Raw genomic sequence first — 144,179 nt, 5'->3', positions numbered from 1 at the left:
GAGTAATGCAATATGATTAAAACACACCTGTCTCTGAACCTCTAGAAAATATTCAAGGGAAGACTGAGTTACTGTCACAGATACTCAAATATGGACTCATGAGGGGGTTTATACTTGCTATAACTGCAAGTAAAATGCAGTCAACTATCCAGTTACCTTTACTGATCATCAAAAATAACCAGTCAAAAGAAAGATTACCCAGACAGACATGTTAATTTCCACCACATAGAGCACAGTCCAGCACGCTTCCTATTTATGCAAGTACAAGCATTGCCTTTCCTCAACTCCTCCATAATGGTTTGCCTAACCTAGGCCAAAAAGTCTTGTATCTCTTTCTCTGTATTTTGTATTTTCTGTCCATCATTTTCACACAAGGGAAAACCAAGTAGACTCCTTCAAAATCTGTTCTAGTCTGTAGCTGGATTGCCCAGAAGAGACCAAACTGACTGAGTGAAGATCTCTGCATTCTCTGTTTGCTTTTGCAGTGAGATTTGACTCAACAGAAGAGCTGCTCAGAAAAATACTTGGTGATAGCTGTCCACAAACCCTTGTGCCCATGAGAAGGCCCTGATGTCTTTAAAATCCCAAAGCAGGTGCTTACTCTTCTGTTGTGCATACTGTTGCTCTGCATTAGTGAATTCATATACCATACAGGCAAAGGGATACTCATCAGCTGCCTTGTAACCCAGACCAACACAAACTCTGCAAAGCAAAAAGGAAGAGGGATAGGGAAGGAAAAAACCTGAAAGCAACACTTTTCCTTCACTGCTACCCAGTTTACAATCATCTAAACCTAAATCCAGGTAGACCTGCTTAACCAAGAGTCCTCCTACACTTTCAGCAAGTCCAAAGTCTCCAACAGCTGCCCCAGTTCTCCTCAAATCCTTGTTTTCTGCTCATAATGCTCATTTTCTTCACTGGAGGAGGAGTTTCTTTGGTCATTCCTTAGCACAGGAATGATCCCATGAAGTCAGAGCAAACAACCAACTCCCACCACTACCTCCAGTAGTGGCCAACAGAGAAAACCTACTGGAGAATATAGAAATGAGACCAATGCATAACTAGTTCCCTACTGCGTTCTCCCAGCCTTCAGAAATTTTAGCATATGGAGGTCCCAGATCTTTCCTGCTTCCCACAGTTGGACAGAATGGTAGTGATTAATGAAGCCAGCTGGGTAATCTTCTGCCCTGCATTGCAAGAAAATATGCCAGATGAATCTGAGAAGACCCTCTGATGCCACACAGCATGGCTGACAGGAGCCACGTCAGTCATGCACCATGCCAAGCTCTCTCCCAGCTCCTCTCTGCCTTTTTTCCTCTCAGATACATCAAGGAATGTCACTTGGATAGACTGAGACTCAGAAAACTTGCATTCAAACCCCTCTCCTGTAGCCGGTTTCCCGTGCAAACACCTGTGAGGCAATTGGGGATCCTGTTTTTCTGTCAGCGTAAAAAAGAGAGGCTCCTACATGGATTGAGTCAGAGCAGTTTGGCTCCCACAGGGATCTCACTAGAACAGTGTATTTCTCTCCACTGAACTACAGCTGAAATCCACTTTGAGTCCTCAGCTTGCAAAAGGGGACAAGGCCCTCTGCTGACTCTCCAGAGCTGCTGAGGAGGAAAGATATTAAAGACTTCAAGAGCTGAAGCACAGTGGTGAAGGGGTCTGTAACTAGGCAGAATTTGTTGCCTTTACAGAAGACAGCGTCATGTGTAGGAGGCAAGGTGAGGGAGTGGGTGGCATCCTTGTCCTGTGGAAAAAAAGATGATTCTTTTCCATGCTCCCTTCTGTGGGTAAATGGGCTCTACCCCTCCACTCTTGGGCCAAGAAACTTGCAGTTGAAGCAGCTCGTGTACCTGATCACAGGTGGGCTGACCACGCTGACTCTATGCAGCACAAAGCCCTGATTTTGTCACATTTCCACCTCTGTGCTTGCTCTTTCCCTGCTATGCAAAAAGCCACAACAGATAAGCCATTTGCCATGCTGGGATGGGAGTAGGGAGGGAGGGGGTAGAGGGAACAAGGGAGAAGGCACTTGCTGTAAGCTCATTTCTCCTCGTCCCTAGCCCTGATGGAATTGTATTCTGCACACACACTGAAACATTAGCATCGGCTGATTTGGAAGGAATATTGGAAATGAAGTGATAGCAGAGTAAATGTCAATGCATTCAGTGTGACACAGTGAGCACCAGATCTTAAACAGCTTCATCATTGTGGCATTTACTGTATCCTGAAATAATATTAATCCCACTGTTGTCCTTCTTGATGGAATCATCCATGAATATGGTTTATGGGACTGGCCAAAGTGCTAATAGGTTAAAAGAACAACCTATCCAGTGTTTCACTAAATTAAGGTCGCTTCATGGGATTTAATGAAACAAGTACTGTGTGGGGTTTCAAAGGGCGTTCCTGTAATTCATGTCTATTTAGGGCTCCTGCTAACCAGAAACCTAATTTCTTTGAGTAAAATGGGTTTTTGTGAAGCCTGGCCATGTGAAAAAAGCTTTAAAGGGCAATAATCAGAAGACCTCATCTGTAACACTTTGTTATTTCAGATCACTGTTTTGAAAGTTTGGGAGATGGAGTTATTAAAAAAAAAAAAAAAAGGGAAAAGGAAAAAAAACCAGTCTGCAAATTAATGAGAACAAATGTATTACTGCTATTGGTCTCTCAAAAATGCCTGAATGGTTGAAGTGAGACCAGGACACCATTAAATTACAAATTGTGTAGACACTTAATAAGCCAGATACCCTGCCTCACAAACCAAATATGTAAATTGGCTCTCACTTGCCCAGTGAGGAGCTGATGCTCAAAAATTATGGGCAAATGACATCACCTAAGGCCACTGCCTCAGAAACAGACTTGTATTTCCCTCCCCAACTGTGGATGTAAATGAAGAATGAAATGATGAGTGATCGATGAAATGAAGAATAAACGTGTCAGAGACAGGCGAGATGTGTTTACTGGAACTAGAATTTGGTCAAAACACCAGAAGTGTCACCTGCTCCTCCAAAACTGGACTTGTAATGACCATCACAGACCAATATTTTGATCAAAGACAAAAATTCACAGTTTTCTCAGGAATAAATAAAGGCTTTCTGTATTTTGGAATGCTACAGTCAACTTAGTATTCCCCAGAAATCCAAAACAAGCTAAATATCAATAGCCACACTAAATCTCTGACTCTTAGATTAATCTCTTGTATCTTTTTTTCCTAGATTCTGGAAACAGACTGCCCATATTGGTACTCAAGCACCCGACTAATCCTGACAGGTGTTTGACATTAACATGTGTTGTTAGAAAAAGAGGGGTAGGCACACTGCTTGCGTTTCCTACCTTGGTGACTCCTCTCCAAGACTTGAAAACATCTACTGCTTGTGCAGGCTCTTTGCTAAAGCAAAATCAGCAACTTCAACTACTTCTGCAAGCTGCAAAATAGCCATAGCTCTGCAGCATTATTTGGATTTCTCATCTTTGGAAGGAACATTATCTTCACATGGACTCAACTGTGACAACAGTCAGGGTTAAAGGGTTAAGAAATTAAGTTCAGAGGCAGGACAGATTGCAAGGAAGTTTGTATCATGAAAGAAGGTTACCAAAAAATGCAATTGTAAATTATACTTTGTCATAGGTTATCTTCTTAGTAGCTCTAGTATCCTCTAGGCAGAATCCTCAAGACACACCTTAACCTTTACAGACACGACCTAGACCTTGGAGTCACATCCTACGAGGCAGAGACTGACTGGAAATGAGACCACCATATATCATGTCTGCATGACAGAGTGAAACACACACCCACCACAAGAAGAATAAAACCCTCTCTTGAATGTGTCTGCATTGTAAAAGAGAGAGGGGAAAGATTGATTTATTTAAACAGTACTTAACTAACAATAAACACTATCAAACCAAAGCAAACTAATGCTTAGCCATTAAAGCATCCATTCAATGGCCCATCTGTCATATTGTTAAGACCTTTAGAAGTTGTTTAACAAAATGTTAAATAAGATGACATTCAGCAGCACAAAATGCTTGACTGGCTAATGTAACAAAAAGGGGTTGGCCTGCTGGTGTTTGATATACTGCTCTGTGCTACAGGCTGAAAGCTCTGGAGCACACGATGGGGGCTCCCGGGCTGTCGCTTTTTATCTCAGTGAGCAGTGCCAGAAAAGCCCAGAATCACCACAGGCCAGTGCCAGCAATATCACACTGGAAGAAAAGAAGAAAATCCCTGTGCAGACAGGAAAAAATGTACTAAATAAGGAGGAAAAAAGGCAGCAAAAGTAACAAATTGGCTAATTACAAGGAGAAGGAAGAAAGCCCCAAATGATCATATTCTTGGTGACCCTTGTTTTTTCCAAATCTAGTTGTTTGTAGGGCTTTTTTCTCATAGTTTCTACACATTTGGCGGTAAGGTTTGATGGATGTGGTATGAAAACACTTCAGAATGGCTGTGATAGACTATTTAGTAAATATCTAACAACTGTTCAAAGACTCATGTAAGTTTGTTTGTTTCTTATATGAAAATGGATTGTTCTCGTTCCCTTTTGAGAATAGTGACCCTCATACAATATGACTTTTTTAAGAACAGACTGCATCGATGCCAGAGGCTTGTATAACCTCAAATCTATCATCAGGGTTAAGGTAGTACAACTAGGCAAGGGAGGCAGCTAGTAGGATTCCTGTAGTAGTTGAAGAATACATACAATTTTACCCTGAAAAAAGCCCACTTCCTAGGGAAAAAAGAAATAAATCTTTCTTTCAGATCTGCAGAGGGAAGAACAGGAAAACAATATTCAAGCTTAGACATGTAACAGTTTTCACAAGACAGTACTGGACAGTTCTATTGTCATAGATGATGCTCCCCAGCCCCAAATGTCTAACTAACAAAAACAGGACTCTGTGAAAAGCAAATAGCAACATGTAAATGACTGTTAAAAGTCAGAGTAAAATTTTTTTTCTTTTTCACAATTTAAATCCTTCCCCTGGCATTACAAGACTTTTTTAAGACTCAAGGCTTACAGCACTATGAAAATTAACCCTTTGTCCACCGTTATCCTTCAGTGTATAAGGTTTTTGTTTCCCATATTCTCTGCCAGTGTGTTTTCCTTACCAGTGCTGAGAAGGGGGAACCCAGGAAGCCCAGCTGGCAGGTTCAAATTTCCCAGCAGCTCAGGCCTGGCAGTAAGTACAGAGGTCCTTGGAAAATCTGGCCTCAAGTGTCACAGGCAAAGGTACCTGGGACCACAAAGGTCTGAGGTTTGTTTCAGCATGGTGACAGCTAATAAAAGTATCATATTAGCAGGCAGAACAGACCTTATATGCTGGTGCTAGACTACTGGCCACACAGACACCTGTGCTAGATGCAGCAGGAGAGAGCACTGTGTTAAATTCTAGCCTAGAGAGTTTACAGATGTTTTCACTGACCTTCAGTAGTAGCCCAATACATGTAAGGATGAACTATGATTAAAAGTAACCAATGTTCCCAGGTAGCTTATTGATTTAGAAAGTATTCCCTCTGAAAATATGCTTTTAATCAAGTGTTATTTAATACATCAGAGCTGAGATGCAATAGAAAACAGGAATTCAATAAATATTAGCAAGTCTAGTTAAACACTGACTGACAAATGCGGAGAGCATACCTTGGCTGCTTACAGGTATTAAAATTGCAAGCCTTGTTCCTTCTCTGATTGATAAATGGATTTCTTACCTGCTAAGAATACACAACTAAAAATAAAATTAAAAACAAAACAAAACACTCTTTTCCCAGCCTGAAGTTTATTCTTAGAAAGAGGGGGGGGAAAAGGAAAGAAAAAACCCAATGTGCTATGCCAAGCTGGCTCTAGAACCCAAATCAAGTACCATGGAGGTGCTGCTCTCACATGGTGGTAGTGACACATTAAGTATGAACCAGATGCAAAACACAGCTTCAGCTTAACAGCAAGAGTGATGAGGAAACCACACAACTCCTTTTCCTCTCAAATGTCCTCCCACGGTCTCTTTCTGCCTCAGCAAGATCTGTTCCAGATGAATAAGGGACCTGGGAAAAGCAAGCAAGACCACAACAGTGTTTTGTTGATGACGTGAGTAAAACAACCGTATATATATATATTTTCACTCCTCTCTCACTGAAATTGTCTTGGCTGTCAGTAAAGAATACTTACAGGAACATCCCAGAATGATCATTTTCCAAACTAAGAGCTCTAAAGGTCAGTCTTCAGTTATACCAAATTCAACATTACCACGACTGTGTCACCTCTTGGGAAAGGGGGAGGGATTCTTCAGCAAAACATATGGCAAGAGCAGTCAGTTTATTTTATCACAGTGCTGTATTGTCTTGAAGTGAAAAAAGGCTTGTAGGGAGAGACAGTATCTTTTATTAGACTATCTATTATTGTTTCTTCCCCACCCTTTTAAAAGTAGTTTATTTTATGGGTTAAGGGTGACTAGAGCAGAGAAAAGAGCTCTGCTGTAGTACTTACAGACAAGAGCAAAGAAACAGAGATAAAAAGGAAAAATAAAGAAGAAATAAAGACAGGCTGATCTATTCAAAAGCTGGCACATGAGGTTTTACTGAAGACAAATACTGGCAGAGTGAGGGGAAGAGAAACAAGAAAAAAAGACTCGTCCTATACAACGAGTTTCTGACTGTACAGGCTGAGTCTAAAAGTCATTCCAAAGCTCCAGCCAGGTCAACAGAAAGATTCTCACAGACACCAGTACAGCCCCTCCTGTATACACTTTTCATCTACTTGAACATGGCTGTGAATATTCAAGTGAGAAAGAGGATGCTATGCCCAATTTTGGACTTTTTAAGCCTCTCAGTGCAAATTAGGTAGAGGAACACCAGCTAGTTGTGTGGCAAATATGCCAGCTTTTGACACAAAGGACAAAAGAATATTATTTTGGTTTTTCCTCCATTTTGGGGAATATCTGTGCACTGGCCTGACCCCCAAGATAAATATGGCAATTAAAACCTTCTGCCTCCAAGCTCACCTGAATAACACCACACGAGGTAACAGGAGAGAGCCAGCACGTGGAAGCTGTGCTGCTACAGCACCAGGGAGATCCTGGCTCCCACTGCAGATTCACAGCTTGCATGATCATTAGTCAACTTCAAAGAAGCAGCTGACAACCTTCCACAGTGCATGAAGAAAGCTGAAAAGATCAATTACAAGAAATTATTAGTATGCAAACTATACCTGGGTTCTTCAGGCAGCCATCCCTCAACAAGTATATCAGAGACCAAACAAAAGGATAAATAAATAATCCTATCCTCTGTTTTCAGCATAAACAGCAGTCAGAAAGAAACCTTTGAGGATGATAATTCTACTGGAAACACACTGCTCTTTTTGTATCAAGTATATTGCACCAAAACTTAAATGAAGCTTTTAAAACTAGAAATTAAGAAAATCCATCCCACAAAAGGACAGATTTGCTTCCTTGGTGAATTAGTCACCCAGATAATTGTTCCTCTTTAAAGCAATCTTCCTCTCATACAAAGTTGTCATAACTGTACCTGTGATTTTGTTCCAGGGACAAGGTAACACATTGTTACAACGTGTGGACTTGCACAGCACTAATATGACGGTTTTGCAGTTCTGGTGAGTATCAGCATTACTGTAAATACTGTTTTCAGTATTTCAGACCTACGACGTGAATGTTAAAAAGCAAAAAAAACTTCTCTATAATGGCCATTTTCCTGAGCCTCCTTCAACCTGCTCAGTGGTTTATTGACAGGATTGTGCCCCTTATAAAATTGGTGAGTTTTCACCTTTAGAGTTAGTTTCAGAAGCTTAGCTCTTCTCTAAGTACAGCAAGAAATCTGGTTTATAAATGCATCAGGCACGATATTCCTTACTAATATGAACTGGTGCAGCTGCACTGACATCCACAGAGCTGCACCTTCTAATAACAGCAAAGGATCTGGGTTATAATACCATACTATTAAGGGCCAGTAGGTCTCATCAGTCCTCCCCTAAGGAAAAAAAATAGAAGAGAGATTGAAATATAAAAACTGAAAACCATCTACTATATCATCAGGTTCATCTTTCAGGCAACTTCTGTGTGATTGTTTAACCTGAAGTGGCCTTGGATTAGCATGAGAGACTTACAAAACCTGCAAACCACACAAGGGGTCATTCATCTATGAGCCTGTTCGATTCACACCGTTTCAGACCTAGCAGAACACATGCTGACTCGGTGCACTGCCTCACCAGAAAGACTTTAAACCAGATGTGCAGCAGTTGATCAAGAATGCCTTTTCCCAAGCACGTCCTTTCTTCCTGTTGAACTACTTGTTATATAGACAGGTCTGCTGAAAGGTTACTGAACCACACAGCCAAGGAAAATGCAAGGGCAGAGAGAGGAGCTGCGTCTTCGGCTGCGGCAGAATCCCTCGGATCCGTGTCGAGCCACAAGGAAGCTGTGCTGCTGTTAAATGGCTGATTAGTTTATTCTGCCAAACATCTGAGAGCATCATTAGTTACACAAATGGCTTGAATTATGATCAAATGAGCTGAGTAACCTGCTGCCATGAAACTCCGTGTGAGTCCTGTTTTCTCAGATCTCAACATGTGTTACTCAGTGCGAAGCCGTTTCTCCTGGCTCTGTCTGATGGCTCATGCAGGCCTGGCTTTAAGAGTGCCCTTCTCATTCTGAGGACCACTCTTCCCGCTGAATTGTTTTACCTGAAGATTGCCTCAATACGAATTTCCACCAGACAAGAAGAATTAACACAACATTTTCAGATATCCTTTGTCACTGCACTTTCACACACTCTTTTTGACAGCAGGTGTTGCTCTCTATTTTTTGAAAGAAAAATTAAAAAATCAAACCAAACCCACATTTCCCTGTTGTATTGAAGCTCAGTGGTGATGAAAAGGAATTAATGAAACCACTTTGTAATTTTGCTAAGACAGGACCAGGATATCTCTCTTAGAACACAGAAAGGGTACCAGCACAATACCGGCCATGAGATTTACCTCCCTCCTTTACATTTTGCTGCAACCCAGCAACCCAACCCTTTATAGCAAAGAGGCTCTGACATAGATCAAAATACATCAGCTCAACCTAATTCCAACAGAAAAAAAAATTAAGTACCAGTATTTCAAAGCATCAGTCCTCCAGTCCTCTCTCACTTTTGAAGGCTGACACCTGCTGTGTTAATTCCCAAGGGTGAGTAAATCCCTCTATTGCAGCACAAGAGAGATTCTTGTATAAGCAAAACCATCAGTTTCAAATTATATTTCCTCTACCAAGTCTCTGAACTCTTTGCTCAGAAAGTTAAGTACCCAACTAGATTCACTCAGAAATGTGGGAATCTCCCACGTATTTCCTTTTGTCCTGCAAGATATTTTACTAAACAGGAGTTTATACAGAATCAACAGGGTGGAAAAAATTCCTGCTGTTCTCAATGCAGTGACATCGAAGCATTTTATCCTGCAATATAGGAGAGTGTTTCTATGCACAAACTACCCCAAAACTGCATGGGGAGATATCAAGAAATACACAGGCACACTGATGAAATATTTGTAAGGATAGTCACCAATCAGTGTGTTCTTTCTTAGTTTTAAAAGTTCCAAAATTAAGAGTTTCATTCTCACCTCTGGGTATAAATGAGTTTCTAAAATCTGAAGGGGAGAAATGCATCACACAAATCCACCACTGCCACCAGGAACAGTTACATTCATTTAGCCATGACTGATCAATCAAGAAACTCCACAGACATTTCCATGCCAGCCCTGTCAGACAAGAAATAAGCAGCCAGGTTCATTCCAATTAGTGACCTGTCCCATAATTAGTTTCTTCCTTCCTCTTTTGAAGCACTTCCTGCAGAGAACACTTGAACTAGAGTACAACTCCTAGTAGCTAGAACTACAGCAAGCACCTGGTGAGATGCTACAGATGTTATTTTGCATCATCTGGTAAAATAAGATCACAACAAACACTATTAGCTCTATTAACATTGAGTCCAAGATTTAATCATGTTGCACTCATGTGGGTTGGAATTTTCTAAGCGGAAAAGTCCTTCAAGTGAAACAAGTATTTTCTGAAAAAAAAAAATAAAATCTGCATTCAAGAAATTATCATTCCTTTCTTTTAGGACAATCGAAACAAAACTATTCGGTTTCAAGATAGATATAGTTATTTGAGTTCACCCAAACTACTGCAGTGCCTCATGACGTTTCAGTTTTCAACTACTACACCACTGACAGATTACACCTCACGTGTATTGACCTGGAAAATATATAAATTAGTATCCTGATAATAATTAACACGATAGGAAAATATCACTTTACTTCTGCCGGGAATCCTTTTGTTCAGAAACATGCTCACAGATCATGTTTGATTGCAACAGCCTGACATAATGTATGGGGGGAGGGTGAGAAAGTACACCACAAATAAATAGTGTATTTATGAATTCCAACAACTCTTAGTGTATGAAGACAGGAAAGAGAGAACTTCAGTGGGACTTTTATGCCTGACACCTGCAGGCTCCCAGCCCACAGCAGCAAACTTGCACCAGTCACTAAAATAAGTTGACTCATTCTCTGTCATAATACCTTTTCCTATTGTTGATGAGGAGATACTTACCAAAAATAAAACCATGGATCTTCATCTTCCAAATTACCATGAAAAATAAAATGTTTCCTCCCTGAGAAACAGGTAGACTTTGGCAATAGCTCTCTTTTGCACAAACTCACCCTCTCAGATTTCTAAGAACGCTTTCGTTGCCCAGCTCTTATAGTTCACTGCAATTGTGATACAACTGTTTTCATTAATTAGAAGAGAATAGCAATGTCCTGATCTCCTCTCCTGACAGAAGAAAAGACATGATCAACGAAATTATGCTCACTCAAAGGTAGAGTAAAAGAGCAACAATGCCTCACAAATTTGCCACAAATACATTTCTGCAGTTGTTGCATGTTATGTTTATGGAGTTACTATGGGTTCCAAGATGATAGCTGCAAACTCTTGTTTTTATGAAAGGACATCTGGATCAGGCACATATCCAGAATTAGTATTCTTCTTGCAGCAGAACTCCAACATCTGCTCCATATGCTATTGTATCTTGTATACTGATTGACTTCCAACAGAACTGGATTTTGCAGAGTTTACTAGAGGGCTCATCAATATGTTTCTCCACTTAGAATTCAAAAACCTACTCAGCATTATGAAATATAAGCTTTTTCTCCCAGGAAGCCTCTCGCTGTGCAGTTCTGTCACAGCCTTTGCACCGCTCTAGTTACAGAGAGCAGACATCAGTTCTTTGTCTGCAATGGTCTTAAAGAAGGCTTTGTTCCAAAGGTCCTTAATGGAGTCCTAAAATATGGGGGCATTTTACCATCAGTAATCTGCAACTGCTTAAGGGCATTTTTTTCCTGCATAGCATTCTCCTGTGTTTTCTGTTTGATGCTTCTGAATGACCTGGAGTAGAGGGCCAGTCCCAAGCAGACTGATAAATTATCAGTGTCTAGATAGAGAATACAATGCTGGGGAGAGGTCTGCCAACAGATCCTCAGAGCATGTCATTTTTATAATTTCCTTTAAGTTTTTTTCTGGTCTTATAGGAAAAGTCTCATTAGATTTCCCAAACCTCAGATGTTCTTTTCCAACTATCCCCTTTTAATTTGGCAAATAACCAGAGTATTGCCTGCTTTTTATCTTCCACTTGCTGGTTTGCCAGCACAATTTCCTTCACACTAAAATTTTCAAGGAGTACACTTTAAAACTTTATATCAAGAATACATTTCAATACACAGTAGTTCTACAATAAAAGGCTCTCTGCTGACAGGTAAATATACTCATGCTCTTCTTTGTACCATGTTCTCCTTCAGGTACTCCCTGTCTAGTAAAGCTACTCCTCAGTTTGTTTTCTGCCTTGCATGTAAAAAAAAAAAAGATTTTGACTTTTGAGGACTTCAGGATGTTATCATCCTCTAAGACTTAATGTTGTTTTCCACACAACATTCGTTATTCCACCACATATCTACACTCATCTGACACTCACCAGGCTGTTCTACATGTGGTCTGAAACACTTTCTTCCATGAAGTGTTCATCAACTAAACTTCTCCCCTTGATCTCACACTCTGTTACACAAAACTTACAAGTAAGTACTCGTGGGTGTATTGAGGAATTTGAACTGATCACTATCACACCTACATCTTGTCTCTCCTGCTTGAAGACAAATGTAAGACAAATGTTTCATTTACTCTCCTTTTTCTTTCCTTTTTTTTTTTTTTTCTCCTAGAAAGGCATGAGACTGAAGGCATTTTTTGAAAGGTATTTTCAGCTCCACTTGGGATTTTGCTGAGCAGTGAATCATAAGTGACATTTACCTTCTCACCCACATAGTGTGTTTGACTTTTTTGGTCACCAGCTTCAAACTGCTCCCAAGAGACTTCTGAACCAGCTTGTCCACTGCTGCATCACTGTCAACCAGAGCTCCCCTCAACCCCTCCAAGCACGCTGTGTTGTGTCCATACACAAGGAAAATGCTGTCCTCCATTTGGGTTTTCAATCAGTTTCTCCCACGTGCCACTTCTATGTATTTTTCTTCTAATCAGATCTTTGTCAAATTTATTTCCATTTGCCTCCCCCAAATGTTTTATGCAGCCTGCCTACTGCATGCTTTATGACTTCCTCCCCTTTTCACTACAGACTTCTTTGCCCTCTTGACAGACAGTCTGTGAGTGGAGCCTATATCTAAACACAACCGCTGATTTTTTGTTAGTTCCTTTTTTCCTCCATAAAAGACTTGCACTATACATCCCATACATTGATTCCTCCCACATCAAAACATCCTAGTAAGTGTGGGATTATCACTACAACTGCACCTTGGGCTCTACACAAAGAGAGCCTCTCTGCAGCCAAAAGAAAATATGGATGCACACACACTATTATAACATCTGTGGAGACCAGTCAAAATTGCCAAACTAGCAATTAACTTCAGATATCTCTAGTGAGACTCCCAACAACCTGTTGCCCTCCAGGGCCCAAAGGAAGGATCCCACTCATCGTCAAGCTTCCACAGTCACGTCACCTCATCCACTGAAGGGCAAAGGCATGTGACAATGATTCCTGCCAGCTGCAGCTGAGTTTCAATCTTACCATCATCAAGGAAAGCTGAGGTTTGTGGCTGCATTTCCTTTAATCTCTCTCTCCAACACCTTGGTCTTTGACTTACTAGTCCATTTCCGGGTTATTATGATTATCACCACAGGAGGAGTAACCTGCTTCATTGAAACCTACAGGTCTTTCACTGCCTTCCAATGCACATTCAAAAAGCTGATGTTTAAATACTGTTTGCTTGTCAAGGCACAGGATGGTTTTGTGGAGTTCACCAGGGCTGCTATTATTATTTTTATTATTGTTATTATTATTATTGTTGTTGTTGTTGTTGCTGTTGTTGTTTTGACTCTGCACCTGCTGAGGTAAAAAGGCCTGCAATGGAAGCATTTTCACCTCAATAGGGTGGGTGGATGGATTACGTAAATGACTTCTCTGTCTGCAAAGAGGGGCCTTGACAGGTCCCATGTTGTCAAATGACAATTGTGACTTCTTGCATTTCAAAAGTCACGCTCAGATGGTTTCATCTGAAACCCTCTGGGTAATAGTAGCCTTTTGAGGTTATGATATCTCTGGATGGAATTCAATAAAAGAAATTCACTTTCAATTGAAGCCCTGGAACACTGCCAGACAGCACCAACAATACCGTATGTCTCCAAAGAAAATTGGACTGATCCCCCCCTCCTTTTTTCTCCTCCCCTTTCCATTTCTCTCTCCATCTTTATTTGTGCTTTCAACCTTGTTTGTGGATTCCTTCTTTTTGATATATTTTCTCTCCCAATAAGCTTGGGTTCCTAAAGGTTTAAAAAAAAAAGAAAATAAACATTTGGGACTGAAAGAGTAGTAGCCAATAATAGAGAGACACACGCTCACAGTAGCAACGACAAGTCACTCTCAATAGCTGACCTTTGCCATATATGTGAAAGGAAACAGAATAGAACCTCTGCTCTAGGTGAAGGGGGGATATTATTACAGCCAACACCTTCCTAGTCCTTGTTAAGAAGGCTGGTTAATGCACTCATTTATTTGTTTAGTTTAAGGCCAGGGGAAAGGAAAAAGCTCACAAAACCTGCCTCACTGCCAGAGGCAAAAATGTTGGCTTTTTGCTTGGGTTGTCATTCATGATGACTTGGGATTTTTTTTTCCTCCCACCCCCTTTTTCTCTGGGTTTGGGAAGGGCTGCAATTGTCTGTCTTCTCTTGTTTTTGATCATCTAAGCAGATTAACAAGTGTGCTCAGTTGGGAGGCAGAAGATGGAGAAGATGCATCAATCTTGTGAAAGCATTCATTTTCTCCAGTGTTTTCTTCACCAACGACCTACCTCTTGAGTTGTTACTGCTAACATGTGATTTGATTTTGATCAAGTCAAACAGCCATAGGAACTGCGTAACAAAAAAATAACCCCCCCATGCCTTGGAAACAGACTATAGAACTCTTTGGCAGACTTTGTGCTGAAGTTCCTCGTGGTTTGCATTTGAGTCGCCTTGGGCTGTAAATCCCTTCTTTTGCCTCAGTTCTACAATGATTTACTCTTCTTACATTAGGTTAAGATTTCAAAACCAGTAAAGTAACAGCAATGCTAGTGTTAAAAAAATCTGACCTGCTTCCTCTCCCTACAGCGTTATTTGTCCTTTTATCCCTCCAAAGCTCACAAGCTACACAGGTTCAGGTCTGGTCGAGTGTCAGCTGAGCAAACAGGCATGGGGTTGGGGGGAGAAGAGGGTCATTTGTTCTGTACATGGGGCTCTCTTCTGATCAGCCACATCAAAAGAATAGTAGGGGATGCTCAGACACCATCTTTTACAAGAGAGGTCAAACCAAATTCCTGAATCACAGGGATCCTTGGGATCCCCTTGCACTTTCAAGAGAGTTGCCTGATTGTTGGCATTAAGGCCACATCTAGAACACGAGATTCTGAGCTACAAGTTTAAATCCTGTTCTCATTTCAGATTACTACATTTTTAACTGTTTTCCCTAAACTGTTATGTACATAGTATTAAATAGCTGTGATAGGACTCGCTGATCCCATAAGAGCAGTTGCAGCTATTGTTCCTTGCAAAGATTTTGCTTACGCAAATTCAGAGTATCAGCAATAGCATTAAACATACCCAGTCCCAATTTCCAGCAGAAAACTCTTTAGGTACTGCAAATGCAAGCAGATGACAGCTCTGGACAAATTTGTTTGCACAAATATTCAATAGGTATTACATGCCTCTAACACACAAGATTTTCTCCTGAATTTCTCACAAGCACAAGGAAACTAAACAACTACTCTTAGTTCACCAAACGGCTCAGTGACAGAGTGAGGAACAGAAAGCAGGCCTTCTCACTTCCCCTCTCACACCCAGTCCTGACAATACATCACCTCCTTAGAGTGCAGGCTGGGTGTAAGAGACCATCCCAGGGGCCAAGGTATTAACCAGGTACTGAAATATTTAGGTCCATTTACTGCATCTCATCAATCTATATTAGAATAATGATATCTAATCATATCTAATCGGTATTAGAAAATGGTAAAAAATAAAAAAAAAGAGCAGCTGGTTTAAAATCACTGCAGAATTACTTCCCTAGACTGTTCAGTATTTGAAAGGTTTTAACTTTGTCAAGAAGTGGTAATTCAAAGCTCTCCGGGCAGATTAGTTCATGAATACCTCATCAACATTCTTCCTGTTGTTTACCCCTCTCCACTTGACATTTTTTTTTCAAAGAAAAAAAAAACCAAGTAACAAACATTTGTAACAGACTTAAACATGCAAGAAAACAGACTTGGGCTTTTGAAGCAATTCAGACATCTGTAGTCTAATAATCTACTTTTCCTGTAGTGATAATAGAAAAATATTCCTTGCAGAGTACAACAGAAGGTATAATCTGCAAAAATTATAGACATTCTTCACTTTATTCTTGGAAAAGAATTTGGTCTACAGAAAGAACCAGAATTATCTGTTGCTTCCTGTTTTTGAAACTGTTGAGCAAAAACCAGAATCCTGGCCTGGCTCACATAGATAAACAGACCAGCTTCACAGATAATAAAATTTAGTTAGTGCTAGTGTATGTATATACACTGGTAATTCTTGTATGTAGGCATAGGATAAATAGTAAAGTTGGCATCAAACAATGAATAGGTGCAGTTCAACTTACCAAAATGAGCATACTCTCTTCTCTTGGTAGCATGGATTTTATTTGATTTGTTACTAACAGCTCTAACTTCAGTACTGCTGTGTGAAGATCAAGGTCCTTTCCTCCATTTTTAATTTTAGCACAGCTTTTTCCAATTGTCAATACAGGGCATACTATAAAACAAAATAAACACATACTTACTTACATCAAATAGCATCCACATTCCTAACAATTAAAATCAAAATACCCAGTGAGTTTATAAACAAAGACATTGTAACCAAACCAAGAATCTCATTTTCATGTTCTTCTTCCTTCCATAATTCAGGTTATTAACAAACAAGTTGTTTTTATAGCTGGGAAGAATATAAAGCTTTGCTTAGAACGTATAACTTGTACTTTATTCCCATGGATAAATACAAATTCTTTAGGGAAACAGAGCTATGAGTTCTAAGTTGTTCAAAAGCAGAAGGGTCCAGAAGAAAATAATTTTCCTCCAGCAAAGAGTCCATACTGTCCCAGAATCCTGAATAGCAGTGAAATTTAATTATAACATACAATACTAATTCAAAAATTCAAGGATCTGGGAATTTTACAGGGAACAAAACTTAATAAGATACCAAGCTGGGTGTTCTAGCTACGGTCATAAGTCATTTCATGAGAAGAATTCTGATCCATTCCCCCATGTCATGATTTTCTTTCAGGCTATTTTGTTCTAATAGACTGGATTATCACTTGGTGTTCCACTAAGTTCTCTCATTCTTTTAAGATGATCACTGCAGCATAGCACTAAGAAAGTAATTTATTATTTTAAACTAGTGCAGAGAGTGCCTCAGGTGACCAATATTGGCACCAAAATAACAGGTCTGACTCCCATCAGCCTGAGGCGTGGGTGTTCCTGGGACTATTTCCAAGCCAGACCTCCTTCTCACAGTGTGAACATTAGGGCTGACACTGTTCCAAAGTCTAACCTGAAAAGGAGCTTTTAAAGCCCTATAATTATGCTTGTTCAGCCTTGCAAAGCCATTGTGAAAATTAACCAGGATAGGCAGAGAGTCTGCTCATATGACATTCACAGTAAAGAGCAGTGTTAATAAAAGGCCTGATGGGGAAAGGAAGATGCATACTCAAAAAACCCTCAAAACAACATTCAAAATCCCAAACAAAACTGCCCATGTATCATAGGTATATAAGACTCCTGTGAGAATATTAATTTTCTCTTCAGATTTTGATATGAGCATGATATGCCTTTAATTTCCACTTCTTGAGACATGTTTAAATCAGTCTCCTTTTCTGCCCGTGAAAACACTGCTGCCCCAGCAATACTGAATTCAAGGATGAAGTGCATTTGAGTTTTCATTCCCACACTACAAAGCTTATCATATTGCAAGATATTGCAAGACAGCAAATGCCTGCAAAGAAACATTCAAGAAGCAAAACAAAAGACAGTAAAAAAATCATGTTTTTCAGACAAAAAAAATATTCTAAACCCAGGAAATTTTTGTTCTGTTCTTAAAAGACAATCTGCAAAGAAATACTTCAAAATAAAATCTATCCTATTTGATATAGTAATACTACAATGAAGAGTTTTATTTCTACTTCTAGGAGGACACATTGTCATCTCCAAGGTAAAAGCTACCCAGCTATCAGCTCACATGAATCACTCAGACACTTGTGAAAGTACTCATCACTTCCATCACCATCTTCTGCTTCTGAGAACAAATCTCTCCAAAGCCTGGAGTCCTCTGGGGGCCAGAAGAATCAAATAACAAGTCAGAAATTCTAATAATAAGAAGAAAGAACTTCAGCAACTTTCATTGCTGATGATGCTCCAAAATCCCTTGGTACTTTTTAGCCTCTCTCCCATACAGTGATTCATCTCACCACCCATACAAAACTCCATCTTTATTTTTAAATTTGTTAATCAGCCCTCACACTAAAAGAGAGGAGAAAGTTTCCCATACAAAAAGTCTCTTCTGTAATAAAATTCTCTGCAAAAAAGAGTTTTCCTGTTGTTGAAAAAGGCAAGCATGCAGGCAAAACCAAACAAAAACAACTTACCAGGATTAAATGCCGGTGAATTAGAAAACAAACCCAACAAGCCAACAGTAACATTAGCTTCACATACTACAGCCACTCCACCACTGACCTCTCAGCCCTGATTCTCCAGGATGCCCAGTCTACAAATGACCTTCAAAATATCACCCTGAAAACTAAAACTTCTCAACACGGTGATCGCTAAAGACTGAAAAGATATTCTTATGTCACTAAATTTCCCATTATGCCTCATACAGCCAACCCAGCCAGCCACCTACCAGTCCTTCCCCAACAAGTCTGATGACCTCAACCATTTCTCCTGCTTCACTTCTATCACTACATCAACCATCTTTCTCTGATTCACAAAACCATTACAAAGAGGTAAACAGAAATTCACTGCAAGCAGCTACAAGGACTTGATCCCATTCTTGGGGTGGTCACCTGCTCTGCTCTCAGCATCTGTCCACTGGGTAAAGAGTTCAAAACTAGAGGAGACCAGGGTTGCTGCACTGACAAGCTCCCAATCTCCCCTATGCACAAAGAACAGCTTTTCCTTGTCTTGTTTATTGAGGGTATGTTGGGCCATCGCAACGGAACTGAGCAGGAAAACTGCTTTCCAACACTGCTGGGTTTTGTTGTGTTTTCCTCTTTCTTCCCGTCTCCCGCCCACCCCAAAATCTGAACCACAGGCATGGTGCATCTGGAAGGGTAACTGTGGTCTGTAGTTCGTGTGGATCACTTCAAACCAGGGCTCACACGGGTGTGTGAGGGGAAAGGAGGAGAAAAGCTTGAGGAAAGAAAATTTAAAAAAAAAATAAAATTAAAAGTCCCATGGATTAGAAATGCAAGCTGCAGATGAAAGGTTATCCTTCCCTATTCATTATCATGTTCCTTCAAGGGACCCTGGCTTTCAGCTCTAGTTTTTTGGCTGGGAAACTCCCCAAGCTAATTTTAGTGAACTCATAAAACAGGACCCTAGGGATGATACAATACTCTGTGCAACCTCTAAACAGCATGAATGACTAACACAAAATGACAAATGAAAGGAAATTCCACCTAAACTGTCTACTTGTGAACAAATATTCCAACTTAGAGGTTAAGCAATATCCCAAGTGGACCTGAGCTCTGGGCAAACATTGTGACAAAGACATCCTTTTCTTCCTGATTTTACTTTACTTGTTTTTTTAATCAGATTTCTTCGTAACAGAAGTTAGGTCAAGAAAGGAATCTGTATTTAATTTCACTGAGGTAGCTTGTTGGTCTCAATTCAAATACAAACTGAAAAGGATTAGTTGGATTCAAACTCATTTATTGTTTGCCTTACAATAAACCAAGTTTGAAAGAGAGCCCTGAAACTCTCCAAGATACTCTTGTAATATCTCTGCTTCAAAAAGAAGTCCTCAAAATAACCTTTAAAGGCATAACTTTTTTTACAAGCAAACTCAGCCGTAAATACTGCACTTGAATCAAGAACCAAAAGCAGAGATATCTTGAGCTTTTGCCACGAATCATTACAGAGCAGAATGCAGGCAGAGTCTGCCACACTTCCCTTGGATATGCTGGGAGAGCTGTGAGAGGAACGAGGTTCAGAGAGTCATTGGATTAGTGCTCTGATTTCTCAGTTCAAACCAAAAGAAGCCAGCAAAAGCTTGCCTTCCTATCCTCTCCTCCACATTATATTAAAACCAATAACAAATTACTCCTGCCCACAAACCTGAGATTGCCTGCACCTTGTCTGGTTTTCCCTCTATCTACAACAGAAGAGAAAAAATCTGAAGTGGTAGCCCACATAGCTGAGGGATCATCGGGAGTTATGTGATACTGGGGTTAGACAACCATAGACATGCTCCTGAATGCTGGGCAAGGAAAGCTGGGTGCAGTTTGGAAAAAAAAAAAAAACCAACATCAAAATGGCACAAATCCACCCAGAGCAGACGCTCTGCTGCAGTGATATCAACATTGCTTCAGAGATCTGGGCAACCTGGAACTGTACTCTGGGAAAAACCAAACAGAAGCAGCAGCTGTGCCCTGAATGGATTTGCTATATCCACTGTCACATGCTGCCCTGTGGAAAGTCATGGGGCCTGCTCCCTGCCAGACCCACAGGGAAATGTGGATATATTAGGACTCTCCCCACAAGGGCCTGCAGTGCATTCTGCAGAGTTTCCTGTTCTTTCTTCTAGGTGGTTTCCAGGACGACAGCATTTTTTGGAGAATGGCTCCTGTTTAGGTACCTCACCAGAAGGGCAAAACTTCCACAACTTTCAGCATCCAAGCATTTTAGTTGGTAATGTTTTTTTTAACAAGAAAGTCTTTGGCCTTTGCCCGCTTGAAAAATACCACTGCAAATGCCATACAGCAAACATTCAGAGCCAACAATTCCATGGAAACTGCTGCCTGTTGAACACTGATGAAAATCCAGCTGCCCATATCCTGTATGGTACCACCAGCTTCTCTTTTCATCCTGACCAAGCAGTCCTCATCTAGCCAGAGAATGCAAAAGGTGTGAAGGATGCTCTTCTTTCCAAGCCTTTCTGTGTATGCTTGGCCAAACCATAGGCTGATTTATTTAAAAAGAGTAAATGGAAGCTATGCATCATCTGCAGCTCTCCCAGGCTAACAGCCAAATGACTCTGTTTACTGTAATCTCTACACCCAGAGAAGTTTCTTTTGTTCTTAAAATAGCATCGGTCACTGCAGAATGGAGACACCAGGAAATTGAAGACTATACATACACATACATTTTGTCACAAATCCTGGGGCTTGTACATACTATTCAATTTAATTATAGTTTTAAATTATTTGCATATCACAGTACTACAGCTTCTGCAGATCAATGAATATATCAATATTAGGTGTTAAATAAGAATATTAAAAGGCTCCTCTAATGCATAATTTACTTCATGGCAAACAATTCCTTCCTCTCAGATCATTACTATTGCAAATTTGGAACCTTATCTGAAGGGGTTTCCCTAATGCATTTCCTAGAAATTAAATTATTCATAAAAGTATGATTTATATTATGATTTTTTAATTCAAGTTGAGTAGCACTGTGGGAATGCGCTATTTTCTTAACTGAAGGGGTATAAAAACTTGAGTGGAACATGGCAAGGTCTGAGTTAGAACGTATTTATTTTGAATGTGTTACTTGTATCTCAGTAACTGCGTCAAATTCCCAGCCCAAGATCTCATGGGCCAGGAACTCTGCAAAGTGATCGTAAGGAAAATGTCCTTGCCATAAAACAGGTTGCAAAACAAACACATGATAGAAAACAGTGAGGCAAGACCCTGAGTATCACTATCCCCACCTTGAAAAGCAGGAGTTGCAGACTTCTGGAAGTTAAGCCAAGGGCTTTTAACTTATGGCAAGAAAATGGAACTGGACTCTATTAAATGTATCATAAGATGTGATCACTGCTTACAAAGGGAATATTTCTTGTACTGAAGGTCTCATTAATCTAGTGGAAAAGGCATGACAAGGTCTAGTGGCCAGGAGCCAAAGCCACGCAAGTTCAGAGACATGAAGGGTGACTATTTCTAAAAAGGGAAAGTAGGTCATTAGAGTTCCAACACTGGTACGTAGGGACACAGTGACTTCTCCAGCTCCTGGAGGCACTGAAATAGAGCTGAATGTCTGCCCAAAAAGGTATCTAAATGCTGTATCCCAGAAGTCACAGGCCTCATGCAGGAATCACTACTCATATTGCATAGTATGTGGTCTTATTCAATGTCAATCTCTTCTGGCTTTAGGTGAGTCAAGAGAAAGCTCTCAAATTCCAACCTTTTATCTCTGCTACTTCCTCTCAGATCACAAAACCATGGAAAACACACCAGAAGCAACACAACAGAAAGGTACCATCAACAGCTCAGGGCCTGAAACCACACAGTGGAAGAGGAAGCAGGGAATGGCAAAGAATGCAGGGGTTTATCTGTCAAAAATGTCACACCAATAGAACTTGACATTTCTAACATTGACAGCAACTGGCAAAAGAAAACATATGTACCTCACACTCCTTTCCTATCAGCTCAGAAGGAAAGATTTGCCTATGCCATTACCTGAATTTAGATTGTAAAGAAGAATGATACCATCATCTTTGAGGACCAGCACAGCACAGGCCTTGGGAATCCATCACTGAAGTACAAACCAGGAATTAGCAGATGCAATCCATACACATGCAATCCATTCCTTATGCAGAAAAGGGGAAACCACTCAACAGGTCCCAAGACAAAGCTGTCTTGCTGAGGCAGTTTAATAAGCAGAACAATCTCTAGGTCTAAAGGAAAAAATCCTGTCTTCAAGAAATTCAGCAGGGGAGCTGCCACAGCAGCACAGTTTCCTCTTCAAATTCTACTCCCAGCTGAGCCACCAACCTGCTGCGTGACCTTGAGCAGCCCTTCACTTTCCCAGGACTCTCCATCAGCCTTTGCATGCCTTGGGGGGCCTCGTGTGACTCCTGTTTTACATATGTGCCATGCCTAGAATAGCAGGGCAAGAGGCCCCTGGTATTTCTATGGTACAAATGCTATTACTGGTACCATTCACAGGCCAATCCTACTCCAGCAGTGACTGTGTGGCTGGCTGTCACCTCACTGGGCTGCACGAGTCCTGCTTCTGGGAACAAAAGTCACAGCAGGGCTGCACCAGGAAGGATTGCTCACATGCTGGTGACAGGTGTTGATCTCCTCTTTGCACCAAACATGGAACAACGTTGCATCCCATATGCTGTTCCATAATGCCACTGAAATCACAAGATTTACCTTCATCACAAGAATTACAGGAATTATCTTCACAGAGCTTGGCCTCAAAAGTCACCAGTCTCCTGTCCTATACCTGGCCCTTTTTCGAACTAGATGTGTTGACACTAAGGGAAGGAGAAAAAAAAATAATATTCTAATAAGCAAAAAATCAGTGCTGGGGATTGATTTGAGGTCCAGCTGCACATTCTATTATGGGACAAGATAAAGCTTAAATATTGCCATTGCAATAATCTGATCAGCTCAAAGAAAGTTAAAAAGGACAAGTTTTGGTGTTTAGTGGTGTTTTTTTAGTTGGTTTGGTTTGAGAGTTGTTTGGTTGCTTGCTTGGGGTTTTTTTGGTTGTTTGGTTTTTGTTTTGTGTTTCTTTGTTTTATTTTGTTTTTTGGGGCGATGTTTTTTGTTTTGTTTTGTTGAGTTGGTTTTGTTTGTTTGTTTTTTTTTCAAATGCCTGTCTTGTAACTGATTTTATGGGCAGAGAAAAATTACCTGCAAATGGGTTCACGATCTGCCACTCATGTAGCACACCAAAAAAAAAAAAAATAGTATGTGATTTCTTTCAGTACAAGGTTTTGGACAGAGCTAGTCTTAAAATATTGAGAGCTGACTTTCCACTCCAGTGCCTTGCAGCTCAGTTCTAAATAATGGCCACGAAACAGGAACAGGCAGAGAAGAAACAAGTTTTAATTAGCTGTACAGTGAGGGTCTTTGTCCCACAGATAGATTTGATTATATCACTGATAACCTTCACAGGGTTGTTATCACATTACACTATGTCATTCTTCTGAGCTGAAGAAATTTTCCACACACCCCAAACAGACAGCAGTGAAAGAATAATGTCAAAAGTCCCTTGCAGACATTTTGGTGGGATTCTTCTGTTTGACTGGGTTCACTAACCTGGGATGGAGCCAGGAGAGCTCAGTGGTGCAACTGCAAAGTAGTGAGTGATACCAACACAGATCTCTGCCAGCTGTGTGTTTACAGGGCTTCTCTATAAACCTGTTTATGCAGTTATATGTGGTACATGGAGTACTTTATGTTAGCTCCTGAGAACAGGATCTGGTAGCTACAAACCAATGTAGTCTGCATTAACTCAGACAAGAAATACCAGCACTGATATTACCTCACATGCTGTGACCTTCAGGCATCGCCCACTATTATTTTACGTACCCCAAGCTGTCTCAAGATTGGGCAAAACAGCTTCAAAAACAGAGCCAGGTGTTTTGTCTGTGACTTCAATCCTTCCACTGCAGTGCTGTGCACCTGGGAGTAGTACACCTAGTGCTGAGCTTCACTCCCCTTGCTCATGGCCTGCATATAGCACCAGGCAAGGAGAAAATCAGAATCTCTGTTCTACAGCAATATTTGGAGCAGAAAGGGTCGGAATCCAGCAGAAGGCTTTTTGCATGAAGGCAAGTGATCTTTCAAATAAGCACAGGCAACTTAAGTCATTCATTCCCAGTTATTGCACCAGCAAAGAACGAAGCCTTCCCGCTGCACTTAGATAAGCAGGTATAATTTAGTAGGGTTCAGACAGCAGTCATTAACAGCAGGATTCCTTATCCCCTTCCAAAGCAGGGAAACCAGAAACCCCTTCATAAACTATCTTCCTATAGGATACAGGAGATCTGGCCCTCATAGCCCATGCACAGCTTACACTGCAGGTATAACTTCACTAGGGGATTAACTCTAGCTCACAGTGGACAATTGAGAGCAGAAGCATGCATTGCCAAACCATCCTTTCACTGCTACTAGGGTAGATGGAGCCTTCAGTGTGCTTGCAAGGAGTCTGGACCCAGGAGTCATGTCTTACCTGCTATAAAACTGATAGGTGGCAGGCTGCAAAACTGGTATGTTTGGTGAAGAGCAGAGAATGAACTCATATATGATAATTAATCAAACAAAATGACTCGATAATAATATAAACGTATCCTGAAGCAGATCTGAGGCACATTTTGTATATACCTGTGGCTTCATCACTCCGCTGGCCTTGTGACACCCCTGGGGGAAGAAGAAACCAACAGCCAGTAAAAAAGCACAAATTGCCTGCACTGTCAGGTACATATTCTTGAGTGGGACTCAGGGAAAAAAGGTTTTCTGTTCTGTTCTGTTCCCTGTATGTGCAAATGTTGCCATACAAAGCAAGGAATAAAAAATTACACTGTTCTACTTCAGACTTTTTACTTCAAAGTCTGTCCTGAGTTCTGGCTGCTGTTTATCCTCACGGCAACACATCATTGCCCTTCCTCACACACCCTAAACAAGGTCAGGTTATAACTGATTCACATACCTTGCCAGGAAGGCCAGGCAGGATTTTCCTCTCCTTGTCTCACCTCCTTGCTGGGGTCACCCATTTCTGCATGTTTCCCACACGAGATTTTCCAAATGCCTTTTTGTTGGAATTCATTGGGGCACAAGCTGACACAAGGAGGGCCAAGAGCTTCTGAACCAGTGTGGGTAGCACATGTTCCTCTCATGTAAGAGGCAGCCAGGCCACTTAGTCTGAGGACAAGAACATCGTGCTCCTGTCTGCCAGAACTACTCTTTCTCAGAGAACACAAGGCCAGAGCATCTCTAATGGATGCATGCTGGGCACACACACACTCCTTTCTGAACCCTGCCATTGTAGTTAGTACAGGGTGGTCTAATCTCAGCAGCTGTGGTGGATGGATTTGGGTTTATAATTTCCCCTCCCGCCTTCCTCACCATGGGTTGCATCCTGCCTCTCCCTCCCCAGCAGTGGCCAGCCTCTCCCTCCCCCACCACAGCAAGAGCTGCCTCAAGGCCTTCCACACACCACCAGAAACAAGGCACTGCCACGGACTGTGACACCATGGAGCCCACAATGCTGGGTAAAATCCCCTGGACGTCTGCCCCTCGGTGGCAACTTATTCCCCATCTGCCCCCAAAACACACCCCCCCTCCTGTCAACAGCAGCAGCTCTTTGGCTTTGTGTTGGGGGACAGGCTCAGCCGCTGGAGTGGGCGGTCGTAGCTCGAAACAGCTGTTCCCCATCTCCTCCAGCGAAGAGGCTGGTGGGCTGGATGGATCAGAGCAGAAGCCTGGAGCTGGCCTGCAGGCCACCAGTTGGACCACACGGAACACTTGCAGCGGTTGCAGCCGGCAGCTCCCACCTCCAACAGCACCAAGGCAAAGCTAGGCTCACCCCTTCGGCTTGGGGGCTTGCAACACAAGCCTCACATCTGTAACACACATACAACATCTAGTCAGCCTTTATAAATTCAGCTTTTGTTGCAAAGTTCTCTTTAGGAAGCTATTCTAAACTGTGATCCTTTTTTTTTTCCCCCTAATAAGATGTTTTAAGGTTTTGCCTTTTTACGCAGTGAAGAAAGAAATTATTTTCCCCTCTCCCCCTTCTTCCTGCCACTGCCTTTCCATTAACTCTTCTGCACAGCTCTGTCTGTCCGTTTGCATTAATTATTCCCTCAATCTCTCTCTCTTCCTGAAGAATTAAAAAAGTGTTCTGGAGAAAACCATGGATTTGAGCAGAAGTCAACAGCAAAGCAGCAGCCTGGGATCATTCAGCTCCTTAAGCATCAGTTTGAAGCTGTCGGCCTAAGACTTATTTTAACTCCTTAGAGCAGACCTACTGAAGGCAAGACCAAATATTCGTTTTCATCACAGTTTTGTGCATATTTCTTACCTTTTTTTTTTTTTTAAACCAGAAATTACTGCAATGAAAAAGCAAAGCATAGAGCTGAGATCACAATTACAGCAAATAATTAACCACTCGGGATTTAATATACCTCTCTGCAAATGTTTCTTTCATATCAAGGCCTTTGGCACATTGAGAAGTGTGGCAAATCAAGTAGCACAATTAGTTTGGAAACTGCAAGGTAGGGGAAGAGGATTCAGTTGAGATGTAAATTCCAGCTTCAAACTGAGGAACACTTTCTCTCAGCCTTGTAACATTGCAGAGCACATTTTCATATCTAAAACACCCTAGAAGGCACAATTTTACAACATCATCTGTTGAGTGGATCTTTTTGTACTAACAAAAACATTATAAGATATCTTCAGGGAGTCTAACTTTGCCAGTAAAAGTCGTTGCATGCTTTAGCCATTTTTGAATATGGTGTTTGTTCACATCCTGAAAAAGCTTTTCACTCCAATACCAGAATTACTACCATTACAAGAAATGTTTTGCTGAAAAAATAGACAGAACCACCAACTTCTATATCACACCTTGAGCTGAAGTGTGAGCCTTCACTTACAGGAAAATTTATCAGGAATTTTCAGACCTTTAGCAAGGTGGTATTCTGAAACTCTTTCCAGCTTTAACCCACTTCCATTCTTGCAAAATAGTTCATCTTCCAATATATTTTTTCTTAAAGTAAGAGAGTGAATGTTTTAAAACTACTCCTTAACTATACAAAGAAGTTTTTAGGACCTCTTCCTCTCCTTTTTTTCTCAGTTCTAGTGGTTTTGCTGTTACTTGCATTGCTGATTGAGCCTTTTTAAGCAGCACTTTGACCACACATTTGGCTCTTTACTTCATCTCTCCCACATCAGAACACACTGCTTTGGCCTTCAAAAACAATTTGCTAGAAGCTAAAATGACTTAAAAATATATATGGTTGTAAAGCATCAGATTAATACTTGAGTACAGGAAATCAGTATGTTGTATTTTAATGAGTTGGCAGGTGGTTCATGATCATGATAAATTTCATACTCTAGTTGACACATTTTCAAATGTTAATGTCCTCTAGAGGAATGAACGGTGTTGTAATGACTGGAATAATGGCTTCTAAGGTGAGCATTTGGCTTATTATGGTTTCAAGCCCTGGCACTCAATGTACATAGGTGTTAGGCTATGCACTCTACAAAAAGGAAATAATTATGATCATATAATGAAAAAAGAAGAGGTTTACAGAAAAGGGGATGTGAAGAGGAGCTGAATCATGGACAGAACAACCTCCTTCATCAGTGTGAGACAATAGTTAATCAAGTACTGTGCATAACATAGCAGACAAGCACTCATAGGCATCCCAAGAGCCACAATGTTCTGGATAATCACAGCAAGTTTCTTGGTGGTTTTAAGGTTTCAGCAGAAGTAAAACTACAGTATCCTGCTTCCTCTCCTCCCACCCTTCCCCTCCCACACTCACTGTGAGCTGGTTTGCTCAGGGAAAGGAACGGAGGCAGATTACACAAAAGGAACAACAAGTAAGAGGAAAGTTGCCCTGTACATTCAGTCCCATGACAGCCAGTAACCAGTGCAAGAAAGGTACCCACTGAGAAGCAGCAGGGACAGTTTTAAGGGTTGCCATTTTACACCTTTAACAAAGGTATTAATTCTTTTTTTTTTCTTGTGAATCGCAGGTTTCTTACAGGCAAGTGCTGTAACTCCATACTTTCCTCCTCCTCTCATGCTACCATGTTCTCTGCCCACAAACACACACACACACACACAAATACCAAAGCCTAAGCCAGCCTAAATATTTGCACAACTTGAACAACATCACAGCTCCTGCAGAACCAACATCCTTTCCTAGACTTCTTTTCTGTGGGTGTATATAGAATTCCCCTCCAAGTACTTTCTCACCTGTTCCCATGCAGTAGCATCCTCCTCTAACATGCTACTTGTCATCCCAAGTGGAATTAACCCAGTTTGCATCTACTGATGATCCAGTGCTCATGGATATATCCTGCTGCCTTTTAACAATGACTTGTGTTTCAATGTCAAGGATACCATAACAATTTATGGCTTCCCAAGACGGGTAGAATCATCTGTTGAACACCAGTCATGGCCTTATTTGCTCAGCTATTGCATAATCCTACCTTTGCCCCCATAACATTGCTTTAAAAGTGTCCTCTGTCAAGAGCCACTCTGCAATCAACATTGCTGCCCATGTGTTATTAATTAAGTAATTTCACAAAATTAGAAATACAAATCACATTGTTTTCAACCAAAATAACGATCTACCAATTATTCTGCCAACGAAAATGACTTGTAGCTTTTGGCAAGTCTTTTCCTTTTGGCCATTGTTTTCTTAGTTATTAACAAGGTTACAGTTGGTTCTTTTGATTAAAAAGCTTTTTGGCCAGAATCACTGCTATGGGAAAACAAAACCTGAAATTCAATATGCTTCTAGAATTCTTTTGAAATTTGATCTCAGCACCAATGATGGAGGAAGGTGAGGGGGCACAGAGGACATATTTTGTAACTTTTTCATTTTTATTGCAGCCTGAGATTCTTAAAGAATGGGCAAATAGGACTAGAAAGCCAAAAAAAAAAAAAAAAAAAAAAAAAGAGGGTTTTTTTCACTTGTCTCCCTGTAAGGTAAAGGTAGACCCATGCTCTAGCTTGTTCCTTCAAAGAGGTTATTAAAGCAAGATTTGTGAGAGTCAACATCATACAGAGGGACATAAATGTGCAGTAGCAGAAATAAGCAAAAGCATAAGAGCATTTCCAGGTTTCTCTATGAACTGGCCTGTTCCAGGTACCTCAGATTGGATGTTTAAGCAAGTGTGTTAGGCACTTCAGGCTTGGAAGATTTTAAGGCTTGGGCATAATTGACTAGACAATTCAGAACATGGTGCACAAGGGTATTCAGCCCTACCATTCTCCATTGTTCTGCTTCATTGCTCCATCAGAGAGATCAAGTACAGATAACAAATCCAAACGGTAACCACGTGAAAACATAATTTTCAAGAAATAACAACCTAAATCTTTAACAAGACAAACTGAAGGGGGATGGATATTTTTTTCCCCTTTTGCATCTCTCCAATATTTACAGTCAGTGATTTACCCCAGCTAAACATCTGGCACTGAAAAAGAACACGCCACTATTTGCTGTAATTAGGGCTCTGGCAAACGGCACATTGCTGGATGCAAGTTACTTCAGCAGCTTTTTTATCTCAACCTTTGCAGTATCCCAGTAATAGTCCTGATACAGCTACTCTTGGCCATCTGGGAATTTTTCCTATCCCCAGCTAGAAGAAATGCCATCTCTTCTGCTCTGACATGGCGCAGAGGCCTGGGAGTGAACCAAAACATTTCTTGCTCAGGAAACACTCTTGTACAGCCGGTTCATTCCATCCTTGGGAGTGGGGGGAGGGAAAAATATAAAAATATAAAATATAATTAAAAATATAAAATTAAATTTATTTAATAATAAAATATAGAACTAAATATAAAAAATAAAATAAAAAAATCAAACACTCCAAAATTAACCCTTCAAAGGGGGACACTGAAAAGCCAATGTTGAATGTTACCATTTTGACTGCAGAGGCAGCAGGGCTAAATTAAGTTGTGGAATAGTTTTGCTTGACCTTAGAAGAGAAGGATCATGCATTTCAAGCCTTAGTAAGATTTATGCAATGCTGCACCAGTGACACTCACAGAATGTGCATTATGCTTGGCAACAGGCCCGCAATCCAGCCACTTACTCCATCATAGAAACAGTCACACCTGCAAAGCCTATGACAAATGACATTTCATTAACTTTGAAGATTGCTGGATCATTTTCCCAGGTTACATGTGAGCCAGGCCATAATAGTCCTTTCAACAGTCTATCATGAAAAGAAAGTCACTATAATGTCCCAAATATTTCAGGGAGTAAATACTTCTCAATTTGTTAATGATAAAGTTCTATGTCAATTAGATGTAATGGGATAAAAGCCTATCATTAGAGATCCTGGGCCACACAAATTTAGAATGGTATTTCCCATTGCTCGTTGTGTCATTTCCCCACCACTTTTTCTCTCTTGTATTTATTTAATTTTTTACTGTTTCAAGTGACTAGCAGAGTGGTCCAGCACATTTCACACAATCTGCTTTCATGTCAAACAATCTTTCCAGGTATTTTATTTCAGTCCCTTGATGATTTCATGGGATCAACAAATCAAACTGTGAGGTTTTGCAAACAGGAAAATGTCAACAGAAGAACGTAGGATATAATACCTCAGGTGCTTTCTTTCCAAATAGGATTCTTTTCTCCCCAATCTGCCTTAGCTTAGTTACAACCAAACCCCATTTGAATCATGTGTATTACAGACATTTGAGGACACCAGTTTGTGGTGCTGGTAGAGAAGGGCTCACAAAACATCTCTTTGTGGAACACACATCAGTGTTTTGCTCACTGTGACTTCTGCTGCCCTGAGTAGTAGCACTTCTCACTGCTCTTGTGGAAGGAGAGGTGGGGATTACTCATCTGTATAAAACTAAGCACATTTTTAACTGCTCTGTTACATCAGGGCTCAAAACTTTGAGCAAGACTTGTGAAACTTAATACAGCTTGTTCCGAGGCCTGCAATTGGATCCCACAAGTGTGCAAGGTTCTTCAGGCAGCAGATCCTTGGTGAAATTCAGCTCCTGAGGGCATTAACTGCACACCAGTGACCTCCCAAAAAGTCTAGGGAGCAAGAGAGCATTCGCCCCAGTTTTACACTTACTTCTCCAGGCTGTTTTGGAGGACCTGAGGATCACATGGTGAAAGTTGTAAGGTATTCCTGGCTGGGGAGAGAAACACTTGTAATAAACAGGCAGGGCCTTCTTTTGCCTGGTCAGAGACAGAGCCTGCCTAGAACAAGAGCAGAGAGTCTGGCTCTTAAATTGGACACACTAGTCTATCAATCTCCACTCAAGCTCATCCTGAAGAAGTTATCAGGCACACCACAGCCCTTCACAGTTAAACTGTCCCCTCTGAACAATATTAGGATGCACACCATATCACAGCTCGTACAGGACACTGTCAGAAAACACCTGTAGATTCTCCCTCAGAGTGAGGGCTGGCCCTCTATGCCGTCTCATTACACGTTTAGATATCAGAGCCTTTCTCTTGCTCTTGGCCTTGCACAGCCACAGAGGAATTCAATCAGGATTAAGCTGCGTGAACTGCAAAGTCCTAGAGCTGCCAGGCCTCTGTCGGTGTTTGTTGGCTTCTCAAGGAATCACGCTGGCAACACTCATAAGTGTGATGAAAAGCTATTTGCATCTCGAACACGAGAAGCAACCAAAATTTTAATATTCCCTAACTACAACCTCTGCGGCCAACCAAGGACATATTTGTCTTGCGAGCACTTTAATTGTGAAGGTGCAAATGAATTTAACAAAATGTAAACCACCCATGTAGAGGGACAAAGAAATGCAGGTGATAATGTGGCAACATCATGTTGCTATTCCCCAAGGAAAGCAAACTCCATGGGTAAAAGCACAGCTTTGCTATTGTAAACACACCCACACTTAAGACTCCTACTGCCTACACTGCTGTGGGAGCTGGAAGTTACATCTCATAGCATTTGGAAAAAATATCTGAAAGCAGCCTGTCATGTACAGATGGCCCATAAAAATTAGTCCTAAGTATTGTGCTGATTTACTTAAAACAGGCAGTACTATTTTGGATTGGCTCAGAGGGTTTGGAATCAAACACCACCACAATGATCTAAACTAGGTATTGATTGATTTATGTCAACATCCTTTTACCTTAAAACATACTATGGCAGCCTTCATCCATTAATTTTGCTCTGTTTAGGAGTTTAAGATTGTGTGTCTGTATTACTATTGTATTTCAGCTACATACCCTATAGTAAATAATCTTAATGATCAAATGACAGGCTTCATATCTCTCTGAGCAGAGTTCATCTGATTTATTAAAGTGACACCAGACATTTACTCAAGGAGTAAACAGAGCTGACATTATAGGATGATCTCCGAGGGGAACGCTCCAGGGTAAATACTGAGGAAAAGGAGGGGTTATGCATTCCATTCCTTTGTATTTCTTGAGTTTTTTACTTTATTATTTTTAATGTTCTTGTTAACATTACATCTTTTGCGATCTTTAAGCAATAATCTGGGAAAGGAAGCCCTGTAAAATGGTCAGTCTTTACAGAAAAAGAGCAATTGGCTGAATCTGGAGAATCATCTGGAGAAGTCCAACAACTCTTTGTCTGAAATTAGTGAAACAGTGAAACTGTGACTACTTGCTCTGCAGTGGGGTCCTGCCTTTACAAGGGAGTCATTGAGGAGCTCTGGATAAACCTCCTCACATCATCTCTACTGACCACTTTAGAACAGGATTGTTGCCCTTCATCCCCAAAAAACATCAACCAGATTTTCTTGTTAGGATCATGGGCTTATGTTTCTTAATAAGAACAAAGGGAAACAAAAGAAAAAAGGGGAACAGTATAAATTAATAATGATAAATCTTGCATCTAACCACATGTGCTGAGTTTTCTCTCGCGACATGTGGACAAAATGACACGTGGATAGAAATTACTTGATCTAGCAATCCTACCCCTTCTGTGAATGACAGTAAAGAGCTGTCACTTTTGGTAGCCAATTAAATTAAAACTTAAGATAACTATTCTGTTATTTGCATAGAAAATAAGCTTTACCCTCCTTCAAATCTAGGACAACACAATACTCTGTTTCAAGACCCTGCTCTGGTGACCAACTATCCTCACCCTCAGGAGCCCAAAAATGCCACTCATAGGAGCAAAATGATTTTCCATACTCACCAACCAAAGCCAACAGAAAAAGAAATGGGTTCCTGCCGATTTTTAAATCACAAGCAAGAGCCCAACACAGTAGGATGCATCTGAAGAGTGGAAACAAAATGTCAGAACCAGGAGGGCCACAAAGGACTTCTTTATAGCTTTCAGTTTTCAGAGGAGTACACTGACAGTTTGGTGACTGCTGGTGAGAGGACATACCCTCAGACAATGAAACAATATCCATAGGCAGTACAGAAGGACAGGTTAGGGATGAAGCACAGCACAGGAGAAGCAAGAGCAGTCAGAAGGCAACTCTAGGTGGTCTAGCAGCATACAAACATTACCTTCTCTCACCTTGTTTCTGACACGTTTTGACAGTCCTTGAACAAAGCTGGAGCAAGGACAAACAGCTCTCATTCTCTCCAAAAGAAAGTGCTTCACACTTGTACACAGGGAAGTGTAGAAGTCTCTAACACACACTGACTACACAGACATTAAGAAACACAATGCAAATGAGATGTGTCACGAGTAAAAGCCGTGCCTTTGCTACACTTACATGAACAATACTAAGGCCTGGATTACATTGATCAACATCTATCACTACAGCCAAAGTTTAATATAGTTCCCCTAAAATCACAGCATCAGTAAAGCCACCACAGCAAAACACCACCTCTGACATGAACAATCATTTCCCTCCCCTCGCACGGGAGATCATCTAAATCATTTCCTCTCACCCTTCAAACAACTGTGTGGGTCCCATTACATAGTAGAACAGATTTATGCAGGGAGATGTTCCATCCTTTAGGCCAAAAGTTTCAGGCTTCTTAAGGCACTGTTTTTAACTTGATGGTGCTTTATCTTTTCAGCTAAAACTTGGCTAAAATGTTGCTGAAAAACAACTTTGCCATTCAAGATTGTTCCATCTGCAACATGGCCCCACACATAAAGGTCCACATCTGTAGCTGGCATAATTTAATATAATGCTCCTTCAGCCAGCAGCGATATGAGCAGCACTTACAGCTCAAAACTGAAAGGCCTCACTGCCATAAACACTGAAGACAGCTGCAAAATTATATTTTCACTACAACCAGCAAGTTAACCTGATGCTGTCATGAAAAATATCTGTTTCCTTGACTCATCCATCGTCAAGGCATAATAAACTTATAATCAAAATTATATCAATTCAACTGTTGCTGCCAATCTTTCCTTAATGGATTTAATTTAATAAAATTTAAAAAATTTTCCATGTCTGTCTATGGTAGACAACAATAGTAACAATGGCCTCATAGGGACTGTGGAAAACAAAAAACAACCCGTGCTCTGTGTACAGGCTGCTGCTGGGGCACCATGGGGCTGGAGGGACTTACCCTCACAAGGCAGAACTGAGCCTACCTGCCCTTTCAGGGAAATGGAGTGAAAAGAGTTAATATTTTCTTTTCCCAGTTCTATTTTCTCTGTCACTGGCTGGAATCCAAGGCCAGGAGGGTTTTTTTGCTGTTTTTCCAGGAGGGCTTGGGCGTTTGGGAGGGTTAGGTCTCTGCACCTGTAGATAAAACACTGCAAAGTGTCACTTTGTAACATTCATGAGAAGGCAAACAGCTATTCCCCTTTGGCAATTTGCCTCATTCAAGAAAAATTTTGTTCTTTAATTTTGCTCTTTCTTCCAATCACTCATGAAGATGGGCCCAATCCAGTGTTCACTCAAGTTTCCTTCTTCTTACTCAGCCTTTCTGCTGAGATTGAAAAGTCCAATGACTTCTTTCACTAACTGAAAATAGCACTCACTACAAAACAGAAAGGTAAGTTCTCCATTCAAGGCAGAGATTCACCTCCAGATCCAGGAGACAGAAGGATTTTGAAACTTATGATGGCAAAACCCAAGCCAAAGTCACTGGGAATTTTGCTCAGGACTTAAGATGTGCTAGTATGGTATTTTCAGCACCTACAGAGCAGTTTCTACCAGTTGTAGTCCTAATCTCTCCATCACAAAACAAACCCAGGATTAACAGACATTGTGATGGATCAAAATGAGGAAAAATTTGATTCAGTTGGAGCAAAACTGGGGTTTCTGTTTAAACTAAAACAGTACTTCAACACATGAACAAAAGGCTTTTAAGTTGCTCAGGAGCACATTTTGACTTGAAATAAGAAAGATATATATCAAGATACTATTATTCCAGCTTAAATACAGGAATACAACTCTGGAACAATATTTTTGGGTCCAACAAACCTTACTAGTCAAGGATGTTGACAGGATTTTTTAACAGGACTACACAACTCTAATGAATTCTGGACAACATGGTTGTCTAGTGGAGGACATCATGTCCCTATCCTGAAATCCATCTTAATTGTTACACTGATGCCCTTTACAGTATTACTCAGGAGCGTTATAGGAAGCAGGACAGGTCTAAACAAATTGTTTATGAAGAAAAGGGAAAAGGAGAAAGGGTAAAAATCCTTTTCTTTCCTCAATGGATATGCATAAGAATCTGTTTTCCCTCTAATAAAAATAAGGAAAAGAGAAAAGCAAAATAAAACAACAACAACAAACCAAACTACAACAAAAAACAAATAAAAGTAATAATAAAAAAAAGAGCTAAAGGGTTTGGCAACCAGATTCATTCTTTACAGGGTTTCTTCTGGGAGCTGACTATTTTGTAGTCACACTCCAAGACAGAAACAGGGAATTTGTCTTGGGACTTGGCCAGTGTAATGTTATACCAATAGGTTGATTCAGGAGCAAAAGCTTCAAAGAGATTCATTCTGTTGAAATTCTAGAGAGAAAAAAAGAATGACCAATATGTGAGTAACTATGTGGATCAATGGGCTGTGACTGAAGTGAAAGGCCTTGACTTTGCATTACTCCTAAATTCAGTAGAGAAACTGGGGCAGGAGGGGTGAATCACCAGAAGTTTTGCTCAAGGAATGTAAAACAGAACACAAGGTCTGTTGCCCCTATCGGGACTTCACAACCACATAATACTGATGATTTCATTACAGTCAACCCTGATTTATAAAAAAACAGAATCAAACTTCAGGTCTAAGGAAGCCCCTAAAATAAGTCTTTGCTAATGCCTTATTATTTTTCTATGGTGTAAATCCACAGGAATCAGTCAGGCTATCCAAGAGTTACAGTGGTATAAGTGAAAGTAATATTGAAGACTTAACGCACAAATATCTTGGACATATGATGCACTTGCTCGCTAGTTTAAGCACAGACATGAAAGTCATCAGTGACCAGATGCTAAGCAGACAATAAATACCATGAAAATTAGACCTTGCCTCAAAAAAACTTCCCAGATAAAGTCATTTAAAAAAGGAGGTATTTGGAGCTACCACCCTTTACCGGTGAAAACCAACATCATTCCATTAACAGAAGAACACCTACTTTTTCTGGGCAAAGCTGCAGCCCTTGATCATGTTTTCCCTCCCACTGGGAAGGACTCAATTCTGATCTGGATAGGACATTGCACAGATGTGTTCACCTCAAAAAACATGCCCAGCGTGACACATCGGGCTGGGGAAGACAAGTCAACATCTGCTTAGCCCTACTGGTAAATGTGCATCAGCTAATTCCTAAATAAATCCAAAGACTTCAGAGTCCACAGAGCACAGCTCCTTGCACAAGCCGAGGTCCTGTCCTCCAGTGTGCACTTGAGAAACGCTGCCCTTTTCCACTCAGTATTTGCCATCTCTCAGGATCCTGAGGGGAAGATGAAGGACCTAATCCGCTTCTTGCTTCCACCACTGTAAATCAGTAGCAAACCTGTCCACATTAGCAGCCTTCCACGAGTATAAAACAGGTGTAAGTGAGAGTAGAAACAGGTCTATAAACTCAGCTGAATTTAGAAGTCAATGTATTACTTTCCAATCTTGCAGGGATTACATTACATTACGTGTATATGTAGACACACATACATACACACACACCATTTTTAAAACCTCTCCAGGAAATCAGACAGAAAGTAAGCAGAGCATATGGAAATTTAACTGGTTGCTCATAAAAAAGCTGCTAAAATCTGCCAAAATCAAAAGACATGGTGCATTCTACTACACAGGCTTGTTTAAAAGAAGTAAGGTAAGAAAAGCAGCATTTTTCACCTGATGGGTGTTGCTGCAGATTCACTTGTCTCAGAAATTCAATATTTCTGCATTTTTAAAGATTCTGAGAGCTTGGGCTCTTTTTCCGTGCGGGGTCTTTTTTTTTTTTTTTTTTTTTCCCCCACAGAACCTCAGGAGCAGATTTCTAAGACTTTAAAATAAAAGCTCTTCTCGCCGCTGCCTCTTTGATGCTCCTTTGCTGCCACCACGTGGAAAAGAAACAGGACGGCTCAAATGTGCCGAAAGCACCCGGAGCTGATGCCAAAAGGCTTCGTCTCAATCTGCTTTCTCGTTTTCCTCTCCCAGTTTTCCCCTCAGCCCCTGCCTGCAGGGACAGGGAGGTGACAGCCGCCACCACAGGGTGGTCCCCAGCAAAGCCACCCTGAGCAGCCTGGACAACACTCCCATCCATGGCATAAACTGGGGAAACAAAAAAAAAAAAAAACGGGAAGCAGGGGAAATAACAAATATGCAATACCACAACACAGCACATCTAAATAGACACTGTGAGGAAGGGGCTCCTCAAGCATTAAATCCATTTCCTGAGCAACGTGGCCCCCCTCTGCCTCCACGCTGAGCTGCTGCTCCTCCACTCAGTGGCACAGGTGTGCTTAAATATAGATATAAGTGCCAGGAAAAGTAAATTTTTTTTTCATTGCAGTTTTTCCTGTAGAGGAACTTAAAGACAGGTCAATATACGCTTGGAGGCAAACACAGCACCTGACAGGCCTGCTCAGGTGAGGTGAGGTGAGGTGCCCCCTCAGGCAGCACCACCAAACACTTCTTGCTGAGTTTAAGTGGTTTCAGGAGCAAACATCTGTGTTGTTGTGGACGGATGGTTTTGGGGCAGGAATGCTGCCCAGTCTGGAGGGGAGCAGAGGACTCTGTGCAGAGTGCTGAGGAAGACTACTGAGTGCAGATAATCCAGAGGAGCCCAGAAATTCATGTTGGTTTCAAGGGGTATATACGCTGTTCACCTTTGCTTTTAATTTAAACTAATTTAACCTACTATAAGATGTTTTCCATTTTAATACATCTTGTTTTTGTAGCAATTACTGTCATTTAGGTAATATCACACAGATGTGCCCGAGAAGCACAAAGCTGTGAGAAGCCCTGAAGAATTTCTGGCAGTATTTCTTTCGTTCAACCCAATTTCAGAGGCAGAAGTAGAGCCAACTGCTTGAATTATGTTGAAGGAGAATATAGGAAAAGCAGCTCAAAGACTGAAAAAGAGATGAAATGACCTTTAAGCACAAAGGTGATTAAACATGGGGATTTACACGCCTTCTCTGTTGTGCTGTAATCAAACTGCAAAAAAAAGCTTAAGACTTATACAAGTAAGCTAAAATAAAGAAATAAAAAATAAATAAAATAAATGAAGTATCAGATACACTAGAGAAGGAAAAATGGCAAACTTCTAAGCTCATGGTTGGTTGTTTCATTTTCCAGATGCTTTTCAAAACCTAAGCTCTGTGTTCTGCAGTTACGTCAAAGAAATATTCAGATATTTTAGCAACATGGAGACCACAGATGTGTTAACACACACTGCCAGCAAAGTCACTTTAGTTAACACCAGCTGAGAATCAGCTTTCAGAGTTTTTGTTGGTTTTGGTTTTTTTTTTTCCCTGCTGTTGGTGGGACTGGAGTTCAGATGCTTGAATAGAGTAAATTGTTACTAATCTTTGCCAGCTGAGGTAATGACCACTGAGGTTCCTGAGGCCACAGGCTACGCAAGGCAGGCTTCGCCTTAAATGACTCAGAACCTTAAATTCTTTTCGGACCAGATGAGCTTACCACTATGCATTAACTGAAGGCTTGGCTCAATTATATCTTGGCTTTTTGCTATGGGAATCTAAGTGCCATGGCATCAGGAAACCCTCTGCAAGTCAGAAGTCACTGTAGCTAATGTCAGAATCCAGCCTCTTGGCCATCTGAAAACCTGTGCAAGAAAATCCAAGGGCAAAATCTGTCCCTTAATTGTTCTGGTAGCACAACTTCACCTAAGTGGGAGAAGACAAAAAAAAAAAAAATCCAAGATTATGTTGTTCCTGTTAAATTTTTTAAGTGGGCCAAGTCTCAATCTGGGCAGTTTGTCCCGGCTTCGGGAAAAAATACAGGTACATCTAGAAATATTAGCCTATGCCCAGAAATTACTCATCTACCAAAATTCTTCTGTATAATTTTGTATATAAGGAATGAGGTCGAATGCTTAGTCTTTAATGATCTGAGCGTCTCCCAGAAAATAGGATAATTCATTCTACAAATCCCAAGAATATCTATTAAAAAGAAAATGTTAAATTGGCCAGACTTCATTTTACCAGTTCAAACATGGAAGAGTTCCACAACTTAAAAAAAACTCCAAACCACATCTCCCTTTACAAAAAACAAATAAAGAAACTCAGTATGACAACTGTAACCCTTCTTTATGATTTGAGTTGCGACAAAAATTAAATACATTCCCCATACTTAAACACTGAAAAGAGGTACACTCACACTGGAGTTACCTCTTAGGAAGGTGCCATAGTGAATTAATTGTATGATTATAATGTAAATGAATCAGATACGCATAGAAGCATCCTTTGTCTACATTAACCATTTAAAAATCTGATATCCATATAAAGCCACAGTAAAACGATGCTCTTAAAAATTTCAAAGTTGTACTAGATCTGCAATTCTGCAAAGATAAAATGTTACAGAGCCCTGTCATCATCTGAGATAAATTGGACTTTAACTGCAGAGCCCATATTCCTCCCCAAGCAATTTGTGGCTTCAAAACTTTGCTTGGAGCTCAGTAATGCTGATGACCATGCATGGGAAAACTGGAACACAAGCCCATTAAGGGTCAGTATCTACCATGCAGTTTCTGAGATTTCTCCAGAGCCCTAATCTGGATAGATTTTCACTGGGATAACTTCTCTTTTTAACCTCCTTACAATGCATTTCATATATTTACCTCAATGAAGGAGAGTTACAATCTTTTGAGAAACATGGTCAGAGGTTTTAGCTAACATTTCAGTGTGGCCTATACTTTACAAGCCATGTTCTCCAACAACTGTAAGAACTGCTCAGCCTTTCCAGGGGGTGGGGAATTCAGCCATGGCAGAGACCAAACATGAAAAACTCCAATACAAGTAGTTAAAAGCTGGCAAAATTACAAACATCTGGGAAGAGGACATTACCATAAGAAGTTGAGGCACTGCGTGGAAGTATCAGTGGTAAGCCCTGTATATAATAAAAGGTAAACAAAGCTTAACAAACACTGTCAAAGCAGGGAGGAAGTGGACTTCAACTAACAGACAAGTAGATTTCACTAGAAGTAAATATTTTAGTGCCGGTTTTGTTACATAAAGACATTCATACCTACAAAAAGCCAAATTCTCAGTTCTCTCGCGCTGGTTTTTGCTACTGTGGCCTTAATGAACCCAAGAGTTAAACTGACTTAAAGCAAAGACAATTAATCTTGTGATGTTACACAGAGTGTCCAACAATAGCATTTCAGCCACATGCACTTTGTGTTCTGTTACACGCTGAGAGAAGAACTTCCTGACAACCAGATCTGTAACACACGGGTGGATGTGTAATGTGCACATCCACAGCCAGCACCTCGTGCCATTAACTGCCTTCAGGAAACACTCTCTCCATGGAAACTTCGCAGGAGAAAACGTGTTTTGTCTTGTTTGTGACTTGGGAAGTAGGTCTGTCAGCCTAGGGCAACAAATTAAAAAGACTGTTTATGCTATGCAACTTGCCAGTGTTTGTTAGTAGGCATTTCTCCTTCTCACCTTTTAATAATGGGGACAGGAACTTTGTGACTTTAAACAGTGACTAATTTGTTCCCATGAGAGCAAAAAAACACTCAAGTGACAATGAAAATATAAGCATTCTAGAAAACAAATGCTACAACATATTCATGAAAATGAGCATTCATATCAAATGAGAGAATATCAAAGACTATTGCTCTTTCAAAGAACTTTTTCCCTTGCAGAACTCAGCAGCTGCTCATTTACTTTAACAGACTCTCTAACAGCAGCTAAGAATTTGCCCCTAGAATTACTACCATAAAAGAGTAAATTTGCAAGTGCAGCTGAGTTTCACTTCTTTTCTGCCTATTCTGGAGCATTGTTATGCAATATATATCACCATGAATTGGAGGTGATGCTTAGCTTGGAAATTATTTTGTTGTTCATATACTTTGGATATGCTGCCTAGGTACCTTTGATACCAAGACTGTCTCAATGTATAGAGCTGAATTAGATCCATTTTCTATCACTTAATATAGACTTTAAATTTGCCCATGGAACGTGTCCACACTAGATTGAGAAGAAGCCTCTTGGTAATACTGAATTATCATACTGAATTGCTTCCATCCATTTGCTGGGGCTGCCAAATTGAAATGATGCATGTCAAGGCAACCCCACACTGAAAAGTAAAAGATAGCCTCTTAAATGTTCCATTTATAAAGCTTTTTATTCACAGTCAGATTTAGTATCCCCTCTGAAATATATCACTTTACAAATTGATACCTTGCCATTACAAGATTTCCACACCATATTCACTCAGCTTAGTAGTAAAAACAAGCTTTTGCTCTTTTCCTTTTGGTACAGCTGATGAAAACTGAGCAGTTCAAGGTCTGCTTCTCAGATCACCAGCACTCCATAGATCCAGTATTCCATAGATCCACAATCTTCTCCTGCAGGGAAGGTTAAAAGTCAGCAAAAAGGTAAACTGTTAGTTCTATCAGTGAGACATTACAAGTGCATCATACTGGAAAGCAGAAACTGAAGAAAAAAAACCAACCAACCACTAATGCTAAGGATGCTAAGAGTGCTCTGCCAAACAAAAGCATCCTTGTGGACTTCTTTAAACTTTCTGCAATAAATATCACTCAAAGCAAATTAAGACCAAAAAATTATACTGTCACACTGCAGAACTTAAATGCATTTTTTTCCTAATATGTATCATGTGGGATTCTAAAATGACAGATTGTATTTACTTTCTGTATTATTTCCCCATAACTGCTGTAGCCTAACACCTCTTTTTTTTAATCACTGGCAAGCGAATGTCTAACTAAGAAACATAAATAATAACATAAACTAATAATGCCCTGTTTTAGCATCTTTACATGTCAGTTTATGGCAAAGGAATAACCTATCCTGTCCACATTTGGGATGCAGCCAGTTTCTTTGGTTTAAAGTTTGTCAGACTTTCCCTTCTGGAGAAGCAGAACATTTCTGTGAAGCTTCATGATAATTCCTCCAGTTGCATTCTGATTTGCATGCCACTGTGTAGCTGAAGTTCTTTCCAACTTCTGAATTGCATCAAAAAGTTTGCTGTAGTTTCCTTACACTTCAACTCCCTAAAGCAGCTCTACATTACTAGCCAGCCACGTCTGATGAAAGAAGAAATTACATTCTGACCAAGCTCTTTCGTTTTTTATGGAAAGCTTGGCACGTATGCCAGCCAGCTTATAGCAGTGCTAAACAGGGGAATTTTTTTTCCTAGGTATAAGGGTTTGGGGTTTTTTATGTTGCTTGCAATAGAGGAGAATCTGCATGAATGGAGTCAAAAGTTCAGTGAGACCTTGCCAGAAGGAACCCTATGCCACAAATGCCACTTACACCAATATAACTCCACCTGTGCTTCCAGCTACAGACTGGATTTTGCTGTTCATGACCTCCAAAAGCCTTCCTGTGGCCAACATCCAGTAGAAGCCTTGATCTAGGTCTCTTCTAGGGCTGCAGAACCAGGTCTTCATCAATTGTTGAGTATGTCATTTACTATGAAAAACATCCTTGTAAAGGATTTTCCTTTACAATTGTCATGGTCTCAGCCCTGCAGTTAAAAAACGAATTTCAGTCTTAAGCACAAGAAAATTCTGAATTCTGAGAGAATTTTGTTTGTTCAGCTTTTATCATTCCAGATAAATAAGTTTGAGGAGATTTTCAATAAAACTGCAACACTAATAGTTTTTTGACAAAGCTTCATGCTAGCATTGATTTTCAAGGCCAGGAAAAAACAGGATGACTTAATAAAACATCCACTCCTAGTGATGCAGTTCTCCAGTAATAAAAATACTGAAGGAGTAAAAATGAGCACCATTGATATGTTGACTTCCTAAGTCACAGCTAGCATTTATAAGGGTGGGAATTTAAGTCCTAGTAAAATTCTTCCTTTGTTTACAGCCACAGTAAACTCTCTGTCAGAGAGATGTTTTCTAGGAGTAGATCTGCAGAAGCTTTACACAGCTGGGAGAACACCTAGTTTCTCACATCAAGGATACACATTTTGTTACAGTAAAAAATCTCTTTATATGGCTAGGACAGTTAATGCCAAATTGCTACTTTTATGCAGTTATTTGCCACTAATACTAGTGGGATTTAAAGTCTTGAGTTGCATTTTCATTTCTCTTCTGAAGTGTTTTTTCTTGTAAGCTTGGAAAGTTCCCCATCCAACCTCATATCAGATTCTAGTCACAGCTGATAACTTCACACGCTCTTGACAACCTCATCAGTTCCTTGGTACAAAGACTAGAGAGCAAGAAAAGTTCCAAGAACAGGTTACCCATTAAATGCCTGTATCAAAACAAAATCTTTAACCAAATAATCACTTTGGTGATGTAAATAACACTTAGAATTCATGATCTTGTATTTCAAGCCTCTTTCTAATAGGGCTGTTAGTGAATAACAAGCACATGGTGACAATTCTTAGTTTGTGGGTATTTAAGTTGTTTTGTGTCCGAAAAGCAAAGCCACAAATCCAGGCACACTGAATGATGAGAGTCTTAAAAAAAACAAAAAAGTGTACAAAATTGCTTTTGTTATATCTACTTAAACTGCCCTATTACAAATGTCAAATACCTGTATATAATAAATTATTCCAGATGGACTTCCACCTCAGTAAGTCTTAGCTAATAGCTTTGCATTATTCTTGTTTAAACATTTACCAGTGAAACCTGTGTACTTTACCGGACAATGAATTATGATCCTTTTCAGAAATTATCCTTTTAAAACAAAAGCTGTAATTGAAGCTTAAGAGGAAAATCATGTAATGGAAATGCCCTTCAATCCCCTTTTAATTAGCAGCTCTGTGCGTAAATACTGAGCCACTCATTTCCTCAAGACAATGCCTCTCGAAGCAGGGGATGTTATCTCCCAGAAAATTTCTATATTAAAGTGCTCTGGGGTTTGTGCCACTTTAGGCCACTTCTATCCTACTGTCTTCCCCTTTAGTCCAAAGAACACTTGGCTTTCCTTCTATTTTTTTTTTTAAATCGATGGGTTTGAGATTAGCGTTTTGAACATCATGCTTTGCACATGCAGACCTCTACTTTTACAGCAAGCCCAGAAGTCTATTTATAATAGAAGATTATAAAGATAATAAATAAAAAAATAGATATGTATAATAGAAGTCTATTTATAATAGTCGAAGGCTGCCATTTGCAGTTTGAAAGGGGTACAAGACAGGACTAACAGACTTCCAAATAAACTCTGTCCCAACCTACTGACCACACCAAGAGAAGAATTGTTTTACCCAAGTGTGCCATCTTTGGTCAAGAACACACTTTGGGCCTTTTGCATTTTTAACCTTAATTGCACAAAAAAAAAAAAAAAAGAAAAAGAGACTCCCAAGTAGAGCAGCTTTTTTGTTTGGCATATCCACGACATTAACCTGGAGAAATAATGCATTCTCATTTTAACTTTCCACTGGTAAATGTTTATGGGCTTTTGACATATACTCACTTAAGAAGTCCTGTGGATTTGAGGCAGTGAGGTTATGTACCTACATCAAAATATATACAATTCAGTTCTCTCGTTAGCTGTATTGAAGGAATTGCTATTTATTCAGAGTTTATCATAAACAGGAACATGTAAATTCTAGAGACATGCTATGTGTTTAATAAACTTGCCAATGAACTTTTACTTTCAAATATACATTTTTAGATAATCAGGGAGAGAAGAACCTTCATTTTAGCACCCAATTCAACTTAGTCCACACTCTGCACTGCACAGCTGCAGTACAATGCTGTGAGGACAGTAACCATCCACTGCACATCATCCAGCTTGCAGCTAGAATGGATTCTTTGTTCTTATCATTTAGTCTTTAGCATTTCCAAACCACTTTTGTGGACTGCTACCCAAACTGCATTTTTTTGAACTAAACTGTTTTATTTTTCCATCATAAGGGTACTGCTAATTGTCAAGCAGCTTTTAGGCAGATAATTGAGCTTTGCATTGCAGCGTATTGAGAACTACACCCACCTATCACACCTCCTTTCCTAAAGGGCTAAGCTTCACACTTTGAGGAAAAATACAGTGTTTGCAAGAAAGAGCAGTGGTTTTTACTGCACCAGAGGACACTTTCCTTGATAAAGATTTGAGAAACAGCAATGGATGACCACACTCCTACCACCTCAGAGCACATTTCTCAGAGCATCAGCAGTGAGGGATGAGCACTGTGGCCAAAATTCCAACCAAGTTCCTGCATGTGCTGTTTCCCAATAGCTGTCCCCAGCCTGCTCCTTTTTTTGGACCCTACAAAACTGCCCTTAGGGGATATCTAATTTTTCCATTGACCAGACATGGGGGCTTGGAGAGGAATCCAGGCTGTTTGCTTGTGGCCCCTGAAGCTCTGTTTTCTCAGAGGGAACAGAAGTAAGGGAATATGGCACAAGTTCAAGTTCAGAAGCTGAAAAGGAAACAGTTTAACACAGTGAATAAACCTTACAAAACTCTACAAACACAGCATTTCACACAATGCTCTTTCATAAACACCACAGACAGGATAGCATTGTTTGAAACATTTTAATATTCAGGAGATTAAAGGACATATAAAAAAGTGTCAATAAATCATTCAGTAGTAAAAAAAAAAATGTAAATCACAGGTATTATAAGCAAAACATCACTAGTATTTATTACCAGCAAGTGTATGTCAGGTCTTTATCATTTGGGTAATGAGATGTCACTCAAACATGCATCCAATGGCACTTTTAGATACACATTCAATGCAATTGCCTCAGTGACAAGTGTTCTGGACAAAATACAGTCCTGTAAAATTCTTAAGTATAACTTAATCTGTTATACAGCACCTCCGTGAGGTGCATGCAGTATGCAAAGCAATTAAAAATAAGTACTAGGTGTCTCTAATTTATATAAAACCAAGATTTAGTCCTTCTTTCTCTTTTTTCCTTTAGCAGGAGTTTTGGAACTATGTTCATTTTCTGCATTTGGTTCCCAAAGTGCATTTTTTACAAATCTAGAAGCAGCTCCTTTATCGAGTCTGGATGCCTTCTTCTTGTCTGTTATTTCTTTGACCTTGTTCATGTATGTTCTTATCCTCTCCTAGGGAGAAAAAAAAAAAGAAAAAGGAAAAGTATATTTCAAACCATTCTTCCAAGACTGCAGCTAAAATGAATTAATGAGTAAAAGTTCTCCACACTGTACACTTCAATAATACCTAGAAGAATAGTATCATTTAAATAAATATACCAGGCTCTTTGCAAATTTGAGACATCCCCTTTAGCAAACTGTCCATCACAGGTACCTACCATACCATCTGCATGACATCCACTGTAACAGGAACACAGTGTCCTACAGAGATGAAGACTCTGCATCTAATCTACACTGAAGTGAGAACTGTTCTTGCAAGCAAAGTTAGAAAATAAATTACTGAACTCAGTTTGGACTACATAAAGATGGCAAAATAATATTTAGATATGACAGATTTATAGATGAAATATACTGCTTACTGTCTACAAAAAAAAAAATACATTCACCATGTCCAAGCAAAGTCAGAAAGATGTTACAGGCATTACACACACAACTACACAGAAGTCTATGGCTTAAGATCCTGAAATGGTCAAGGGGACTTACCAATGAACTTATTTAAGGCAGCCTGAAGAATTTCCAGCTGTACCAGAAGCTTCTTTTATGACCATAAATAACAGAAACAGCCTGTTTCCACTGCCATTCCATAAATCAAGGGGATGCTTTCTTGCCATCTTTGCCCACCATAGTCATTTGGTGTCTATGTGGAGTTTTTTTGAACAACACATGGCTTGGACTCAGCCCCACCCAAGTATACCCTCCCAGTTTAACAATCTCATTTCTGTGCCTACTCATCCTCATCTACCTCTGAAATAAATAAAGAAAATTAGAGAAAATTAACCCCTCTAAGATGGAAATCCCCCTCTGTTAAGTGCCTGCTTCTCTTCACTGACTAGAAGAGGACACTTACAGTAACTCAGTAAAATATTTAACAGTTTGATTGACTTTTGATTTCATGTCCACATATTTAGCCTAATATAGTCTTCAAGTATAGGGCCTTTAGGTGTTAATGTAATACAAACAACAGTAACATATATCTACACAGGTATGTAGCCCTTTACCTGATACCTGATTTATAAATGTGGATTAACAGAACATTTATGGCTACTGCTAAAATAAATGTTGATCTGTAACCCACACATTTCTCACACAGCCACCTTTGGATCTGGAACAAAAGCTACAAGACCTACACTACAGAATCTGATTTTCAAGTGTTCAGTGACCATTATAAGCAACTGTCAAAAACTTGGCCTCCCTGTCTGTAGCAGAAACACAGCTTTAATGAGGAGAGCTTTACAAGGTCTGAAATCATGATCGACTGTAATATTTCTTTGGTGGCTGAGATGGCTAATGAGAACAGATGGCAAACCTGCATGTATCAACATGGGAAAAAGGAGCTGAAAAAATGTCAGTGTGACAAAAGAAATGAATTCTGATAGCCTGAATGTGAGTTTTATTAATACAGTTTGAATTCCTGTATGTACACAAGGAGAGCAATTCTAAAAACAAAAGAATCCTGACAGAACACTCTTTTTTAATTCCCTTTCCACATGAATAAGAACATCACAATGCTCTTGGAAGGAAGGAATGTGCATTCATTCACCTTGAGGCTTGCAAAAGGAAAAGAGAGCTGGATAAGAATCTAGGCTGTGATAATTCACTCATTCTTTGGAGTTAAAACGACTGGCAGTTGTGAAGTAAAATACCAGCATAAAATATCCACAGCAGAAGAGATAAAATTTTTTAGTATCATTAAATTAACAAAATATTCAGACACTATATAACATAGGAGGAACAAGAAACTGACTGAAAGCTCATGAAATATTAACTGATGTTATTTTTTTTAAGATGATACAGTCTAGACTACTGAAAACCTCACAAAATTAAAAATAGAAATATTCTTGTTATTCAGGCTGGCTTTCCACATTTTGCAGCCCTATCTCCCATTCCACTGGTTATGTAAGGATTACATTTAAGGTGAGTATTTCACGATGGCCTGGATTTAATATTTCCATTTACACAGGAATTAAAATGGGTAGCGAGGAGTTTTGATTTCTATTTTTTCTTCAGGCTACAATGATTTGATATTTTAAGTCAGCAGAATTTTCGAGATAGCCGCCCTCCTATACCGTAGTCATGCATCTAAATGGAACATAAAGACAAACCTAAAAGATTTATTACACGTTGTAAATATGTCACTAATGCAGAGTTACTGGACAATACACATACAACTGGTGCCAAAAAAGCTTTTAGCTTTGTTGCTGAACTGGATTCTTTACTGCTGAGAAAATGAATTAATGGAGGACTTGGAAGGGGGGGGGGGCTCTTTCCCGTCTTAGCCAGTAAATCAACCACACTCTACTTTTAGAGTCATACAAAAGTAAGAACAGGCAGCCTCAGAGATTAACATGATTCCAAGTATTTATAAGAAAAAAATGCCATACTGGAAGTTATAAATTATTATCAGACATGTAACATTTTTCCATTTAACAGATACAAGTGAAAAGCTGCTCTGTTCAGAACCCAATTCTTAAACAAAGGTGGAAAAAAAGACAAGATAAGATGATATCATTCATCATCTTGTTTTTTTCTCATTTCAGCAGACCCTACAACTTTACTTTAAACAGTTCTGTTTGGAACTAAAAATATTACTTTCTTAATTTAGAGGGCCCAGCAGGGCACATAAATAGTTATATAACACCATGTAGCATATGTATGCTATTATAGCAACATATCAATATTAAATGTAGATATAAACATTTCTTAACTTCTATATGGGCTAAATGTCCTGAGTAAGATGCATGCAGTGTAAGGAACTTACCAGTTCTTGTTTCACTGGATGTTCCTTTGGATTGATTCCTTGAGTAGCCAAGTATACTACAAGAAAAAAACATGATTTTTTTGAAACTGAAGTCTGTCATGACTGAGGGTCCAGTCAAGCAGTCACAAAGGAAAACTGCAGTTTCCACATAAAATCATTACTAAGAATTGAAGTTAACTATGTTGTTAAGTATCTGGCAAACTATTATCATCAAATGTTGCAGCTAAAAACCCCCTGAACAACTAACATGTTTAAACTTTCTGCCCTTAAAAGGACAGAAAAGGTTGCCACTAAAAAACAGAAACATCTTCATGCATGTACAAAGTCAGCTTTTCTAAATATAGATTTTTGATTTGGAGTTTCAACATCATTTACCTTACGGATGGCAATACTGTGGGTCCACAGGGTAACCACAAGTTTTTAATTATTTGGCTAAAACATGATTATTTAATGTTTGCAGCTGTCTAAGTGTTCAGATAGCAATCATAAATACTAGTCTTTCCTCCTACCACATACTTACCCCAGAACATGGAATTCAACGTGTACACCGAAACCAAATCCAGCTTTGCTTGCTCAAGAGGATCTAACTAGAATGAAAAAAAAAAAAAAGACCACCACATTTGCAAATTTTTAAGTAAGGTATGCACAGATTTTTATAATTGTGAATGTATTAGTCAAAAAATACACACGGAAGGAGCACATTTTTGCACAAGTTCCCTGACACCATGTTTACGCCTACTTCCATGCCACCACAGAACCATCCTCTCCTCTCCAAGTATTCTGTAATTTTCCCAGTCTGATTTTAAATGTCACAGTCCCACACAACCAAAAGAAAAAAAACCTCTTGGCATGTAGCTCTTGGACTACTATTCCCATAGTCAGAAATAAGTCCCTGTTTTTCCACTATAATTTAATTAAAAATAGCTGTTGCTATCAGTGGAAGGGAAAAAAAAAAAGTCTTAAGATTGCTGAAAAATTCAAATGTGAATATACAATGAATGAATGTTAGCACTATATTGTGTGTTCAGTGCATGCTGGAATATTTAGGGATGTAAAGCAAAGGAAGAATAAAGGTAATGAGGGGTTTTTTTTTCCCCTTGACTGTCAAAGTCAATTTATTATTTCAGTCCTACAGGATTTCCAGAAACTCTGATAACATCATTGTACAGCTCACTAGTTCTAACATGGATACTGTCAAAAGATCTGTGTTCTCCAGACTGTTTTCTTCATAATTTATTTGTGTAAGAAATCCTCTTAGGATAAAGAAGCTCCCTCATGGGCTGGCTTTTTCTTGCCCTACAGAAAGAAATTACATGTTAGGCTTTAAATGTTAAAAGATAAGAGAGGCTTGTATGAAGTTCTCAGGCAGTACCTTTATGCCCTGATAAAAAGCCACATTTTAGAGACTTATGCTTATAACATACCTAGAGGAGACAGCTCTGCAAGCTCTGCAAGTCTAGACTTCCAGAATCAGATCAATCCTCCCTGCTGTCAGGTCACCTTTATATCCCCCCGGGTACACAAAGTTCCATTAAGTTTGTTGCAAGGAAGTCTGAGACAAAAACGTGAGTGCCCTCTCCATTATCAAAGAGCACTCACATGCACTTCAAGGAAGGTCAGGAATAAGCCAGAATGTCCTCTACCTAAATGACTCACTGGTAAGATCATCACTTACTAGCATGTGTTTCACTGTTTAATTTGTAAGACTATTTGGATATCTTAGAAATGTAAGAGTTTCAAATAGTAGGCATCAAGGGTAGGAAGTGTCATATTTGTTACTGAAAACCTAACAGACCCTTTTACTTCAGTTCAGGTTCCCAAATATTCCTGTATTAACAAGGAAAAGGTTTTCAAAAGGAAGATTATTTACCTTTTGCAGAAGCTCACTCCTGGAAACGGACATCATTGTCTTCAGCATCTCATCTACAGAACCAAGAGATTTTTCAAATGCTGCGAGATAATCATGAATTTCAGTGGGGTATTCTTCTGAACTATTATCATCCTCTGACATTTCCATCTGAAAAGAGGAAACAAAGCTAATAATCCTTTTCATTAGGCACCTACAGAGTCAAAAGACTGTATTTTACAATACAAAGCATTAGCATTTACTCATTAAACATTATAAGAAATGCCTGCTTGTGAAGAGTTCTAGCAAGTTATGTCAGCAGTGACACAGTTAAAAGGTCCTGTAATTTCAGGGATATCTCCTGACTGCTCTGCAAAATGGCATGAAGGAGCACTACAAATGACATGACTGTAGTACCTATTCTTGCAATGGTCCCAAAACAGTATGTAGCTTTTATGGCCTGTGATAGAAAGGAATTAGTTGCTTGTTTAAAAGAAGTGCTCTATAAATCACACTACATAAAGAGCTACACCAAGCAACAGGCAGGACACCAGAAAAAAAAAAAAAAAAACCAAAACCAATAACCAAACAGGGATATGGCTTCAGCCTATCTTAGGAACAGACATTACTTCAGCTTTACAGTGGTTATTCAGCACCAGTTATGTCAGGGTCAGTTACATCTTCCAGTGCTAAATTTAGCAGTCAGTCAAAAAAAATTCTTCTTGTGAACCCTGTATCCAGTTTTCTGAATTCTCTATGGGGTATTATAATCTGCAATATAACTCTACCCGTAACAGAGCTGAGCTGATTCTGGGATTTCAGAATACTCTGGATATCTTGTAGACACATCAGTGCACAGCAACTGGGAAATAAGATGTGAAAAATCTCAAAGTAGCCCTTTTTTGATCCCAGCAGGTATAGCACCATGGCACTGGTTACTGCCAAGCCACCTGCTGGCTTATAATCAATATCTTTAATTCCTCTCAAATCATAAATCACGTATTATCTTTGGGATTTAACGTTACTTAGGGCTATGTTATTTTCTACAACTTCTGTGATTGAGCAACAACTTTTGGAATGTTCTAAGGAAAGAAGAGAAGAAATATGCAATTTTCCTGCCCCTTTGGTGAGCTGCATCAAGAATAGTGGGAGCACCTGGATCACTGCAGTCTTTCCTCCTTAGGATGAGTGTGATAATCCCACTCCCCAGCTGCTGAGTACAGAGGGCAGGAACAGGAACTGGAGAGGTTGCACTTTATCTATGAACACAAAAGCCCTGTGGTCAGTGCAAACAGCTGTCAAATCACTGGAGTTTGTCTTAGATAACAATTTTATCTTTCCCTTTTCCTGGCAAGAGCATGGTATGTGTGAGAGAGGCTTTTTATTTATATTGCCTCTTGGAGTCAAAAAGGAAGAGGGTTGGGAGGAAAACCAGCGTGGAGCTACTCAAGCCTGTCTACAACTCCAGTTTCAACCACACCAGTGTGATTCCAGAAATATGATCAGCCAATTAACAAGCCCAGTTTCACTGCTGTTGCTTGCATAGTTAAGAATTACAACCCTACTCAGCTGCATGACTGTTCATCCTGGTCAGAGCTGGTTTTCAGACTGAGTACAGAATCACAACACCAACCACAACTACTGGAAGGTCCCCTCCCTACCCCTGCATGTAATCCACACATGTAAATAATCTTTCAGTCAGCTGCAGCACACCTAAGCAAGAAAGCTGACCTCGACCTACAAGATGCTGCCCACAGAAAGGCAAAATAGCACTACAATTATTTCTGACATTTACGATAACACTGTGTTTAATTCTCTCCTGGGCACCTGCTCTATAATCACCCTTGTTAGGCTGATTAAAAGGGTTCAGAAACAATGTTTGTTGTTAACTTTTAGTCATATGATACATCATTAAAAAAAACCCTCAAAGCTACAAAAGAAACTAGATTTTTCCAGTTATTAGTACAGTTAAGTTTGGTCAGAAGGTGTCTGTCCATACACATTTCCTACGCTTACACATAGAGGGAGAGAGGTGTAATCCAATCCAAGAATAATCCGCAGAGTTTACCATCACTGCAGCACTTAACCTGCTATGGTCTTAATTTGATGGACAGGCATGAACATAGTGATAAATTCCAACTTTACTCTCTGCTTTTATCAGTGTATCCAGCACCAGCAAGAATAAAAAAACAACCAACAAAAGCCTGTAGCAGGAATGTGTTATCAAAACTAACTTGAGCTGTTTTACAGCAGTTGTAAGAATAAAGTCACTAGAGGATATTTGATATTCTTTTTGGACTAAGCTAGACCTAAAGAATAAGACAGAAGAACAGGAAGATAAAAGGCAAAATAACAGATACACTTCAAAATACATTTTGCTCTGATTGTTGTCTTATGAACCAGACAAAATTAAGTTTGTCCTCATATCACAAAGTATTCATTTGACACTGTCAATTAGTAAGGAAAGGGAAAAACATGCATTGGACTTCAATGGACTTCATTGATAAGTCCATTGCCTTCTGCCCAGGGAGGAGGAAGAACTTGTTGAATTTGTGTTTTCTGTTCATTTCAACAGGAACCAGCAAGTTCCTACTCCTGCTGTGTAGGGACCTCTCTCTTTTCATTACACTGTTGTTTCAGCACTGCTAATCTCCAAGCAGGATATGTTACAGTGCTGGCACATGCCAACAGTAAGGCAGCCTAAAATAATTCCGATAACATTAAACCAACAAGAGTAAAATTTCACTACATTAGAAAACGTGTACACCGGAAACTCCACAAAGCTGTTTCTGCCAAAATTAATACACAGGTTGCACAGTCACACCTGCAGAATGACAAAGACAAGGATGGGAGGAACTGAGACCACCTCAGTGATTCTCTAAACACACCTAAAGGCTATACTGCCCTCAGTAGTTATGTCTCGGTTATTAAACCACTGACAAAACCTTCCTCAAACCTTTTCAAATGTTTCTCCATGTATTTCGAACAAGCAAATATTTAAGTCAGTTCCTGAAGTTGATGTTTACTGGACAGGTTTTCTGTTTTGAATTTACTGATTTTCAAGCAGATTTTATTTGGCACAGAGATCCCACTTTAAAAATTAACAATAGTAGAAATGTTCAGATAAAAGAAGTAACAAAATCTTGCTGAGTAAGCATGTGAATAATAAGGAATTCTAAAGGAAATAACACGGTATTTTCATTATCAAGCAGTAACACTTAAGATGCAGAACACATAAGCTGTGGTTTTGTGCACGAAAGTAATACTTTACAAGATCTTTCACTATGAGAATGCAAAGGAAAGTTCACAACCCATAAACATAAGAGAGAAGAGGCCTACTTTGATTAAGGGCAAAAAAACAGTGATGAAAAATGTGATCTGACTTCATAACATCAATCTACCAAAAACAACTTTGCCTTTTAACCCTGAGCTCAAAAACTGCCATGTAGTTATTGGGGAAAAAAACCAAAGATACATATTTGAGGGAAAAAAGGACTTTACATTGCAAAGGTAAAGCATTTTCATGAGAAAATTTATGCATTGCATTTAGGTCTGTCAAAAAAATGTTTTACGAAATGAGTTCCCACACAGGTAGAAAATTTCTGGATATACTTAAATTTCTGAAAGATTCTAAATAAATTCTCATTTATTCAGAAACATTTATGTAAACTTATGCTTAGAAAACAACTAACACCTTGTTTTCTTTGCAGTCAACATATGAATAAACATATAAACCAGAGCAAGTAATACACTGCCACCACAAAAAGGGAAGAGATGGACATTATTAATGAACCACAGAAAAGACACAAATATGAAAAGGAAAAAGAGAAAATATGCCATCTTCTGCAGTCTGTATAAAGAAGACCAAACAGGTGACAATCAAAAGCAGTTTGCTGTAGTACTAATGTGGCTATTGATCTAAGATACAACCAGGTTCAATGCTGTATTAAGGAATTTTAAATAAAAACAAACAAAATACAGATGGTTGTGCACAATACAACTAGCAAAACTGCCCATCTTTACATTTATCTTCCAGAAGAACAAAAAGAACTGCAGACTTCTTTTAAGGAAACCACACTGGCATACAAAGGTAAGTAAAGGAAAAAGAGAAACTGTATAAAAGCACGTGGGTTTTATGAATATTTTTTAATATATCTCGTGCTTTAACACGAGCCTTAGAAAGTAATTGCCAGCTGGCTTAAAAAGCAAAACCAAACTTCCCTTCCTGCCCACCCCCACAGCTAAACTCTGTCATACTGAAAGACATAAACTCTAATTTGGCCCCGGGTACCTCTATGAGAGATTTTGCTGAAGACAAATGGGGAAAGTAGTGGAAGCTACATGCATCTGTCAACGTGGCAATAGGAAACTCCTAAAGACAGAATTAAAACATGCTCAGTGTTAGTGTCATGCACATGGCTTTCAAGTGGAATTAAAACTGCAAGTTCAGGATAAAACTTGTGTATTTGGAATATTTTGTAACGCACAAACCTAAGACAAAAGTAATTTGGTGTTCTAAATACTGCAACTCACTTCACACTTCATGTTTATTCTTACATATTCCCTAAGCACTAGAAGGCCTTCTCTCCATACTGAGCTCAGACCTTTTGTTTTTTCAGATTATTCACCTAACAAAAATCAGATTAGACTTTCCTTCTTCCCATGGATATTTACAAATTACATAGAGAAAACCAAAACCAAAACCAACCCAAAACCTTTTGCTCAGGGCATATAAAACCCGCTCTCAAATTCGAAACAAACACATTAGCAACATCAATAAGACAAATCAGATCTGTCAGCTCCTGAAAACTGGCACTGTTCTCCCTCTTGTGAGTTCTGACTCACAGCCTGCAGTGAATACAGTGGATGTGCAAGCACAGCAAAGGTGTCCCTTCTGCTCTAACACTGTAGTTCACTGCTGTGGATGTATAACAGAACAACCAGCATCCTAATTTTAAAGCTACTGGAGATCATGACTAAGTTCTTTGGCCACAAACCTCTTTTGGGCAGAGAAATCCATGCTTGCAAAACTCTAAGTACAAAAGGCTCTCATCTGTGGCAGACACTCCTTAGTATTACTGCTGATAATAAATAATTACTTGCCCACTGGTCATCATGGTGCCTACAGATCTGTTTTGCTACTAATGCCTTTCAAGCCAGCTTGGGGCAGCTGGAGAGCACATCTAGTACAGTTAGAGCTCTCTTGCAACACCAACTCACAATCTTGTTTGCAAGAGAGATTTCCATGCCAGAAGTAAAAGGGCCTACCACGAAACATCAAGTGCACACCAACAGGCTTACCTTGATCCCCTTAAAAATATCCCAACTCAAGCCATGGCAGTAAGCCAGTGCACAATTTGCACTATACTACAAATGGGCAACAGCTGAGCAATCATTTTTAACCCTGCCTTCAAAGCCAGGATCCAGCACCAACACCTGCACAGAGCCATCCTACAAAGCAGCTCACAGCCATCAGGCTCTTGGTGACGCCTCTGAGAAAAAGTCTCTTGAGCTTCAAAGGATTTGCAAAGTTTATTCTGATCTGTCTTAAAAGGAGATTAAAATTTAAAGGGAGGGGATAATATTTTTGAGGCTCTCTTACACTTCAGCCCGTGGCAGATATCACATGAGAAAACAGTTATCTCAGCTTGGCTCAAACAACCCACATTCACCACAACCCCATCTATATCCACACAGACCATCCCTGATGTAAACCTTCAGCTTGATCCTCACAATTCATAAAACATTTTTACTCTCTGTAATCAGCTGTCCTAAATTCCACATCTTTGATGGCAAAGTCATTTCCTCTTCTGAACAAAACCAAAATAACCTGGTTCTTGTTCAGCTCCAACCTGCCAGTACCCCCATCAGTAAGTACAATGATAAAACCATCTTTCTTTAGGTATGTCCAGAACACTCCTTCCTGAGAGGTTTTCACAAAAGCTCTCACATTCAGCACTATGCTGCCACAGCTCAGTTCAAGGCTGGGGCTCTAAAGTGATGCGAAATTTGTATGTCTAAACTGGTCTTTAAAACACACACTTTTGGTTGCACTGAAGCTACCAAGTTCTCATACAGCAAAAGATGGTCTCCTTGGACAAAGCAGTTTACACACAGTGGGGACAGCAATCAACACTGAATACTTCTGTCCTACCAAATTGGCAGTGAACAGGAAAGAGCCTGCCTCCAGTCTGCAGCTCCTGTATGCTCCAAACCACGGACTTCACAACCTCTTCTAAAATTTACTGCCACTCTCCACTAGTATCAGCACCACGAATATCCAGAATTAGAGCCAAGGAGTTTTTTATTTCTTTTAAACTGCTGACCACTTGCTTTGTTTCCTTTAGCCACCAGTTCTAAAATGCATGAAAAAGCACTTCCTTCTATCAGAATTCAATTTCCTCTACTTGCATTTTGTGCAGCACCTCTCTGTACAGTTTTGAACAGTGACCTCAATGTATTTTGGCTGTTTGCTATTTGACTGTGCTAACAAGACTCTAACACTATTAAAAGCATATTTACCCATTTTTTTGGTTGAACATAACACAGTAACTGTGGGATGTTGTGTTCTAAGCATTGTCTTCTTAGAACTTATCTCACTAATGCAAGAAAAAAAAGGCCAAAATCTTTTCTAACTGTCCTCTAAACAGAATTTAAGAGCTGATAACATGATGCAACTTCTAGAGAAATGGGAAATACTGTGTGATGGCATAACTGTGTCACATACGCCCAGGCCCTGCAGAAAGCCTCACAGCAAGCCTGCATGAAGGATGGAGAAAAGGTTACAGGGAAAATAGAGAGCTCAGATCAAGTCTGCAACCTCAAATCTTTCATAGTCTGTTATCCCATCCCCCTTGGCACCATCTTTCAAGTTAACAATATCAAGCTTCCCTCTCACCACTCAAGCAGTGACCTGCATTTCTTCTTTCTCAGCTGCCTTTTCCAGCTCTGATGCTGCAACATGTACCAGAAGCTGTGATGGCCAGTACCATTCCAGTGCACTGTTTAATTATTTATAGGAAAAGCAGATCACAGATGATTCTAAAGTGACCCTGAAAATCTTAAACTACTTCAAAGAGAAAAGGCACTTATCTGAAAGGTTTGTGTGACTTCTGCACTGCATTTCTAACAGGAAGCCTAAAAATTCTATCAATTACTTTCAAGTTTCTTACATTCTGGAGTAGAGCCTTGTGTTGAGCATTTTCTAATTTCTTTAGCAAGGGTCACACTCCCATGGGATTAGCAATATCCAGGTATTTTACACTGTTATTTTATATTTTTAAAACCAAGAAATGCGCCAGACACCTTTCAATTTTGATTTTACAACCCAGATATTCCATTTTTGTTTGTCTCAGAAATTAGGCCTTTAAACTGGCATAATGTAAATTTTAATTTGCAAGCCAAAGTCCCTTCTAAGCTTTAGAAAGCTGTTACAAAGTGTAAGGAAGGCAACATGTTCACCCTTCCAGCAACATGAGAGAACTGGAACAAGACCTATTTTGTTACAAAGTACTCGAGCTTAGTAGTTTTAAGCACCACCGACCTTTCTGTTAAGGGAAAAAGAGCGCTGCTGAACCACTTTAGCCACGGCCTGTACCTGCAAACTGTATCTTGTCTTTGAAACAAACACTCCTCTTACAACAGCTAACAAGTTCTCAAGGCTCCTCAAGTCTGTTTTTAACAGGAATAAAACAATGTGCTGCCTACAGCACAGCCTAAAAAAAAAAAAAAAAAAAAAAAAAAGCAAAAAAAAAAAAACCAGTAGTCCATATTCTCTTTTTCGTGGATATATAAGCAAAGCCTATAGTCCATATTCTCTTTTCATGGGTATGTAAGCAAAGCCCATAGTCCATATTCTCTTTTTCATGGGTATGTAAGCAAAGCCCATAGTCCATATTCTCTTTTTCATGGGTATGAAAGCAAAGCCTATAGTCCATATTCTCTTTTTCATGGGTATGAAAGCAAAGCCTATAGTCCATATTCTCTTTTTCATGGGTATGTAAGCAAGTCATGCATTAAAACATGCCAAGCCATGTAATGCCACGTGCATTAAACAATCAGGGCCAGGTTGGATGGGGCTCTGTGCAGCCTGCTCTAGGGGAAGGTGTCCCTGCCCATGGCGGGGGGGTTGGAACGGGATGACCTTTGAGGTAACCCTTCCAACCCAAACCACTCCACAACCTGCGTTCATTACGCCCACAACCAACACCAGCAGCGCACACCTCGTGTGTCCCCCCCTTGTGCGCGGCCACCAGCGGCCCTGACACTCCCGACAAGGCGCTTCCCTCTTTGCCAAGGCCTCGGGAAAGCCCTAAGACCCCGGGAGGCTCCCGGGGGGACACACACGGGGGTCTCTCCCCGCTCTTACCTGGGGCGTGGAGCACCGGGAACAGCGGCAGCGGGGCGGGAGCGGCGCCGGCGCCCGGCGGTGACGCCACGGGGCGGGACCGGGATACGGGAAAGGGGAGGGATGTGACGAGCCACCCGAGAGGGGAAGGGAGAGCCGGGGGTTCGTAAATGGGGTGACAGCGGTCGGAGGGTCCGCGAACAGTCAGAAAATTATACACTTGGCGCGGAAATCGGTGTAAGTCAGTCCCTGAGCTGCTGTATAAGCGCACGGCGGTGCTGCTGGGATAACGGGGTGGGGAGAAAGGGAAGGGAGGAAGAGGTGGATTGATGGGGAGGGAGCGGGGGCAAAGAGAGAGAGAGAGAGAAAGAAAGATGAATTAAAGAGTGGGGAGAAAAAAAAAGAAGAAAAGGAAAGAAAAAGAAAAGAAAGAAAGAAAGATGAGTTAGAGGGGGAGAGAAAAAAAGAAAGAAAAGGAGAGAGAGGAAAAAAGAATCATAGAATCAGCCGGGTTGGAAGGGACCTCTGAGATCATCAAGTCCAACGCTTGAAGAAAAAGAAGAAAAGAAAAGGAAAAAAAAGAGGAAAGGGAAAAGGATGGGAAAAGGAAAAGGACAAGGAAAAAGGAAGAAAAAAAGAGAAAATAAAAGCAAAAGAAAAATAAGAAAAGAAAAGGAGATAGAAAAGGAAAAAAAAAAAAAAAAGAAAAGAAAAGAAAAAAAGAAAGATAAATCAGTCCTAGTCCTGGTTCCAGTGTCGATCCAGCTGATGGGATGTCCAGGGCCCTGGGGGACACTGCCCAGCTTTGGTGGGAGTTGCTTTATAAGGACAAGTTTCTCTACCCTGAAGAGGTTTCTCGCTTTCTAGGCAAATTATTTACCATGCACAGTCCATTCTTTCAGACCTTTCTGGAAATGAGGCAGAGGGCTTTGGGGATCTTGAGGTGTCTTGATCCCCCCTACAGTCCGTGCCCACTTCTTGGCCTCATTCCTGCACTCGGGCTGTACCATGTTGTGCTTATCTCTAGGAACTACAACAAGGATGTTTGCCCCAGAACTGATGATTCAGTTGGCTCCAAAGCCATCCAGTTATCAGTGTTTAAGACATACACATTAGTCCCTTGTCTTCTGGGGTTCTACAGTGGGGAGGGAGATGCTCTTTTGAGGCAGAAAACACGCTTTCCAGCAGCCATCTCCTCTGGGTGGAGGAGGTAAACAGCTGGCACAACACGTCTCCAGCTGTTCCCAAGCATTCCCAATTGCTTCCTGGAAAAAGGGAGGCACAAACTGAGTTTAGAGATGGTACCCGAATCCCAGACATCACACGGGGGCATCCCAGCGGATCAGTGCCTGTTCCTGCCTGAGGCTCCACATCTTCGCCTCACCCTCAAGTGAGGGTCTGTTTCTAATGGTTGTGTTTTCCACTGTGTTTCTCCTCAAGTCCAGAGGAGGCCACCAATATGATTAGAGGGACAGAGCACCTCTCCTGTGAGGGAACTGGGATTGTTGAGCCTGGAGAAGAGAAGGCTTAGGGGTGACCTAACTGTGGCCTTCCAGTACCTGAAGGGAGCCTAAGAGAAAGATGGAGAGGGACTGTTTGCATGGACATGGAGTGAGAGAACAATGGGGAATGGATTCAAACTGACAGAGAGTGGGTTCAGATTGGATATTAGGAAGAAATTCTTGACTGTGAGGGTTGTGAGGCACAGGTTGCCCAGAGAAGCTGTGGGTGCCCCATCCCTGGAAGTGTTCAAGGCCAGGTTGGATGGGGCTCTCAGCAAGCTGGTCTGATGGAAGGTGTCCCTGCCTGTGGCAGGGGGGTTGGAATTAAATGATCTTTAAGGTCCCTTCCAACCCAAACTATGATTCTATAAGATTTCAGCAAATAAATCCAGGTTCAAAATGCAGTGGAGTAATAGTGTTCCACTGCGAGAGCTGGCTGACTGGATGATGGTACCAACACATCTGTGGCTCCCAAAGATAAGATCTGCTTTTTACATATTTACATTCTGATAAATAGTGAAACAGAAGTCAGTATCTGCATCAAAAATACTGCCATTACTTGCCAAAGACCTTTTTCCACCTCCTTTCTATTCAAACAGTCTTGTTTGAAGCTTCTTGTAGCTCAAGTCTGCAGCCTGTCTCCTCCAAGGCAGATCAAGATAAGATCACTGGAATGCTTCAAGGAAGAGGGCCTGCTCTCAACTGCGTGGTTATGCAGGAGTGTGTATGTGGCTGATTAAGTCGTGGCTGGTTGCCTGAAGGGAATGGGCTGAGCTGGCTTGCTCAGTATCAGGGTTTCTAGAGGAAGAGAAGAACAGGTCCAGCCTGGAGAAGGACGAGGCTGGGGAAAGTGGAATTGTGTTTGTGAAGGGAACAGGAGTAGAAGTTTGGGGTCTTGTCTAGCTTCAGTGCACCTCCCTGCACCTTCAGTGCAATTTAAAATGCTGCAAAAGTGAGCTTCCTTTTAATAAGCTGGCTTACATCTGAGTACTATCCTGTGTTATTCTAATTGAATCAGTATGAACTGCGAATAAGAGTCTCCCTACTCCCAGTTGGAAGCATATCTAAAGATCTTCAGATGGAGTAGTTACTTGTTTACATCTTGTCGGTCTCCTTTTCCTCCAGGAGATTTGGAGGTTTAGGTTCTCAGTTTCAACCAAAAAGGGCTGAAAAGGCAATACAAATATATATATATATATATATATATATATATATATATATATATATATATATATATATATATAACAGAGTATTTATGAAAGCAGCAAACATAGGGATTATTTAAGAACTTTTCAGCTGTATGTGGGACACACATACAGATAGTAGAATCACTGGGGTAGGGAATAACATCCCTACTCTCTGCTAATATTTTAGGGTAATAACAATACATTTAGCTGAATTTTCATAACCATTTCTGATTTTCAAAAAACACATTCTTAGTTATTTTCTCATGTTCATTTTTTCTAGTATAACTACAGAATTATGCAGTGTAGGTAAAAGGGAATTTAGGAGAGATTTTTTTTTTTACAAAAAAAGTCAGAAATGCAAGCCTGAAGGGTAGCAGAGAATTAGCAAGACCTGCACTCATAAATAAAATAATACTTTGCAGTTCCAGTGCACCAAGTGCCTACAAGGATGTTAGAACACTTAACATATGTTTAGTTCATTCTTACCTCAGTATTCACATGTCACAGGTTGGGAAATACAGGGAGGGAAACTGATAGACTAATTGACTTACCGAATGTTAGGTAGGAATTGTTGCCGGAGTCTTATTTCCTAAACCCAATATTTTGTTTCAATTACAAGATCAAAGGAAAATGCAACACATGCTGATCAATGTTCAGATTCAGCCAACTCTGTTTGCAGAAGATTGTAACCGTGTAAAGCATTAATGCAGTACAGGTTGTACTCGGTATTTCTTGATCATACAGTGTGGCTCTGTCTCCTTCTACTGGTTTACATTTGTTATAGATGTGCTACTACTGGCTCCAGACTACTACAGATTTATACTTGTGTTCAGTTAACTGGAGTTCCTACACTGGTGCCACAAGTCTTGGAATTTCTTGAGACAGTTCACTCAGGGGATTATTAGGTATATAAGCATTCATTTTCTGCTTAAAATGGCTGTACTGATTGTTTGGCTTTCAAGAGCAGAGAGTGAGGAGTTAAGAATTTGCATTTATCCCAGCCAAAATCTGATTGAGATACAGCTCATATAATTCAATTGGTTTATGCTGGTGCCACTCTGAAAATATATTATTATTTTATATATGGATATCTATACAAAAATCTATCCAAGAAAAGCTATATTGCCATCTGGTACTTAATGGAAGCCATTTCATTTGAGAGGCCTCTGAATGATTATTGATTTTTCTCTATCATTCCCAAACCAACAGAAAAACAACCCTGAATATTTTCTCCAAAGTAGTCAAAGTGACAGGCATCTTTAACTTAATTACTGCTTTATTATGATGTATCTCATTCACTGTCTATATAATGACTCCTGAGGAGTTAATGTTCTTTGTGGAGCAGATATGGAGGCCAAATCCTGTAGTCTTGACCTCACTGGAATCATTATACAGCCTGGATCATGCAAAGCGTGATGCACAGACCAATTGTGGCTACTCCAACTCCCAGAAATAGTGCCACTGAAAAAGCTTTGGGAGATGCTCATGTAGAAGACAAGGTAAATTTTTAAAAAATGCTGTGAATATGGTGTGAATATAAGGCAGGTTGCTAGAAGCTACTTTTAACAAAAGGGTTAATAAATCATTAGCAGGATAAAAATACAGACTCTAAACCAGACCAAAAGCAAAAGGTGGTTGCAATAAGCATCTGTAGTCATCCTAAGGGAGAAAATAAAGCACTAGAATTGCTTTGTCTGCAAGTCCGGCTTCCTCTGACACTAATCGCTCCTTTTGGCCTTCTAATGTGGGTCTAAATGAGAGCATCAGAGACACTTCATTAAATAATTCAGCCTTTCTAAGTAGACACTTTTATCAGGTGTCCACCGTAAGCCCTTTCTAGCAATTACTGGGAAGCCAGTACATCCAAACACAGAGAACACTCCCTTTTAGTCTGTCAGTCTCTGTCTTAAACCTCTAGAGATTCAGCAACCATGTTGAAAATGCAAAACCAATGCAGATTTACATGGGATTAAATCAATGAGAGTATAGCTACGCTGTCTTGAGACTACACTGAGAAATTTTGTTTTACCTCTGGTCGGTCTGTAGCTTATGTTTAAAGTGTCTTAATTTGTGCAGCATCACATTTTAAACTGTTTCAAGAGTTAGTCTGCACCTGTGAGACCTGAGCTACAGACTGTTTCGTGACAGTTCTTGGCCTAGCACGTTTAAAATCAAGTTATGGCCAAAGTACAGGTAAAAGCAGAGTATGAAACAGTACTTTTTAAAATCCCAGGCCGGGGCGAGCTGACCAGTTTGAGAGCTGTTAGTGTGTGTAGCACACTTGTGTCTGAAGGGTCTCAGCCACCTTGGGCGTTCTGGGACAGGCGTTTTGTGTCTGTGAGGGCCCATTTCTTTGCGGTGTCATCTGATGAATTTGCAGTCCCGATGTGTGGGCAGACCAGCAAGCTGCCAGAAGAGGGTGTAGCAGGAGTGAGCCGAAGCACGAGCATCCTCCATCTGCTCGCCAGTACCTGCCGGCTGATGTGTACTTGCCCCCCTCGGTGGAAGATGTTTCCTGTGGTAAATCAGAAGGCAAACATTCCTAAAAGGACGGTGACAGGCAGCTGCCTGGCCCGATGCCATTTTTGTGGTAATTTATGCCTCTGCCTGAATTCTGCTGAGACCAGACATGTGCAGGGAGGGAGGGCAGGGATGGAGATTTTAGGGTGATTTATTGTGATGCAGATGGTGAGCCCAGGAGGAGAGACCAAGGTATCTGGCTGCCAGGTTTGTTTTTCTTACCTACAGAGTAAGAAGGGGAAGAGAGTCTCAAGGCTAACCCAAAGGGATTTCTTACATCTTCAGGAACTAAAAAACCTGTAGCAGTGATATTAAGACAGTGGAAAAGAAGTGTAACATCCAAAATTTTCCATGCTGTGATACAGTTTGCTGAATTTAGGGACAACATATGTGGATGCCTAAGCCCAGGTGAACTTAGACTCACCTTTCAGTTAAAATGCTCTGGAAATACCTTTTTTTCTGCACTCAAATTAAATTAGAATGGCTTTAAACCTGCTAAACACAGAGTCTTTTTTCTTATGAAAACATAACATTTCTAATCAAAATACAGATGTAAAAGTACATGGGAAGAGGGAAACTGAGCTTGATGGAGCTTTGTTTTAGGGAGGAAAAATAATATAATTCAATAAGACTGGCTTAAACCCTCTGATTAAAGCTTTTTTAACATAGATAGGGAGGATGAGATCTACACTGAGATAGTGATAGTTAGTACAGATCAAAAGAGTTTGTGTTCATGCCAACTAGATTAAATGACAGGATGTGGGGAAGTGCTGGGTACCATATCTGGTTACTAAACATACAAGGCTTTATTCCCTATATATCAGGTTATATGCATTTATATATGGAAATTATAGAAATAAATTGAAAGCAATCTACCATGTGTAGAGTATTTGTTCTGATACTGTTCTAAGATTGCATTTCTTCTAATTAGTATGTAAAGCTTTAATTTTTTTACAGCTGTCTCTCTTACTAAGATTGTAGAAGTAAATTGTATTAGAAATTGAGGTTTATTTTTAAATGCATTAGCATTCCACTGGTCTCACTTGATAACTTCTGTGTATAAATTCAATAGAACCATGTATTTTATATTCCAACTTTGTTTCAGCAGGAAGCCTAGAACAACTTTAGCAGTAAATTAAACTTAAGGCCCAAATTGTAGTTGTCATTTCAGAGGGGCTTTTGTTAATATTTATTTGTCTGCATGTGGCCCCTGAAGAGGCAGGATAAGGGACTGGAAGAGTCTTTTGCCTAATCCAGTGTGGCTGCTCTTGTGTTTCTTATACACTCTGCAACAGCAGGAGGTGGGAGGAAGGGACTGTGAATGTCAGGAAGGGAAAACGCTGCTGGATATGAAGATGCCACAGGCCTGTGCCACCACACACTTCTGCAAGGCAGGAGGGTCTGTCCCTCACATCTGCTGAACAGGCCACAAAGTCCTGCCTGGTTGAGCTATGCCAGAAAGAAACATAAAGGAGAGTTTCTGTCATCCCTGCAGGAAGACTGATGACCAAAAATGAAATGGTTTAGTGTGGAATGCAACTGAACTGAACGGATTTCATTACCTGCACCTGACTTTTACTGCTGTTTTTCATTGTTGCTGCAGTGCTGCATCTAAACCTGAGCCTCATGGTGCTCCAAGCTGGGAATACTCCTAAGAAGACTCTCTCTCTTCCAGAAACATGAAACAATAAGCAAAAGACAAAAAATGAAGAAAGGAGGAGGAAAAATCCTTTAGTACACTGAGGACATAGCTAGTGTTGAATAAATTCCTGTCAGACAGATGCAGGACAGGCTGGAGCAACATGCCAGGATAATGAGAGCCAGAAACAGCTACAACAGCAGAAGAAGAGGTGCAAGGTTCCACTATGCTTTGTGACACAGGGATGGAGGCAAGAAGGGACAACTCTCTTAGCCTTCCCAGCAACCCCACAAACAAGAACAACTCAAGGTTTGTGTCACATGTCTGTGCAAAGTAAGGATAAAGAAGCATTTTTGTGGTGATGCAAATGTTCCCACAAAAAAATCAGGTCCCTGATGTTTTAGGTAACACAAATTTTGCCATTGGTGGGTTTTAATGTAAGCAGCCTCCTCCTGTAAAAGAAAGAACTGGAAGCAGCAGGGATGGGGAGACTTAACTAATAATTTACTTGAAAAAAAAAGTAATTTCAGCTGCAAGGCTGTAACAGTCAGTCTGACAGTGGGCAACTGATACAATGCAATCTGTAAACAGGTTGAGCTACTATTTCTGATCCACTGCCACAGGAAAAGGTTCCATCAGGTCTTGATTGCTGTGCAGTCCTGTGGGCCTTACTGCTATTCTGCAAGCCACATATCCTCTGGCTTCAGAGAATGTCTTAAATTTTCATAACCTTAAAATCCCAAGCAACCTGGGAGAGTTTGCCTGTGCTTGTTTTATTTATGTTGCCAGTGGGCTTTTCATAGTGAGGAAAAATATTCGGCTTCACTGCCATGCTTAAGAATCATGTAATCCTACAATTGTTTAGGATGGAAAAGACCTTGAAAATCGTTGAGTCCAACCATTAACCCAACACTGCCAAGTCTAGCACCACTAAACCATGTCCCCAAGCACCACATCTACATGTCCTTTAAATACGTCCAGGGACTCCACCACTTTCTTGGGCAGCCTGTTCCAATGCCTGACCATCCTTTCCATGAGGAAATTTTTCCTAATATAGAATCTAAACCTCACCTGGCACAACTTGAGGCCATTTCCTCTTGTCCTATTGCTTGTTACCTGAGAGAAGCCAGCCTTCATCTCACTACAACCTCCTTTCAGGTGGTTGCAGAAAGCAATAAGGTCTCCCCTGGGCCTTCTTCAGGTTAAACAACCCCAGTACCCTCAGCTACTCCTTGTAAGACTTGTGGTCTTCCACTAAAGACTGAGGCAAAAAAGGCATTAAGTACCTCAGCCTTTACTGTCATCCTTTGTCACTATGATTCCTCTGGCATCCAATAAGGGATGGAGATTCTCCTTAGCCCTCCATTTTTTGTTAATGTATTTATAGAAGGATTTTTTTATTGTCTGGCAGTAGCCGAGTTAAGGTCCAGCTGGGCTTTGGCCCTTCTAATTTTCTCCCTGCATAACCTCATGAAATCCTTGTAGTCCTCTTGATTTGCCTGCTCCTTCTTCCACAGGTCAGAATCTCTCTTTTTTTATTCTGAGTTCCAGCCAAAGCTCTTTGTTCAGCCACACACTTCAGGAACCTTCTCAACTGTTTCCTCTCTGCTGTATTGTATTTCCAGCAGATGTCTGGGAAGTCCCCCATAAGAACAAGGAGTAGCACTTTTGAGGCTTCTCCCAGCTGCTTATGGAATATTTCATCTGCCTCTTCATTCTGGATAACAAACTCCCACCAGGATATCTGCCTTGTGGGTGGGCCTTCTCCCCATTCTTACCCATAAAGGCTCAACCTCATCATCACCATCATTAAGCTCCAGACAATCAAAACACTCCCTAACATACAGGGACACCCCAGAAGAAGGTCAGGGTGTAATACAGAGTCTATCAGCCTTGGGTGGCCTCCTGCCACAATGAAGCATATTACAGGGAAGAGATACTCTGCTGTGATCCCCTTTTCCACAGGATCCTGCAAAACTTCCCTGCCAATTGCTTCATTGGTGGCTGAGGAGGAGGCAGGCCAGAGCATGGGGCAGATCCTCACTGCCCTTGAGACCCTGGATACTCTTTCAGCCATCAAGCAACACTGACCCACTTCCAGTGTCCTGTGTGGATGACGCTGTACAATTGCAAGGGCAGGATGTGCTGTGGGAAGCAGGTCCTCCCAAAAAGACCAGCAAAGAATGGAAGCGTTCTATGGCCAAGGCCATCACCAAGTTGCCAAATAGCTCTGTCCCAGTTCCACAGAAATCCCACCTGGTCTTTCCTCTGGCCTGAACCTGCACTGCCATGGGCAGTCCCACAGCTTTACAGTGCACTCCAAGGGATTCAGCTCTTGGCTCCTGCCTGAGTCAACAGCTGCCCTTGCCCAAAGTACTGGGACTTGGGTTTGCTACCACAAAATATTTTGCGTGCACAAAGGCTTTAAATACACGCTAAACATACAGACTGTGGGCTGGACATTCTTTGAGGAGTGGGCAGTTGTTCTGCTCAAGAGTGCAGACTACTGAAAATTCAGCAGTAACAGCATCAGGAGTAAGAAAATGCAGGCTTAATAATAGGAGAAAAAAAAGTAGTAAATCAATGTATTTTTCTGGCAGTTTGTCAATACCAACTTTAGACATCTTCATTATAGTGATGAATATGCAGGCCACAAGTTAATAGCTTCTTACTTATAAATTAGTCATCTTAGCCAAACAATCCCTGTTTGCTATCAAATCTACTTGATGGCAATAATTTAGGGAAGATGAGCTGAACTGTATTGACAAGCTGTATCTGCTGGCTCTGGAGAACAGATGTCTTTCATTTTCTATGCAATTCCCTTGTCTTCCTTCTGTGCACCAGTTCCATAATGTCCCTAATAGAATCAGTGGTTGTGGAGAGGTGAGGGCACCATATTGTAGCTTCCCATACAGAGTTATAACTTGCCTTATTTTGCTTAAAATTCAGTCCAAGTCATGGCTAAACTCTAAATTACTTTTTTTTTTTTGGTGATGAAAACTATATATTGTGGGCCAAATACTGACTACATACATGTGCAGAAACCTTGGAGGGCTGCAATTTCCAAGGACAGGTACAAAGGGTGAAATTAAAAGTAACTATATTGATGTGGAAAAAAAAACAAACAAAACAAAACACTGACAAACAAACCTGATTTGTAGTAGTTGGGGATTTGGACAACACCTGGCTAAGAAACAAAACAAAATAAAACAAAACACAAAACAAAACAAAACAAAAAAAACCCCAAAAAAAACAAAAAACCAAAAAAAACCAAACAAAAAAAAACAAAAAAGAAAACAAACAAACAAACAACCCAAACCAAACCAAAAAAACCCCCAAAAACAAAAAACAAAACCAAACAAAAGCCCCCCCCAAAAAGCACAAACACATACTTATATTCTGGCTGCAGCCTTGCCCATAAACAGATTTTTCTCTTCCATGAGCACACAGGGATGTTTTGCACAGGAAACAAGCGACAGCTGCCAAGCAGATACACTTGTTCAATGTGGTCACTCCAAACTGGGTAGCACATTCCATTCCCTGGCCCCGGGCGAGGCAGGGGTTTTCCAGAGCTCTCCCGGTTGCTGCGTCACAGAGGATTTGGCCCCTGTGCGTTACATCTCTGATGCATTATGATTTTATTTAGAACACACTTCAGCTCTTCAGCCTCCAGGCTGCAGAGGCAAGGTGCCAGTCTTCAGCAAGAGGGGGAAGGACTATAAATAGAGCAGGCAAGGCTGCCACAGGCAGCTTTTGGTCTGCTTAACTTTCTTGTTTAGCCTGCAAGAAGCAGAAATCCAATCTGCTGAGGAGATAAGGCTCAGTACAGGCAGTAGCAACAGCTCTTCTCTCCAGTCACTGACTGTCTCTCATTCTTTAGGTACAGAGATACAGCCACTTACCTTTAATGAACAAGGACAGCACTACCTTCCATCTGTGCTTCCCCCCAGCTCTCTTGGCTTTTTGCAAGCTCTTGCCACGCAAACTGTCAGGTATTTTCATGAAATCAGCTACTCACAAGGGAAATGTTCCTTCATTTTCAAAACAAGAAACAAAATGAATCCCAAAATTAAGTACACGGAGGTAACACACATTTCATCTTTCTGAGGCCCACGGAGCTTTAAGAAATGCTGTTTATTAGTTCTTGCTCTGATCTGTATCCCCATCACGTAGGCTCACTAGGAGATCTCCCTGGTGTTGTGTGTATAAGAAAGGGATATTTTTGCTGCAGGACAAGTACATAAAAATAGCACCAAGAGCCCAGTCCTGAACTCAAGAGGTCTTTGTTTTCCCTCAGAGGTACCTACACTGAGAGCTTTTTCATCCCTTACTCTGTGCTTGATTCTGTTACTATTAAAGAGAGAAACCATATTTCTACTGATTTCCACTGCCTAGCCCACCTTTCAGTGAGTATATTTTATTTACAGCACAAAGCTCATGGAGACCATCTTTGAACGGTGCATTTTAGACTCAAAGCACTTGAATTGATTCTTTGAACTCCACACCAGATTGCATTGCAGAGCAATGGTTCCCCCTATTCCCTCCTGCTGGGATGCACCCTAAGAGGGACAACATTTAAAATAATTTCAGAATATGCTCTCAGCATTACACTATGCACAAAAGCAGATGGGATTACTTGGGTCAGGGAAGGAAAAAAAAATCACATACTAAATATGACACTTGAAAGCAAACCATCAAGTCTTAGGGAAGACAGCTGGATCTCATAAATCTCTGTCTTCCACTAAATATTTAGCCTATATTCCCTGTGTTTTCATCCTTGCTGGCCCTTGCTAAATCTGAGATATAAGAATCTAAACTGGAAGGCAAGCTGGAGCAGAGTGACCTGCTACAACCATGGACTTCCACAGACACATTGGGTTTACGGTCTACTACAATTTTCCTCCCGCCCACCGTCTGCTACACAGGCAGGAAGGATTTCTCTGTTCCACCAAGGCTTAAGGTTTAATAGCTCATGAACCTTTTCTACCAACAGGTGCCTCTTTTTCCTCAGTTGATTTAATCAACTAAGATAGCCAGGAGTTAGTAAGGACAACTTTATCACACTTGTATTTAGCTGCAATCTTAGGTGAGAGAAAACATCTGAAGTCTCTCTGTCCAAAGCCTGTCACCTCATGCTCTCCCCAACAGAGCTGACTGGCGATACACAGGGAAATTTGCATCCCGTTTCCCTTTTAAATTGTGAATTAGCAAGTATCATTTTTGTGACACAAGCTGTTATTTGGAAGGGAAACGTTTCTAGATTTTTTGGAAAGCTGCAACTTCTTATTGTAAGAAAGCTTGCAGCAGTAGCGCAGAAGTGTAGCAAGGCCCAGTTTGGATCCACTGGCACATTCAGACCTTTCAGACCTGCCTCACCCTCTAGCACAGGACTTGCTGCACTAGAGAACTCATCAGTCCTCAGCAAACTGCAGAGACAGAATTTGTCAGATACCAAACCTGAGGAAACAGCTTCTCTGCAAATGGCCACACAGGGCCTTTTCCATCACAATCTGGTTTCAGAAATAAATACTTTTATCTGAAACTTGCACATGCACCTACAAGTCAGCTGAAAGCTAGTGCCAGACCAAGAAGTGACAAATAAAATTTGCTGAAATTAAGAAAGCTCACACCCTACATCCACAGATAGAGGACAGTAACTGGATGTGCCTGATAAAAAGAACTGGCAACAGCAGACACTGGTAAAATCAGAAAAGAAACACATTGCAGAGAAGTAACAGGAGTTATAACTACAGTAACAATAAAACTACAGTAAATAATAAACAAAAAAAAACAAAACTGGGTTTTGAAGAAATACTGAATCCATAAAAATTAAAAAGACAGTACTTTTGCTACCTTTTAAAATTTTTCATGGAGGTAAATACAAATGCAAATACATTCCTTCTCTAAATCTCTGTATGTTTGAATAATATACTGTGTTCATATTAAGACAACACTCTGTATAACTTTATTTGTAGAATACCAAGTTGCAAACAGAGGTAAAAACGACAGAACATAAAAACTTACTATGAAACCAAACTAAAATAATAAAACAGTGCATTTTCCTCAATAGTTTAATTCCTGTATGAACTTCAATAAAAACCTTACTCCATTAAACACGAGTTTAATTTCAGCATTTGTTGTAATTTCTCTAGTGTATTAAAGAATCCTAAGTCACTTTAACAAACACTGTAATTAATAAATCCAATAACACAAGGAGTTTCTCTGAGGGACTATACAGTAGTTCCCATTGCATCAATGCACATGGGCAATACTATATATAAAAAAGCCAAATCATTTAACAAGAGTGAAGAGTTTTGCACTGTGGATAAACTGAAAACAAACTAAATTGAACTCTGAAATTACAGAGTTGCATTAACACAAAGGCACATTTTACTTTTAGTGTAAATTCACATTTCTAGAAGGTAAAAGTTTTGTGCCCAGGCAACTTCAAGTCATCGCAGCACAATCAGTCAAACAACTCTTAACTGCACATATCTGAACTTTCAATAGAAAGATCTGGTTTCTATTTCTTTAATCCAGTTTTATTAAGGGAGAAATTAAATTAGAAACAGAAGGGCTCCCCATCCCATATTTACAGCCTGCAAACTCTGCTGCTTTCTTGTCAGAAACTGTAGTTTTGCTGTCAAATTTTGTTAAGCTTTGTAACTATCAGCACCCTCACAGTTTGGTCAAAGGCCCCACAAACACACAGTCCCTTTTTGTCAGGGCTCCAGTCCAGGCTGGAGATGGGCTGTGTTGACAGAGTCACGTTCTGCAAGAGACTGACAGACCCTGCCACCCCCATCTCGGCTCCTTCCGAATCCTTCTTGGAGCGCTGAGCCGGGTACTCGCTGGCAACGGGGAAAGGAAAACAAAAACAAACACACGTGCTTAGAATTTACTGATACAAACACACCATTATCCTCCTTATTTCCTGTTCTACAGATAAGGCAAATAAATGTCTGTCATTATAAATAATGAATAATCACTATATCCAGCTATACCCACACTGCATATTTACCGGGTATTTCATGAAAGAAAAAAAAGGGAGCAGGAAGTTTTTAATCCTGACACCTCTCTCCAATAGCCCTTCATTTTTTATACATTTGGCTTTTGCCACAGGCAGGAAAATTTCACCTCAACTATCACTCTGAAACTTAATGCACCTCCTTCACTGTGTTTAGTATGATGAAATTATTTTTCCATGTAAAGTAAGATGTAAACATAAGAATCATTAAAAGTCCAGGCTTTCAATATTCTTTTCAGCCATAACTGCTACTGTATGTGAATTTTAAGAAACCCATTTTCTTCCATTTATCACCTTGTTAACCAAGGATATAATTAGATTTTCATTATGTTAAGACTACTGACAAGGGCAAAATTTATCTGTGCTGTCACATTCTCTTAGGGATTAATTCAAGATTCCAGATCAAGTTCTGACACTGAAATCACCCTTTCTACTGCATTTTTAAGCAATAATTTTAACTAGATATTCTAAGGTTGGAAGCAGGACCCCACTCAACATTAAGTGGTTGGTTTCTTATTCCCAGCTGGAGAAATGATCACTTACTATTTCCAGAGATGAAGGCTCCCAGATCCTCCACTTGTCATAAATATATCTCTGTTCTGTGGCAGGTGCCTGACCTGCCATATGGTAGATTTTTGTGCCTAATAAAAAAAAAAAATTAAAATTAGCAGTGTACAGAAGTAATTTAGTGATGAACTCCACAGGAAAAGGTACAGAATCTTAAAACAGAGACCACTTTTATAAAGAGAGACCAGCCACCTCATGGTGGATGGTTAATTTAACTGTCTGACATCTCTTAAAATCATTACTGGAAGGGAATGCGCTGCAAACACTGTGCAAACACAACAAACAGTCTACAATTCAAATTTAAACATCATCCAAGGCTCAGCAAGATCATGCAGCAACAGATATCACTTAGGAAAAAACCCCAGCACACGTGCTCTGATTTAATGCCCATCTGTCTGTAAACATCCACAAGGAAAAGCTTAAATACACTAAATGAAGGACAAATTCCATTTTCACATTTTAATTATTACAAACACTAATTCAGTAAAAACATTCTGTGATTCAGAATCAAAGCACTTCCAACAACTTATCTGCTTTGAGTGATGGTACAGATGATTAAAGATATTATGTTGAAACTCAGCTTTTTCTATTAAAAAAAAAAACCTTCACCAAAAAACGTGCCTTTTCTCTAATTATCATCAGACTTTGTTCACTAACTACTGCAAAAAAAACCCCAAAACTGTTTTATAAAGTAACCTGGGCATTTATTACCTATTTGTACTACACCTGAAGTACTTTGACAGCATATGTTCAGGAAGTTTGTTTCTTATTAAGAAATCCTCTGTCTCCCCATACCTTCTCTGAAACAGAAGCAAAACCTTTGGTTGGATGCTGAGTTCTCATATCAAAAACATGGAATTTTCCCTCAAGCGATGTGGCCACCAGCTTGTTCATATTTATGTCTTTTCTGTCAAACTCCACACTGCAAACCTGGCAATATAAAAAAGACAGGTTCACTCTTCAAATTTAGCCATTGCTAAAAAAAAAAAATCGGTGTTTTGTTATTTGTTAATATACACTAATAATTCATTATTCCTACAGTGACATGCCCACCAATTTGAAAATAACAAATCCATCTGAAAACACGAATCCACTGAAAAATGCCCCATCCTCTCCTGACCAAGAATTTGAGGTGTACAATTTTTTTTTAACTTAAAGAAAACTACTTCTTGGCGCAATCTCAGCAGAAACATCTTCTGGGTACGTTTCACACAGAGTCCTTTTAATTTTTCCATCCTGCATAGAAGATGGAATGAAAAAACACTTTTATGGTCTCCTTACCCCATTCTTAATGTTGGTCTCCCACCGCAGTGACATGGATTTTAAATCAAACAATTTAATGTCCCCGTTGTCGTATCCAGCACATACAACACGTTCCTCTTGGTTGTAAGCGTTGCCTGGACACAGAGAAAGAATTAATCAGAAAGCACAAACCCTCTTTAGCCTGTAAACTTCAGAAGTCCCAAGCCTGCAATTTCAACTTACATTTATGCAAAATAAATAAATAACTTAAAAAATGGCTATTGGGATATTAGGATTTCAGGAACTGGATGGTTTGCAAAGCTGAGGGTATAGAAAAATCCTGTGTTAAGACACAATGAGCTTGTTCTGCCCAAAAGAAAAAATGCAGAGTTCACATCAGGCATTGCTGTTTTCTTTAATTAGCTCTTAAGCTTCAAGGACCTTCTCATAACTTAATGCCTTAATGTTTGGTAGTTGGAACTACACTACAACAGTGATGTGTTTCCTGTGCATGGCAACATTTACGCTCCTTCAGAAAAACACAGCTCGATATACTATTTTTACATTCCTAGGCTTAAAAATAAAGCTTGCACAGCTTATCTGTGAAACCACAGAATCAATGAAACATTTAGGTTGGAAAAGACCTTCAAGATGATCGAGTCCAACCGCAAATGGTGACCAAAGGTGATTAGAGAATGATTCCAAAACCAAACTGCCACAAAACCAGCTTATTTTGAGAAAACCCAACATAAAACCCATAGAAATTTGGCAATGTTGAAAAGCAAACTCTGCTACTTATGCATCTACACAAAATAAACTATTCCATAACATCCTGAAATACATTGATAATCATCAAAGCCCAGTCATATTAGAGCGAGGAACGATCATAATCTGACCAATTACCAAATGCCACTGTCCAGCAGTCTCTTTTGCTCTCCCCCTGTACAGGTTCCATATTAGCCACAGGAGTGTCTTTCTGCCTCGGATCCCACACCTTCACAGTTCCTGGTAAAGAAGGACAATGGATTTTGTGTTAGGGATACACTGTCACACTGTGTTCATTTTCCCTGGAAAGCCCTTTGCTTTTCAGCCTGATCATTCAAAAACCCTTTCAATTCCAGAAAGCCTGACTGTGTTTAGTGGATACAAGAAAGAACCACAAAACCAAACAGAAATAAAGTGAAAGCATTTCTTAAGGATGTATTTTCTCTAGCTGATATTTTGCATTTATTCTGCTTTGTATTCCTTCTGCCCCAACCTCAGTGACAATAGTGTATTGTGCTTGTCTACAGCTTCTAAAAGAGAGAAAATTTGTCCCAAGGAAGATTCAAAAGACAGTGTATGAAGAACTAGTTGCAACAGGTTGTAACTAGTTCAGATGGCAGACTGTGCCCTGCCATCAGAGCTCACAGGCTCAGAGGAACTGAGAAGACTTGCAGAGTTCACTAACTCACCATCTCGACTGCCAGTCACAATTTCTGGTGCACCTTCCCCAATTCCTAAGCCACCTACACCATCTATACTGTTTATGATTTCCTTATGACCTTTCACAGAATACACTGGTATTTCAGGAGCTTCTAAATTCCTAGGCAAGAAAGAAAAAGAACAGATAATATGGCATTTTCCTTGACACTCAGGATTTGTATAAAAATGAGAGGAAACTCGAGCATAAATCATACAAGCTCAGACTAACAGTGAGAAGAAAATATGGATATCACCATTAAGAACCACGTGTCTTTGTTTATTCCTTCTTTGGCTACTGTTTTGGACTGGTCTGAAAAGTTTTGCTCAGTTCTGGACTTCCCAGTTTGTAAAGGCAGTTGAGGGATTCGCCAGAGCAACCCTTCAGACCCAGTTTTTATGCTGGACTAAAAATAAATCACTCTACAGATCAAAATACTCCAATTAGCTCTACTTTCAGTAAGGCTGTAAAACGACCTGATTCACTGATCCCCACCTAGCTCTGACTACTGGTCTTCAACTTCAGGTGAATATTGTATCCAGACATGGTTTTCATGGTTCTTTCCCACTGATTCTCATTCTCTGAGAATCTTTCAGAATTTTATTTTACATTTCCACTAATGACTACTCCATGTCATTCATGCTATTCCAACAAGAACTGATAATTCCATGACAAGGGAAATATAATAATAATGATAATAAAACAATCCCCTTTTGACACTATTGCTTTATTTGATAATCAGTTTACCTAAAAATTAATTACACAAATCATTCAGGGACCTGAAAAAACATTCAGAACTTCAAGATTAAAAATATATATTTAATCTAGACATCAAATTTAGTTTGAACACAACCTGTTGTTTGTATTTGTATATCCACTCAAAAGCCTCTTTTCAGAGGAGGACCTCACAGAATTTTAACAGGTTTTTGTAGCTGCACACAAAAGATGGGAGAGAAGCAGCACTGAATTAAACACTTTGCAGAATTCACGTTGTTTTTAGAAAACAGGCACGGTCCAAATACAGTAGCCAGTGAAGCTTACACTGGGTCCCACCCACAGGCAGCAGGAAGAGCATCTCACACAAAAGCCAGGCACAGAAACCTCCGTTCAGGCAGACAAACACAACACCAAGTGAAAAAGCTTCCAGAGAATATCCACGCTTACCATATGTTAAGGTTTCCATCGAAATCTCCTGTAGCTAAGTATCTTTGCTGCAGAGATGTAGCTCCAAAAGTTCCACATTTTATAGGTTTGGGCTTTTCAATCTTTTAAAGGAAGGAAACGTCTGTGTCAGCACACGGAAAATGCAACACAAATCCACAGACGACGCAGCTCTCGGGAGTCCACAGGGGTAGGTGTCAGTGAAACACACATGGGATATCTGGTGCAAAATACTATCAAAATGCTATCAAAGGTAAACTACACTTTGAGTTTATTTCCCTGTGCACAGGAAAGCAGAGAGTCCAGTTTACTGGTCCTGAAGAACAAGTTTGTTTGCTTGTGGCCTGGTGGGGCTTTATGCGCCTGAGGTGCTGCTACCCCTGAGAATGAGCCAATGCTCGAAGGTCAGTCTGAGGGGAAAACACAAACAAAAAAACCCCGACACACCCCAAACACAGCCCTGTAACCTATAATGCAACCCATGAGAACAAACTAAGTAACATAGGCTTGTTAATGAGTGGCAAGAAAGAGAATCACAGATCAGTTAGGCTGGAAAAGACCTCCAAGATCATCGAGTCCAACCTATGACTGAGCATCCCCATGTCAACCAGACCCTGGCACCGAGTGCCACATCCAGTCTTTCCTTAACCACCTCCAGGGACGGCGACTCCACCACCTCCCTGGGCAGCCCATTCCAACACCCAATCACCCCTTCTGTGAAAAAAATTCCCCCTAATGTCCAACCTAAACCTCCCCCGGCCCAGCCTAAGCCTCTGTCCTCTCGTCCCGTCGCTGGCTGCCTGGGAGAAGAGCCGGACCTCCACCTGACTACAGCCTCCTGTCAGGGACTCGCAGAGAGCGATAAGGTCCCTCCTTAGCGACAGGAGAGACAGGACACCGCGGGATCAGCACGTTTAACAGGCAAACCAGCCTCGGGATTTGCCCCCTGGCCCAGGACAAGCCGTTCCCGGGGGGGTGTCCCGCGCTCACCTCCCGCAGCAGCTCCAGGCGGGCCCCTCGCAGCTCGTACAGCTGGACGAGGCCGGTGCCGCGGGCGGCGCTGCCCAGGCACAGCAGGCGGGCGCTGCGGGGCACCCACTTGCAGTCGAACACGGTGTAGCTCAGCGCCTGCTGGGCGTGCGACACCACCTGCGGCCGCTCCAGCGCCGGCGCCGCCGACATCCCGCCCGCCGCGCTGCGGCCGCTCCCCGGCGGATGCGGGAGCAGCGCCCGCCGGCCCCTTCCGGCCCCTTCCGGCACCACGTGGTGGGATCGCGAGCGGACATGGAGACCGAGGCGGCGGCCCCGGCCGGCGGCTTCACCAGCGTCGTGTCCCGGCGGAGGCGGAGGAAGCGGCGGGCGGGCGGCGAGGAGCCGGCGGGGGCTCCCGTGGACGCGGCGGGGGCTCCCATGGACACGGCGGGGCCGCGGCCCAGCAAGCGGCCCGCCTTCCCTCCCGTGCCCGCCGAGGCGCTCGGGGTACGCGGGGCGACGGGGGAACGCCGGTTCTCGGGGTGCCCCCGCCTCCTCCGCCTAATTCTCTCTCTCTCTCTTCCCCCCCCCCCTTCTCCCCCCCGCCCCCGGAAGGTCGGGAAGGGCGAGCTGAGGAAGATCCCCGTGCCCGCCAACAGGTACACGCCGCTCAAGGAGAACTGGATGAAGATATTCACGCCCATCGTGGAGCACCTGCAGCTTCAGATCAGGTTCAACCTGAAAACGAGGAACGTCGAGATCAGGGTAAAGGGAGCCCCCTTCCTCCTGCCTTCCCCGCTAAGTAGAAGAGAAGGTTGTGCGCAGACCTCATAGCACCTTCCCCGCATCTGGAGGGGGCCTACATGGAAGCTGGGGAGGGACTCCATCAGGAACTGCAGTGACAGGATAAGGGGAATGGGTGCAAACTGGGGAAATATAGGTTAGATATCAGAAAGAAACTTTTTACTCTGAGGGTGGGGAAACACTGGAATAGGTTGCCCAGGGTTGTTGTGGATGCCCCATCCCTGGAAGTGTTCAAATACAGGTTGGATGCGGCATTGAGCAACCTGGTCTAGCGAGAGGTGTCCCTGCCCATGGCAAGGGCGTTGGAACGAGGTGATTTTTAAGATCCATTCCAATCCCTTAACATTCTGTGATTCTGACTCCTGAAAGGCAGGGCCTCTCGTGTTTGACATCATTCCTTCTTGTCCCACAGATGAAAGACTAGAGAAGTGTCCCTAATCCCAGATAATGCTTGGAAAAATGGAAACTGTGTGGTTTCACCTACCCAGAAGACCCTCACAGGGGATGAAATCTGGCAGTTGTTGTTCAGAACAAGTAGTTAACGCAAGTAAAATCCAAAAGTGTAAATCTGTTCCAGAAGGGACCAGCATAAGCTGAAGGGGTGTTCAGTTTTTTATAGGAGAAAATTATCTACTGTAGCATTAAGGAAAAATTTTAATCTGTGTTAGATAAGATTTTAGAATGAAATGTTTTCCAGCTATTTAAGGCTACTTAATGCTTACCTGACAATTTTGCCCCCCTCTTTTGAGGGGGGCACCGAATCTTCTAATGCCTTTGTTTCTGGCAGACAAAAAGAGCCCATAGTATTTGATTGCTTATAATTTTTCTTTAAGGGATTGCACTGGAATACTGTAGGGCACAGATACCAACATGGACCTGCAAATGTTGTAGATGCTCATTCTTTTTTCTTACTCTTTCTCAGGAATATTCAAATTAGCAGTTTTTAACTGTAGATCCAAAGCTTTGACATAAGACTCACTGAATTAACCATGTCAACATACGAGATCTTTCAATACTGAAAGTACAGACACCAACAGGAGTTTTGCTTCCTAATCTTGAAATCTTACCACTAGAGGAAAGATGACAGAACTATACCTTACTTAAACTTCCAAGAAATAACTTAGAGGAAAAGGGAGGGAGAAGCAGAACTCCTGCAGTTCCACTCAATAACTGTGCAGAAGCAAAACCTGGGATTTTAACACCACTTTTTGATACAAAATGATGTCTGGCGAGAAGCAAGACTAATTTTGTTCTTGATCAAGCAGATTTTGTTTTGCCCATATCCACCATGACGATTTAAAACTTTGAAATGTGTTTCATTTACCTGCTAAGGCATCTTTAGAATATTATCATTAGAATAACTCTCCTGCCATTATCATCTTTCTCTTTTTTTCTGCAGTTCTCTGTTGCGGTTTAGTTCATGTAGGTTTGGGTTTTCTCAATAAAAAGGGTTCTCAGTGGAGCGGGGGAATTTTCAGCACCTTCTCTGTTCTCTCCCCTCCAAGCACAGGCTGGGGTAGTTGATACATTCATCTTGTTGTGGGTGAACATGATAAAAAAACACAAAGCATATTACTTGTGTCTTTCAGTAAAACACAATTAACTGAATTGAATTAATTGAATTAACTGCATGTAGGGTTTTTTTTATGATTAGTCTGTATCCCTCAGATTTTTCAAGTCCTGATTCCAGCTTGTCTGGTCTTAATTTGCACACACAACTTCTTGTCTTGCAGACTTGTCAAGAGACAAAGGATCTCAGTGCCCTGACAAAAGCAGCTGATTTTGTGAAAGCATTTATACTTGGGTTTCAAGTAGAGGTGAGTCTCCCAACAGCTTGGTTGCGAGATTGCTCCAGTTTGCTACCATGATGTCTTTGGCCTCTGCAAATTACAGAAAGAAAAAAAATCCTTGGGTGGTTTTCTAGAAATAAATTTGTTTGAAGTTGTGACTGGAGTGGACATCGAGTTTCTTAAGGTAATGCAGGATAAAAAAGTAACCTTGTAACAACACATAGTTAAAATTATGAGACAGAGGACATATTTAGCTTGTGTAAAACAGCACAGTGCAGTAATCTGGCTCTGAGGTGCTCTGCACAGATCAAGACTGTTCATTTTCTCTTAATCCAAGCCAATAACCTGCAGTCTGTGCAAAACTCAAACTTTACTTAGAGAAAAGAAACCCAGTTTTTGCAGTGTTGTAGGGGCTGCTCCTTGTCCCAGACCTGTACTGGCTTCACTAGCACAGGTGAGATTGGGGTGAATGCAGGGGCATCCAAGCATAGGTGGGGTTGTCTAGACAGAAATACTTACATGGCTGTTGAAAAAGCAGTGGATTTAACTTTAGCTATTATTTGATAGATGAATTGGAGAAATACAACTGATGTCATTTGTTCATATGTAAAAAGAGAACATCTGCTTTAAACTCTATGGTAGTGAAGCACTCGTGCTAATAACAAATCTCTTGCTCTTTTAGGACGCTCTTGCTCTCATCAGATTAGATGATCTTTTTCTAGAGTCATTTGAAGTTACAGATGGTGAGTAGTTGCTGCTGCAGTATTCCAGGAGTTGTGTGTGCCTCTTGCAAGTATCTGTTCTTTCTTTGCCCCTGCTCCACTTGTGTCACTTGCCCTCACAGATCAGGAAAACCAGAAACATCTATTATGTCATGTGTTACCGGAGTTCCTTGGAGTTCTCTGTAGAGCAGAATCTGAATCCTATCTACTTCATTTCTGCCACTGTTAACTGGGTGTGCTTTGGCTCTGTTTCCTCAATCTGAGGTGCAATGGAATGCCTTCTACTGCTGTTCTGCAGGAAAATTTCTCTTGGATGTCAGAGACCTCACAGTCAGGTAGCACTGGATGCAGTTTGCACTGCTGGTCACCAAAAGTAAAATCTGGATGGATCTGTATTCACCAGTGAAGCTGTTTCTGTATTAATTGTGTGGAGTTGTTTCCAGTAACTTGACCAAGGGGAGGATTACAGGGATATGCACCACTGCTGTTACCCTGGGCATGTTATTCTCGTTTCAGTCAAACCTTTGAAAGGAGATCATCTGTCAAGAGCAATAGGGAGAATAGCAGGGAAAGGTGGAAAAACCAAATTCACCATAGAAAACGTAACCAGGACACGCATCGTTCTCGCTGACCAGTAAGTACAGACTCACTTCCTCCTGGTCAAAACACAATCCCTCAGCTCATCCGTGTCCCCTGCCAGGAACAAAGATAACTTGGATTTTTTAGAACTGTTGCAGAGCAATAGTAAGAAAAATTAAGCGCTATTTTTAATGAACACAAGTATTTATTTGACCTTTTGTTATGAGAATGACAGTCACCAGCACACTTAGAATTCAGTCATTCCCCACAGTGTAAGAATTCCTTCTTACGAATAATCAAAGTTGAACTCACCAACCCAGCAACGTTTTCCTCCCGAAGCTGCTACACTGTTAAATTTCCAAACTGTAAAATCTATTTTAAAAGGATTTGGAGGAGCACAGGTCTTACGTTGTAGATTTTCTGGGCTTCAGTTGGGGTTTTTTACTATTTACAAGTGTAGAAAAGGAACTAGTCCACTGATACAGAATTTCAAATTCATCTCTCACCTCCAACTCTCTGTTAACTCTCTAATCACAGAGGGTTTTTTCCATTAACCTAAGGCTACTTTGCTTTTTACAGAAAAATTCATATTTTGGGATCTTTTCAGAACATTAAAATGGCACGAACAGCAATCTGCAATCTAATTTTAGGTAAGTCCTCTTATCTAATCTTCTCCACTACATATAAATAGATCTTGCCTTTTGAGAAACTGCTTTGTGGCTCTTACCTTCTTCCTGGCCTGTCCGCACCTGCACTTGGAGCAGGTACTTCACTGGCAGTTGGCTTGATGCCCTTAAGTTTTGGAGGGGGGAAGTGAGGAGTCCAGGGCTTTGTTCTGGCTCCAAAACCCTCTCCACGGGGCAGAAAGTTGTTATGCCTTTTGATGTAGCTGCAGATTCCCTGAGGGGCCTTGAAAGCCAAAGGGGACAACTCACCCTGAGAGCACCTGCAGTAAGTCAGGGTGACTGACCTTGACCATCCTTCTCCCCCTTGGGCTTAGTTCTCTGCTTTTAGCACACATGTGAGAGCAAAACATCCATTTTCGTGACATGGATCATCTCGTTTGCTGACTGGATTTGTCCTTTCTTCTGCAGGAAGTCCTCCTTCCAAGGTTTATGGCAATATTAGGGCAGTGGCCAGCAGAGCAGCCGAGAGGTTCTGAGCTGCACCACCAAGGACTGGGGTTGGGAGTCCAGGTTCCTGGACACACAGGAGTTCTGCTTCCAGGGCACATGAGAGGCATGGAGCTACAGAAGCCACAGCTCTTCTGCTGGATTTGGAAGCCCAGAAGAAAAATGGGACTGTTTTTGCAGTCTGACTGCCTTCAGACATGTGGTGTGATTTGAACATACACAATGTCTCTGTATAATTATTAAAAGGTATTTTAAGTTGGTTGTGTCCATATCAAAAGCACGAGTACATGATTTTACTTGAACAGCCTCCAACAAAAACACGCTTCATTACGGATTTTCGGAACGTCCAAGTTTTAAGAGGCTGCTGTCAGAACTTCAGAAAGCCTTTGAGTTTCATGTTTTGAGCCTAAAGGAATCGGCACAGTTAAGTGTTTAAATCCACACATCACAGTTTGGTATCCTCCTGGAAAAAGGAAGAGTCAACTGGAATGCTGAGTTCAATGGCAGGCTGCCCACCAAGTCTCTGCTGCTGCTGGAACAATGCATCACATGGAAAGAGTAAGACACAGAGCTAAATAAGGTATTTGCACTTCATCCTGAATCTGCACATATATAAATTTTATAATTCTCCTGAAAATGATCTGTAAGGACAGCCTAGTGAAGCCAAGAGCCACTAGGTTTAGTACTTGCCAGTGTACCAGAGTACAAATAACTGGAAAGTTCTGTGTCTCCTCCTCCTTAAAATACCAAATGCACACAAGAGTAGAGGGAGAGATTAGAAGAGGCCAGTCCCCGTATGATTTAAAAATGGGCCCTTTTCTTCTAACTCTCCCTGCCAGCCTTGTTGCCAAGTCTCTTGCAAAATAATTCAGTTCAGGCTTGGGAATGAAAACAAAAACTGAAATGAGATTATCAAACACACAAGCAAACTGAGTCAGCATTTCACTCAATGTCCAAGTTTCCAGAGCAGCACTTTGCAGTATTGGATTATCACTACAGCCAAATTGATTCAAGTCTTCAGCTGCCAACAGATTTAAGACTTGCTGAGTTACCTAAATATATAGTGCTCAGCAGTCCAAGCTGTACAAGGGAGAGCAGCTCCAGGTGTGCACACCTGGTCAGCACATCTTCTGTTCATCATCTGCATTTACCTCAATTAGCTTGAAAGATGAGGGAGAGTAAGGCAAGAACACACAAAAATTATTGCTTATCCTAAATCAGGTGCATATTGATCCCAACCCAAATCAGCAGAAAAGAGAGGGCAGCACTCAGAAGGCCCAAACACCTGCACCCCAAAGAGCACAGCAGAGCTTCCAGGAATGACATACCCCTGCAGGGAGGGCTGGTGTCACCAGCACAAGGCTCAGACCTTTCCCTGAGAAAGGAGCTGCCTTTCGTTCTCCATTTCATTAATGTTAGGGTGGGTTTGTTTTGTTTTTTAAGCCACCTTCCACTTACCACAAGGATTTCAAAGGTTTTTATCCAGTTTGGACACTTAGCAAAGAGAACGATGTGCCTTTGAAGAACTCCAAAATGTAAGTGAAACACTGAAATAAACCCTGGAAATGTTCAGTGGACTGTGCACCCTGTAGAGTTTTTCAGTAAATCTTCACAATGGAAAAGTAGACAAAAAACTGTGAACAAGTTTTCCTTAGATCAGTGTGCAGAGCTGCTTTAAGGTGAACAGGAAAGGTTGTGTAAGTACTGAAGCACCCCAGCCAAGGTTCAAATATTTTATTTTGTATTCATATAGTATGAAGGTTCTTATAGTTCCCACAACATATGATGTAGCATGCAGAGGAAAAACTAAACATTCAACATAAATCATTTTTCCCCACACAAACTAAAAAAAACTTCATCCCTCCCCTTCCAGTCCCCCTAAGGAAATAACATTAGCACTAATTTCTATAATGCCAGCCAAGATATGCACAAGCAAGAGAAATTGAAAGCATTTGCTAAAATGTTTGTAACAAATACTTATGTACAAAAAATTCACAAAAGACTAGTTCCCCCTTGAAGCAGAGCACATGGCAATTGACACTGGAACAGATACAACCACTGGCTGGGATTATAAACCACGTACTGATCCAGAGGAAGAAAAAAGTTACATGTAGTGGAGATTTTTGTTTTGAACATTAACATTTACCAAAGTTTGGCAACATTATCTTTTAAATTATGCAAATTATGTAAACAAGAGGAACATTTCAAATCGATCTACATGCAAAACTTCATGTCATGCAAGGACACCAAGCACCTGGATTTCTCTCTCACAGACAGAGCCCATGATGTGCAGCACTCAGTTGAAGGAACAGCTATGGCAGACAGGTGCTCGATTGAAGAGGTTCAGACAACCTGCACTTTCCACTGCTCATTATAAAACAATTTTTTTTTTAATAGAAAAACTACTATACAGGAAAGATGTACTGTTCTAAAAAAATCTAGCAAATGTTTTTCTTCCAGCCAATAGTACCACTGCAGAAAAGGGAAGGGATGATATAAAGTTGTAAAACATGGCTCGCTACTTTTATATCACACAAATATATCAAGTTACCTTCCGTTACAAATTATGATATGGACAAATCTAGAAAAGAAAAACATTCTCCAGGCAAAGGACTGGAGAACTGCAAGAGGTATAAATTTAGATAGTGTGAAGTTTTCCTCCTCTATGGCATAGGTTAACAAGATTTCCCCCCTGTATGAATCCTATATACATATATATATAAAATATTACCAGTTATTTATGCTACCTGTAGTATTTTTTTAAATGCAAGGGGGAAACTATCATGGTTGAAACAACAGAATTTAAATGGCAAGAACATTTTATAATCTAAGTACTGTATAAAATAAGTAGGTGGGAATCCTGCACAGTTATGTTGATCCTAATTTCATTTAAGCTAAAAGCACAAGAGAAAATCATGAATGCATCTAACAACTTGAGCAGCTGTATCTAAACTGAACCCAGAACAGCAGATGTGCCTTGGCTTCAGGACAGCTGTAACTGCTCCCCATTCCTGGGTGACGGAGCTTAAGGGCCATCAAAGCATTCCGCAGTCACTATATGCACACGAGGACTAGTTCTTGGCAGTAGCATTAAACTATATTCTCATATTAAGTAGAACTGTACTAAGTTATTTAGCAAAGAGACACAGTCCCTGGTAATATATTAACAGGTATAAATAAACTTAGTCTCCTGTGTTACAAAAAAAAAAAAAAAAGTACTTAAGGTGATTTAATAAGAAGCAATGCTTTGTCAGCCAGTCAATATATAGAAACATCTGAACAGTCACAGGAAAGGAAAAGAGTTGACCTAACACCCAGTTAAAATTTTACATTCTTCTACTATATATATAAAACTGTGTGAAATAAAAGTAAGGATGTATATCCATATATTGAACTGTTAATATTCTGCTTGGCACTTTGTACTCTAGTTTTGTTTCTGAATCAAGTATATTAAATTAAAGCCCACCTAGCTACTACATATAGAAAGCTACATATATATCTATATATAAATACACACACACATATATATATATAGATAGATATTTCCTTGTTATAAAAGATGAAGAAAAATAAATTAAAAAGCCAACCCCTTCCCTTTCTCCGCCACACTGATATGCTCTTTCCATCTTTGCTGTCCTTCAGACTTTAAAGTGCTACACTGAGTTATTGAGAGAATAAAAGTTCAATAACACTTAGTTGGCTTCATGAGGCTCATGTTGGAAAATGTGGCTTCACAGAGAAAAATACTTCCATTTAAATACACAGAGAGCATTGCTGGACGTCTGGAGCAGATCTTCAGAGATGGAGAAGAAAGCAAAAGTGTTGGGTGGTGCCCTACAGAGTCACACGTCTACAACCATCTTTTTGTGGATATCTAGGCCTCCTACAACCTGGGAGAAAAACAAGGTTCAGAGACATGAGAATTGAAAGTTAGCAAGGTACAAAGAACACATTCAATAGATGCATTCGGGTCAATCATAATGACAGTACTTCCCTGGCCTCTCCACACGGATTTACATTTCACAAGTACTGTGAGGGACAGAAATGAATTATGTACAAACCAAGGTCGTTCAATATTAGCACAATTTACACACTCAAAGGCCTGAAAACCAGTGTAAATGACACCATTTTGGCACTCCTCCTCAGCTCATATTCTGACCGTGCACTGTTTTTCTGCATGTTCAATAAAATGCTCACTTGACTTCTAAAACTCCCTGTAAAACTGTGCACCCTTCCACGAGTAGCAAAGGGTCATAGGAACAGCAGCAGGATTTCTGACAGAACTGCACACACCCAGAAAAAAATAACCAGTGTTCACGAGGGTGTGATCCATGCAATGCAAAGGGAGAAGGAAAAGTGCCATGTCAGAGGAACTTCTTACAATGTGTGAACAGAACTCAAAAGCCAAATGGTATCTGCCAAATGCAATAAATGAAAATGTATTTTTGCAGACAGATGGCACAAGGTTCAGAGGAGGTAAAATGCAAGAACAAGAGGATAAGAGATTGTAAAAGTGAAAAGCCTCTTGTCAGGTCAACAAAAACTGATGAAATTCAAAGGAAGAGGAAAATCTAACGGTAGCACAAGACAGGAAGCCTGGGCAGAAGCCCAAGGACAAAAGAAAAGGCAACATCACTTGATGGCTGGCTGGAAGACAATAACCCAATGCAAGAAAACAGATAATGCAGTAATCCAGGCCTCTGCAGGCTGTGACTCTGAGATCTTTGCAGATGTCTATGTGTTTTTTACATGATGTCACAAAAATAACTTAAAAAAACCTCAAACATCCCAATAGAACCCTTTCACTGTAATAGTTGGGGGAATGGCAGATATCCCCCCCCTCTTTTTTAGAACTCACACTGAGTATGAAAAAGTTATGTTTGAACTGAAGTTGTAAATTCAAAGAGTAGGGAAAAAAAAGCAATTCCCAAACTGTGTTATGAGGTGTATGTTCATTGACATTAATTTCAAATTAATGTCTAAACACTCATTGTTGCAATTTGCAAATGTTCAAGATTCATTTCCTTTTTCTGAAGAAAGAATTTAAAACTTGCTGTCAAATAATTAAATAAATATACCACATGGGTGAAAATCAACCATTTCAAGTCTCAAGTGGTACATTCATGCATTCTGCTCTGTAAACCCCAAAGTTCTTAAAATGCACCTTTCAACTGTCTGCCCTTTTTCAGGAGCAGCAGTTGAGGGGTTCCTCTCCCTGTAAACGACACGAGTTTTCTTTAGAAGTTACTTACAGCACAGAATTCTTCAAAGGATATTCTTCCATCACCATCCTTATCTGCATTAATTATGGTTTTATCTACAATTTGCTGTAACTGAGTGTCTTTGAGATTGTTCCCAACCATCATCTTCAGCACCTGGAAGAGCTCCCCGTTTGAGATATAGCCATCTTTGTCCATATCATAAATGCGAAAAGCAACTGCAGAAATAAAAAAAAAAATAAAAACGTGTATATATATATATATATATGTAAAAACATTCACTGACAAATGTGGTCAGAAAAGAGCAATATACTCACTTCAGAAATATCAACTGAAATTGTTTTAGGCACCAGCAGTACAAGGATTCCATTAAAATCAAACAGGAAAATCTCCACCACCACAAGTAAAGCACCCAGGCAGCAACTCATTTGCAAGTAGAAAAAATTACAACCTTCCAGGAAACAGATGAATCAAATTCCTACCTGGTTACTTTGCTGCAAACAATTTGGCATCAAGACTGGATTTATTTTTAAACATTTCAGTCTTAGTTATTGGAAGCTACATGTATGACTGAACCTACCCCTTTTCCACTCCAAAAGTTTGGGTCCTGAGATGCAGTTCTAAAACATCAATTTAATGCTTTTCTACTGTAGTAGCAAAAAATGGAATATTATTCTTAGGCCCCATGAAGCAAAGCATATAGTTCACAAAACTCTGTAGTAAGCAATTCTTAATTTATTTTTTTTTTTAAACAGGAAGAAACTTCAGTTACTGAAAGTTCATCAAAAGGCAACCTCCTCCAATCTTCCCTGCAGGAAAGAGTATGGCAAATCTCCACACAAAAAAAATTACAAACTGTGCAAAAATCTTACAGTCTACCTTCAGGATTTCCCACTCTTTACAAGAATCCGGATTTGATGATTTCTCAATCTTAACTAACAAGTATATTTTTTGAGGATCAAAAAATTTTTGTTAAGGAAAAATTAAAATACTTACACCTCAACTTCTGTTCTTTATCTCCTTTGACACTGAACTGGGAGACTCCTTCTATAAATTCTAAATAACGCAAGAAAAACATGTATTAAAAAAGTGTATTATTTAATAAATCAAGGAAATCAATATTCAGAAATTTTTAGAAATTGTTCAAAGAATTACCATAAAATCTTCAAAATATTGTCTACCTTGTGACACCTAAGTGTCCACATACTTTGATACTTTAATATTCTTTAGTGGGAAGTACCCCAAATGAAATACTGTGTTCACTGAATAGACTTGGTTACACCAGGATTTCAGTAATTTTGTTGCTGGACTTTCACAGAAGAAGCTGACAGAAAACTCCAAGTTCTCTACTAAATCCACTCCATCGGGGATTTTAATTGTACAGCTCCTCTCAAGACTGGTTTCCCAACTAAAAGAATTACATTAAAATTGAAAACTGCTCTACAAGAAATAGCTAAAAAAAAATACTTTTCTCTAAGAAATAGGGTAAAAAGAAAATTGATTTTGACAACTTCCTGTTCCCTCCCAAGAAGAGCAGCTCTTGATAATTGTATTAATCACAGCTCAATGTCACAGACAATAAAGCATCATCTTTCATCACTGCTTATTTTTTCACAAGGAGATTTTGAATAGTTCCATACCACAGTGACTGCTTTTGATCAAAACTCAAAATTCCAGTTACCCTGTAGTTAATCCCTATAGAAAACTGAGGGGGTTTGCAAAGGTTAGCAGCTCTTTTATGTTAATATTTTATTTAAAATGTCAGCCTGTCACTATAAATGAGATTAAAGAACTTTCTGCAATTAAAAAAAACTCAAGAAATTTATTTTTTCCAGTCATATGCAACAAGAGATACTGAGTATCAGCTTGAATACAAGTTACAAATATTATCACTTCTAAGGGTCAGAGGCTGTTTTAACAAACTAGTAATGAAAATTATAACCTGCTGGCCCTTTTAATCATGAATATTTAAATTAAGTCTAAAATTTTGAGCAATGTACTAAATCAAAACTTTTGGTTTTTTTACTTGAAGTGTTTTAAGATCTACCTAAAAAAAATCCTATAAAAGAAGCATGAACAGAAAAATCTGGGCCCCTTTCTATTTTCTAAATGCTCCAACTAAGGACAGATTTCATTTGGATAAGTACAACTAATGCACAGACACACCACTTACACAGCCTGCCCCACCTTTTTCAGATAGCATCACAATTAAGAGTCTGAACTAAAGCACTTTAAGAGATATTTAATGAGTAGCCCTAAATCAGCATGACCTTGAAAGCTATTACTATACAATCTGCTCTTTTAAGCAGTTCATTCAGGAGTGCCCTAATGCACCAGAGAAACTAGTTTTACTGGTATTTAGTTCCACTAGGAATTAGCACCTTATTTTGATTAATAAGTTTTCTTCACCCCTCCTTTCTGAGCTGAATTAAAACTGGAGTGTTCTGAAGCTCCAGGAAGTTCTGCTAAAGTGCCACCCCCTGTCACAGAGCACTGTGCCTTACCTTTGAAGTCCACTTCTCCATTGCCATCCGTGTCAAATATATCTATTACTCGCTGTACTAACGGGTTCTGTTGCAATTCAGGTAAAGACATGAACTCTTCCACGCTCAGAGAACCAGAGTTGTCCAAATCAAGCTTCTTAAACCTCTTTCCTAGTCGTTTTATCTCATCAGCATCAACTGAAATGAAAAACAACCCCACACTTATTCTCAGAAAGGCTTCAGTAAACCCTTAGCAGTTAAACACAACACACATTTCATTGCCTTCCTACAAGATTTTCTCCTACTTTATTACAGCTATTAAACACTCTCATGGAAGGCAGTAAAGGTAACATAAAATTCTGAAGACAAACACAAGCCTTACCATTTTATTTTAAATAAGCCTCACCTTTTTTCCTCCCTGCACCAGCCATAATACAGTTAGCCCTGTGACTCACTGAATACCACATGCTGACACAACATTTTGAAGGATTTAGGATGCTTAGTAAGTTCTTAATCAGACAGCTTTTACAAATAACAGGTATGAAGAAATTAAAGAAGAGAATGAGTAGTCTCTGAAGGAGCTAGCATTACCTTTACACTAGACTAACATAAGATGTTAGAAAGACAATTATATTCAACTTATTAGGCAAAATCGGTGCTTCTTCAGCACAGTAAATGTGAGATTTCCTGGGTTATGTGATAAGTTGAGCTTGCTAACACATTCCCACTGTTGACCACTTGACTCACCTACTCAAAATATCCCTCTGACTGGCCTAAGATATTTTTTTCTCTCCATCTCAAACAGGAAACAGATACACCTGCAGCCATGACCTGCATACAGCTATTTTTTTTTGTCTCAGAAATTAAAGTAAATTCAGGTTCTGCAGCACTACCTCTTCATCTATCCTCTTCAAATTTATGGAGAATCTCAGTTCAACCATACACCCAGTACTCTACATGTCTGATTTTGCCAGGGATACACTAAATTCGTGAATCCGTAAAAACAACCAAAAGCAATCTTGTACTTTGCTGCTGCTGAAAAGCTTGAAAAACTTTACCCATAACAACCTGAAAATATCCTATCAGCAGCTTGATTTATGAGACTCAAGTTAGTTCAGCTGTTGCTCACCATGTTTGGCTATGAAGGAGGAACTGAGGTCCTTAGGAAGCCCTAGGAAGAGACCAGCACACAGCAAACCACAGCAAACACACCTCACAGAACTCCAGGCTGGCAAACTCCCCCGACCAATTTTCTCCCCAACATGAGCGGCCTCCTCAGTATTTCTTAGCTCCATTTAGTGTTTTTGGTCCAACAGTAACAAAAATTGTATCTTCACTTCTACAAGGCACATACCACCACCTGATCCACTTCACATCACATTAATACCTTCTTAGGCTTTTGCATAAAGCCAAACAGCTCTGAGTCTTTCTACATAAGGTCAGGCAAGAGGCAGAGCTGGATGTTTGGAAACTGCAGCCGATTCAAAGACCAAAACAGCAACCAGCTTCATTTCAATTCCTTGATATCCTTGTCTAAAACAAATGAGACGCAAATCCAGAGATCCTCCCAACTGCACTACTGCAGAATGAAAGGCAGAGAGCACACAGAGTCCAGAAGCACATGATTTTCTGTCAAGACTTATTTTGCCTGAGTAGTAAATTCTGACATTCTGCAGTCAAGTCAGGCTTGGTTACTGCTTGCAACTGCAGAGGCAGAGGGCAAAAAAGGGTCGATAGTCCCAGAACAATCTTCCCTTTGCTGTGCCAGCAAGTGACAGATCTGATTCTGCCTCTAGGGCTATAAAAATAAGACTAAACTTCACCTGCTTTCCTCAGTTCCCAGTGTGCTATTTCAATTAATTAACCTCTCAACTGCAGTGAAACTTCCCTTGTAGCCCCAGTTTGCTCAGAAGCCTCGAACATGACTGAAGGTGTGCCCTGAGCAGCACAACACTGCAGGGGCAAAAGCACATTGCTCAGCTACACAGGAACCCTCCAGATCACACGGGAGGAGCTGGAGCACCACATGTAGAACATAATCATGTGACTAACAGAAGGCAGTATTAAAAGGGAGTGGCAAAGCAGAGTTCCACGGGCAATTTTAGGAGTTCCAACAGCACAAAATGCTTCCTCTCGCAGATACACTGAAGGTATTCGCCAACTTTTGCTTCTGCTCACAGAAACTCCTTTGTTTCCATTCTTCCTCAAACTCCTAAAACTAAATGGAGTCAGTCTTGGCACTGGTAGGCTCTATCCACCCTCACTCCCAGTCCTGCCACTGGACAGTTAGGGGACCTATCCCAGTTTTATGCAAAGCCAGCACCTTGTCAAGCTGTGAAAGGGAGAACCATTCTTACTGCAAGCTCTACTCCAGGCTTGCAACTCCCATAGGAAGAGTTGATATCCTAAAAAAATCCTCATAACACAAGCACTTGCAAAAGCATAAAAATATTAAGGGTGGCTTGTCACACTACATTTGTAAGCACATTTTCCAATGTAAAATGAGTATATGAATAAATATAATTTATACCTATATTACTTCATAAACAGCAAACTGGTAGTAGTGCCTATGGTGTATATAATGCACTGTCATCCTCCTACCAAATCAGTGGAATCTCACTTCCAATATTAATAGAAAGACTAAATCTTTCCATTTCAGTCAGTGCTAAAGCCTCCTAAGCAACCTGAAATACTTCATTGTTCTTCAATTTCACAAAGTCACAATGCAGAAAAATGACAGAAGCATTAACACAGCTGGATCTCTTCTCCCTTGTCACAAAAGCAAATGAGTTAATAAACTGCAAGTTCTGAAACATTTCTAAATTACACAGAAAAAAATCCTAAACATCAAAACACAGCAATGATATTTTTACAAATCAGGATGTAAAGAAGCAGTTGCCTGAGGCAGAGTTGCAGACCAGCAGTCATTAAGATTGCACCATTTTCTCACAACCCAGAAGCAGCATTAAAGCAAGTTTTATTTCACAACACCAGTTATATTTCCTGCTTTGGGAGCTCAAGTCCATGCTATTTTTCCTCACAAATATATAAGTAAAGACTCAAAGTGAGACCCAGAGTTCTGTCAATGTCCTGCTATGAAGTGGAGCTAATTATCAAATACACAAGTCACTCGAACACTGCTACAGTTTAAATTGGCACGAGCTGGCACAAAAGACAGACAAGACCAACTCTGCCATCACAAGATCTCCCCCACAAGATGTGCTAAGAAAACAAACTGTTGTCAGGAAGGTGTTTTATCTTGAGCTAACGTTATCTCTAGCAGGACCTACCAATATGAATTTTAAAAAAGAACATTTTATTGGGACATTCAGAAACTGATCCGACACTCGGACAATCTCTGCCAACATCTGCAGGGCACAAGAACCACTGCTGGGTTAACCAGCCTTGCATTTGCAATTAGCCAGGTGCTTAAATTTAAAAACCAGCAACACTTAAAAGCAGATAAAACACGGATTTATGTTTTTGTTCTAAAGACTGTAGTCAGGGCCTTCAAGATCACAGATGGTAAAGATAAGAATCAGATGACGAGAAGGGGAAGAGGTTGGAGAGGCATGTAAGAATATTTCTCAAGAATGTTTAATGTTCTGCTGAACTAACAAAGCAACAGTTGCCTAAATTAGGAAAGTAAAGAGTCCTGATACTTTGAAAATGTTAATTACTCTTTGTCCACATATACACACATCCAGTTTCATAGCTTGTACCAGTTCAACTGCGATACACAGTCCAAGTACAGATATTTAGCAGCAGTTTCTACTGGAAAGGGGTTTATAAATTTCTCATTCCAAACCTTGAAACGTTCAAGCAAAGGGTTTGCCTGCACTGGAGAGGTTCTACTGAGAGAGGTTCTACTCTTGGGGAGGGGGAAAAAAACAAGTCAAAGAGCAGTACTGAAAAAATTAGTATCTCTGCCAAAAGCTGACCAAACAGCAAACTCTTCCAATGTTTTGTCTCTGGCAAATGACACACCACGGATGACAGTACTTGGAGGAGGAAATAATGAAAAAGCAAAGTAATTACAGGAATAGGAAAAATTTCTTTAATAGTTCGTGAGCATAAAAACCTCTGTTCATAATGAACATATATGGATAAACATCTGCAGATGCAGTGTTTCATAACTGACTGCCTGAGGATTTCGTATCAGAATTTAATTATTTTCCTTAAATATATTGCAAGCACCTCACCTACTGTTAAATCCTTTCCACAAGCTGAGTTTTAAAAAGCTTATACACTTGAAAAAAATTTGTATTTCAGTAGCATCTTTGTCTTCATAAAACAGCTTAAAGAAATGAAAGAGTATGAATATAAAATAAGGGACGAATGCATTACAGTACAACATGACTTAAATTTGCATAGTTTCTGTCTATTCTTCCTTTAATTCACAGCCTTTATTTCTGCTGACTCCCCCTGCTTAGGTTGAATTTACCTAAAAACTATGTAGGATTTCTGGGATTTAGTGTTTGTTTCTTTGTTCTCCTTTGGCTTTTTAAAAGGAAAACAGTATAAATTCATGTATACCAGCAGATTTCAATAATATCCTCTTCATTTTTTGTTGAGATTATCTCCCAGAATGCGCATATATACAAGAGTCTTCATCTATGATGGATGTGCCTCTTTTTACAAGACCTCTTTTTCTTTGGTATTTATCAACAGACTTGCTTAAAATTCCACATAGCTCTTACCGAAGAACAGAGCACTGAATTAAATTTCCAGTGTATGAACAAAACAGACTTTCCTTCTTCTCTGCAGGCTCCTTGCAGAGAACCCAGTGCCCACACAAACACCCTCAAGCTCTGCTGGAAACGCACGACATAGTTCAGATCCAGGGAAGGTTTCTGAGCTGGAAGGACTGATGGTGGCAGTAGCAGACAGAATTTTACAAGACAAGCTCAGGAGAACAGGACAGCGATGAAAACACTAGGGAAATCCAAGGCAGTCCAAATCCGTGGTTGGGTAAAAGGGGCGATACCACCACGGAGCAAAGTGAGGAGGATCAAGCTTCGTTTACATTGTTTGAGGCAGAGTTTGCCGGTGACTCATCCCCGAGGTCGGAGCTGCCCCGAGCTCTGGCCGCAGTGAGTGTTCCCCTCCCTCACACTCGAGTTGGCCTTTTTAGTGCTGTGCTCACCAGCTGACACTTGGCTCTGTGCTTCCCACGCTTTTCCGTGGAAAGGGACAGTATCCCATCAGCTCAGCACTGATGCCTGAGCTCACAAACTTAACACGTGGCTGGAAATAATAGCTGCTAAGTGGTTTTCTTTAAAAGGCCTTGCTGGTAGCCCTGTTGAAACATTAGATTATTCACTGTTTTAAAACACACAGAATTGTTTATGTTTTTTTTCTAATCAATTTTGAGTTTCCTTCACCTTGTAAATTAACAAAAGGGGTGTGTGGGAGGGTTAAACAGTTCCAGTTTTAAGAAATTTTTGTTAAAGAGCTATTGGTACTTTCAAAAGATTCATTCCTCTTTCATCCAAGTATTAAAATTCTAGAGCCAACACCTGCTTCGTATCTTGAATTCATTTGCATACATCTAAAAATGTGATGAATCAGGTTAAAATGTAAGGACTCCAATGCTTCCAAGAAACTACATGCAAGTGTTCTGCCTAACTCCCTCTTTAGTGCAGGAGCTTTATCCCCCAGTTGTTCACTTTCTAATATGTTGGTCTACATTGAGTACCCCACTCCTTCCCCCAACACAACAGCAGAGGATGATCTGTTATGTTTTAAAATAATTGTTTCAAATTGCTATGCACATAACTGATGCTCAGATAGGATTCTAAAAACCATTCAAGCAGCAACCCAAAAAGCTTCATTAAAAGCCAATTTCAGTGTGCTCTATGTTGAAAAATGTAGTCTGAAAGAAAAATTTAATGATATTTTTTCTAGTCAATGTAAAGGTAGCTTCCTGTTAATGTGAGAGTCAAAAGTAAAGGATGCCACAAAAATCACAGAATTATAAAATGGTTTGGGTAGGAAAGCACCTTAAAGATCCTCTAGTTCCAACTCCCCCGCCATGGTTGCTCAGAGCCCCCATCCAGCCTGGCCTTGAACACTTCCAGGGGATGGGGCATCCATAAAAATACAGAACTCCGAAATCTCCTGCATTCAAGTGATGCTTTAACAGGATAACTGTTTATGTATTAAGAAACACGGTGCATCCTTTGCTGCAGAGTACACAACACACACAGAGTCATCTGCAAAGGGTCCAGACACTATTAGAAAGGCTGTACATCTCTTAGGAAGGAGGTGTTGAGCACTTCTAGAATCTAAGTGTTTACCTAAATGTTTAAACCTCTATTTAAAAAGCTGATTTTTCAGATACTCTTAAAATACTGGTTCAAAGTTTTAACTAACAAAAAACCAGACCACAGTGTGGTCACAGAGAGCCCAATTTCCACGTATTCTTCAAACATGAGATCATTATAAACAAGAACATTGCTAAGGTGTTGGGGGAAATATTTTTTGTAAATAAAACATGTTCTGAAATTAATTTCAAATGTTTCCAGGTTAATTTCTTCTCATAAGAATGGATTGCAGAGATCTCAAAATAAAACAGACCTTCAGCAAAACTCTCACCCCTATCTACAGTCTCATCTGATTCACGAATATAACGTTTCAGAGTAGCAACCAAGTCAGCCATTTCAGTCTTGGAGATCGGATTTCAAAAAGATGACGCCCTTGAGAACACATTCAACCACTTGTCTTGTATATGCTTACACACAGCTGGCCTAATCCTTTTCATGACTTCAGATGTGTCATTTACAATTTCCTAAGTTAGAAAAGAGATACTAGTCTCCTTACCCTAAAAATCAAACCGCACTACAATATAGTGTTTATACTAAACATACTATACTGTGAAGTATTTTTTTACTCTACTACAAAGTAGTTTTCTCCACATCTTTTTTGTTATGATAAAATTTGCTTGTGGATAATTTGACATCAAATTTAACATCAAATTTTCACCATGTCAAACGGCACTAGGTTTTTAGTAATTTCTGGGACATGGCACAGCAGAGAAACAAAACTAAACCATGTTAAGGAATCCAACAACACTAATTCACCCACTGAAAAGAACTAATGTTTTAAAAATAAAAGGATAAAGAATATACTTGACTATTCAACGGTGTGCATCCTCTGCGTGGTATCCTGAATTTGCTTCATGTAACTTAAACACAAAATTATTCTTATAAAACAAGACCACCAAAGCAGCAAGTGCACCACCAGGCAGAGGTTACAAACCAATGCCACCATGCAAACAGCATAAATACATTTCTGATGTCTCCCATGATCTAAACAACCATATACTCAACACACATTTTAACCACAGATATAATGCAAAAATCCTCACTTTTTCTGCAATAAATAGAGGCAAACAAGCTCAGTAATAAACCTTTAGGCTGCCAGTTGCTACCAACAAATACAGCTTGGTCTAGAATCAGAAGTTAATGATGGCAACACACTACTTAGAACTCTGATAGAGACATGACTAGTTGAAAAAAAAAACCCTCTTCAGAAACCAATGGAGCAGTAATCTAAGATTGATACATACGAAAACACTACAGAAGTCTTCATCAAAAATGAAACTCCAATCACATATCCATATTTAACAAAATAGTAATACTGGGAGCATATCACAGCCATGCACTGCTGTGGACAAAGATTCTCAAGTGTTTACAAACTGATGACTCAAATTATATGTATTAGGCATAGAGGACTCGCAAATTACCAGCTAAAGCCTCCTTTCTCTGAAAAAATGTATTTAGACAAAGATTCCCCAGTGATTATTTATTTCATGTAATGGTTTGAGGTCAATTATGATGAGCACTGTGAAATCAATCTAGGAAACAGTCCCTATCTTGAATTTCCCTGTTTAAAAACAAAATTCGATTCACCCAAGATGAGGAATTTTATCAAGTGGTCCAATAAGATGCATACACAGGTCTACACATGTTTTAGGGCTGAAGAAAAAGCAGCTAAGAATAGGTGCCCTTAGCATAACACCACAGGGACATTTCACAAGACAACCCTTTCTTTGGTCAGCCTTAGGCAAGAAATACTTTGTTATTTTTACAGGGTAGACTAAACCCCTTGAGAGGGAGCAATGAACTTTATTCTCACGTGGCCAAAAGCAAGTAACACCAAGTGGTTTCTCACCCACCTGCCTGGCTGCAAGCATACACAGGAAAAAACTGCTCTTTTAGTCTCAACCTCTCTCTCCTCTCAGGGCACAAAGCCAGTTTAGGCACCCTACAACATACTTCACTCCTAACACAGTACTGACTGCAACACGAGCTGCTCTGCATCTCTGAGGAACTGGCACCAGGACTGATGGAAAAGCCCCAGGGGTTGAAACTATCAGTTATAACACTTCACCCTACAGACATCAGAACTATCAGAAGTTTGTTTCATATTCTAATGGGAAAAAAAAAAACAACAAAACAAAACAAACAAAAAAGCAAAACAAACAAACAAAAATCAAACAAACAAAAAAACAACCAAAAAAACCACTTTAAGTGATTTTTATTTTAAAGATGGACTGATTTTTGAGTTTACAATGAAACAGCAAAAGCTGTATCATTTCCAAAGGTATCTTTAACCCTTTTACTCTTTCAGTTAGTAAATAAACTGCATAACATACATGACAGCTGTACATATCCATCTCCATCTAACATTACAATGTTAGCAAGCAAAAAAAACTTACAGTGTGAGCACATTTCCAAGGGGTAGCTTGCCTCATTTCCCTGAAACACAACAAGAAAAACAGAACAAAGTTGCAATTATTCCCAAATTAGCTTTGAGAAACTATTTAAAGTTTCAGCACTGTAAAGGTCTCGGGTAATACAAGTTACATTGTTCTTAAAAGATATATCTTTTAGACCCACCAGTCATGGACAGTGTTTTATTTGGATAGATCTATGTTACCAAAACATACAAAGAAATATGAAACCATTGAGAGATCTCCCAGATGAGAATTCCCATGAAAATGTCAGTGCACACAATTACAGTAAGAACTTCAATCCCATATTCTAAACTCAAAAAAACAAACACTTAAATATTGAGCAATTGCTACTTTTGAACTTAAAAATATTTAATTTCAAAACTTTACCGAGCCTGCTTTACTATTTTATTTTCTACATAGAAACAGACATGTCCTTATGAATTCCGATGACAAATCTTACTCAATTACCAGAAGAAAAGTGTAGTATATTTTTTCCCCTGAGCCACATGCCCATTCCCCCCAAAAAGGATTCACACAGGAAGAATGAAGCAAAAGAAGTGTTTTACATGACCAGAAATTCCGACATGACTGCTTTACATTTCATTATTTTTGTAATGTACTAAGTTAATATGTTCCTGTTTTGTAGCCAAATGGAAAGTCAAACCACGATTTTTAATCCTTGCTAAACTACAACGCAGCAATAGCACAAAAAATTAAAACTCTGAGAGTACCAACACTTGAAATTTGCACACACTGAAATCAAGATGAACTGCTGACACAAGAACGCCAAAAGACACTAAAAGTTGATGTTTTCCCCCAAATGGAGCCAGAGATCACAATACACACATACTTAATGACTTGTATGAAACCATTAGCAAGGGAGTGACCAGATGACTGAAGGGATTCATAACCATTTCAAAAAAAAAAATCTTTTTAAGGGAGTGTTTTACACAAGAAAACAAAACATATTTCAGATGAGTCTAAGACACGTTCTATTCAGCAGTGATTCTCTCACAGTGTAGAGCACAAGGGATTCCACAGCTGAGCACTTGCTCATCAAAATAATACAAAATTGAACAGAAATAGAGATTACTTGACAGAAGAGGAGAAAAAAAAGGAAGAACTACATTTAGCCTGGAAGCATGAGGCTGCATTTCCTAATTAGGTCAGAGAGGGGCAGAACAAACATCTCGTGAATCTAAACATGTCTGAGAAGAGATGTGTTGCTGGGGGGGGGGGTAGCATTTCTTTTACCTCCAGTACACTTTCACTTTGCTTATCCCCCACAATCCACAAGCTCTGTAGCTTCTTTAAAAAAGTTCATGCATTTCCTTTGTAAGAGCAGCAACAGATATAGCCTTAACTTCTTCCCCAATGCCTACTCAGAGCAAGACAAAGTAGCAGAATAAGAAACGTAGATGAGGACCATCAGGTCCCTAAAAATTCAGAAGCATGACTGAGGTATTCTGCAGGGAATCCAGGAGAACAGTGTCACATGGAAAATCTTGGATGGAACCCAACCAAAGTCTCAGGAAAAACAGCAAAGACCAAAACAGACAGCAAAAGGCAAGTGTCTGTATATGAATATGAAAGGGTAGGGGATTTAAAACGGGGGGAAAAGCAGAATTTTGAAACAAAAAGAAACAGGAACCAGGGGATCCAGCTAGGCTGCTCAAGACACGAGGTCATGAAGAGGCAAGAAAAACACCAGACTGGAAGGCTGCAAATTAAAGGAGAAAGTTGAATTAAAACCAGTGCATTTATGCACATGCACACAAATAAACAATCATAATTACATTAGAAGACTATTCTGGGCATTTACATCGTTGTTCAGGTGTTGGGAAAAGTTAATTTCTAGTAATCAATCAATCTGCCTAAAGAAACATAAAATGCTTTTGAAAACTGAGCAGGAAAAAATGAAAAAAGGGGAATCATTTTCAGTTCATGAACTAAGTGTAACATTTATAAGGAGCCTCACTATGCATCTAGATGCACATGCTAAGCCATAATCAAGTTATGTAAATGGAGTAGTCTAAAAAAATATTTGGAGAGCAGAGAAAAAAGTGAAATAAACTTCAGCTTAGCTTTTCTGTGAAATAAGTTACTGCTAAGAAAAAGTGTTAAGAATACTTACCTATCCAGGGCTGGATCTTGGATACCTAAAAAAGCAGAAAAATCTAGTAAGTGACAATGTAAAAATTACATGATTATTCCATATTTGCCATATAGTACTTAAATAAAGTATTTTAAAAAGTAGTTACCTGGTACTGATGTGCTGAATTTTCATCTTGTCAGGAGGATCCAGAAGTCTACTAAAACTTAAAAAGCTGTTGGTTGCAGGGTTTTTTGGTGCAAATATCTGAGCTATTCATGCCAAGATTCCTGTTTGCACAGCTGTGACCTGGACAAACACAAAGGTGTTGCTCTATACCAAAGCCTTGATCTTCAGAGATGAAGATGAATTATTTAGTCTTGGGGGCAGGAATTTTTCATCATATTCTGAGCAGCTGTACAAGAAGGTCACTTGTCCCCAAATACAATCAGTCTGTGTACCCATGAGACAGAAGATAAGCCCTGAAACACAAGCACTAAGTACTTTGTTGCTTAAGAAAAAAGAATTGTTTAAGAGTAGTAGGGAGTAAGTAAAATGGAAGGTTAGAGGTATAACCACATTAACATGTTATGAAAGCAGGGAGGGAAGCACAGCTACAAGACTTCATCAAGTACCTAAAGAGCCCTTTAAGAAAAGAGAAAGAAACCAGGTACACATTTTCATCTGAACAGTTTTAATAAAAAGAATTACCCAAGTTTAACACTAGGATGAGACAGCATTCTAAAGAATGCTGAAAAATACAGTGATTAGACGCGCTAACAGAATTTGAAGTTACTGCAAAACATAACCATAATTATACACTCTATTCAGTAAAATAACACTGCACTGAAACTTTATTTTATAGTTTTCAGATAATGATACTCCTTTATAAAGACAAAAGCCACTGTAAAATGTCCGAAGATGTCATTTTATCTCTGATAAAGTAGTTGATTTATACAAGAGTAACAAGGTTCTGATACAACTCATAAGATCATCAATTTTAAAACCTCATTATAATATTAGTGTTTCCTACCAGATACATTTAGTATACCTCACACAAAGTGAGATTATCCTCTCCTGTACAGCATATCAGCACATTTAGAAATGAGTGACACATGGTTTGTTGAAGAAATGCAGCTTTTACAGAGTCAACACTCCACAACAGATTTACTTGGCACCTACGCCTAGTGTAAAACACGCCTTCCTCAGCGGCATCTGGGCATCACCACCACACTGCTGCTCTTCTCTCCACCTGCCCCATTAGAACAAGGGGCTGGAACATTACAGATACTTTGAACAGCCTTATCCTTTTAGAATAATCTTGCAATTTTCTTGCATGCTGTCAGAGCCCTATGAGTTATTCCTGCTTAAACAGCCGCAAAATCACGACTTGTAGATAGAAATAAACACAGATCAAGGAACAGGCCAGAACTTACTAACAGAAGGCTGACCCAGTTCTGAATACTGCAGGAACACCTGTTTCCCAGAGAGAAGTCAGAACACATCACTAAAGTAGTTCAGAAGTCTACATGACACGTATTGTGTTCCTTTAAGAACGAAAGTGTTCTTTGCAATTTTCTTCTCAACTAAGTACTCTTTTCTCCTTTCACCAGCTGTGCCTTTTGACTGATTAAAGATAGCCTCTTGACAGACTTAAGTCTTTATTTCTTCTGTAGTTTATTCTCAAAAACGTGTTTCTTGATTTTTCTTTCCCTGGCAGTTATTTCAAATACGAAACACTCTCTCTTCTTAAGATCAGTTTTGTACATGCTCCTCCAAGGTAAGATAGTTAAGGGCAATTATCTTGACAAGCTTCCTCTTAGTGAAAGACATGATCTGTGGATAGAAAATAAAAGAGGAAATTAGCAATTAGCAACAGAGTCTCAATTCTTAGCTGAAGCTGCTTATACAGAACAGCTTGTACACAGTAAGACATGCCACTGCAAAGCAGTTCTTCAGCATACATTAGTACAACACTGTTTCTAGGTCTGTTTGATTGTATGTTACTTTTGTGCATGATGCACATCTTTTTGTCAGTAGTTCAGAGACTTAAAGTACAGTGTCAGTCTTTAATTAGTTTTCTGTTTTTATATAAGCAGAAATTGTGTTTGAATGCCAGCAAGCCACAACGTCACCTTAGGACTAATCTCAAATTTAGTTCTCCAGTGGGGATTTGTGAGTGACTACAAATGAAAATTAACTCCTGGACAGCTTAAAAAGTTACATTGTTTCAAAGATTCCTATTTGTTTCCACAGCCAGACAATGAATTAATTCAACAAGGGGCAAGAGTGGTCTCTAATCTGTTGAGTACATGTACAGTAGTTGTCCAAGATTTACTCCTTTCTGCAGTGACAAAGCTCATCCTTGTAAATGGCCTTAAACATGCAAACTGCCTTGTCACACCTCTGCACCAGATGTTTCTGCATTTGTGTATTTGGTGCAGGGGCATCTCATGGGGTGTCAGCAACTCTTGTATGTTGTGCTTTGTGCATCTGCTCCTACACCTTCTACCTTACTAATTATCTTTGTTATCACAAGAAAGAAACTACAGGGGGCAAGTGAAGCAGTTAACCAAGCCATGTCAGCTGGGGGTATTATCAAGATAATCAGCTCAACTCTCAAGTTACACAAAAAGCTGGTTTCCATCATCCACTTCTACAACTAGAAGAGAATGGAAGTGTTAAGAAGAGATGGAAGAAGCTGGCAGTCAATATTTAAGAAGAGCCTATGCATAAGACCCTTCTCCCTGTTCCACAAACACACCAAATGCTTCTCCATCTTTTCTCATTCTTTCCCATACCACCAAAATTAATGATTGATGAAAATTACCTGTTGCAGAGAATTCTTCCTGCTCCTCGTCCTCCTTCAAGCTCATTTTCCATGTATTGCCATTTTCACAAAGCTTTAACAATGAGGAACTGCCAGCTTGGTGAAGAGTTTGGTTTTGGTTTGGGGTTTTTTTTAAACAATCATTGTTTAATGTGTTAGTAGAGCTTTGGCTGTCAGAGGCTGGCACTGTATCCTTCATCAACAAACAGCAGGCAAGTTGGCAAACTAGAAAGGATGATATATGTTAACAAGCTCTACAACACTTTTGCATGAATAGAGCATGTCACAGACAGATCCAGAGATGCATCCACACTGGTTTAAAATGAATTTCACACAAAGCCCAGGAGGCTTTAAGACACTTTATTATTAGAATTTCTGAATTAATGTTGGTCACAAAAATATGCAAGATCTCACCTACTGTAATTTATACATTTCATATGTGACTTACCAGAGCAATTAAAGCCTAAAAGTTTACTAAAGCACAGATGAAAGACATACCCAAAGTTTCTGTAGACGCCACAAGAAATACAGTTTAAAACAAGAAAAGCAAGAATAAGATTTGAGTGGAAAAAACCAGCAAGAAAACCACTTATCTACCCTGTTCAGAAGCAGTATTAATATACTTATACTTGGCCTTCTTTTGCTAAATCTAATTAGAAGAAAAAAAAAACCCACACTCAAACAAACCCAATACAGAGAAGTTGTGTCAGCCCAAGAGGAGTCTGTGAATCAAGAAAAACATGTCACCGATTATCTTCCAGTTATTTAACAGGAATATCCAATTTATACATTACAAAAGGAAACTTGTAAAGGAGATGTCATTGATAAGATCAGTAAGGAACTTGGCATTTGTGTCTGACATGGAGTAATTAAGTCACCCTTTAGGCTTTTTATTACAGACACTACAGAAATGTGCTAAGAACTGGGATATTCCAAATTACCCAAAAACAAGACTGGACTTAATATAAGAGCTGATAATAGTGCAGACTAACTGCCAAAATTTAGAAAGTAACATTAAAACAACTTGGTGACTTCTATATTGTTTTATGCAAAGCAACTACTAGGTACTCACTTTGCATAGAAGTATTCAGGCACAGAGAGAGCAACTTGGAGAGAGCAACACTTCCTCCTTGGAATTAGCAGCTCTCCAGCACAAGACTTCTACTCAAATACAAAGAAAATAAATCCACCTCTCAGTTTCTTACGATCATACAAATGTTAAAATATTGTGATGCAAAAGAATTAAGTGAAGCCAAGAAATGAGAGTATAACATTAGAAGGCCTGTGGAAGTTCCAAGCAACTTTAGAGCAGCAACAGTTTCATTGTTGACCCCAAATTCTCAGCCTAGTTTCTACGTTTCTAAGATCATGACCTAAAAAAGGAATTAAAGAAATAGATAAAAATGCCTGACACCCACCTCACATTCAGTAAGTTCCAAAATTAAATATCTCCTAGCAGTATGCTGTACTACACTTGCCAGTCTTACATTATATTTCCAGGTCACCAACAAATCCATTCATCCTGAAGCAGGGATAGCATGACAGCAGTTTAAGAGGCAAGGCTTACAGGCTGAATCCAACTCAGATGACAATTTATTGAGTCTCCACAACTACACAATGTTCACCACTTCAGCCCTGCTTATACTCCATTAATTGCTGCAACCAAAGCTGTGGAAGAATCCCATGACATTTTATAGCCACCAAGTTGACTGTCCAAAAGTCCAAAATAGTTTCTGGCACTGGACTGTCAAATCTGGACACCTTGTTAACCTTTGGTGTGAACATTCAGTTGCAGACATGTCCAAGAGACTGAATTAAACTGGATAAAAACAAGCAAGGAATTCTTGTAGGTTATCCAGAAAACTATGGGATTAAAGAAAAGTAAATAAATAAGGAAAGAAAAGACAAGGAAGAAAAACAAAGAGGCAGCAGTAATGGCACCAGGCAAGTAGCACAGACCACAAGTGTGACAGTAAAGGATTTGGGCATTTCTTTACGAAAGAGCTGTGCTCCTCTGCACTTCTTTGAGTAAAAACTACTATTAAAATCATTGATTTTTATTATTAACACAAATCCAACAGCTAGAACTTCCATCATATATTGAATTCACAGAATGGCATTGGGTTATGAAAGAAATACAGAATATGGTCTTTACCAAATAAATCCTGCAATGGTCTGCTTACAAAGGAATGAACAGCATTTTTATGGAAGAGTATCCACCATTTGTTTCTTTAATTCTTTAATCAATCAGCAACAAGGTGTACATTGTAGCAGTGGATTATAGTTATTTTCTCCTGGACCACTGAAGACAAGATACAGCAACAAGAACAAACTATGAAATTTATGTAGTGACCTTAAATCTTGATACTTAGATTATCTTGGGTGCAATGACACCGTGCATGCAGGACAACCAGAGGAACCAGGTCCAGTCAGCAGGGGTTCATGACAGGCAGGTCCTGCTTGACTAGCCTCACCTCTTCCTATGACAGGCTGACTCACCTGGTGGATGAGGAAAAGGCTGTGGGTGTGGTTTACCTGGACTTCAGACGAAGCCTTTGACACTGTTTCCCCAGTTCTCTCGGAAGAACTGCCTGCTCATCGGTGCACTGTTCACTGGGTAAAAAACTGTCTGGATGGCCGAGCCCAGAGAGTGGTGGGGAATGGAGTTACATGCAGCTGAAGGCTGATCACTAGTGGTGTTCCCTGGGGATCAGTTTTGGGGCAGGTCCTATTTAATATCTTTGTGATTGATCTGGATGAAAAGATTGAGCACACCCTCAGTTTGCAGACTAAACCGAGTAGGGTGGGAGTGTCAATGTGCTGGAAGGTAGGAAGGTTCTGCAGAGGCATCTGGACAGGCTGGAGCAATGGGTCAAGGCCAATGGTGTGAGGTTCAATAAGGTAAAGTGCCAGGTGGGCCCTGCACTTGTGTCACAGCGCTCCAGGCTGGGGGCAGAGTGGCTGGAAAGTGGCCCAGAGAAAAAGAACCTGGGTGGTTGAACATGAGCCCAGGAGGCCAAAAAAGGCCAATGGCATCCTGGTCTGTATCAAAAACAGCGTGGTCAGTGATTGTCACCTGTACTCAGCACTGGTGAGGTTGCACCGAGCAATCCTGTGCTCACTTTTGGGCCCCTCGCTTCAAGAAGGGCATTGGGATGCTGGAGCAAGTTCAGAGAAGGGCAACAAAGCTGGCGAAGGGTATGGAGCACAAATCCTATGAGGAGCACCTGAGGGAGCTGCAGTTGTTTAGCCAGGAGAAAAGGAGGCTCAGGGATGACCTTATCACTTTCTACAACCCTGGAAAGGAGGTTGTAGCCAGGTGGGGGTCAGTCTTTTCTCCCAGGCAACCAGGGATAGGGGAAACAGCCTCAAGCTGCACAGGGGAGGCCCAAGTCAGGTAACAGGAACAATTTCTTCACTGAAAGAGTGGTTAAACATTGGAACAGGCTCCCCAGGGACGTGGTGGAGTCACTGTCCTGGAAAGTGTTCAAAAAAGCGAACGGATGTGGCACTTTGCGGCGTCTTGCAATATGGATTAGTGGGCATGGTGGGATTCACTCAAAGGCTGGACTTGATGATCTTGGACAGCTTTGCCAACCTTAATGATTCGATGATTATTTTGTACCTTCCTTTGAGCTGTTAAGAGGTCCCTGGCTATACAGAGATAAAGGATTCAACAGTCAGCAAGCTTTAGGATGCACCCTAAATAAATAAAAAAATAAGCACACAAAAAAAACCCCATACACAAAGGAAAAAAAACCAAAACAAACAAAAAAAACCCCTTTGAACTTGCTTTTAAGTTATTCCAAGTGGTTTTGGGACATATTGGCTATTATGTATCAACTATGACTGGTAACTGGAAAAAAACATAGGGCATGAGGAAAAAAGGTTGCAGGAAGGCTCCTTTATTTCATTTAGAAATTTCAGTAATGATTTAACTTATCTGACTCAGCTATAGCCCCATCTTTGAAGCTCCCTATGTTGAAGATTCTAAACCAAGAGTGTCAAATAGAGAGAAACTGAAAACTGCCATCATCTAATTCCTGCACCTTAACGCAAAAATGTAATTTTTCAAATATTAATTTGCCAAGGGATTGCTAACCTGCTCTCCTCTACTTTTTCTTCACATACACAAACATTAGCCAAACCTTGATCCCACAGGAGCTGAAAAACCGAGAAGCATGTTTTTAATGGCCCGGAAAATGTAATAACTGAAGTGTCAAATGCTTTAGGAGTCTAATAATCTTTTCTCTTTGAACAAAAAAATCATCTAAAAGAGCTGGAAAAAACATCCAAGTTTCATTTGGGATTAAAAACAAACATTGTAATTAGTTAACACATTATTGTCCAATCAGGGTTTCCTTTGAAGAGGTAGAGGAATTTTCCATTTTCTGGCAGGCACAGTTTTCAAGAGGATACAACTTTCTAGCATGATACATCCACAACTCCTCACCATCTCTGTTACAATTCCACTTAGCTGTTTAATACCAGTGACATAAGACTGCCAATCCTGTTCCACCTTCATGTTTGAATACAATCTCCTACAGGAGCCTACAGGATAAACTGTGTTCTCCCCTGTACCTGCAGATGAGTGTGATCATTATCCCTTGAAAACTTACCCCTGATAACTTTTTGCCCAACACTTTCAGTTACATTTCTTGTAAAGTTTATTAGAGTTCTGAAAAACCACTTAACTTGTATCAGTGCTCAGTTGTTATGCACAATCTTAACTCAAAAGTGAAAACTATCGAAGTACAAAAGTTCTTACAGCTGTTGTTAATATTCTAACTCAATACCTCACCTGAATGCTAACCAACAGCAAACATCAAGGAAGGTTACAAGCATTTTGTAGTCAAAAAAGGGCACTGCTGGAAAAAAAAACCAAAATGAAATACAGCTTCTTTTAACTTACCTTAAAAAGGAGAAGATTTCAAGTTTTAAATGCGTTACCCCCAAAGCAGCCTAAACTTGTTAATCCTGCCTCTAAAGAAAACACTCTGACCTTCAGTACTGAAGGAACTCAAAAAAAGATTAATACCTAATTCTTCAACATGGCATTTAAATTGCAGACATCAGAGATAATGAACCAAGGCAAAGGGGATTGCCGGATTTGGGATTACAGTAGAGATCAAGTCGGGCTAAAGCTGTGACAGCACTCTGACATTGTTGTTCATTGCAAGTATGCAGAGTAGGTGTCAAAATTCCCATTACCACATTTAAAACAGAAAGTCTTATTAAAAAAAAACAATCTTTATTTTGGATATACTTATTCCATTTGCTCACAAGAAAACAAGTGATAATTCTTAAGAAGATTCTTCCCTCTCACATGTACGTCAGGTTCTACCACATCCACCTCAGGAGGCAAGAAAGACTGCAAAAGCCTCAGGAAAAGCCTGCAGTTTACTCCTTAGTCACCATCTAATCCAGTCATGCCTCTGCTCAAGCTCTGTCAGTCATTTTAAGGGAAACCACTTGTCCCCTGGCTGGCAGTTGGCCAGTCACTTCTGCTATGCTTTATTTAAATCCTTCACTGTCCACGGGGCTCCTCCAATGTGAGATATTAATGGCTTAAGGCCATCACAGTCAAGTAACTATTCTAGGATATCATAGGGAAGCCCTAAACCAACGAAGCAAGAAGCAAACCTGAAACCAGAGATGGGTACTGATGCCAAAGACTCGACCAGACAGGAAAACTAAAGGAATCAAGGCTATAATTATAAGAGGATTCATCCTTTATCTTCAATACACTGTTTGGCTTTATTAATATTAAAGGAAACACAGACATAAAACCAATTTCAAATATAATATTTTATTCAAATAGAATAGCCCCACTCATTTAAATTTTTAATTTTTTGAATTTCAAGTGCTCAGGGCTGAAAAGCAATCCATAAAGTTTGTCCAGTTACAGCAGGGATTTTATAGTTTATATCCATATACATAAATGCCACAGCTTTTCCTATCTGAACTCACAACTGCTGAGTTTTCAGCAAAAATCCAAACTTGCACGATCTTGAAGGTATGATAAAATATTTGGTTTGATATACAGACACACAACACTATTTACTTAGCAGTAGACAAACAAAAGGTGTCTCCCAGAAAAAAAAATTGTCATCCAAGACAGAATAAGACATACAGATCCAGCAGAAAAACCAAAGAAAGCAGTTTGTCAATCTGCTTAAGAAGAAAGTATGACCAAAGATAAAAACAGTTTTACTGCAAAGTCTTTTTCCTAACTTTGGAGGACAAAAGAAGCCAAGTCAAAGCATACACTGATAATACCATTCATAGATACGTATCTATCCCCACAAACAACCTCACACAAGTTTGAGGAAGACATAATAAAAACCGAAATAACGAGATTACTTTAAACTTAACTCAATAGTTACCTCTGTAATACGTGTGACTATTCACATTTTCTGTTCTATTTTATGATCTCCCTAATAGAGCTTGCAGTATGTCAGGTAGACAAGAGTAAATAAACAGTGCTAGAGACAAACACAGTGAGTTTTTAAAACAAGGTGAGGCAGAGAATTGATTGTGCCACATACAGAAAACTAACAAATTAATCTTATTTGAAGGAGAAAAGCAAAACCTCACGTATATGAGAAACTACAAGCTCTCATACAAAACAATAAGAGCTCTCACTGCAAAAACTTGCACAAACACAGCAATCTGTAAATAAAACTTGAGAGAAAAGCAGTGACAGGAACAGAAGTGTTAACTTTATGAGCTAAGGTACAATTCACAATTTTGCTTTTGGCGGTTCCCAGCTGCTACTCTTTAGAGGCAACAACCCAGCCTGCTTATGCAATCACTTCAGAGCTGCATTTCTAAAGCTTGCATCACTCTCGAAAATTCTCAGAACCCTGTAATTTTAAGTGCATAAATGAATAATGAACTCTCCAAAAGCCAAGGAAAGGAGTTTCCCAGGAAGATTCTGAAGTAACTCAGCTTTTAGCAGGGGAACAATAAAATTCTGCCACCACTAAATCACACTAAGTTCTGATGTAATCAAGAGTTCACACTGGGAAGTCTTTGGGGTAAGACAGGTTGCTCCTCCATTGCCTCTGGAGGAGTCACAAAATATTTACAAGGTACTAATTTATCTGTTCCACTTATGTTAATGTATTGTACAAGCCTCTTCACTGGAGTTTATTCAATTCCTGGAGCTAAGGAGGAGGCAACAGCAGCTTTCTTCTCAACTTTAAAGATAACTGCAATTAAGTTTCTAAATCAATCCACCCCATGACTGTGCTGTTACATGGACTAACCCCACTCTAGTGAAAATGAAATCAAGTTGTCCAGAAAATTTGTAATCTAAGTACACAGAAAGGTAGAAAATACAAAAGACTGCAAGGGAACAGACATATCAATGACAAATTACAAAAAATACCCCACAAACCTGAAACAAACAAAAAACAACCACAAATCTTTATGCATAGCAAAAGTTGAAGAGTTTTAGAGTATTTCAAAGAAGGCAACTCGGTAAGTATGTAGTGCAAAAGCTTATCTAAAGAGTATGGGAGAAAGCATAAAAAGTGACTGCAGTTTGTAAAAAGTGACTAAGGTGTCATGGGATTATCACAGTTAAGGGTGAACATCTTAATAACAAAGAAATTACATCAACTTACAGTTAACAGGATATTAAAGAGAAACAAAAAACAAAGCATATACACTGATCTTGTTCTTTGGGACACTGATGGACATAAACTGGATATCAGACACTTATGATCTTCTCCAATTTAATCACTGCATTAATAAGAAGGAATTTTTTTCCCCTTCATTGGTGAATATGAACATAGAAAATCCAAGCAACTGCACACAGTAAATTGTGTCACACTCCTGTGAAAGAACAACAATTTCAGATTTTTCAAAACATTAAGAGTAAGTATGCAAGCATCACTGAGAACCTGGAGGGACTACAAAGTTGCACAGTTTTCACCAGGAATTAAAATGGATTATACTCAAGCTATTATTTAGCATCTCATACTCTGTCAAATGAAGAAAGATAAAACTACCCAAAAGACTCAAAACATTCATTATGCAGGTAAAATATTTAGTAGGTAATTAAAGCTCTTTCAGCTTCTGCTTTTCTCTGCAACAATTTGGAAATAAAACAGATTTTTCCCAGAAAACAGACAATGCTCCAAACACTTCAACACAAAGCAATAGAAGAGTGGTCCATCCAACAAAACAGAATTAATCACTGGCTGACCTACATATAAATAGGAACAGAACAGTTACTTTACAAGAAGACATTAAATGACTTAAAGCTATATTGAAATATAATTTGCTATCTATAGACACACTCTCAAGAGGCTGCCTTCAATTAGGTCAATTTAATTCTCTGTACTTCCAGGTACTATAAAACCAAGAAGAACTGGGGAACTTCAGCAAACAGCTCTCCAGAACAATCCCAGTAAAAACTCTGCCAAGTTAATTGGTATTCAATATCCCTGCAAAATTAACAGAAATATTAAAAGAATTATATTCTCTGTAATATTTCCAGTCAAGCACTCCTGCTGCTGGATCGATGAGGAGTGTGAAACACAAGCTTTCTTTTCTCTCTTTAGTCATTTGTGGAAATTGGTCACTTAAAGGTACAGTACTTGCTACCATGCTTGCAAACTTAAACTTATTTTTTGAGTAGTCTTCAAAAAGCTAAAAGCAAGTGCTATCAGCATCTGTAGAATCAAAAACTACCTCTTTAAAATACGATTTGTGACACTCCAAATAAAAGGAATGAGTAAAGCTTAGGACAGCACAGTCTTCTGAAGTTTCTGAACTTCCTGAATTTGCTTGTACCAAGAAGATCACATGTAACACTGAAAGCCTGAACTCTATAGGCAAGAAAAAAAACAATCATTATATCAGTTTCCTCCTACTACTCTTCTGCAATGCTGTGAGCATTAGAAAGGAGTAAGAGTACTTCTCTTTGAAGAGAGTTTTCCAAAATGCAGAAAAGGAGCTACAGCAGTCACAGAACCCCAAGTGAAGAAAACAAATCCCTTCCTAATTTCTGCAAGAAATGGCCACAGATCCTTGTGCCTCATCAGATGTATCTCACATCTGTATCAGGCTGAGACAAACATAAAAGATGAGAACGTACATGGAAATAAAAAGGACCATATTATCCTCCAACAGCAGCCAACAAACACATTAATTAATGTATTTGCTCCTCATGTAGCTCATAAAGGTCCCTTGCCACAAACTGTTAACCAAGCTGAGCAAGCAAAGATCACTATCAGTTAGAAAGTAAGTTTAGATGGCTTCATATTTTAGGGGGTTTAGACACAGCAGATTCACTGCAAGTGGTATCTGTAGAGAGGAAAGAAAACAGTAAAGATACATTAACAGATTATGCTGCAACATATAACAGTACTATGCTCCTTAGTGTAAAAGACTACACTGCAGTTGAATAGAATTTTCTGTTCAAGAAGCAGGTTGGAAACAGTCAAGAACAATGTGACCTGTTCATCTTTCTCTACCAATTGATTATCCTAAGTTTTTAGGTTTTACCAGTGTACTCAGCAATGCGTTAAGTGTAAAGGGTAAGGCTTTGGGAACAGTTGCAGATGTATTTTAAATGAATCTGAGAAGGCCTGGAGGAAAAAGAAAGACAATGCAGCTCTACTGCACACAACAGTTTACTAACAGTTTTATTAAAACACCCTTGAGCAGGGAAGTTTAAGTGTCAATTCAGAAAGCACCAGCAGTTCACACAGGCTCTACCACAAGGGTTTAAAACAGGAAAGTCACATAGGCCAGCACACAGTACTGCACAAACAGGCTGCAGAAATAGGTGCTGTCACCAGCCCTTCTTCCCATGTAACAAACTTATAAACAGTTCAGTATCACTTAGTGTGAAAAAGGGAAATATGAGTTTGAAAGGAGGTGAGTGTTCTAAGCCTGCACAACAAGAAGGGAGAAAGGGGAAACAGCACAGTAAAAAAGGTCACAAAGTAGGCCAAGTGTCATTCAGGATCCGTCACAAAAGAGGTTGAAGAACATTGTGAAGAGTTGTGAAAATGACACATTATCTCAAAACAGAAAAGACAGTTCAAAAATGGGATTTGATTTCACAAACTGACAAGAACAGAAATCAATCAGGGAGTCAAAGATGCAGAACTGGGAAAGATGTGCAAATCAAAGGAAGAAGCTGACTGTACTGAAGGGGAATTATTGCACAGATACTGAATTTTAAAAATAGAGATTATTTGTACTCTGGTATTCTTAACCATAGTTAACACTAATCTTAGTTATTTTCTTTGTTTGTTTTGTTTTTTTACTAAAGGAAAATAACTTAATCAGAACTTATTGGTGCCACCTATTAAACTGAGACATTTTAACAAACTCAGGTTTAGTTTATGCCATTCAAGGATTCATGAAGAATTCAGAAAAGAATAAAGATGAGCCATATGGTTTGAAAACAGGCCCTACCAAAACTCTGATACAATACAGAGGGATCAAAACCACTGTAATTACAATATTAAGAATTTTACACAACATTAAACAGGTCTTCTGGGCATTACCAGCTTCCATTCTAAGTGAACACTTAATTGCCAACACTCTAGAACTTCATAAAAATTAGCAATTGGTTTTCTGAAAAAAGATGCATTGCAAATTTCCAACGTCTTCTAATTATCACAGACTTCCCAATGAAAGGAAAGCAAAATGAAATATAGTAAAACATAAAAAATACCACAATGCTTTCAATTAAGGTTTTCACTGCTATGGAGTATTCCAAAACCTCGAAAGAGTTTTCTTTATATAACCTGTGTCATGGAGAAACTACTGACCTATCATAATGCTGAGATGATGTCCATTCAGGAGTTGGTTATATAAAGTAATATTCAAATGTTATTTAAAAGATAGAATATTTTAGGTAAAGTTCTTCAGGGCAGGAACTGACTTGTTTCTTGTATTTATATACAGGAATGTAAATACTGAGTATCAAATAGAGACATCTGTCACTTTGTTACAAGCTAATAAAAGGGTACTCAAAAGATTAAATTAGAATTCCAAGCTAGTTTCAGTAGCTTATAAACAATCATGTCAAATGTTTGAAGAATTATCTAAAATCTCACTACCAACATACTGCCAACATCTGTAAGTAAAAGGTTCGTAGCACTTGCTAAAGAAATGATCCCTTCATCCTGACAGAAGTCAAAGCTCATTAACTGCTGTAACTGGCAACACAACCAGAAACAGCCGTTCCTGAAGAGCTGTAAATTTTTTCAAGTCATAAATGTACATAAAAGCAAGCATAAAAGTACACACAGTGCAGCATTAGAAAAATTACTACTACTTATATGGTCTGCAGGTCCCAAAATAAGTCAAGCAGATGCACCCCTGCAGAGCACCAGTGACTTCCAGTAATAATTCCCAGTTGCTCTCAATCAAGACTCCAGTCCAAGGCTCAGTACAAGTAAGTGCATCCAACCCCCAAAGACCGACCCAACTGTGCATGTGAACACAACCTGCCCTCTGAACCACAGGCTGTCATCTTTCTGCTACTCCTCATCTCCTCTCCTCAGAGGCCATACTTTCCAAAATTTACTGTTTGCAAACCTTAAAGGCAGCAGATAATAAATGTGCATACATTTGTACACCAGTAATACGAACAAGAACACTTCTGATTTTAAAGCAAGGGTTTTAACAGCTCTTTGGGAAACACTGGGTAACATGGATGGACTTCACACACACTGCACAGAAGCAACAGAGCAACAGCTCTTAGGAAGAAGCCAAGATAAAACCTCTGCTAAACCCTGTGCACCCTCTCTCCCTCAAAACAATTTTTCTGGAATCTTCAGATGCTCTGCCCCCTGCTCCAGAGCAGTGAAGTATAACTACATCATGCAATGCCTAAATCCTAAATCACCATCTTCTCCTTCCACTCAATTTTAGTCCCTTTTACACATATGACTTTTTGTTTTCTCACCACGAAGGGACATTTTGTCACCTTCTAACTCACTGTTCCATTTTTTTCAAGGCCTCTCAAACGAGAATTTTTCAGAATTGACCTTTGGCAAACTCAGCTGCACCAACACTAGAGGTGCACTCTAATATCCAAGACTACAAACTTATTAACCTATCATATTTTACAAATTACATGTATTATTAATCTGATTTTTCAATGCACTGTCTGAAATTTAAAAAAAAAAAAAGTGGTACCTAATGCAAACGCTTTAATCTTATTACTAAAATGAACAAACTGTTTTGAATAAAATGTTTCAGGAAAACTAACACTGTTTTTATAAGAATCACAGAACACATTTAAGAATAAGTAAGGAACAGATATTATGCTTGATACCCCTATGAAGAACAGTGATTAGAGTACCAAAATAGCCTATTTAAGCCAAATATAAAAATCAAGTCTATTTATTCATATAGCATTTTTATTATTGCTGTTTAGAAGTTCTTCTATTTATCGTGGGGTTTTTTCCTAGACTTGTTAGCAGATCCACATTCAATAAAGCTTTAATCTAAAAAAATCTGTGAAGTGACACTTCAGCATTACCAACAAAATTGACCCATGACTGCTCAGATACCAAGGTGCTAAGCCTGTTAGCAGTGGCTCAATACTAAATTAAACTTCCCCAAGGGAACATCTTACACACACAGCACTGAAAAGCTGTTCATGCCTGCAGAGTACATGAGTTCTCCTTCACAAGTTCAGGGCTGAAATCATATCCATGAAGTTCAATTAAAAAAAAAAAAAAAAAGAACCTGAAAACAACTCCTTTTAAAGTCCTCTCTGCAAGTCATAGGATCATTGACCAGAGGGAATTCAAGTGACTTCTTTCAACTTCAGTGATGCTATTCAGAACCTACACAGTCAGCAGTGAAACAACAGTTTTTTTGGTTTTTACCACCTATTCCAAAAAACCAAAACACCTGAAAACATACACAGAGGGCTACTCATAGGGTGACAACAGAAAAGAGGTAGAAAAATAGTCTTGTGGCTTCTAGATGCTGAAAATAAAGGGTAAAAAACTTCCATATTTGTCACAAATATACTGGAAGAAGAAAAAGTTCCACAGTATTTAAAAATGATCCAAGGATTATATTCTTGTGAGAATCACAGCCAAATCTATTTTTCCAGTAGCTCAGTGTCTTCCCTGGCTTTCATTTCTGGGCTTCCTATCTGTTGTCCCATTCCTTCCTCTCCTGCCCCTCCCAAATTCTGACAGAATTTCATCAGTAGATGCCTTAACACATTTTTTTTTTTTAAATTCCTACTTTACGTAACTTAGACAATGTTATAAAATGTTGTGGACTTCAAGCTGGCTGAATAAGCACAGTATCAGTTTACTGGGGGAGTTCCTGTTCTTTGCCTAAAGTTTGCCTAAAAACCTTCATCAACACAGACTTTGCAAATATTCACCAACTGGCACAACCTGTTTACAGCTCAGAAGCCAAGATTTTTACTGGCAGTTCAGGAGAAATGTTGTCCTTTAATCCACAGCATTTAAAGGGTTTCCTAGACTTCTTTAATGCAGTTAAGGATTATTTATATCCTGAGGGATTCTTCCTTTATTGTGGAAGGGAGTATCAATAGCAGGGCCAAGTGACTGTCAAGTTACAAGTGAGTCAGATATAGTCTCCAGCATGTTTTGCAGCATCAACAACCCGAATTGCCTGTGGCTGTGGAAGGTACAATCTAGCAGCAATATACAAAAAGTGGTCTTTCTGTTTGTGGAAAAAGCCTAATGAAGTATAGCTACCAAACCCAAACTTTCAAGCTACACAAAATGTTAAGATTAAAAAGAATGGACACTCCAAAAATCACCTCACTTGAAAGACATGGGGTTTATTCTTAGACACACCTGAAACTTAACAAAACAAAACAAACAAAAAACCCCAACTCTGAATAGGAAGACAAGCCATAGTTTAAGCTTAACCCTGGTTAAAGTCACCTCAGTATTACTAAGGAAATACAGTATTTCACACAGTGACCAAAATAATGTAGCTACATCATACATCAGGCAGAACATATTGCTTCTAGTCCTGTATTTCCCCAGAATACCTGAACTGGTACACGGAAAGATCTGTCTGTTCCAGATTAAAAGACCTTGGTTCGTGTCCAAGTCTTTCCCACTTCACTCAGCACATTAAGGCAATCTCTGCAGCCGATCTTTCTGACACTGCTGGTGTCAAGATTACTTTAGGCTACTGACATCGAAGAAACAGAGTAGCTTTTATGGGACATTAAAGGCCCATTTCCAGGTCTAATCTCTAAAGGAAGTTGCTTTAAGTGGCAAACACGGTGTTACAAAGCTGTTGGAAGAAGGTAGCGTGTGACCAAGCTTTTAATGGTTGCACACCATCCCCTGCCCCAAGCCCAATGGACAATACACAGCTCAAGACCTCAAAATATGTAGCAGTTAATTTGATTCAGACATATTTCTTTTCAGAGCTACAAACACATCATCCATTTCCAGTATCACATCCTAATGTTCGCTTCTAAACAATAAAAGAGACCTTGGGTAAGTTATTACCCTGCCATGACCTCAATCCTTTTTCATGTGCAGAACAGGGACAATATTTACCAGCTCACAAGAGCACAGCAAGATATGTTCTTACAGACTTTGGGAAAGAAAGAACATGTTTAAGTAATTTATATAATCAAGTCAGCCAATAAAATTCTTACTGTTTCCAGGAGTTCCAACTTTTTTATATTTTAATTACCATTGGCCTGCAAGTCAAACAACATGCCTATTTTCTAATGGCATCCTACTCAGAGGTTCCAACTGCGTGACCTTTAAGCACAAGCACTTTTCATTCCTCTTTTGATGTAGATCCATGTCTTTCATCATTCCTTCCCCATCACTTCAGTCTTTACTCCCCCATCCTCACAGTGCTTGCTCCTCCAGAAGCAGAGGAGTTTGATCGTGACAAGGACATTGCACAGTAGCACCTTCCCTGTTTCTGCTGATTCTGGCAAAGAAACAACATGTAGGAAGCACGGGAACAGCCAGCTCCCTTTGCCCCCATGGTCTTTCTGTAGGGAATACAAAGGAATAAACAAGCTCAGGAAAATAGAAAATATATAGTCCAGAAGAGGAGAAGGATGGAAAATTGGGAAATGTGTCACTAAATGAACTGGCTACCAGTGAACAAAGAACAGCACAGTGCATTTTTTCCTCCCAATTACAAGTTCACAAATGGTATTCCACAGAGCAGGGAGAACAGGCTTGGGAGGGAAGAGGAAAGGCAAGGAAATTAAGAGAAAATTGCTTTCAAGAAGTCATATATTAGCTCAAATCACAAAAAAATATTTTTCTATGAATACAATTTTCTGTCACCATTTCACGTAATTAAACCAAAGTCATAAGAATTTCATGCTCAACTACCATTCAGACTTAACACGTTTTAGGAGAGGGTACAATTTTCTTTAGTGAAACACAGCTAAACACAGGCAGTAAAAAAGGGGAAGGAAAGCAAAATAATTCTTTTAACTAGAAGGAAAATCATAGCAATGTTGAAAAAAACCTTATGCAAGTGTAATTTATGAATTACAGTAGGAGAACACTATTAAGCACACCTACAATTAAAAAAAGCTATTCCTTCTGTAACACTGCCAGGTGAGCACTGATTCAACAGCCAGCTACAGGAAAGCTGCAAGATCTTCATTGCTGGATTCAACCTTTTGTAGGTCTTTCTGACAAAAAAGATGGAAATGGTGGTTCCTCAGGACAAGAGAGACACAGATCTGGAGCGGGTCCAACAGAGGCTACAAAGAACTAAGGGACTGAGTGTCTTTCTTACGAGGAAAGGCTGAGGAAACTGGGCCTGTTCAGCCTCGAGAAGAGACAACTGAGGGGAGACCTCACTAATGTGTATCAGTATCTCAAGGGAGGGTTTCAGAGGATGGTCCAGGCTCTGCTCAGTGGTGCCAAGCAATAGGACAGAAGGCAAAGGGCAGAAACTGATGCACAGGAGGTTCCACTTGAATATGAGGAAGAACTCCTGTCCTGTGAGGGTGACTGAGCACTGGAACAGGTTGTCCAGAGAGGGTGTGGAGCCTCCCTCACTGAAGATATTCCAGAACCATCTGGGATAACACTGCTTGAGCAGGGAAGTTGAACCAGATGACCCACTGTGGTCCCTTCCAGCTTGACTGTGAGGAGGCAGAAGCAGACAAAGAAATGGTTTGGCACAAAATGCCCATCTCTGCCTCATCTTGCTTCCTCAGGAATACCAGAATTACTGAATCCGCCTTTTCTGGCACTGATTGACAGAAGACAGTCCCATCTCCTTTAAGATATGAATAAAACCCACAATTTAGACGTTATTAATCTCACTCCCTTAAAGTTTCCCTTTCATTGCTAAGCCAGATGCATTCGTTAGATGATGAATACACTGAAGTTTCTGAGGTATGCCCACCACAAACCATTCTCCCTTCAACTACTTAATTTTTATTCCTCCCTATCGTTAAATAGTTTAATCATATAAAACCAGAATTCTACTTCTACCACAGAAATGGTGAAAAAATTAGAATTACTTTTAAAAAGTCTCTCTCCTTCTGCATCAACAGGCCCTATCTTCCTTTTTAGATCACATTGTTAAGGAAACTTGCATATTCAAATTGGCCTCTGAGAATCACTTCCAAAATAAAATCCTCCATTAAACTACCTGGCTTAAATAAGCCTGCAGAAAACTTCACACTTGCACATGAAGCTCACAGTTTGAACCCTAGACCATTTATTCCACCTGTGGCAGAAGCCCATGAGTGGGCTGGAAGATAGACCCTGTGAGTGCCTTTCAGTTCCTGCCAGCTGTTACAAGACTGAACTGACTATCCAGATATTTGTCATGATAGCAGTGAAATTATGATTTCGTAACGGAATAACCAGTTTTTTGTTCAGCTAAGAATCAAAGTACTTAATAACCTCCCTGCTAAATAGCAAACAATTATTTAAGATGGTCTTCCGGGGTTCTTTTTCTTTGTTTTATTGCAAAAAAAAAATGGTTTGGCGGTTCTTGACTCCAGTAATTTAGGAACAGTGTTAAATCAGTTCTGGCTGGAGAAAATTCACCAGAGGCACTACTGCTCAAGTGAAGTGAGTCAAAACAAGGGAATAGTGTAGCTAAGATGGGTGCACTGTGTAGTATGTTTGTGGTGATTCCTGTAGAATTCTGTGGCTTCTGTACTACAGATATAAAGTTCAAGAGCTGGATATGAACCAGAACACAGACTATCCCAAGAAAACACAATTTATCTATCCAAAACCAAGACTGTTTAATACCTTCTGTCTGTGCTGTTTACCTTTTCCTAGAAAACACTACTCAAAGGAAAAACTTGCTAAGTCAACTCTGACAAAAATAGCTTATCAACATTACTTCTGGCATTATGTAATGGACTCATCATCGTATGCTCTGACAGATTATTTTAGAACTGGCTATACCAAAGCATCCAGAACTACATTCTTTGACTCACTAGATGTTTTTATCTTAAGCCACCTACTATGAACACAACAATACATTCACCTTTTTTTTACCACAACTGTCAGATCTCTGGTCCTGTAAGAACACAGAAGAAACGTTGCTCCAAGCTGTGAAAAACAAATTGCTCTGTTCTAATAACACAAAGGTTTAAGCAAGATGTACTCTGTCATTAAAACTGAACTCTTTCAGTGAAAACATCCACTGAGTAATGACAATAAGAAGTATGGCAACTGAAATGAAACGCTGGGAGTGTTTTTGTTAAAATGTTTAGTCAGTTTTCAGATCACAAGGCACCTAAGATCAGGTGTTACCCGAAGCAGTGTAGTGATACAACCACAGGGAAAAATCTCCCAGCGTTGTTATGCTTCTGTGAGAAAACAAGCACATTTACTGGTAGAGATAATATCCAGCACACCTTTTTTTCACAGTATCTGCATTTCCACATTGCAATGGATCATACACAAATACTATCCATGAAGTGACAAAGTAATAATCAACACGATTATACCACCAAAAAATGACAGGATGGAGGGAAAAACTAATCAAAGGTAATCGTACCTGAAAGTTAAGCTCATTACAAGTCATTAACACACACACGGGCATCACGATTAAACAACATTTTCCTTCTTTTTGTGTATGTTAGTCTCTCTCATCAGGCAAGTCTTGGGGAACAAAATTTTCACAGAAGTCCCAGCTACTGGCAGGAGGAGCACAACTGTTCTGCGGGAGATGATCACTGTCCATGATGATCTGTACGCTCACAGTAATTAGCATTATTGCAACCATGGCCTAAATTATAATAACTTTTTTTTCTTTTTAAGTCTCAACTTTATTAATACCTTGTTCTTAAAATACGAGTGTTTTTTAATCATGGTCTTAATGCACTCTTAACTGGAACGAAACCTTTACACATTTCAAAACACTTCTCTGAATGCACATCTAACAAATATTAAAGTGTACACAAATAAACAGCCTGAGCATGGTGCATTAGTTTCTGCCACAACTTTAATTTTTAAAGGAAACTCTGCAATGCCCTGCTTAAAAACAAAAGGAAACCCATTTTCGACCCCCAGGCCCTACGAGGTCTAATGTGAAATGTGATAAACAGCTGGCCTTGCTGTGAAAGGGTTAAGAACGAAAAAAATTTAAACCGCTTGCACTTCTCCAGCTGTAAAACCAAAATATTGCCAGGGTCTTCCTGCAGCCAGGGCACCGGATAATTTAGGCGAAAACAAATGTTTATTAAAAAAAAAAAAAAAAAAAGGGCGTTGATTTCTTGGCAGCGGCGAAAAGCGGGAGACAACCCCTAGTGTCTACGTAAAATACTACAGGACTCCATACTGTATCTCCGGGTTAAATTTTACGGCAGTAAAAAGGGAAATTTAAACCGTCACGATCGAAAAAACAGAGCGACTGTCCCGCACGCACACCTGGACACACGGCATACCTCACCTCAAACCATCCCATTTGGAAGCGCCAGCTCCCAGCACCATCCCCGTCAAAGAGCACATCACCCAGCCCGTGGGCTACGTGCATTCACAGCTTTGCGGGCCCCGCACACCAACAGCACAGCGCTGCTGCTGCTGCACCGGGGGCGGGGGGGGAGAACCCCGCGGAGCTGCCAAACAACCCCCGCACGGCACCGGGGTTTCGTTTTCCAAACAGCTCCCGGTGCATCTGGAGAGCAGACGAGGCGCAGCCCCCCGGCGGTGGGGGGGGAGAAGGCGAACCCCCCGGGGTGCCGGGGAAGGGAAGGGCCGAGCCCCAGCGCTGCCGGGGCGGCGGACGCAGGAGGCGGGGAAGGCTGCGGGGCTCCGTGGGCGGCGGGGGGAAGCGGGGGCAAGCGGGGGCCGCGCCCGCCCCCGGGGAGCGCCGGCAGGGAGGGAGGGGAGCCCGGCGAGGAGGACGTGGCCGGCCCGGGGGCGGGAGGAGCCGGGTCAGGGGCAGGGCAGCGCCGGGGCCGCGGGGGTGGGGGGCCCGCCCGGCCCGGTCTGGAATATTCCGGCGGGGCGAGAGCGGGGGAGGTGGGAAGAGCAAGCGAGGGAGGGAGGGGGGAAGCGAGAGGAGGGTCCCTCACCATGGCGGCGGGTGGGCGTCAGGCGTCTTCCCCCGCTGATGAATCCGCCGAGCCCCGGCCCTCGCTGTGCGTCGTCCGGCGTCGCCGGCGCCGTTGCCGCTCCCCGGTCCCGCTCCTCCGATCCCGCTGGCGGCCCCGCTCCCCGTTCCCAAATCCCGGCACTGCGGCAGAGGCTCCGCTGACCCGCGCACGGAGCGAGCGAGGGAGGGACGGAGGGAGGGAGGGAGGCAGGGAGAGAGGGAGGGGGCGCGAGCGGCGCTGGCGCGGGGCGGCGGGGGCGGGGCCTCCCACATCCGGGCACTCCACCGCGTCGGGGCGGGGCCGGGCCGTGACGTCACCGCGAGGGAAACGGGGGAGGTTGCGGGGGGGGCAAAATGGCGGAGGGGGGGGGGTAACGGCGGAGTCGTCAAATCATCAGTGTTGGAGGAGACCTTTAAGGTCGTCGAGTCCAACCGTGAACCCAGTACCACTGCCGACTGCTGTAACCCATGAATCACTGTAGTCCCTAAATCACTCAACCCATAAAACGCATCACCCAGCGCCAGATCCAGATGTCTCTTAAACACCCCGCAGGGACGGTGACTTCACCGCCTCCCTGGGGCAATCTGTGCCAATGCCTGGCCACCCCGAACACTGAAAAATTGTTTTTCTAATAACTAATCTGAATCTATCTAATCTGAATTTCTAATGTCTAATCTGTCTGGCTTCTCTCAGCCTGGGGCCGTGTCCTCTGGTCCTCTCACTGCAGGCATGGTAGAAGAGACCGGCCCCCACCTCACTACAACCTCTTTTCAGTCTGTTGTATGAAGTCCCTCCTGAGCCTCCTCTTCTCCAGGCTAAACAAACCCATCTCCCTCAGCTGCTCTTCATAAGAGTGCAAGGAAAAGGCATTTTGAGGGACTGCTCTGCTGCCGGCAGATCCTCTTTACAAGGCCTTGCGTGTTGAGTGTTGCTACAGAAAAAAAAAAAACACCTGATGTTTTTTGGTTTGTTTTGGTTTGTTTTTTCGGTGTTTTGGTTTTTGTTTTTTAGTTGGGTTTTTTTTTGCTACTAACCCAGAACTGATTCTGGGTGATAATATATACTTTGGTTTTTTCTGTATGATTTTATGAGAAATAAAATAATCTGGTTTTATTATAAGTAAAGTTATGTAAGTAGGAAACGGGGTGTTGGGACTTCCTTCTTACCTCCCATTTAATTTTATTTCAGGCGTCTCGCGAAGATTGTAAGGTGAAAGGCCCCGTCAGGGCTGTACACCAAGGGAATATTGCGGCCGAGGTAGGATACAATATCAGCCACGTGTCTTTTTGTACAGGGGGGTCCCCCTGTACATGTACAGAGGGGTACGTCACCAATCAATCAAACTGTACAGGGGGTATGCCCTGATCCAATCAGGTGGGAGGGTGACACCCACCCGCCAGTTTGAAAAGTACCCTTTTAAGGTAAAATACTTGTTACCTGCTGAATATTCAAGATATTGGGTAACTGAAGAGTATAAAAAAGACACGGGCTCGGGGAGGGGCGTGCTTTTCCAGGCGGGCGGCTTGGGACTGCACCCAGCGCTGCAAATAAAGGATCCTTTTCTGTAAGTTTCCTTGTCCTGCGAAAGTTTTTTTTGCCGTTTCTATAAATTGATAGAAGAGAATTTTCTCACAATTTCACAAATGATCAATCGTGTGACAATTTCCAATCCTGGGTCAGGTCAGCTGCGACTGTGTGGCCACAGCAAAGGCATGAGAAGTCTTGAAAAGCCCCAAGGATGGGGATTCCTAAGTATGAACAAAGGAGCAGAGAATAAACCTCTGAATAGTAAGGCTGAAACACCTTAATAAACCTGAGGTTTATTGCTCTACTACAGCTACTGCTGTTAACAACAGTCACATTTGCTCCTTCAGGCCTCTTCCCGGGGAAAGGCTCTTGAAAGCTGCCAGAGCTGTCCTTGTTCTCCCACACACCCTCTGCTTAGGCTGGTCCCCCTCAGCCATAAGCTGTATATATATTTATGTCACATATATATATGTACTTTTATAAGCTGTGCTGCCGGAGCCCTTGCTTCTTAAGCTTTCTTCCTCGTGTGACTTCTGCTTTCTGCAAAAGGGGAAAAAAAAGTCTTGGCAGGGAGAAAGCTTAGCACAAGCACAAGGAGCCTTTGGCAATGTAGCTTTGAGAGGTGCCTGCTCTCCCTGTGTCCTGGCTGTTATTTTCCTTAGGTTTTTAATGTTATATTGCAAGACGCTATCCAGGCTTGAAGCTGTTAAGTAAAGAATCGCAGAATCACAGAATATTTAGGGTTGGAAGGGACCTCTGGAGATCATCTAGTCCAACCCCCATACTTAACAGATTTTTAGAGTCCTGTGTTTCAGTACTGTTCATAGTTAATTATACAAAACTAAAGGAGTTGTGCAGGGATGAGATAATTCTTAGAAGTGTATGCATGTATCTTTGTGGTTTCATGACAGTAGTTAGTGCTTTGTACCTTGGACAGTCTACAAAATAAAACAACTGATACAGCTGAATGCAAACTCAGATTAAAGATGTAGTCTTAGTAACCCCTTTGAGGCAAGATTTAGGGCAATGCAACTGCTTGCATAAGTAAGGCTGACCCTCGGGGAGTGATCTCTATATATTATGAAGTTTTAAGTAGGCCAAATGACGCCTTTAAAAAACTCTGTGAAGGATAAAATAAAATAGTGAATAAAGATGGGTTGATTTCACATTCCCTTTGCTGTTTTTCCCTTTCTGTGCTCTCTCTGCTGAATGTGTTTATTTTGGAGCACCATGACACAGCGCATAACACTGTGACAAATGAAGTGGTGATGTGAAAATAATAATTACATATAAAATATTGTTGTGTTAAAACTGCCAAAAAGAAGATTTGGTACCATGTTGATGTTGTTTTTCAGGCATTTGCTATTTGGCTTGCAACAGCTAGACACTTTGCCAGGAAAATTCAAATTAATTCTGCCAGCTTCAAGGTGAATGACGAGATAATTTGTGGGGGAAGGGAAGACTGGATTATTGCTTTAAAACCAGGCTAATTTTTTAGGACCGTAGCTGAGAGCATGAGCTTGCCAGTCTAAAATGGTAATTTCCTCTCCCTTCAGCTCCTTCTGGAAAAGGAACTGCCTTGTCACTGTTGCCCTATTTGTGGGAGTCTGAGCTGATCTAAGATTAGCAAAGGTTACCTTAAGAGTTCATGGAGGAACCTGAAATCTTGAAATCAAATGCTGATGCACAACTGCTAAGATGAATAGGGAATATCCCATATGGATGGCTGCTCAGGAACCTGGATAAATGAAGGGTGACTGTGGAGTTCAAGAACAGATCAGAAGTTGTTCTCATCTGAAAGACTGAAGCAAAGCACAGCAATAAACGAGCAGTTCTTAGAAATTGTTAATGACTGATGAATGTTCTGTTCCCAAACTGATACACAGCAAGGAGGGGGAAGGCTTGAGCAGGAAGAACCAAGCGTGGATCAGGGAGACTGCACAGAAAACTCTGGCAAAAATAAGTACGTGAAGAAGGTGGTGATTAGTGAAACTGAATGGTTTCGTACAGGGAAAAAACGAAACAAACACTGAAAAATAAGTGTAAGCTTTAAGTTAATAACAAATCAGCAAAATAGGCCTTGCCAGTAAGGACCTGGGCCTGGCCGCAGTGACAGGTTATACATCAGAAAATGGTCTGATCCAGGGAAGGAATTTTCTGCCTGTTTTATTAACAGATACAGATGGCAAGGATGTCTCTTCTTTTTGGGAAAAAAAAATCTAGTTGATAAGATATCTAGGAATAAAATATTCCTAGATTTTGCTGAAAGCTTGTATTAAAACTGCCAAAAAACAATAACTTAAGATCTCCAAAAGAAAAAGGAATTCTGATGTAAAATGGTCTTGCTGCTTACATCTCTGTTATTGCAGCTGTGTCTTGCAGCTGTAAACCTGGAGTAAAATCAGCTAAGTTGTGTGCAGCTACAATTTCTATTGTATAATGTAATAAGAATAAAATAAACAGAAATGAAGAATATAATACCTTAATTTTTACCTTTTTGTGTTCCAAATAGAGAAAACCGAGAACACGTGAAAACACATTTTTTATCTTTTAATGAAGTTATGTCACTGCTAGTAGTTTTGAACCTCTAGATGCAGTACAAGGATGAGCTAATTTGGTTTTAATTCCCTTTTCTGTCGAGTGAATGTGCCCAAGTTGCTTTTCTTTTATATCTGACTTCTAAAGAAGTTAAAAATGAAAGATGAAATTTGTTAGTAGGTAAGAGTCTGCAGAAAAACATGACTTCCGTTTAATACTTTGCATTATATTATCTGTATTTCTAATATTTTTGCAAATAGGGATATGTGAATGGTTTTTTTAGAGTAAGTTTCAGACAACACTGTGTTTTGTCACTTTCTGGTATTAGTAAAGCTCACCTGCAGCATAGTTACAACCATTGCAACTAGGATCATAACATCATGGAATTGTTTGAGTTGGAAGAGACCTTAAAGGCCACCTAGACCAATCCCCTTGCCATGAGCATAGACACCTTTAACCACATCAGATTGCTCAGGGCCCTGTCCAATCTGACCTTGAACGTTTCCAGGGATGGGGTATCCCCCACCTCTCTGGGCAAGCCGTTCCAACATTTTACCACTCTCACTCTATAGAACTTCTGTATCTCCTTGTAATTGGAAGCTGATTTAGCTACAGATAAATAAATATGTAAACCCTATACCTGTTTGGGATCTTCAGTGTTATTAACCATAATGATGTGCTTGACCTAAGGTATGGGACACAGCCTGCTTATGTGTCTGGGCTCCAGCTACAGTTCTTTTCATAGCATTTGTCTTTGAAAGTGCTATTTGTGATGCCTTAACTGTCTCTAAGTTTTTTTTGATATAACGTGTCTTTGATCCCCCGAGTGTATCCTACTTTGTCTTGCCTTGTGCTGGTCTTCATATAAACATCCCTTACTCACAAACCTTGCTGGATGCAGTTTGTATGAAACATTCACCTCTCTGTTAACCCAGGATGAGGGCTGCTGCCTAATTAAATAATCTTCTGTCCTGACCCTTAACAGACTGTAAGCAGCTTTTCCCAGCAAGGCAGGTAAACTCCTGGGACAGTGCAGCAAAGCTCAAAAATACACGATTTCTAAGCACATGTGTGTGTTCATATGTGTTCCAGCAGTGCTTTCTAAAAATAAACAAACTCTTATTCTTCTGTAATTCTGTAAAAGGAAGAAAGGAAAGCAACCCCTTATGAACTGGCTTTGAGGGAAAGTGTTTAGAGTGGGCAAGGGAAGCTGTACTTTATCAACAAAAGAGGAAGCCTTTTAAGATAGAAATGAAAATTGTCCTTTCTCAGGATGTTTGAATTGCCCTATTAGTGCAGGTCCTAAACTCTTAATGTCTGTAAACCCTATTGATTCCATATTGATTCGTCTTGTTTCATTTGTAATAACAGATAGAATAATAAGCAAATCTAAAGATACAATACTGACTAGAACTGACAAATGTTTGGAAACATAATGTGCATCTCGCTGTATCTCTCTTACCCCTATATCTGTCTTTTCATTTGAAAGAAATCAAAGGGACTCTGTCCTTACTTTTTGCATATCTGTGAGAGCATATATAAATTGCCAAGACCTGGGAGGAGAGGGAGATGATACTTTTCATATCCAGTAAGGCACAGCTGAAAAAACTGGTCTAATGAAAGACCAGAGTAAAGCTGTGGGCCACGGAAGCCTTGTGAAGCTGTAGGTTAATAGGGTGAGTTTTAGTTACCCTGGCTCATTTTGCATCACTGTGAGATGCTGGATTTCAAATTGCTAGAGCAGGTGAAGATGTACAGTTGCCTCTAAGTTAGGTGCATTTACTGAGAGAATGGTTGTAAATACTTCTGATCTGTGGATCTTGCTGCCCAAGGTGATGTGAATTAAATGACCTGATTGTAGGGTTGTTTCTTCTCAGCTCTCAGTGGTAGCTAATAGCCCCCAAGGACTTGAAGCCACAAATTGAAAATCATTGCAAGGAACTTTTTTGGTTTTTTCTTAACTGTGTTATGAAGAGTGGCCTTCTGATTTCCTAGACTTACTGCCAGCCCTGGCTAAGACAAACTGGGGATAAAAATCTTTTCTGTGTCTTTGACCCTGTGCCTGTAATCATCACTTTATCAGATAGCTCTCTGCAGAACAAATGTATGGAATCAATTTGCAAGAAAGATGGAGACTAAAAGGTTGCCTTTTTTTTTTTTTTTGAGACTGCTGTTTGCATAGTAATTTCATGTAGTCATCTCATTTGCCTAGCAGTTCATAAGATTTCCTGGTGGCATCCAGCTCTAGGTTGGTATAATTGGCTGCTTTTTCGGAAGACATCTGTTCTGGGGAGCTGTTATGGGCTGTCTGCTCAAAGACCTTGCAACAACTGGAGGCAAGTGTTGTACAACTATAGTGTTTGATTTTTTCACTGATATGTTTCTCTACCAGCCTTGCAAAGGCTTATTTATTTTGCTTAACTCTGCTAGAGATCAACACGTATTGGTCTGATTTGTGAAGTTCTTATCTTCCTGCAGTAACTGATTAAGGCTGTAGAGATTGGCCTGCACAGGCTGTTAATGAGCTATTAATGTATGTAACTCCAATCTTGTGGAAACAATCTCTGGAGTTACTGTTTTATCACTGGTCATGTGTTGGCTGACTGGTTCAGTCTTGGGCCAGTACAAATTCTGAAGGTGATGACTCAGGCAGCAAACTAGAGTGATAATTTAATGGTGAAACAACAGTCTGAATGGAAACACTGCCAAAAGGCCTTAATTTATTCATTCTTTTCCTTGTGGCAGAGAGAAAAATGAGTAATTGCTTGATTGCTGATCCACTAATGGTTTGAGTTGGGGACAGATTTTGAATACCTGACTCTTTCAAAACTAATCAAAATAGATGTTGTTGTCATGTGGAGTACCTTTTAGCATATCAGTATGTATTACAAGGAGCTAATTAGTGGGAGGTTCTGTGTCTATTAACCCCTTTTGTTGCCATGGAAGAGAAAAATAATTGCATTAACAAATGCTGTCTGTGGTATGTTAAATTGCATCCATCTTAGCTGTGCATTTTTCCATACACTTTGACTGCTATGATCTTGGTGCTCATGTAATCTGTTTTGATTTGCAGTGCAGGGATCAGTATGAAAAATTAAGTAGCTTGCTAGAGCTTTCTTTCAAGGAAAACATGATGCAGCATGATCATATGTATTCCTGTAGATATTTAAGGACCCCTGGGCTGAGGCAATGATACAGCACTGAGGTAGTCACTGTGCATCTGGGATTCTCCACTCTGTGCCTCAGCTCCATGCAGACTCTTGGGAGGACTGTGGGGTTTGTCATTTGAATTTGAGAAATAGGAGGGAGTATAACCCTGTATGCCAACTAAGTCTGTTCACCACAGGATAGGATTTTTTTTTTTCCAGGGGGATTCAGAAGAGCATCTAAGAACTTCTAAGGAACTAATTGGGTGCTAATACAAAATACTACCTGTGCTTTTATAGCTGTGGCAGGTTTTACTACTTTAGACATGGCAAAACTATTTTTGGTGATATTCTTTTCTCAAGGTGTAAAATACCTCATCTGTCAACTGCGCCTGCCTGTCAGTGATTGGACCAACACTGGATTCTGCCTTTTTCTTACCATGGCAGTCCTCAGGTATTCTGGATGTGTGGCACAGGACTAGAAAATCACCTCAGCTCTTTAGTGGTGGGTGAAGTTTCAGTAGAAGAGTGAAGTTATGCTCACCCTGCTGGATCGGGATTCCATGGTTTGTCCACATAAAGTGGGTTCAGGTCCTGAATCACAAGTGTTTGAGCTTCCTAGGTTTTATGCTTTCATCCCAATGCCAGAAGGGATAGATTCTGTCACTGAATGTTTTGCAGTTGTGGTTATGGTTAGCCAAGGAATCATAAATAGGTTTAGCCTCCTGATCCTTCTCTTCCTTAGAGAAAGAGCAGGTAACATACTGCAAATTTTTTTGCATGTGTGGAGTCGCTAGACCTGCTGGGAGCTCTTGCTTGGCACAGAGGTTAGGGAATCCCTAACAGGAATTATAACCTGGCTGGATTTGCTGTTAATATGTGTTAATCTGCAGATTTTGAGTGATTTAAGTCTTTGGGCCTTCGCGTTGCAGAAAACTGTCTAATTAAAAGGGGCACTTTCCAGGGATGTGGTGCAGCTTGTTACTGTGGTACACTGTAAGTCAAGATGCTTCTGCCTCCTACCTATTTGGCAAAGTACCATCTACTTTGTGATGTGGAATGGATTTATAACTTCAGTAAATTTAACAACAGCTTCTGATCCATCATGCTGTTCCTGAACTCTCCCACAACAAATTTCCCACAAGAAAGAAATGGAGATTTTCCTCTTCCAGAAGGACCTGCAATGTTTCCAGAGGTTATTTCAAAAGTCAGAATAAAGACATTTTCTGATATTTTCATATCAGACTTCCCCCTGCTATTTCTGTTTCCTTGCAGACAAAAGGTATGCATAATGACAGTGAAATTCCTAAGTAAATACCATGAAATTTTGGGTGACTTAGTCATACAGTACCATTTTTCTTCCCTCTGTCAATAGGGAAGAATTCTGCTCTCTGAAAATTGTGCATTTTATTTTGCAGCCTGCTTTGCACAGTGAAAGCAACTTCAGATTTTGTACTGTAAAGCAATACCATTGGAATTTTGCTCCAGCCCAAACAATTTTACCATTGGAAGATAATCTCCTCACATGTACTATCCCTAGGTTATGCAGAATGTATCATACTGTACATACATAACATACATAGATACATACATACATAATGTACATACATAACAAGAGATACTCCAGGCTGTCCTCAATGTGAAATGTAGTTTCAAAAAACCCAGTTCTGTAAGCCTTGTCTGTGGCAGGATGAATAAGACCAGCAGTAATTCTAACACTTTCTGGCTGATGGGGAACTCAACAGAACATTTTGTGACTTGGGTGCATATGTTTATGCATAAATAACCAAACAGAGTTTTAAGAGAACAGTATAACACAAAAACAGAATAGACTATTAGTTATCAGGATAGTACTAATGAGGTGAGACTATTTGTGTTGAAAAAAAATCGGCTTCAGCTTTGTCTTTTCCCATTCAGCTGAAGTTGTTACATGACCCTTTCTGCAGACTTAGGAACAGCTGGTAAAATATCAGTGGACAGTTAATGCCCAGGGACTTGAGGTACACGTCTGTACCTCACAATACTCTGAAAGCTCTGTAATGCAGGCAAATCTTGGTATTAAAACCAATATGGAAATGTTTTTAGTGTTGTAATAAGCATGTTACTAATGCTACAACTGCATGGGTTAAAACTGACAAATATTTACTGAGGTGTATACAGTTCCATCGGGACCCACTATTTCCAAGGTAACAGCAGCCCGTGGATGAGACAACACTGCCATTCTGGCAAACCTTCTTAGTGGCATTGCAGTCAGTGTCTTTTTCCTGTTATAGCTCACACCAATTTTGGACTAGAATAAACAACGCTGTAGTGGCTTTTTGGTCAATGTAATTTGCAGTTTTCTGGCTGAGTTGTGTGCACAGGAGTATTTTGCTACCTTCCCAGAGCTAAAAGTGTAGGATGTGTCTGGGAAATGTTTATGTTCTGTCCCTCTTGCAAATAGAAACCATGCTGAGAAACACTCTCACGGCATGGTGAGGCAGAAGGCTACTTCTCAATTTTGACATATGTAGCAGACAATAAACATGGGTCATCAATAAATACTCTCTTGCCTTGCTGGATGCAACCTCTCCAGCTCTAGCAATACTTTGAGTAAGACCTCAGGAGCAAGCAACTGAAAGCTTTCATTCCCTGTGTCCGCATCCTGTAATCATCCCCTGGGATGGAAGGGACTAATGAATGCCCCAGCAGCAGGGAATACATACCCAGTTTTCTCCTGATCAAATGCAGTTGCTGTTAGTTATTACTGGATTTGGCTTAGGGTCAGGGAAGAGAGAAGGGATGCTGTTAGGGTGAAGGAGGAGCACTGTCTGTAATCCTCTTGGTAGTGAAACTCAATCTGCCTCTGCTGACCAGGTCAGTCTATATCGGTAGCACAGTGAGATCTCACTTATACAGTGAGAATTTGTCTGGTGTGTGTGGAGGCTTCTTCTTTTTCTTACACACATTAATGGAGATCTACCTTTCACAATTAACAACCTGCAGCCCTTCTTGTGTGGGCTCTTAGGGGTTTTTTTAAGCACTCTGTTCTGAGTGCAATAAATAGAGCATATTTTAGATTAATTCTCCAGGGAAATAATTTTCAGTATAACCTGGTTTTCAACATTCAAAAGCCTTTGGATGTAGCCTAAAGCTGTTGCAAACCCTGGGAGGTAAGAGCCTTTGAAATAGCTGTGTGGAGTAAGCAGTGTTTTAAAAACAAAACAAAGCAAAAAACTTCCCCTGAGCTGAGCTGAGCTGCTTTCAGAGCCTTCCAGATCCTGCAAAGTCTGAATGACCCTGCAAATGGACTTTTTAAAGAGGAACTGCTGCTACCTGTTCAAGGCCCCTGAAGGTGCTGAAAAAGAGCAGAGAATGTCTAAAGCCAGTAAAGCTTGTGGTACTAAGATAAAAATCATCCATCATTGAAGCAGTCAGGGCTGGAATCTTCTAAAGTGCTTGGGATCTGTGGATAAAGCAGTACATTCTTGGGAGTTCTTTAACTGAAGTAAAATACAACTTAACTAGCTACTATACCATTTTTAATTCATGTTAATGCGGAGAGAAATGTGTATAAGAATTTAAAGAAAAACAAAAAACGATACCAGAAAAAAAGAACTTGCAGTACTGTAACTATAGGTTTAAGAATTTATCTTAATTATGTATCTGGTTTGTATAATCATTAAGGAAGAACTCACCTCACAGTGTAAATCCTTTAGTCTACTGGTATTTTAGTAACATTTTACTGCTGTTAGTGAAGATGGTTTTTTATCTTGTTTAGAACACATGGGTGTTCATTCTTTCTGAATCCATACATCTGTAGATCTGTACTGTAGAACATGATGAAAGCTTAAAATACTCAGTTCTTGGCATCATACTAGCCAGTTTAAGTGTTTGCTTAAGATCTCCATTCATGATTAGCCAGCTTTGAGTCTTCTCCTGTGTATCTCCTGGCAGTTGGGATAATTATATTTTGAGAGTGTTTGGGTTGAGGTAACTCTGCAGATAACTTCCAGTTAAGATATAAAAAGTTTCCCAGGGATATTCTAGTTTCTCTGAGCGGTGAGGCTGAGCTGGAAGCATGATGAATCCCTGAGCAGACCAGTGAAAAGCTGTTGCTGTATGCAGCCCCTCTTGCCCACTCCTTTAGTACCAACATATAGGTTCTCCAGCATCCTTAATGTCCCCATGTGGTGTGTGGTCATGTTCAGGAACCACACCTTGGTCAAATGTGTCCTCACCTGTAGTAATGTGCTCCTGCCTGCTGCTGTGGTGATGAAGACCAGAGAACAGGTCCAGACATTCCTATCTGCACAAGGTTTAGCTTACACCCTATTACTTCTGTTCTGTTTTGTGGGATCACTAAGCACTTGTATGCTAAGTTTCCTGTGGAGCTGGGGATGCCAAATCTGGCTCAGGATCACAGTGATTCTTTGCTACAGCTGTGAACAAATCAATTACTTAAACATCAGTGAGGTGGATAAGTGATAACCCTAACATCTAAGACAAGTTTTCTAATGTACACACTTTCCTGGATGTCACTTTGGGAACACATCTATTAATACTCTGTTTATGTGACTTAAGTAGAGGATTTTTAACACCAAGTTGGTAATTCATTTGCTATATGACTTTACACGCCAGGTGTCTCAGGTCAACATGTAAACTTTAAGGCCTCTTTTGAAATGCCCTCTTTGAAAGACAATAGCACTACTTTTTGTAGGATTCAGAAATTCTCATACAAATATGTAATGTATTTATATGTACATTGATATTTACATAATATATTCTATAACTACTTACTAAAAAGTACAGGACATTAAAATATGGTAAATTCAACATTGCTTGACATGTCCAACCTAAATACTTTTTTGTAGAAGAAAAATAGAAGAAAAAAAAGGATTCTTCCTGGCTTATAAAAGTTTCAAAATCTCGGCAGTGTTAGGGGAAATTTTGTATCTGCAAAAATCTGCATGAAGGTCTTAAGAGTGAGACAAATCTTAAAAGCTTCATATTTTCTTTGTTTTGGTGCTACTGTCTAAATTCAAGGTGAATCCGGCAAAGATACTTAACTAATGTTTATATTTAAATGAAAACTAAAATGAGAGACAGTGTACTATAGAAGTTGGAAAACAACTCAAAATATGAGAAAATCCACTTTGAACTTACTTAGTTGTACAATAAGCAATTTACCTGGCTCTCAGCACAACTGAGAGCTCACTCTAGTGTCTGTGTTTGGGGCTATCTGGTCCCTTGCTATGGATTATCTTGTAGATGTAAGTGAATGCTTGGTGAATTAATAGTAACACAGTAATAGTTTTTAAGGATAACAGGACATTTAGTTTGACCTAATTATCTAGTTAGTGCCTTTTGCAATAACACACTGCTTTCTGCAGCTATGGCTAAGTACTCAGTTGAAACAAAGGTCACTTCTATAAATATGTAACTGTTTGTCACTTAGAACTCCTTTGATAGAAGATGCTAAAGCTGTAAGCCTTGGTGTTTGAGAAAGTATGCTTTAAATTTGGATGGTTCCTGATGAGATATGCAGATTCTAAGCTGAGTTTCTTCCCTCAAATACCAGCATTGTCTTCAGTAATAAATTTTCATGCGAACTGGAGGAAGGCGTTTGGCCTATTCTTAGAGCAAGTCAAAATTACACTCTGCTTCTTCATGATCAGCTTCACATCTTCCTTTTATCTCTTGCGCATCAGCAAATGCAGGGCACTGAAGAAAATCTTTGCCTTGCAGGAACTTGCAGCCTAAACGTAAAGGATAACTAAACATTATTAAATGATTTTATTAGGGTTAAGATGTCACTATTCCTTACCATTAGGTTATAGCATGTGGCTGGATACCAGGTGTGTACATTGGCTCCTGCCATGCTGCAAGAAAAGAGAATATACCATTAGTTTTGCCCTTCTTACTGGAGGTTTCCCACATATGATCTACTTGCATGAACCAGTGGCTGCTTCCTAACTCAGTTCTTAAAATATTATCCCTCTTAGCTTAAACACTTCATGCAGTTGAAGTTTCTCTAAGGTTAATTACTCCAGCAGCTGGGCTGGGGAGAGAATACACATGTTGGCAGACTGTGGAGAAGGGGGAAAAATTTCAGTGAAAGAAAAAGGTGCCTGGGAGTAGCAGCCTCTTTACTTGCCTGCTGTCACCAAAGCACCACCTCTAACCACCGGTGTAGTTATTGACACACACTGGGTGGGTAAAGCTGGATTTCATTATCAGACTTGAGACCAGGGCTGGATCTGGGTCAGGCTGAGAGTTGGAAGGAGTGTAGTCCATGTGGACAGGGAAGAACTGGAAACAGATGGCATCGTAGTGGGAAGAATGAGGCAGCTCATCAGCTGGCAGTATTTCTGCTGCGCTTTGGCAATTGTTTCTTTTTCTTCAGGGAAGAATTTAGTGTTTGGTTAAGTTTTGTCATTAGTTTTTATAGTTATTGATCCTAAAAAATCATCTGGTCTACTCTGAATTTAGCATTCCTTAAATTTAAAGCAATTTTAGATCCTAAGGAATGATACTAGTTCTCACATTATAGGACTGGATTTTCTTAATTAAAAAAAAGCCTAAGTTATATGTAAGTGCTTTGGCAAAGTGTTCCCCAAAACTCTGAGAAGAATATTCATCTTTGTGGCAGATGGTTCTACAGTAATTGCTGATTCATAATCTTTTGAAAAAGGAAGTAAGCTACTCATGAGTTTATGAACTAAGCATTTCAACTAAATTAACCTATTTATGTCAGCATACTGCTTTTACAGTAAGTTTAGAGTAAGGAAATACTGCTTCTATCTCTACAAGCAATACTGCTTATTTTATGACTAGGGTTGATTTAGTTTAATGATTGCAGGACTCAGACATTCATTTTTTATTCAATAAGTGTTTTTTAAGCTTTGTTAAACAACAAGATAGTTCTATTAATCATTCCTGTTTTTCTTAAGCAAAACCCTGAAATATATAAAACCAAGCATTAGCTTAATTCCTAGGGCATTTACAGTTTAGTTTTCAGAAGAGATGGCTTTCTCATTGACTAATTTTTCATGTGCTTTATAAAATTCTTGCTATAGATGTAAATGGTCATTAACTTGAGGATGAATAATACTGAGCCTTAAGCTTTAAAATTTTAATACTTTTTTTTTACATCTACTTAGTTAAAAAAATATGAGTAGCTGCCTGTGAGAAGGACAACTGCTTCCTTGAAGGGAGAATTTATCTAATTATATATAAACATTTTTCCATGCTCATCACCATAGTAACTGAGGCCTCAAGTCGATGTGCTTTGCTGAGCAAGATTGCAAATGCTGTAGTGAGCCAAGGCCTGAACTTCTGTAAGAAAATGCAGTTTCACATTTGGTTGAGGCACAGCCAGTCCCAGCTACACCTTTTTGACCTTGTGCCACTATTTATATTCCTGGTGCTGCGAGCGTGGCGGAAACCTGGGAGTGACTGAAAATTAACCTCCTGAGAATTAGTGTTCACCAGATCATCCTTCTGATCTGCCTGAGCAAGTGATTTCAGGAGCCCCAGTGAGGCACTGGGAAGAGTCAGGAATTTGTGACTGTGATGAATGTGGGGAGAAACAGCTACAAATTAAGCTGATTACAAAGCTGCTGCAGAAGCCACTTGTTTGGGGCCTGACTGTGCTGTAGCTGGAATTGTTGAAAAACAGGTATTGGGTTGGGAGTTCAGCCAGTTTAAGTGAGGAAATGATCTAACCCATATTAATTTTGAAGTGATTTTTGTGACTTTGGAAGTATATTCCTGAGCCAAGTATATTTGCTTGGTGCTGTTCTGAGAAAAGAAAATGCTAACAGGATTGAAAGTCGATGTCTCTTCTCATATTCTGATCTCTGAAAACTGGCCACAGAATTTAATGAGAATGTTCACTTCAGGGGTTCTGTTACAATGAACTTACTGCATCTCTTTATTTTCAGTTTTATCTTATTTTTATCTCTACTTAGACAATTGCTGTCAGAAAAGCCTCTTCTTTTTAATTCAGTTTGCATTTTAACAGCAGCAAGGTTAGTACTAGCTATTTCTGTAACCTATTTGTAAGTAACTCTCAAATGTATTCCTTTTTCAGATGCTCCCTCTGTCTTATAAAACATTGTAATAGTATGTGTTTTATAACTACAAAGCTTTAGACATTCAGATTTTAAAACAAGTGAAAAACTTGATGAAGGCTTTTACTTTTTATCTGCTACATTTACCAGGCCATCATTTTGAGCCTTTAAAATTACAGTGCTATTTTATTTTCCAGCACGCTTTAGGTCATCACTTCACCATCCAAGGTCTTGATCCCATGGAGACTTGCACACTTGTTTAACAATGCATGTTTCAAAGGGTACCACTGATTTATTACTCTTCCTGTGCTGTTGCCTGATTTGAAGACAGACAGGTACTGGGGCATCTGCATTATTTCTGCAGTATTTGCAAGCAGAGAAATGATTTGCAGGTGTAGCACAGCACTACAGTTAATCACACCAGCAAACTGCAGTGTGATCTTGTATAGCCATTTATAGTCTGAGTTTTTAAGAGCTGTAGCTCTGCTTTTGGCTTGGTTACCTTCTGTGGCTGTTGTAGATTACATTTGCAATCAAGTTGTTGCCAAACTTCCACTCGATGTTAAGGTCATGTTTACTACTGCGCAGCTGCATGGTGAAGAGCTGCAGTAAAAGCAAAATAAACTTGAGGACTCTTTGTGAAGCAGCTTAGTGTCACTCTGTGGGAGTGGAGAGCAAGTGGATGTTAGGCAGAAGCTCAAACTGACTGTAGACCAAAGCAGAATGCTGTTGGCAGCAGTTAAATTTTAGTTTCATTATAGCTGATGTGCTTTTGACTGCAGCTCTAATAAAAACATCTTATGAGTGTTCTGAGCACTGTTTAAAAAAGAGTATAGATGTAAGAAAGCTGGGATCTGCAGCTCTCCATATGTGGTGTTAGTACAGTGCAAGTTTTTTCATCCATTAGCCAAACTGAGTGATCTGGTAGCCTCCTAAAAACTCTATGCACATCAAATTTCTGGCACTGCTGATGAAAAGAATGCTGTTTGAACATTTGAGTTCCTGTTACTCTTCCAGAGAATGGCTGCAAAGGCTAAATGTGGCCCTCCCAGATGAGGTATAAGGTGTTCTACAAGTGGCATCCAGTGGGGCTTCCATCATGACTATAACTTCTGGATTAGACATTCACACCCACATACCCCTTTTTGGTTTAAAATCTTGTAGGTAGATGCATCTTTGCTGGTTTGAATGCCAGTAATGCTTTTAGCTTAAAAAAAGCCCCCCAAAAAACCACCAACAAAAAACATGGCCAGGAGAAGGAATATGACTGCCACTGACATTTTGACAAGCCTATTTTAGCTTTAAGGAACAAGGTGTATGCAGTGATGATCAGATGTGTTTGACAAGCAAAATTCTCCAAAATACTAAGTTCCCTGTGTGAAAATAGGCCACAGAGCAGAGGAGAAAGATTTTTGTGTTATCCTTACGTAAGGGGGGAGATATAAACCTAACTTTTGTTAAACACCAAAAATCCATAGAGCACCAACACCTTATTTCCCCACTTGTATAAAAGCTTCAGCTGAAGGTCTCAACTTTTTAAACACTAGACAATCAAATGCAAGAAACCAAAATTCTTTCTTTCTGGTATTATGAGCAGATTTCCCCCCCCCCCCCCCCAGTTTTCAGTTCCTGAAAAGTTGAGTCAACTGGTCCTTGGAGGCATGATCCATACTAACTTGATCTTGTGTTGCAACTAAATGTGCAAAACTTCACAGAACAGTGTTAGAATTGGAGATATAATGAGTTTTGGCCTCACTCAGTACGTTTTGTGCGTTCTCAAATCCCAGTGAACCTGGATGGGATCTGAAGCCTTTTTATCACACCTGGCCTCAGCCTTTTTTTTTTTCTACTGTCAATTAGTTTTGCTGATCTATTTTTGTTTTAGTATTATTTCTTTTTATAGACATGATTAAAAGCAATTTGGAATCGTTCCAGTATTTGTTGTGGTGTGTTTGCCTTGGCTGGATGCCACCTGCTCTATCACTCCCCTCCTCAGCTGGACATGGGAGTGAAAATATAACCAAAGGCTTATGGGTCTAGGTAAGGACAGGGAAAGATCACTCACCGGTTACTGTCAGAGGCAAAGCAGATTTGACTTGGGGGAAATCAGTTTAATTTATTACCGATTAAATCAGAGTGGAATAATGAGAAATAAAAACCAAATCTTAAAAGCCTTCCCCCCCACACACTCCCTTCTTCCAGGCTTAACTTTACTCCCGAATTCCTGAAATGCAGGCATTTTTGCAGTCTCCTGCTCTAATTTGTCCTATTCAAAGTGTGGAAAGTAAGAACACTTTTGTGTCCATTGCTATTTCACAGATGCAAATTACTCAGAAATGGTAGTGCATCACATAGAATGCTGCAACTGCTCTCTTTTACCAGATAGGTCAAATACGTTAAATATACCCATTCTGGACTGTAAAACTTTTTAAAATCATTGAATGACTTCTGTAAAGCTTAGTGCATGTTGTAATGATGTCCAGGGGTCTTGTGAGTATTTCATGTCCCGTAAAAGCGAGCTTCCAAGTCAATGTATTAACTTCACTCCTGAGCTGGAGGCGCTGTAGTTGCCCAAGTTCAGGTTTCACCCTCAAACACCAATCTAATCGAAGCAGAGGAGTCCTGATAACGCTTCTGTTTTTCTGTGCTTGCTTCTTGAGCTTGCTTTGCCAGGCTGGAGTTACATCATGCCCTCTGGAGACTGTGGTTCAACTCCCCAGTCACATCCCCTTTTCTTGAGTTAAAATCCTGGTTTGCCTCCCATGCCAGAGTAGCACAAAAAGGAACCACATTGGGATGAAAGACCTGGTACTTATTAATATTCAGGGTGAAGTATATATGTAACTTAGGAAGGATTGTGCCCTACCATTTATTTTTGCTAATTTGGAATAAGTGTTAATTTTACAGTCTTGATAGAGAGGTAAGTAGTTTATAATATTACTTAGTTATATACAGTCTTAGTTATGAAATGCTACTTACAGAGATCTTCAGAACAAAGTGGGTTTTTGCAGAAAATCTTCTGTTACAAAATTTGCAGCTACTAGATCAAATAAATTAGGCATCCCAAACTTCTAGTTAATTCTTTGTTTCTATATATTTAATTTCCACTAAATAAGCTTGAAAATGGAAAGTTTTTTGTAAGGTTTGTGTTTTGCCAGTCTTTATTTGAAAAGTCATTTTTGAATGATTGTTAATATTATGAAATGTTTTACATAACCAGGGACAATTGTTCCTTTTTCAGAATGGTGTGAGAGTTTTCTGTTTCTTACAGAGATTCTAATGTTCTTTTTTCTTTGAAGTCAAGTAAAGCAGGTAGATGCTTAGCAACTCTGACATTGAAGCTATATATCTAGGTATCTAGCTTTGGTTAAAACACTGTGGATCAGTTTGTGAGTGATTATTGGAACCAGAGTGAAATCAAGTAACTCTTGTTTCCCAGACTTGAGTTCTGATTATCTACCTTGTACTCTGTCTTTTGCCTTTTTATCTCAGAGTAAAATTGACTCCAGCATTTTGTGTTCCTCAGTTGCAGTTTCAAGTTGTAAGAGAATGATTCTTTTCAGAATCTTCAAAAAGTCCATAATTTCTTTTCAAATGTAACAAAAAAACCCCCAAAACCCTACTTAAAGAAACAGAACAGAAGTCATACAATGAGTGTAAATATTGATATGCTGTCATTGTAAGCTACAAGTCCTACTGGGAAAATTTATGTCAAGTTCACTTTAAGTCCTTGCACTCACAAGAAGTCAAATGAGTGCTGAAAATGCCCTGTAACTCAGTAAAGATTTGTACTTGACCTAAGGAGATTTAACCTTCCAGGGTG

The 144,179-nt window shown here is 40.0% G+C and overlaps 4 protein-coding genes across 8 annotated transcripts; 1 reads left to right on the top strand and 3 right to left on the bottom strand.

Moving 5' to 3' along the window:
* Positions 1 to 46,321: 46,321 nt before the first annotated feature.
* Positions 46,322 to 70,230, bottom strand: C1D (C1D nuclear receptor corepressor). 4 transcript variants are annotated; one of them, XM_051783904.1, is made up of 6 exons: positions 70,112 to 70,230; positions 52,680 to 52,783; positions 51,549 to 51,695; positions 50,199 to 50,265; positions 49,679 to 49,734; positions 46,322 to 46,872 (listed from the first exon to the last, which is right to left on the bottom strand). In XM_051783904.1, the coding sequence occupies exons 3-6, from the start codon at positions 51,693 to 51,695 to the stop codon at positions 46,696 to 46,698; spliced, it is 447 nt and encodes a 148-aa protein (XP_051639864.1). In that variant the 5' UTR covers positions 52,680 to 52,783; positions 70,112 to 70,230; the 3' UTR covers positions 46,322 to 46,695. The 4 variants fall into 4 exon arrangements, with proteins under 4 accessions (XP_051639864.1, XP_051639866.1, XP_051639862.1 ...); XM_051783906.1 differs by lacking the exon at positions 52,680 to 52,783; XM_051783902.1 differs by lacking the exons at positions 52,680 to 52,783; positions 70,112 to 70,230 and adding an exon at positions 59,893 to 60,005.
* Positions 70,231 to 72,661: 2,431 nt separating this feature from the next.
* DNAAF10 (dynein axonemal assembly factor 10) lies at positions 72,662 to 79,360 on the bottom strand. The gene is made up of 8 exons (XM_051783894.1): positions 79,169 to 79,360; positions 78,182 to 78,282; positions 77,010 to 77,140; positions 76,459 to 76,560; positions 75,595 to 75,710; positions 75,109 to 75,243; positions 74,290 to 74,387; positions 72,662 to 73,570 (listed from the first exon to the last, which is right to left on the bottom strand). Exons 1-8 carry the CDS (start codon positions 79,358 to 79,360, stop codon positions 73,363 to 73,365), a joined length of 1,083 nt encoding a protein of 360 aa, XP_051639854.1. The 3' UTR covers positions 72,662 to 73,362.
* PNO1 (partner of NOB1 homolog) lies at positions 79,315 to 84,455 on the top strand. Its single transcript, XM_051783898.1, has 7 exons — positions 79,315 to 79,657; positions 79,766 to 79,915; positions 81,688 to 81,771; positions 82,427 to 82,487; positions 82,983 to 83,100; positions 83,625 to 83,695; positions 84,140 to 84,455. Exons 1-7 carry the CDS (start codon positions 79,394 to 79,396, stop codon positions 84,205 to 84,207), a joined length of 816 nt encoding a protein of 271 aa, XP_051639858.1. The 5' UTR covers positions 79,315 to 79,393; the 3' UTR covers positions 84,208 to 84,455.
* Positions 84,456 to 85,897: 1,442 nt separating this feature from the next.
* On the bottom strand, positions 85,898 to 125,350 carry PPP3R1 (protein phosphatase 3 regulatory subunit B, alpha). 2 transcript variants are annotated; one of them, XM_051783900.1, is made up of 7 exons: positions 102,882 to 102,974; positions 102,755 to 102,779; positions 100,603 to 100,642; positions 91,902 to 92,078; positions 90,394 to 90,453; positions 89,431 to 89,615; positions 85,898 to 88,068 (listed from the first exon to the last, which is right to left on the bottom strand). In XM_051783900.1, exons 3-7 carry the CDS (start codon positions 100,613 to 100,615, stop codon positions 88,021 to 88,023), a joined length of 483 nt encoding a protein of 160 aa, XP_051639860.1. In that variant the 5' UTR covers positions 100,616 to 100,642; positions 102,755 to 102,779; positions 102,882 to 102,974; the 3' UTR covers positions 85,898 to 88,020. The 2 variants fall into 2 exon arrangements, with proteins under 2 accessions (XP_051639860.1, XP_051639859.1); XM_051783899.1 differs by lacking the exons at positions 102,755 to 102,779; positions 102,882 to 102,974 and adding an exon at positions 125,071 to 125,350.
* Positions 125,351 to 144,179: the final 18,829 nt, after the last annotated feature.

The sequence above is a fragment of the Manacus candei genome, unplaced genomic scaffold, assembly GCF_025592945.1.
Source record: "Manacus candei isolate 608988 ecotype Guabito, Panama unplaced genomic scaffold, ASM2559294v1 h1tg000017l, whole genome shotgun sequence".
NCBI lineage: Eukaryota > Metazoa > Chordata > Aves > Passeriformes > Pipridae > Manacus > Manacus candei.
The sequence above is the reverse complement of the archived record's forward strand: the minus strand, read 5'-3'. Positions and strand labels throughout refer to the sequence as shown.

Bases quoted from the DNA above. Each gene is read 5' to 3' on its own strand.
- C1D (XM_051783904.1), bottom strand. From the start codon at position 51,695: ATGGAAATGTCAGAGGATGATAATAGTTCAGAAGAATACCCCACTGAA. The intron at 50,266-51,548 runs GTAAATAATCTT...TTTTCATTCTAG, and splicing joins GGAGTGAGCTTCTGCAAAAG to TTAGATCCTCTTGAGCAAGC. The intron at 49,735-50,198 runs GTAAGTATGTGG...TTTTTCTTGTAG, and splicing joins GTTGAATTCCATGTTCTGGG to TATACTTGGCTACTCAAGGA.
- DNAAF10 (XM_051783894.1), bottom strand. From the start codon at position 79,360: ATGTCGGCGGCGCCGGCGCTGGAGCGGCCGCAGGTGGTGTCGCACGCC. The intron at 76,561-77,009 runs GTGAGTTAGTGA...CTTCTTTACCAG, and splicing joins TGTGACTGGCAGTCGAGATG to GAACTGTGAAGGTGTGGGAT. The intron at 75,711-76,458 runs GTAATTGGTCAG...CTCTGTGTCCAG, and splicing joins CTGCTGGACAGTGGCATTTG to GCAACGCTTACAACCAAGAG.
- PNO1 (XM_051783898.1), top strand. From the start codon at position 79,394: ATGCGGGAGCAGCGCCCGCCGGCCCCTTCCGGCCCCTTCCGGCACCAC. The intron at 79,658-79,765 runs GTACGCGGGGCG...CGCCCCCGGAAG, and splicing joins TGCCCGCCGAGGCGCTCGGG to GTCGGGAAGGGCGAGCTGAG. The intron at 83,696-84,139 runs GTAAGTCCTCTT...TTTCTTCTGCAG, and splicing joins AATCTGCAATCTAATTTTAG to GAAGTCCTCCTTCCAAGGTT.
- PPP3R1 (XM_051783899.1), bottom strand. The intron at 90,454-91,901 runs GTAAGGCACAGT...TGCGTTATTTAG, and splicing joins TGGAGAAGTGGACTTCAAAG to AATTTATAGAAGGAGTCTCC. The intron at 88,069-89,430 runs GTAAGTAACTTC...TTTTTCTCCCAG, and splicing joins CCTTTGAAGAATTCTGTGCT to GTTGTAGGAGGCCTAGATAT.